We start from the raw sequence: 143649 nt of genomic DNA, 5'->3' as shown, positions 1-143649 counted from the left end.
CCCTTTTCAGATTGATTTAAATGAAGTTCCTTTGCACATAGCAGAACTTGCACACTGTTCTCTTGAAACTGAAACCCCTTGTGTTTTCAGTTCTCCTAGATGCTTTACTTCAGGGCATAATGTGGCTAAAAAGCTGCCTTTTCAGGCGGCTGTAGGACACTGGAGACAGGGACCCTGCTGCAGAAATAGTTCCTGGTCTTTGGCACCCTACAACTCCAGACTACTACGCACCAATCCTTTCCACCATGTTTTAGAATTCAATGTAGGAGGAAGGAAAAGGCAGCCCTCCTGAGGCTAGCTACCCCAGTGGTAAACAGGGAGAGAAAGGATTAACTGGAGGAAGGGAGTGATTTATGGGATGATAGAGGGATTAATGGGGGAGCAAGGCTGCTTAAGTAAAGAGATCTCAGAAGGGCGGAGGCCCACCAGGTAGTTTCTGAAGGCAAGAGAGCCCCTGTGGCTCTGAAACCTGTGGGCTCTATAATGGGGAGGGTAAAAGCTCTCACAGCCTGCATGGGAGCATCTCTGGAGCCCACCATACTTTTCACTACCAGGGGGACATGCAAATGTATTTTTCCTCAATCAAGATTCCCCCCCCCAAGCTAATATTTGTCCTGTTTGCAAAATGCATGAATACAAGATGTTGTTGTTGTTTAGTCATTTAGTCGTGTCCGACTCTTCGTGACCCCATGGACCAGAGCACGCCAGTTACTTCTGTCTTCCACTGCCTCCCGCAGTTTGGTCAAACTCATGCTGGTAGCTTTGAGAACACTGTCAAACCATCTTGTCCTCTGTCGTCCCCTTCTCCTTGTGCCCTCAATCTTTCCCAACATCAGGTCTTTTCCAGGGAGTCTTCTCTTCTCATGAGGTGGCCAAAGTATTGGAGCCTCAGCTTCAGGATCTGTCCTTCCAGTGAGCACTCAGAGCTGATTTCCTTAAGAATGGAGATATTTGATCTTCTTGCAGTCCATGGGACTCTCAAGAGTCTCCTCCAGCACCAGAATTCAAAAGCATCAATTCTTCGGCGATCAGCCTTCTTTATGGTCCAGCTCTCACTTCCATACATCACTACTGGGAAAACCATAGCTTTAACTATATGGACCTTTGTTGGCAAGGTGATGTCTCTGCTTTTTAAGATGCTGTCTAGGTTTGTCAACAGTATATATAATCTCTTCTCAACAGAGCAGATTTGTGTGATTCGGATTAGGGAATACGTTCTGAGACGAATTTTGTGGAATTTGACTCTTAGCTGGATTACTTCAGATATGATTTAGTGCATGAATAACTCCCTGCACATAGAAAATTAGTTATCTGGGCAGCCTTCCCCCTGAAACACTCGATTTCTAATTGGAACGTTTTTATTTTGGTGTGAAGCATTAGCATTAACCTTTCCTGCAGCCCAGAAACAAGTTTATCAGTCTTTATTGCTGGGAAGCTGTATTTTCTTAGTGTTCAGCTGGCTGTATTTTTTCAACAAGAAAAAAAGCAGCTCTTTTCCTCCCCAGCTAGGCCAGCCATTGATTGCTGCACATTTGTCCTCTGCAGATCATGCAAGTTTCATGATAGCACTTCCATGCTCCCAGTTAAGGAAGCATTGAATAGGGCTGCGTAGAACATATGAGCACGCTTTATTTAGTTCAACAGTAACAGCTGCAGTCAAATGCAGGACATAGTAGTCTTGAAGAAGCAGGATCATTTTGCTATGCAGCAGCCAAACCAGTTCATTGAGAGAAGCAGACAGAAGGACAAGAGGAATAGAAGATCAACAGCCTTCCTTCCAAAAGGGTCACAGGAAAACCAACCTGAATTAAGTTTTTATTCTTTATTACTCTTTTACGGTGTCTTAAGATTGCTACAGCTCTTCCCTATTACATCAAAATCAGGTGCCCATGTGACAGACCCTCCAAGTGTCCCTATTTTCCAAAGACAGTCCCAGATTTACAGAAGCCATCCCATCTGATTGAATCCCGGAATGCCCCACTTTTCCTTAGGACATGGGTAGGCAAACTAAGTCCCAGGGGCCGGATCCAGCCCAATTGCCTTCTAAATCCGGCCCACAGATGGTCCTGGAATCAGCGTGTTTTTACATGAGTAGAATGTGTCCTTTTATATACTGTAAAATGCATCTCTGGGTTATTTGTGGGGCATAGGAATTTGTTCATTCTCTCCCCCCCCCACCCACAAAAAAATATATATAGTCCGGCCTCCCACAAGGTCTGAGGGACAGTGGACTGGCCCCCTGCTAAAAAAGTTTGCTTACCCCTGCCTTAGGATGTCTCTATTTTCATCAGATAAATCAGGCTTCCTCAACCTCAGCCCTCCAAATGTTTTTTTGAGACTACAATTCCCATCATCCCTGGCCACTGGTCCTGCTAGCTAGGGATCATGGGAGTTGTAGGCCAAAAACATCTGGAGGGCCGAGGCTGAGGAAACCTGAGATAAATGATGAAGGGTATGGAGTTATGCCCCCCCATGAGCCAAGAAAAGTAACTATACAACCTCCACCCCTGTTATTTTAAAATGCCTTGTCATTTAGCTCTACAGCTGGTAGCTAGTGGTGAGACCCAGACTGTTCCAACTTCTCAAATCACTGAAATCACACCCTTAGAATCAAGAGAACCTCTTCAGATTAAGATTCAGGTCAGATAAAAACAAGTACTTCTTTACACAGTGCGTAGTTAAACTGTGGAGCTCAGCGTCACAAGAAACAGTGATGGCAACCAACTTGGATGTCTTTGAAATATGATTCCAGGGGCAGATTCATGGGGAAGGCTGTCAATAGCTACTGATAGCTATGTTGATCCTCCCCTTCTTAGAGACAGTGATGCTTCTGAATACCAGTGGCTGGAAGCAACAGGAGGTCAGAGGGCTCTTGGGCTCAGGTCCTGTTTGTTGGGTTTTCCACTGGCATCTGGTTGGCCACTGTGAGAACAGAATGCTGGACTAAATGGGTCATTGGCCTGATCCAGCAGGCTTGTCTTGTATTCTTAAAGCCTTATGTGGCTCAGAACCCCAAGACTTGATGGAATGCTTCTTCTAACACAAAGCTAACCAGACTTTGAGGTCTTCATCCAAGGCCCTCCTGCAAGAGATGTTTGGATGGTGGCAAAAGGAGAATTTTTGGGGGGTCATTCCCAATGAGTCCTGCTTGTCACCACCAACCTATGCTATCTATTTAGCTCCAGCTTTTAAGTGTTTCCTTTATGCTCAGGCATTCCTTTGTATCTGATGAGCTGTGAATTATTGATCACCTTCTATTTATTGACAACTGTGCTGGTAATAATTTAGGCCAGTGGTTCTCAATAAGCTAATTATTGAGGACCCCCTATTTGTCAAAAGCCAAGCCACTTACCCCCTAGTTTGCACAATTTTGATAACTCTATGTTGGTTACCTCTGCAAAGCAATTTTTTGAACAAAATGTGGGGTAGCCCCTAATAAGCAAAGGATTTTAGGTATACTAAAAAAACAGACAAGGGCTGAGCGGTATGTGGTTTTCAACATCATGCTATATCAGGAGCTACACACTGCGATATTCCGATATATCACAATGTCTGAAATTGGAGATCAGGTGTGGGGATGAGGGAAGGAACAGTCATGGAGATCGCATGGGTGGGGTATAGCAGCGGTATTGGCTGAGATCATCGTGCGATATAGGGGGTGCCTTGAAATCGTCCGCTCTGTTCTCCCTCGCGTGAGGAACAATATATTGCTACTTATTGTCAGGTCAAAATCATTATCGCGGTGTGATTTCAAAACTGATTTTGGCCACTATATTTTACAGAGTGCTAAAACAGACCATAAAATTTGAGGTATTGTCATGCAAAAATGACAAAAAAAATAGTTGGTGGTGGGGCCGTGAACCCCCATGGGAACCGCAGACCCGTGATTGGGAACCACTGATTTATGCTACAGATAGGTAGCCGTGTTGGTCTGCCATAGTCAAAACAAAACAAATTCCTTCCAGTAGCACCTTAAAGACCAACTAAGTCAGTTCTTGGTATGAGCTTTCGTGTGCATGCATCTGGTATCTGAAGAAGTGTGCATGCACACCAAAGCTCATACCAAGAACTGACTTAGTTGGTCTTTAAGGTGCTACTGGAAGGAATTTGTTTTGTTTTGATTTATGCTGTAATCCTAACCCCATTTACCTAGCTCCATTGAATTCTATATGGCTTCCTTCTGAGTAGCCATGGTTAGACTTGTGCTGTTTGGTATTTTAATGGGATGGTGCACTTTTTTTGTATGCTGAAAATTGTTGTTTGTTTTTGTTACATTTTTAGATTCTCTGTTTTTTATCACTTGTACAATGCCTTGAAACCACTTTGTAGTCTCAGCCAAGACTACGCCTGGCAATCCCAAGATTGTTGGGTGGATGGATGTTTTTAACTGTAGCTGCTTTTAAATGTTTTGAATTGTAATTGTTTCTAGAATGCTGTGACCTGGTTTATACTGCTTTTGCTTTTAAATTGTGTATCTGTTTGCCACCCTGGGTTCCTCAGGGAGGAAGGGCAGTACAGTATAAAATTTCAATAATTATTTGTAGAAGCTGTTCAACAAATTGTATTGCACTACTTGTACCAGTCTTCGAGACACTGGTAATTGAGCATAGATAAATTCTCAAAATAAAATAAAAAGGCAATAAATAACAATTAATAACCACGTCCCAATTTGTGGTGCTGCTGAATGTGTTACACAAGAGAGCATTTCCCCCTTGTGCTGAGCATGGAAACTATGCAGAATACATTTTCACTTGGTTCTGATGGATCCATGTTTGTTAAGAGGAGGCTGTTCGCTTTTCGCCTCTGTAACTAGGGCACGGTAGCAGTTCTCTCCTTAGAGAGTGGGTGGAGGGAGACGCTGTTTGCGAAGACTTTATTGGCTAGGGAAAAGGGCAGAGAGAAACCCGTGGCTCTTTTACACAGGCTATATTTAGTGAAGGCAGCAGCAGCGGAAACAAGAAGGTGCTTGTTATTTGGTCTGTAGAGCTTTCTATTGCTCCTAAATGGGAGTGGTTCAGTTTCTTCCTGTAATGCTGGGTTGTCTGCCCTAGCGCACCCTCCCCCATTTTTTTGGGTGCGTGGAGGTGGGTGAATTTAAAGTTGCAGCTTGATACTAGTGGAACTTCTTATGGATCTCAGAAATTTATTGTTAGGAGGTCCTCATGTCCTTAAGCGAGGCATTCCAGGGGCAGTACTCTCTTGAAGATTTGTGGTGGTCTTGTATTTTTTTATATTTAAGATACAAGCAGTGATTTTTTTCTTAAAAAATGTTTAGGAGTACTCAGGGCTGGATTTAGATTTGATAAGGCCCTAAACTACTGAAGGTAATGGGGCCCTTTATATGTCCATCTGTCCTTGTCAACAACAAATTGTCACTGTTTTTTGTGTTGAATATATGCTATATGGTAATTTATGGACCTAATAGGTATCTAAAGCCATTTGCACATGCAGAATGTAGGCACTCTATATATAGAAATGAGCAAACCAGTGATATTTTAGGGAGCAGACTAGCAGGCGGGGCCCTTTACTTACATCATAGAAGCCTACACAACACAAAACACTGTTGCTGTATGTAGGTTTTTATTTTATTTGTTTTTTATCTCATATTTTGGAACGGTACATCCACTTTTTTTCTTTAATTTTTTGGGGGGCCCTAAGCTATAGCTTGTTTAGCTTATGTAAATCCGGCACTTGGGTATTCTCATTTTGACTCCAGAAAACCAACATTTTATAGTTCAAATCTGGAAAAATAAATACAGTAAATGGACAAAAGTACAAAGATTCACAAAATGTTTAGGGGTATGTGTACCCCTGCATCACCCCAGGAAAAAAAGCACTGGATACAAGTAAAATGCACATGGTGGCAAACAGTGTTGTGTTCCTTGAAGGTGGTAGATTCACTGTCCTACATTAGATTTATAGAGATACCAGCAGCCCAGGATGCCTCCTCCTCAAAGCTCAGACTTTTTTCTCTTTCTTGGAGCAGGTCCCTAGCAAAGTAGTAGAGCATCTGCTTTGCATGCAGAAGGTCCCAGATTCAATCCCCAGCTCTGCAGAACTGCTGCCAGTCAATGCAGATAATACTGAACTAAATAGTCTGACTTGGTTTAAGGCAGCTTCCTATGATTTCTGGATCAAGAAACCATTTTCTTAAAGATCCCATAGAGAGACATCACTTGCCCATTAAGGAATATTAACCAGTCACTCTATCCCATTAACTCTCTTTAGACTAGGAATGGGGAACCTTCCAGATATTGTTCTACTCCCAACTCACAGCAGCCACAGCCAAGACAATGGAAGCTGGAGTCCAGCAACATCTGGAGAGGCAGAAAGAGAGAGAGCATGTGCACCCACAATCCCCCCCTTTTTTACAGATTTTGCTGGGTAAAAGTCAGTTCCAGTAAAGTTAAAGAGAGCCTTGAAAATCCCATCATTAAGAGATGAGAAAGAGTTCTACACTTCCAACTTCTTCCTCCATCTCTATAATTTTCAAGGAAGAAAACAGTAGCTACCATTTCATGGCCAATGGGGCAGTGAGGTGAAGGGGGCCTTTAGAAGCTTTGTGGGCACCGGGAGAAGAACCCAAGGGCACAATTACGCCCACAGACACCACATTGGTGACCCCTGTTGCAGGGAACTAAAAACTTGTATGGATGCATGTTTGCTGTAAAGATGCTCCAGCAGTGATCCTAAATAGGCATAGATGGGGTGCACAGATGCAATAGTGCAAGGTGATTAATTGGGCCCAACCAAGGCATTTATTTGGGGGCAGTGGTGGTGAGGGGCTACAGATGGGTGTGGTGTAGGAGGCCACAGAGGAGGCGGATGTGGCAGTGGCAAGGAAGCAGGTGCAAAGGAGGCAGGGTGGCATTTTCTGCATGAAGCAGCAAAACATCCTGGGCTTAAGAGGCAACCAAACATGCTCTTAAAGATGATTGTTGCAGAAGGCTAGTCTAGCTGCTAACCTAAGCTTTGCCAAAGGAGCCAGCTATGACTTGGTTTTTTCCCATTCTGGGTGTGACATCCCGGTTTGACTGGTTTATGGCAATCGGGTAAGTGTGTGGAGTAATGCAGAGAAACTGGCTTCTGTATTTGGTTTCATAATATCAGCATGGTTTGTTCACTCCGTTTTTACAGGGCATCTTCATGATGCGGGGTGCTTCCACACTAGGGGTGCTTTCTGACAGTTGTGTGATGGGTGCTACTCTTTGCCCCCCCCCCCAAGTTTAATCCAGATTTATCCTTTACAAGGTTGAAATCCAATAAGTTAAAAAACAACAACACCCTGTTGTCAACAACCCATTTATGATACCTCAATGACCCACTTTACAATATTAAGCCCTTGTCTGGAAGCATTCTAGGGATGCTTCCAGGCTGTTGCTATCACATAGTTGCTAATTAAGTTTTCACATTTAGTTGATTGGGACATCTTGCACGATGAACCTGCTTCCCCCCAAATATCAGACTTTTCGCAATAGGGAAAATGGACTAGAAAGTGTAGATCAAGATGTGCTTTGATGCAACATAATGTAACTTCCCTACAAGCAAATCAGAATGAATCCCCAATAATGAGGTTGGCTGGTAGCACCCTACTTGTTTATTGTGAGATAGCCATGCTTTGTTAATTCACTTTATATGAGGATATACATTACATCTTTACCAAGTTGTTCTTTTCCTTTGGTTTTCCAGTGCTTCATCCATCTTATTTCAGATCTCAGTAAGTGTCTTTATTGTGTCTTCATTTATTACTGTTTTCTTTGATTCCATGTTCAAAATCCAAGCTTTCCAGAAGCTGAATAGTTAAATCAAATACGAACTTGTCCCTGCAGAGCTCCAGTCTTCTGAGACAGATTATTGACACAAGAGCCACTTCCTTTCCCATCCCCCACCCTTGCAAATACATATCCTCTGTTGAGAAACTGAATACTTTATGACGCAGTGCAGCTGGAACATTTCAGTAGCATCATGGCACAATATTTAGCGCACATGCAGGTCCTTTTATATCTCAGAACTAGAGGATAAGATTATTTTTTTAAAACATCCCTGTGAATTGCACAACAGTCCCATGCATGCCCTTGATTAAATTATGTGAAAAACTAGTGGGTGTGGAAGTCTGCTGTTGACAGCTGACACCCAGTACAGTATGAGTGATGTGGGAAAGGCTAGGTGGCTAATAATGTAGACAGCACTCAGCAGCACATAATTTTTTCAGTTCTCTATTCAGCATGCTGTAGTTCGGGGGCTTCCTGTTTCAATTTCAATATGAAAATAAGGACAGTGAAGTCAGTGCAAATAAGAATACAGTGGTACTTCGGGTTACATGTGCTTCAGGTTACATACGCTTCAGGTTACAGACTCCGCTAACCCAGAAATAGTACCTTGGGTTAAGAACTTTGCTTCAGGATGAGGACAGAAATCGTGCTCCGGTGGCGTGGCGGCAGTGGGAGGTCCCATTAGCTAAATTGGTGCTTCAGGTTAAGAACAGTTTCAGGTTAAGTACGGACCTCCATAACGAATTAAGTACTTAACCCGAGGTACCACTGTACTACTTTTGTTGTGCTTTTAAGACTGAAAGCTGCAGAAACACCACATTGACCATACAAATGAACAATAATCTGGAGAGGTTTTGAAGGGCGGTATGGGTAATGCATGTGCAAATTTATATGTGAGATGTGAGGTATGAGGAATTGGTCCATCTAGCTCAGTATTTTCCACAACAGGGAGGGGAAAGCTCAGGTCTGGGTGCTAAATGTGCCCTTCAGGTCTGTTTGTCTAGGGCTTGGGACTATCCTCAGACCACACACCTTTCCCAGACTGCATCCCTGCCCTGCTTTGCACTCTCCTTTACTGTTTTTGCCTGGCTGGACTGCACCCTTGAATGCTGATAATGCCTCTTGCTTGCCTGGATGGAGGATAAAGAGGACAGAGGATATTTCCCCACCTCATGTCTACAACTACTGGCAGTGGCTTTCCAGAGATTCAGGCAAGGAACTTTCCCAGGCCCATCTATAAATGCTGGGGATTTAAGCTGGGAGCTTCTGCATGCAAAGCAAATGCTCTACCACTGATCTATGGCCTTTCCTAATAGGTTTTCCATTATGCACTCAGTTCAGTACATTCTATGGGTGTGAGACCTCATGGGCAGATGATCCTGGTTTGGGGTTATTATCAGAGTTGTTGTCAGAAGAGGATCAGAGCCTAGTCAGAATAACAAAGAAGAATCAGTGTAAATTGTGCATAATTACACTTTGGGTAATTGTAGCTTATAGAGAAACAGAAGCAAAATAGTTACACCTGAAAGGATCAGGGGGCTAGAATGACAAGGGAAGAACTCCAGAGAAACAATGTGAATGTAAAAACTCCATAGATTCGCCTACCAATACATTACAAAGAAAATGTTGAGGAGAAAGTATAATAGCCAGTTTTCTACAGTACTGTGGGTGCCTCCAGACCATCAGCATCTTCTGAGAGGGATTCAAGTGCATACCCAAACTTTGGGATTGCACTCTGTAATCCTAGCACAACAAATCCACTTTTTAAAATAACAGACTTTTTTTAGTTTGGAAAGTAAATGTAAAATGCATTGAAAAGTGTGGAGTGAATGAATGATTACGAGGAAGACATGTAAACACTTCACAAGAAAATCAAATGAATGCTCATTGTCATATAACCTCACCATAAGTAAATGCTCAATAAAGACCAGACATAGCCTAACTATGTTGTAAGCTTTATGTATGCAAATCAGGATGAATAAACAGGTTATCTGGAGGAGTCCTATGTGACCATCCTTCTTTGTCTAAAGCAGGGGTAGTCAGCCTACTGCCCACTAATGCTTCTTTCTTGATGGTAAAATTTCCTTACCGCCCACCAGTGCTTGATGGAAGGAGGATTCAATAACTCTGATGTAGTTAGTGCCTTAGGTTCTTTGGTTGAGGCAGTTACCACAGACCATGTCATTTTCTTGAAGCTTTTTCTATGTGTCTAAACTTGCAGATACTGTATTTATCAAAGTCCAAATTCAGAAAGCACCCAGTCTGTGGGCTTCTAAGTGATCTACTGTCAGGTATTGGTTCAATGGACAAACTAATCTAAATTTTACTGGCAAACTAATATTTAGAATCAGAGAAGCTGAACTTTCACATTTGGTTTCCTCATTATCCTCTGGTGTTTGTTCTTAACATCCTCCTTGGGTCACAGGGCAGCCCCACTATTAGAGTGAATAAACTTTTTCAGCTGGCTGGGCGTGAAACGTCAACAAGATGATCGTGCTGCTGTCTACTGTGGGTTCACCATCTTTGTTGCAAAGGCTTAAGGCAAGATCATCAGGAGCTCACGAGGCTTTGCAGCAGCTAAGTTAAAGCGCTGAAGAAACCTTGGTTAAGTAGCGACTTTCTGTGAAGAATAGTAATGATTTATAAAATCACAGTCTCTGGTTCTCCCTTGCCCCCTCCCCAATTGTGCAATGCCCTCACTGGCAAGTTGGCATTGTCATTTGACATCTATATCCCCAAGGCATTTGGACACCACCATTTCAGAACCCATGATCATATATGTGAAATTAAGGGGGAGAGGGGAGGTTTGGGCGAAGATGCATCACTTTACACTTGTTTACACTGAGTATCATTTGCCATTTTACTGCCCATTCACTCCTTTTGAGAGGTTATTTTTGGAGCTCTTCACAATCCCGTTTTGTTTTTAATTATTTTATTGAATTTATATACCACTTTGTACCCGGAGGTCTCAGGGCAGTTCACGGAAAAGAATCAAAATATAAAACCACAAAATATATAATTAACCCCCCCCCCCAAACCTCCACATAGGATGTTGATAGAATCAACCAAAGTATCATAAGCAAAATTGGCCACCTAGTCACTGGCTCCCAACTAACTCTAGCTTATTTGTGAACAAGTTAAATAGCACAGGCGCCAATAGTTTCACTTTGCACCTCATCTTGCCCTGACGGGTCTGAAGGAAGGAGCTTGAGGGACTGTTACCATCCAGTGCCCATAGTGGGCCTCCCCTCAGCTGCCACCATTGGGACCACCTTGCCCTGAGGGGGGAGTGCTTTTCTAAACAACTTGTCTTTTACATTCTTTTCTCACTTTTTAAAATTATCTCTGTTCATTCTCATGTAAACCGCTTTATGAGGTCCACCTGAAAAGCGGCATATAAATACTACGGAAAAATAAAGCTCTCCATTCGGAATACTTTCCATTGATTCTTACTTTGATATTAACTTTGATTGTACAGGGATTTTATCGTCCCACCAAACACACACAAAAAATCATGTGAAGCAATGCATAAATTGTTTATTTAGTCGAATTTACATTGTGATGCGGCATCTGTGGGAGCGACACACACCGCACTTGACAGATGGAGGGAGAGTGGGGGAAGGGCGAGTGATGACCCTGCGCGCACGCGCAATAACCGCGCCAACCCCCTCCCCCCCACCCCATCAGCAGCTTCGGCGCTTTCCCTCCCTTCGCGGATTTTCTGTAGCTCTGCAAGAAGCGTGAGAGGGCGGGGGGGGGGACGGTGAGGTGTTTCGCCATCGAAGGGGCCGGGCGAAGGGTACAGAGAAAACCGTTGCAAAGATGCAAGGAGAGAGCGAGGGGCAGGGGGGCGGCGCGGGAGCAACCCTAAACCCGCCAATCAAGAAGAAGAGGCAGCTGAGGGACTCGCGTCTCAGCCAGTTATAGTTCGTGGAGGGTGGTGAGGAGGCGGGAGCAGCAGCTGTCGGAGAGCAGAAGACAACAAGGCGGTGGCGAAAAAACGAAGCAATAGGGGACCCCGCAGCCCCGTGACAGGCGAATGCCAAAGCAGAGCGACCAACGGGCGTGAGGAGGAAGGAAGGCCAATAGAAAAGCGGCTTGCCCGCATGCGCAGCTGGATGGAGGTGAGGCGGGTGGAGAGCTGCGTCGTGCGCGGGCTCCGCCTCCCTCCCTTCTCCCCCCTCCCCCTGCCGCAGAGCCGTTGCTGAGGGAGCGGAGGGCGGCCATTTTGTGATGCTGGGTAGGGGCGCGGGTGGGGGAGGGGGAGGAGAGGAAGGCTTCGCTGAGAGGCAATGAAGACGGGCACAGACTTCACTTCCCTCGCTCCCTCACACACACGCACATACGGCACAAGATGGCCGGGGAGACAGGAGCCTCCGCTGGTCGCTGCTGCCGTTTCCCTCCCTGTCCCGGGCGCCTGTTCCTCCGGCCACCCCCCTGGCCCGAGGCGGCCGCTCGCTTGAGGAGTGGGTCGGCTCTCCGGCTGGGCCCAGACTCCTGAAATGGGGGGTGGCCTGTCCGACCCCCAACCCCTCAGGAAAAACAACCGCAAAGAGAGGCGCCTATGCGGCAGGGCTGGCTCGGCTCGTCCTCGGGGCGGCGGCGGCTCGAGCGGCGGCGGCTGCGCCCGGCGAGCGCCTTTCGGTATGCCCGCCTCGTCTCTCCCGATTTGGGTGGTAAGTATCGTCCGCCCTTTCAGCCCTCCATGTCCTCCTTCTCCGCCATTGTCTCTTTGTCCTTGAGAAAGGAGAGCCGCCTGGGAGAGGCAGGTGGTGGTTTGTCGGGAAAGAACCTCCGGCCATCACTTTTAGCCGTCCCTCGACGCCTTTTTTCACTCGGGGCAAAGGCGGATTTAGGGTCTTCTCCTTCCATTTGGGGGTCCTGTCTCCCCACCTCCCAATTAAAATCGGTGGGGGGGGGAAGGTGCTGAGTGTTAAGGCTTCCTGGGACAGGATATGAGAACCGAGGCAGGAAAGACAAAATTCACTCCTTCGCCTGGGATTTTTTATGATTATGGGAAGGAAAAGGGCAAGACCTAAACCCCCCTTCCTAATTTCCCCCATTTCGGGGCATCTTGGCAGCTGGAGTTGGGCGAGGGGGGTGCCACGTAAAAAGAGCGGCAGAGGAAGGAAAAAGACCCGGTTCCTCGCTCTTTACCTGTCAAGTCTTGGGTATGTATTGGCTTCTTAATCGGAATTAGGGGTGCCCATGAGGGGCTTCTGGGGCCAAGGGCAAAACCTGATAATCAAGGCTGGGGTGGAAAAAAGCCAACACCCTGGCTTCTTTCTCGCTTTATTTACTGAGCATGTTCTTGTTTGTAATTTAAAGGGGTGTTAAAGTACCCCTTCTCCATTTTGAAGGAGTTCCTAAATTGAATTAGGGGTTCTGTCTCTATAGACTCCGGATCTGGGTGCAGAACCTGATCTTCAAGGATGTTGGTGTCAAACCAGAGCCGCCATTTGAGCCAGAGTTTTTCTTCTCTCTTCTCTTCTCTGTTGCCTCCCCCCATTTTATGCACCATTTCTTCTTTTTGCGGGGGGGGGGGCTAATTAATCCACAACATTAAGGACTTGATGCACTTTCCCCTTAATATTGATTGAAAAAGGTCTGTGTGGGGTTTTTTTGGCAAACTATTTTCTTGCTATAATTAATCCTGAAGGGCAGATATTTTGTAATGCAGCTTGTTGTTGCCCCAATGCAGCATTTGTGTAGGGCATCATAGGGTGGGGGGTCTGCAGCAAATGTAGACTGCACCCCTTTACAGTATTTGGAGGAGGGAAATAAAAGGTGCCTTATATGTCTTCTGCAAACTCCTAAGTACTTTGAAAGGGAGCTGTTGTTCACCATTGCTTCTGAAAAGGGGAAACAATCCATTTCTATTTTGGTAAGAACAAAAGACGCCATGTCTGTTCTTTCTCTCAAATATAAAACTTGTTTTTCTGTATGTAGGGTGTTGGCTTTTAACTCTTTCTAAACTACCAGTAGAAAAACAGGCTGTGGAAAAAACTTTACTTTGAAATGATATGTTGAAAATATATATACACAGACAATTTATTTGTGCGTGTGTTTTAACCTGAAAGTGCCAGTGATGCCTTTTTATGCTTTGGGCTTAAGATGAAATATTTAGTGAGCTTATTTAAATGCATAAGGATTTTTGGTATGTGCCAATTGTACAGTTGAGTGAACTTCTAAATTAGAACTGGAAAACATAAGTGGAAAGTGCAGCTTAGTAAAATGGGATGCAGTAGGATAAAAATAAGAAATTAGGAGTTTAAAAGTCATAGAGGGGATTTTTTATTTTAAGTATGTCAATATGTCTCAGAAGCATCAAATTTTCTGTTGTTCTTAATGGAGTAAATTTAATTTTAAAATTTATTGCCTTTTACCTGAATTAATAGTAAATGCTTAAAATGGAATATTGAGCCATTGCTTTTCCTTGGCTTCCTGGAGTCTTTTAATACTTGGATGCTATGCCTTAAAATTTGGGGTTTCTGTTTGTAGAAGAACTGCAATTATATTTTGTTCAGGTGTTGTGTTAACTACTTTGTCCTTGTTCTAGAATCTTCCTGTTCAGGCTTACCATTTAGGTGGCTTGGACACTGTGTAATATAAGAAATTTATCAGAGATAAAGTTCTACCAATGAAACGAGTAGTTGGTATATCTTTAGCATGTTAGCAAATTTATTTTATATTTTTGAGGCTTATTAGTTTAAACTGATGATAGAACCACTATTTGCCATGCAAATAACTCCGTTTTATTTTTTAGGTATGTATATATATTAAAGAATCAATATCAGTGGTTAATTTAATGTATCTTCTGAAATTGTGATCTTCTAAAAAAGAGGAAATTTATAGTGTGCTCTTATGGATAAAGTTAAGTGTGACCAAGTTACATAAAGACTTCTACATCAATGCAAGAAAACAGATGAATTCAAGTGCAAACATGAAAGTTGTAGAATTTAGATACTTCACGGGACTGATAAAGATGAAAACTTCACAGAGACTCAAAAACAACACTTAGAATATTATCAGTTTAGGTTGTCTACTTTGGAGTTTCAAAGTGGTGGTAAAATATTAAGTGTGTTGCTGTTTGATGTAACTACTCAGAATTTTGAGATTAAATACTGTATAAAGGGTAAACACTTTTGGGAGTAAATGCAAAGGGTAAGCACTTTTGACTAATACTTTTACCTTCAGATATACTCACACTAGCTTGAACAGTCGTTTAGGGATAAACATCCATAAAGATGCTGTTACTATTTTGTATATTTGTATATAAGTGGAAATTGAACAAAAAGCCTGTTATGCCTTTATTAGTTATGTTATGCTAAGTTAGAAAATTGCTTAGCTTTAGAAATGCAGCTAGCACAGACAACCCTTCTAAAACATAATATGCCGCTACGACAAATACGAAACACTTTTAGATAAACCTAAACATGCTTTTCCTTGTTTAGGTATTCATGAATGTTTACTACTTCTGTAACAACTGTGTTTCAGATGACCTGTACAGACTTACTGTTTGTTAAGGTAAGAATGGTTTTGAACTTCACTTTTTGTCCTGTACACTGTTTTCAGTATGCTGATTAGTTGTATATAATTTCCCCTAATAAGAATGAAATAATGAATTCTGTTAAAATTGAATGCAGTGTGGTTGTTTCTATTTATCTTCTTAATTTTTAATTGAATAAAGAATAAATCTAAGATTTCTGACTAATAAAACGAATAGTGAGAATACCTAATTGGAAATATTTTCAATTGAAAATCAACAGGACTTTTTCTAAGTAAGTGGCTTATGGTCGCCATCGAAGGTAGCAATAGGATATGCTTCAGGAAGCCAGTGATAAATAAGTGGCATTTACTTCTAAATTTAGATATATTTAGAATTAGATTGCAACTTTAGGAAGTGAATACGCAGTGGGCAAGAAAATGAATCTCAACATTGAGAAGAAAAGGATTGGCGACCTTGAATACCCAATGTAACTTTAGAGAAGACAACATATATTTACTTAAAGTATATTCCAATAAACACCTCAGTAAAATGTTATTGGAATGTAGGACCTATCTGTAACTGTTTAAAAAGTTTTTAAATTTTGTGATTCTTTGGAACAAAACACTTATGCTCAGCAGCCCAGTTGGCTGTGTTGTGTGTTCCCATTTTAACACAAATTTGTATGTTTCCTTAAAGATCGCATCAGGATTCTGGTAACTGGGAAGATTCAGATGGCATCAGAAGAAAACATGTTATGCCCTTCAGGTATGTTAGTTTACCCAACTTCTAATAATAGCTATTTTGTATCTTCTGCAGTTTGCAGCTTGCAAGTTTTTTTTTACAGAGTTCTTGCTTCTGTTTAAATTAAATACTTATAACTTCAAAGCCCCTGGGTAGTATTGCCCATGTCATCTTCTAAACAAGGCATCAACCATACATATGTCTTTTTAAACAACTGAGGCACTAGAAAATACGAATATTGTTTTAGCATTACAAATGAAAGTAGTTTGGAATAAATGCGTAGCTTTATATAGCACGTAAGTGCTCAAAATGACTTGCATATATTAGCTCAATCATTCAACAAGTCATAGGACAGATTATGGGGCCTAATGCCACCCGTAACGCGTTAAGGTTGAGCAGAGATTTTAACCAGACACCCCAGCCTATACTTTAAGCCATGACATGATCCCATTTTCTGATGCTGATTTCCAGTAATCCCGTTTCTTAATGCATTGCGTCATATACAAAACTGAAGACCACCACGGTAAAGTACATCCTGTTACTTTACTTTTGGGTATCTGCACTTTGGTAATCTCAACTATGTTCTGTCTTGCTCAGTCACTGATTTTTGAATGTGTTGTTTTAAGGTAGTTATAGTGCATAATATATTAAGTAAATGTACATATGTGTAAGCTGCTGTGGAGCCTTTTCAACTGAAGAGCACAGTAAAACGCTATAAGGCAAATGCAATACAAATTTGGAATCCCAAGTCTGATGGTTGACACAATTTTCAAACTAAATTTATTTGTTTAAAGTCTTTCCATGTTTTGACTGAACAATAGCAAAAGTCAGTGCTGCTTTGTTTAGAAATAATTATTTAATATTCAAAAATATTTCTTATTAAAATGCACCTACATCTTTAGTGCAATTTAAACCCGTAATGCAGTCTTCCCCAACGTGGTGCCTTACAGATGTTGCTGGAGTATAGTTCTCATCTCTTACTTACCATTGCCTGTGCTGCCAGAGACTGATGGGAGTTAGGGTCAAAACATCTGAAGGGCACCAGATTGGATTAAATAAACATATAATGCTAATGTAAAACACACAATGGAATCCGATGCATGTTTGCACATAAGTAATTTCTACTGAGTTCAGTTGTGACTTGGACTCTTGAATATGCATAGGATTGCAATCATAATTAAATAAAATGGACTTAAATTGGGAACACTTAACTGAAAACTGTCACATCTTTTGTAGAAGAGTTCTTGACATCCAACTGAACAGCTTGATCATAAACATTATTTACTTCATTTTTTATTCTAATTTCCCCTGCAGAGCTCAATTTGGTGTCAGTGTCCACCTCTCATCCTCATAGCCCTTTAAAGCAAAATGGTAACTGCCCCAAGGTGACCTAGTAAGCTTTGTGACCCAGGTCTCCCAAGGTTTTTAAGTTGGTACTGTACTATGTCCAGTACACCTGACTGGAATGATACACTGTAAACTAAATAGTAGTTTTAATAGTAATACAGGAATTCCACCTTTTTAAAAACAACAATAATAATTTTATTATTTATACCCTGCCCATCTGACTGGGTTTCCTCAGCCAATCTGGGTGGCTTACAGAATACCTAAATTTATACTTCCTATGCCACTCTGGTGAATATCATAGAACAGAGACCATGATATTTTAGTGTTGAAAGTTCAGAGGGAAATGCACAAAGTTTATTTGATTCAGTTTGTGCTCTGGATTCAACTGCAAAAACCTTACATAAATCCCTTTAGTATTCTAGATTAATTCCCATGGCATGTGACAGGACATTGAAAAACACCTGTGCTCTCTTGAGGGTCTAGCTGTGGTGCAATTGGAAGATAAGTGCTTGTATATGTAATTCTGAGATTGAGTTGAGGAGCTATTTGGCTATTTAAATACCTGGTCCAAAGCAGCCCCCCCCCCATTTCTAACTTTTATAGTTTTTCTTGTTGGAAATTACCTGACTCTGGTAATTAAATAGTTCTGAATGAAGTAGCAAGTTATTAACACCTGAAATTTTTAAAATTATGTTACCTTAAGTTATCTTGTCCTTTGAATGTATTTAGTGTCATGTGTTTTATACCACACTTTATTCCTGAATTTGTGAATGAAATAATCTTAGTAGCTTGTTTGGTCTGAATACAATAACTTCTCCAGAAATTAAAAATTCCCAGTACAGCCAAACCGCTAATGTATATTTTTGGAAACGTTCTACTTTTATATATTGAAATTAAGGTTTGCCAGGAGATCTCATTGTGGTCTGCTACATGGTGAGATCATACTATTAATTTTTTATGATGTCTTGAACTTCTTGCTCATTCATCTTATTCCTGTTCCAGTCTCTAAAACTAAAGCCTTTTCAACAATGGTAGATAAGAGAAAAACCTAAATTGTCAAGTGAATTAATAATGTATATACCAAAACTGTTTTTTAAGCACAGCTGTCTGAAAATGAGTTCTGTGAATTTGTGGGACTTGCGTTGAAAAAGTACTCTGGGACAGGACACTCATACTTGAGGTTGATTTCTAACTGAACTCAACTCGCTAAGAAGCCTGGTGTTTTCTTTGGCACACAGCAAAACAAATGGATTCTGCTGTATTATATTTTAGCTACAAATTGGCAACATACTTACAAAACCTGTGCTAATTCCCATACTATTTTTAGATTTACATTTGGGTAAAGATGTTTTAACACTATTGCATGTTGGAAACAGTTCATCTGGCCCAAATCTTGGCTAAATGTGTGTGTGTGTGTGTGTGTGTGTGTGTGTGTGTGTGATATAGCCAGAATAGATTGTGGAATGAGATCCCATGAAGGAAGAACGTGAGTCAAGTGCTGAATATTTTAATTACCAACAACTTTGACTGTTTAGAAAACAGATGACAAACTATAGTATAGTCACCTTTGAAATGAGGTTTTAAGAGTGATAGGGAACCTCTTGGCCCTCCAAATATTGTTGGCTTCCAAATCCCCTCAGCTTGAGCTAGCATGGTCAATGGTCAGGAGTGATAGAAGCTGGAGTCCCAGCAACTTCTGGAGGGCAAATTTGCAACTTGAAATTGCTTCACCTCTTCCTCCTAAAAAAAAAAAAAAAGGGGGGGGGGGGAGACTGGCTGTAAAGGCAATGCAATCACAAGGTCACTTTGTATCTTAAGCAGTTCTGCACACAGGGCAAATTCTGGTAATGTTGTACCCTGAGCGAGGGCAAAATTTGCTGCCCCACAAAATATTTATTATTTTTACAACAATTCCTTTTGGTACAGCTGTTTTTAATGGAGGTATTATTATTATTATTATTATTATTATTATTATTATTATGCCCTTTGGCTCAGTGTCCTGTGCAAGGGAACTGTCCGCATCACCCTAACTCCAGTGCTGCTGCACGTCATAATAGTACAGTGGTGGTTCCTCTGTTTTGCTTCCAGAAATTCTTCAGCTTCATTCTGTTGTATTATGCTTCAGGTTTGGCTATGGAACAATAGGACAGGGAAATAAGCTTGCAGGATAAATTCTATATTGTGGTGGTGTCAATTTGATGATAATTTTTGACAGAGGAAGCTTATCATGATGTGAAAATTGTAGGCTGCTATTCAAAACCTGATACATACTGGGGTGTACAATTTTGGGGGACAGATGATAGGATTTAGCTTGGGCTGCAGTTTTGAACTTCATTTAAAGGGAAAGAACACTCACTAAACAAATAGCTTGACTTCTTTGTAGATGTTGACAGAATCATGTTGCTGATGTATTTAAAATCCATTCAATGAATCTAGTGTGTTAAAACATGTCTTTCCAGGTATGTTGAAGATCTGGATGTGTAAAATATCTGATGCTGATTGAAGCACTGGTAAGTCGCTTTCTTGTGATTTATAAAGTTTGTTTAATCATATATATTGGATATTTTTATGGAAATGTCCTAAATTATGGATCTCTGGATTTATAATTTTAATCTTGATTAAAATAGCCATTCAACAATGATAATTAGTAGAATCAACTGGTAAAACTTATAGAGCTACAGCAAGCAACATGGTGCTCTTCAGATGTTCACAGAATCATAGAATTGTAGATTTGGAAGGGATCCAGATGGTCATTTGTTCAACCCCCTTCAATGCAGGAATCTCAACTAAAGCATCCATGACAGATGGCCATCCAACGTCTGCTTAAAAACCTCCAAGGAAGGAGAGTCAACCACCTGAGGGAGTCAGCTGTTGGACAGCTCTTAATGTCAGAAAGTTCTTCCTGTTGTTTCGCCAGAATCTCCTTTTTTCTTGTAACTTGAATCCATTGGTTCAGGTCCTATCCTCCAAAGCAGGAGAAAATGAGGTTGCTCAATCTTCCGTGTAATAGCCCTTTAGATATTTGAAGATGGCTGTCATTTCTTCTCAAGTCTTCTCTCTACCAGGCTAAACATCATACCCAACTTCCTCAACCGTTTCTCATAAAGCTTAGTTTCCAGACTCTTGATCATCTTGGCTGCCCTCCTCTGCACATGTTGCAGCCGCCAACATCGTTTTTAAACGGTGGCACCCAGAACTGGAGACAGGATAGAGTGGTATTATTGCTTCCTTTGATCTGGACACTATACTTCTGTTAATGCAGCCTAGAAGAGCATTAGCTTTTTCTGCTGCTGCATCACATTTTAACTCATGATATCCTTGTGGTTTCATGCTAAGCTAGGACCCCTCAATCCTTTTCATATGTGCTACTGGTAAGCCAGGTGTTGCCCTTCTTATATTTGTGTAGCTGGTTATTACTGCTTAGGTGTAGAACCTTACATTTGTTCCTATTGAAATTTACTTTGCTAGTTTTGGCCCAGTTCTCCCAATTCTATATTCTGCGGCACTAGCTATCTTTCCTAATTTGATTTTATCTGCAAACTTGATGAGCATCCCTTCAATTCCTTCATTCAAGTCGTTTATAAAGATGTTGAACAGCAGGCCCAGGACAGAACTCTGTGGCACCCCACTTGTTACTTTTTTCCAGGATGAAGAGGAATCATTAGTTAGCACTCTGGGTTTGTCAGTCAACCAGCTACGATTCTACCTAAGTTTCCTCATTCAACCCACATTTTACCAGCTTCCTCGCAAGAATATCGTGGGGGACTTTGTCAAAAGCCTTACTAAAATCAAGATTCACTACATCCACAGCATTCTCCTGATCCACCAAGTTTGTAACTCCTATCAAAAAAAGATTCATCTGGCATAACTAGTTTTTGAGATACCCGTGCTGGGTCTTGGTAATCACAGCATCTTTTTCCAAGAGTCGCAGACCAAATGTTGAATTATCTGTTCTAGGATCTTTCCTGGTATCTACGTCAAGCTGACTGGTCAGTAGTTATCTGGGTCTTCTTTTTTCCTCTTTTTGAAGATGGGGACAACATTTGTCTGCCTCTAATCTGAAGGGACCTTACCTGTTCTCCAAGGATTCTCAAATAGTATAGACAGAGGCTCTAAGATTATATCTACAAGATCCTTTAGTACCCTTGGATGCAGTTTATCAGGCCCTGGAGATTTGAATTCATTAAAGTAGCTAGGTGTTCCCTTACTACCTATTCCTATCTTGGGCTGCAACTCCTTCTTGCATCATTTACTCTGTTATCACCAGGTTTAGCACTGCTTTCCTTTTTGGTGAAAACTGAGGCAAAATAGTTGCTGAGTGGTTCCGCCTTTCTGTTACCTAATAGCATTTCCCCGTCTTTTCCACGCAAAGGACCTACCACCTGTTTTTCCTCTTCAAACATAGCCAAAGAAAACTTAGTTATTATTTTTAACCTCTCTTACAAGCCTGAGCTTTAGTCCACCTGACCTTCTCCTTGCAAGTGTTGGCTATTCATTTATACTCTTCCTTTGATATTTATCTTTCCATTTATTATACATGTCCTCCTTAAATTTCAGCTCATCTGTTAGCTCCTTATGCAACCACACTGGCTTCTTTTGATACCTCCCATTTTTGTTTCTTGTTGGAATTGTCTGCACTTGTGCCCTCAGTATTTCACCTTTAAGAAACTCAAGTCCATCTTGGACTTCTCGTTGAGTAGTTGACTATATCTCATCCAGTAGTTCCTTAAGCTTTTTGAAATAAGCCTTCTTAGAAGCCCACAGTACATGTTGGACTACACTCAACTTTCCCTTATCTCTTCATCATGAAACCCACAAGGACATGGTCACTTTCCCCCCAAGGTTTCCACTATTTCCACCTCATCGAGCAGTTATTGAGGATCAGGTCCAAGATAGATGAGCCCCTTGTTGCTTCTTCCACCATCTGGGAAGGGAATTTGTCAGTGAGACCTTAAATTCTTGGTAGAGTTTGAATTCCAACAGATATTAGGGTAGTTGAAGTCTCCCATGACCACTATATAGCTCTCCTTTTTGAATGTTTGGTAATCTGCTTTAGAAAGACATCCAAGTCTTCAGGCTACCTTGGAGGTGGCAGACACCCACAGTAAGGTCACTATTGTTTCCCTCTCCTACAGTCTTTGCGCATTTACTCTCAATCTGTCTTCCATGCTCCAGGTTGTGGATTTCTTCACTGGTGTACACATTATTTATATATAATGCTATTCACCCTTCCTGTTTAACCTGTTCCTTTTAAACTAGTTACACCCCTCAATTTCTACATTCCAGTCATGAGTCTCATCCACTGGGCTTCAGTAATGCCTATTGAGTCATATTTGCCATTCTGTATAGAGCTCAAAATCGTCTTCCTTGTTTCCCATCCTCTGTGCATTAGTATACAGACAACTGAAACCGTTCCCTCCAGCTGCTTCCTTCTTGTTGTTTCATTCCCTTTAGCAGGTTTCTGTAGTACCACCCACCTCAGGTTCCTGTGCATCAATGACACTATTATCCCCAGTACCAAGTGTTCCCCTGACATATGTAATATTGTTTCCCACCCCTTCAGGATTTAGTTTAAAGCTCTCCTGATCAGGTTTGCGAGATTCTTAGCAAACACAGTCTTGCCAACCACTGTGAGGTGCAATTTATCTCTTGCCAGAGGTCCTTCCTCAAGGAAGCAGAGACCATGGTCCTAGAGCCAAACTTTTCCTGATGACACCACCTACGCAGCCATTGGTTTACTTACAGTATTTTCCTCTCTTCAAATGGAAGGAGTGATGAAAAAACCACCTTTGCTCACCTTTCAGTTACTGCCCAGAGTCTCATAGTCCCTTGTTATACATCAAAGGCTGTGTTTGGCAGTTATGTTTGTACCCACATGAATCAGAAGGAAGGGGTTGTGGTCAGTGGGCTTTATAAGACTCAGCAACTTTTCTGTCACATTGTGAATCTTTGTAACTGGAAGACAGCACACCTCCCATGTGTTGAACTGTTCTTGAACTAAAACTTCCATCATCCCTTCCCATCAGCTATGCTAGCTGGGACTGTAGTCCAGCAACATCTGGAGGGTACTACATAGGCTATTCATGTTCTGGGGTGAACCACTGTAGGCTGCAGAGAGAAATTACACATTTGTATACTTATATAGAAATTACTAAGGACAACCTAGCACTCTGGGCTAGTCTGTAATATGTGCTGGTGTTTTTTACATGGGAGATGTTCAAATGCAAGATTCCCTTATTTGCAGCCCAAATTAGTTTACTCCAGGAAAAGCTTTACTCTTCTTAATTCTGTCAATGTTCAGTTTTGTGGGCTGGTTTATATGATTAACATGTGTGTTGATATGCAAGTTCAAATCCGTTGTGCATGTAGAGTGCTAAAATTGTTGCCTGTTCCAGACTACTCTGGATTGTGTGGTTAAATCAGTTAGCCACTCTACCTTATGGGACTGAAAGTGAGTCTTAGTGTGAGATATAGTACATAAATTTCTTAATTTTCAAGTATGCTATGATATTGGCAATCCTGTAAGCATTCTAGAATACTTTCTGTCACTTTCTGTCTGTTAAATTGAACCTTTTGAATGTGCATACTGGCTTGTATACGTCTTAAGATTTTTTTCAGTCATCTTTTTGTGCAGTAAGCAGAAAGAAGGGTATGCTAGACACTCCTTTAAGTTTAGGAAGTCCAGGCTTTATTTCCCTTATTGTTCCTCTAGTCACAAAGGTTGGTGAACAAAAATGTATACTACTGTCCCAGGGTACCAACTTGTTAAATTAATTTGAGAGTAGTGGGAAACCTTTCAGTCTTTGGAGAAGAAAAAATTTATTTTGCTTAAAGGGAAAAAAATGCTTTCATACTGAACACAAGTAGCACTTGTGTGGGAGAGCCACTTTAAATAGCATGCAGTGGACATTGCCTTCATATGGATAGCCATTCTAAAGTGACCCACTATATATAGAGAAGGCTAGTGTTAGATCAGTATATGGTAGCTCCGCCATGGAGTGGGTTGCTTCACAGACGCCACTTATGTGGTGTGATTTAAAATAGTTGCTAAGGTGTGAGGTGTTGTGTGGCTTTGCTCAGCGCAGAGATTGGGAACCTGTGACCCTCCAGATGTTGTTGGACTTCAACTCATATAACTGTACCAATGATCAGGAACTATGGGAGCTGTATTCCAACAGCATTTGGAGGGCTGCAGATTAACCACCCTACCAGAACTTAAGTTTCATTTGCTCAACAACCTCATGTCACTTAGGCACTTTTTAGAACATTTAAGTTTGTTTGGTACTTCCTTGTGTTGACTCTTGCATCTATTAGGTTTCTAATTCCTAAGCATAACTCTCTTAGCATATTGCCATATTCTTAAGCATACTGCAGTATTCTTCAGACAGGTATATTTGAAATTCCACTTCAGCAGTAGATTTTAGATTCATAATGGGAAACTATAAGTCATTGGGTGAAAGTGCTTCCTGTACTAAAGTGCTATTATTCAGCATTTTTTATGCTATCAAGCTATTCTTAACTCCAAAACTATGACATTTATCGAGAATTGGTTGCTTTGAATTGAGTGCCATATTTCAGTAAACTTCTGTCAAGACCAGTGCCTTCAAACCTTCTGTCTTCGGGGAAGGCTTTCCACATCATGCCTGCTGAGCAACCAATAAGTTGCGTGGGATTCTGAGTATGTTCCAGGGTAGACAAACACCAAACATGGACAATGATGAAGCCTGTTAACACACATTAACTGAATGACACAGAGATCTATGTATTAGAACCTGCCCAACATTCCTCTATGTGTGTTGCATTGGAGGGAGTTTGGTATTGGCATCCAGAGTGAGGCAGTCCAAGACATTTTGGTGTCTTAGAAAATCCAGAGCCCCCCCCCCCGTAAAAATATTGGTAGTTTTCTGCCATATGATATCCATAATTTGCTATCTTTCTTCACCTAGCAGTCCTCCTTTCAATTAGCTTGCCCACCATTTTGGATCTTGTTATGCTTCTGAGGAAACACAGGATTCCTTGGAACATTGCTCTAAGTCAGCCTTTAATTTGTGATCTCCTGCTGACTGTTCTTTACATTATTCACCCCACGAGTCTTTCTCTTGCTAACAAGTTCAAAAGTGTTTCTTAGAGATTTCCGTTCACCATCGCTCTCTACTCTTCTCCTTTTCCATGTTCTGTATCTACCATGGATTGCCAGTAGCAATTAGTAATAACCCAAATGTGTGTTTATCTTGGCACTTTGCAAAGTATCAACATGCGAGTCAAACCTGAAGCTTAACATTATATTTAGACAAAAATGTAAATGTTTGTTAAACACTTCTAATTAGTTCTCTTGACCTCTGCATGCTACTTTCAACCGTAAGTCGTCTTATAGGAAGCAAAGTATTGAATATGCTGCATAGCTTCCTAAAATATCTGTGCACACACTTAAAATGCTGCTGAGCTTATTTTGCATCCTTTACTTCAGTTTACAATGTTGCTGATTTTAAAAGAACCTTTGTAGAGGTATATCCTCCTGAAAGTACTAAATAATAAAATGTGGAAGAAGGTCAATACTGCAATATTAGTGTACCTTGATCCAAAACACTTTTTTTAGTTTTCTCTTAAGACAGGGAACCTATGGCCCTGCTCTTGTTGGGACTTGCAGCTCGCATCATCCCTGACCATTGGCCATGCTGTTTAGGGCTGATAGGAGTTGGTAGTCCACAACATCTGGAATGCCATAGGTTCTTCATCTCTGCTCTCCTAGTGCAGGTCAGTAATCACTAAATACTTGGTTATGACTTGGCTGAATTTATATTTGACCAGTTTTTTGTTGGAATGACCCAATGAAAAATGGATACAAAGGAGTGGTAAGCTGCTCTGTATGCCATAATTGTAGAGTATATTGGAGGATAGGATCACTAAATGAAGAAAGCAGATAGTAGTGTCTAGAAATGGAGATAGGTTTCCTATAACCTACTTTGAGACAAGTGCTGCCCTGAGTTTTTGTGGATGTACCATAAGTCTGGCTATGGTCTTCTACTATGCTGATGCATCTACAGAACATTGTGGCAATGGTAGATCAAAATATTTTTTCTGGGGCTGAAAACACTTGAAATGTTTTTATATCTGGGCAAACCAGTTAAGTGTTCTGTGAGTCCTAGCTTCACTACTCACTTATATTATTAGACTTTTTGCTTGTGAAATTTTGAATAGTTCCATGTTTCAGGTTTGGCTGCAGCAGGGTTTCTATGCTATAACCTGAAGTAAGGAAATCTCTGGTCTTGATATTGATAATCTTACCGTTTGTACATTAATATTTGGACAATGATTTTGTGAGAAGTGCCAACATGATTTAACGAATTAGCTTAAATTTGAAGTTTTCTTCAAAATTGAATTTGTAATTTCAAGAAAATGTGTTGCCCGAGAGCCAAAATATTATTACAACATTCTGTTGTATTGACAAATCTGCTGCAAGTTTAAAATCATCCTTTTTAATTTTATTTCATAAAATTTATACACTGCTTGATGGTAAAAACCCCACATACTTCAAAGCGGTTTAAACCCTGAAGATCTCTCCAGCATAATTGGTGCTGTCTCATTCATTAAATGCTATTCCTTGAGACTACAGTCACACCCAGTGTAACAGATGGGTACAGTTAAGAACTGCACAGGAAGGAGGTGGCAAATGTGAAAGGGCTACAAAACCAGACCACCCAGAACACCCGGTTGCCCTTGGGTGTCAATATAGAATTGAACCTAGTGAATAATCATTCTTAAATCAGGAGAATTAATTTGAAGGGAATACTTACTCCTCTTGGAATTTGTAGCAGGATTATAAATTTTTGCTGTTCTGTTTATTCTATTCATAGGGATCAAAATGAAACAAATCCATTTTTCATTTGGATCTTGGGGCCAGTCATATAACCAAAGACCAAGCTGAGATAAATTAGTATCTAGCCAGTCCTACCTTCTAGTAATGTTCTCTGCCCACACCTTCCCATGACTTCTTCAGTCCTTATTAAATCTGTAAGGACAGCAGAACTTGTTTAGTCCCCTAGTAGTACTGTATTGCTTATGTTTTACACTATTTGAAATCTTCATTTTGTTGCATCTATTACAGCCTATATAACATCCAGGTGTAGTGCCCATTGGTGTGGGAGTTCACTAAACTGAACTACATATAACCAGGCCTTTGGCTGATTTTATGGCGTTTAAAATGTGTTCGTGGGAGAATATTATGTATTTTGTGTTCTAAATTTGTATTTTTATGTTGTGAACTGCTCTGTGATCTTCAGATGAAGGGCAGCACACAGATTCAACAAGTTAAATAATATTTAGGGCTGTGTCCCATGCTAGTTCTTCTCAGAGCAGGCACATTGAAATGGATAAAAATAAGGTAGCCATGGGTCTACTCAGTTTTCTTCTGACTGGCATGTAGCATAACCCATAGTCTTAAAAGTTTGGGAAGTGATGTATTCGCCAGCTGTGCACCTTATGAATTAAATGTGTAACCACACAGAATTGTATGAAATTGAACAAAACTTTATGAATTCAAAGCAAAATGTTTCTTTTATAGATTTTTTTTAAAAAAATATTCCCTGTAGTATTTTTGTTGTGAATCTCATGATCATAAAGACTGTGTCTAGAACCAGTACATTTCCTTTCTTGTTTTAGTGGTTTAAAGTAAAAAATTCTGCCTATGTCCTTCCCTATAGCAATCTTGAAAAATGGCTGGTAATTTTCTCAATACCTTTTAAATGCTCCTCTGACATCACTAATTTTCACATTTTTTGTTATTTGAAAATACATTAAAATGTGTTCAGATATGATAATTCAATGTTGGTTGTTTAGTTTAAGGATAAAATTACCTGTATTCCAACAGAATTTTTCTTTTAATTTTTTTTATAAAGAGTCCAGACAAAGGAAGAATCTCAAAGGGAGACAACGAGTTCCAAATCAAGATGGCAGTTCCACAGATTGAGAGGTTGAGGAATGAACTATTGCATGATTGCTGATTATGTCCAACCAAGAGGGGCACTTTAGGATGAACTTCAGTGTAATCTAAACCAGAGAAGATTTGGGCTAATGATCATCTGATAAATGGATTTTTTAAAAAATCAAATGATTTCTGACCCTTCCAATATAGCTTATTTGATATTGGGGATGGAATGGGCTGACTGAATTTTCAAACCAGGAATGTATGCATACTTTTCTCCCCTGTTGGCAGAAGTGCTGTGCTACTTTAAATGGCTTAAATAAAAGTGGTTTTTTTTACATTTTTATCTTGTTTGTCGTCTTTCAGGCTTAAAGGTTCTTAATGTATTGATCTTTCCTGTCACTGGTTGTGTTGACAAGAACTGTTTGATTACCAAAAGAATTTAATATTTTGTGAAATGATATTTCAAATACTTGCTAGCTTTTCAGATTGCTGTCTGTTTTTAGTAGGATCTTATTCTTGGTTGGGGCTTTATATTCTGTGTTTTCTGGCTAGGTGCAAAAGGTTGTATCCTCCTAAGGGTTTCATGTCTACCTAATCTAGGATAAATGATGGTAGATGTCAGCAAGACATTTTCAGAACAATGCCACTATCTTAGAATGGTACAAATATGTGGAGTCATCTCACCATCACACTATGACCTAGAGTATCCTATGACAGCTCTAGCGTTGGATAATATACACATATTGAAAAACTGACTCTCTTTCTAAACATTTAATTATAGTTTTATTTCCTTATGGTGTGGTATGTGGGTATGATTTTCTTGATTATACTTAACAGTGTTTTAAATGAATTGCTGTTTGTACAAATCTGTAATGTTTTGATTCTACCATGTTGGTTAATCAACCCTAGCTAGATAAAGAAGTTAGGTTGAATAATTGCCTATGCACACCATTAAAGTTAACCTTATGCATTTTATTGTATTACTGAATACCTATTGCCACTTCATGTCTACCAAGTAACTCAGATCTGGTAGCTTAGTAACTTGATACATAATTTTGGGGTTAGAAGGTCCATTTTCTTTCTGACATACTGCTGTGAATAATCATTAAGGGGAAACTTGATCTAAACTGCCAGATTGCTGTTGAAGATTTTTATTGATGGGTATGATGTTCATGTTTCTGATATTAATGTTGTAAAGATGGCAGTTGCGCAATTACCCATTCTTAATGTGTATTCTGTATGGCTTGCCTAGTGGTGGTTTGGGTTTAGGCAAGACACCTGAGATTCTGACTAGTGTGATTCCTTGGATATTTAATTCTGCTTGAGGTACTACTCAGAATCTCAGGTGGCCACTAACTTTGACCCAAAGGTGTTCATCAATTTGAAGACTTGGAACCTACCTTCAAGATTAGCCTTCTTCCATTGTAGAGAATTCTCAACTAAATTCTTGAAATTGCTCACTTGAAATTATGTATTGTGTACTAGCTTTGTTGGGCTGAAATAATGTGGGGAAGTGGCAACAGATTGTTTCTAGTGATGGAACTTGTCATTTGCTTGGACCTTCTGCTCTGTCACTGGAGGATAGACATTTGTCCATCCATGGTACTTTTCAATGGTATAACATGCTTTCCATATGTTTGGGGTTATGAGAAATACACAATATCCCAATCAGGAAGGGAATGGTCACTGGACAAGCAACTCTTGTGCCACCTTTTCCATAGGAGTTCCAAATAGTTTTGTTAATTGTTGATGTTTGAGACGTAAGCTTTTGTCATTGGAGTGTGGCTGAAATGAAGAGCTCAGGAAATGGGTCATAATACCATGACCATGTTAGAATTATTTTACACCCTCTTGGTAACCAGCAAATTGGAATTCCAGCGCAACAATTTTGTCCTTTCCAAATAGAACCACTAGGGTGGCGCTATTGAGTCAAAAGGGCTAATAGATAACTCTTTTTGTGCCCATTGGAATTACTTTTATACAATTAATGGCTTTGGGCTATTTGTGTCTCAGTGCCTATCAGAAATAAGCTACTTGAAGAATTGCTTTAAAAATTACCCTTTGGGGGTATTAGCCTTCCCATGTGAACCACTGGTGCCAACCCACTGGATACCAGTCTTGCTTCCAGTCCTTCAAAATGGCTTGCTACACCACAACTTCCTGTCCAAAGAGGAAGTAATTTTAGCCCAAGGACAGTGATCTAAGGCAATCCTCTCCAACAAAAGCAACCAATAATATCTCTTTTGGCTTGGAAAGGGTGTCTGAACCAGATGGGGTTAAGTTGCCCCCTCCACAGATTGGAGTTGGGTATGAAGATGCCAGTGATGGGGGGTATGCACCCTTGAGGTGGAGGCTCCCCCTCTCTTTTTGGGTGGAAATGAAGGGGTGGGTCTATGGTACATCACCTGAGTTGTGGGGTAAATGTAGAGAGTGTCAATCAAAGGCAGAGCTCAGAGCTGGGAAGAAAGCTCTAGATGGCGGCTGTGCCTTGGAGAGCGCATTGAGCCTCCCTGCTTTTTTCCCCCTCCTCCGCCACTTTTGCGCAACTTTGCCCAACTTTTTGGCTACCTCAGGGGGCTCCTGCGGCCCCTAGCCTCTCGCGGGGACTGTCGTAGGGGGCATCGAGCGTTTTTCGGGCAGAAAAGCAGCTTTTTGGGGCGCTCTCCCTTCGCCTTGTTGGAAAGAAGCAGCCGTGGAGGCAGCCCAGGTCGTTGTTTTTCCTAGCTTGGAAGCCATGGCGTACCTCCATTTTTGTGCGCTCTCTTAATGAGCTTTTTTCTCCGGATCTTTTTTACCCCATCTTTTGGCTCTAATTATCGCCTCTGGCAATTGAACGAATGCAGATCGTTTGGGATTAAACGCCTTATTTTATTGTTTTTCAAAAGAAATCCGGCTTTTTTCTTTCGTTCTCCGTGTTGCCGTTGAAATATTTTGGAGCTAATGTTTTCCCACGACCCGAAACTAATATCGGGTTGGACCTGGCGCCGGTGCCTGAATCAGGTAGGTGGGCGATTATTAATTACCATTTTGAAGGTTTTTTGTCCTTTTTGAATACTTTTGATTTTTTTCCCCTCGACCGGTTTGAACGACCCTGGAATGACGCAATAAAATACCGAGAATACTTGCTTCCAGGGTTACTTTAGGAAAGTTTGTAGGATGCTCCCCAGGGCTGTGTACCCTCGTGGTATTTTTTTTTTTTTTAAATGTATAATATTCTCGGTTTTCCCCGTGTTGATCAGCGTTCTGCATTATTGTAACAAATACCATTGCAGCGTCAGGACTTTGTTCTTGGTATTGAAAGCCATAGGCACAAACTGGGACCTTACCTTTCTTTCAACTTTTGACAGTAAATACCTGGGCACAGGACTTCAAAGCAAACACAGCCACCTCTCTACCTTTCTCTTAAATATTTAAGAATAAAAAGATGATGAGAGATACGGATAAAAGCCAAGGAGAGGAGGGTTCAGTCCACAGCAATGCTTCGAGGTATGATCTCTCAACTTTATTATTTTTTTATTAACCTGATTTCATTGTTTACCTTTTGACACCCTTGGGTTACCACCAGGAGAGAAACAAAATATATATTTCAATGCTTTTGATTTTTTTTCCTAAGGAGTGACCTTGAGCTTGCTAATATGCCACACCCTGATTTTCTTTTTTTTTTTTTGGTTGCAATTTCTGGAAGTTGTGGTGTGATTGAAAGGCCCCATGCCATAGTTAAAAGGTAAAGCACCTTTCTACAGATGGAACCTTTTCCTGTATATTATGCAAGTTTTAGCTTCTGAATTTTGTGTTTTTGAGGGGTTTTGTGCTGTGAAAAATGACCTTGCCTATATAGCCACTGCTGCATTGCACCATTTTACATATAAGGGATTTTTTTTCCTTTGAAGAATTTGTGAAGTCTAAACTTTAGTTGAAGGCCAGACAGAAGCCTGATAGTATTGTAAATAAGAAACTACACAAAGTTTTATGAATGAAAAAAAATTCATTTTATAATAAAAACCAGAACGCATGTGTGTGGTTGACACCCTTTGCTTCATATTCAATTTGGCTTTACAGAACTTTGATACTGTTTTAGGTATTTTAATATATTTTGATACACTTTAACCAGATTTCCCCATTGATAGTAGATTCTTCCATTTAAAAGAGAAATGAACTAAGTGGGACACCTTGGAATCTTGTCTATTTTCTTTTTAACTTGGAGTAAATTTTAATGTTTGGGATTTTTTTGTATTTTTTTTTTGCAGGTGTTGGGATGGCAAGTCTAATAAAAATATTTTTAATTTGGATCTGTCACGTTTTTACTTAATCCTGTAGCAAGGGAATTCTAGCTGTGTGTCCCTGATAATTCTGATAATAATTTTCTGCAACATTTTTACTGATCCTAGCTTGTTTTGTTACTTAAAATCCCATTTTCAGCTTTTTTGTGTTTATAATCCTGAAAATAATTTGTGTACCAACCTGTTCCTTGTTGTAAGTGTATGAATGATATATTGTGATGTTTAGATTTTAATTCAATAGGTTATTAGAATTTGAATTAATACCATGTGGTAGAAAAACCCTAGGGGTTGTGGGTGTTTTCCTATAGTATGTTATGCACTAAGAGATTCAAAGTTTAAGCAGTGTAAAATATTACAGTGGATGTGGATATATTTAATTGATGATTAATACTGAAGGCAGCTGCAATTTTTGATGGGGGTGAAAAAGCCATTTGATTCCCACACCTAGGTACAAGAAAGCATGGATCTCTTTTTAGGAATCCATAATTTTCAACTCTATGAAACTCACAATTCAGACATGCAGTTGTGAAAGTCAAATTGCTGACTTGGTAACAACATTGTTTTTGAAATTAGCTGGTTAATCGGTTAATCCACGTTGATAGAAACCCACTGCATTTTAGTAATAAATAAATGTGATAAACTGAACAAAGGGGTTTAGTATCGTGAGGGGCAGCAAACTAAACCTTTAAAAAGCTGTGAAATGTGAATTGAATTAGAAAATTAGATTAACCACCCCTTTGACACCCCCCCCTTTTTCTTCCCCATGGGTATATTATTTGCATAACCTCCACACATGAACTTTTGCTTTCCTGGTAAGCATTATGTTAACACCTTTTGTATTGAAATAAAGATCCCTATTCTCCCCCCTCCCCTTGCAGTTCTTCAAAGGAAGATATTTACTACTAGCAATACTTTCTCACGGGGACCAATGGAAAAAACAATATTTACTGTAAACAATTCCTCCTTGGAGTTCATTTTCTGAGCTGTTGGTTGTCTCAATGTTGTAGAAGGTGTATCTGTGGGGAAAGTACTTTTAAGAAGGCCACCTCAAAATTGTACACACACATCCTACTTGTAACTTCCTTTCTGTATCTGATTGGGGTGGAGAAACATGTCATAGATGGTTTACATCAAGGCCTCTCTTGATTGGGAGTTAAGTGATAAGATTGGGGTGCTGGTTGAAGGGTGGGTAAATGTGTATATGAGACCAAGAGATGGGACTAGTCCCATGCTCCTTATATTGTTTTTAGGAGAAAGAAGTAACTTACCTTCCTTTGCTTCCCCCACCATGCAAAAATTGGCTCAAGATTTCTTTTCCCTAAGTGTTTCCTATGCTTTGGCCCAGAAGAATACATTGTGCAGAGAACACAATTCCTACTGGGAAATATTTTGAGAACACATTTTGTTCTTGCAGGAAGTTTTGCTTTTTAATACTTGCTCCACAGTTTTGGAATAGGGATTCTATGTGGCTCATGATCTTTAGGGTCACTTGTTGTTCTCTTCTTCTTCAATATGCTATTATATTGGATGGGATAAAAATCCCAAATAATATACAACTCAAGTCCATGTTCTGATGCTGCTTGTCATTGCACAATGGTTGCCTACTATAGTTTCTCTGGTTTTATAACCTTTAATCCTATTCATAATTATAATGTTACACACTTCTTAGCCTAACAAGTGGATGCTGTGAGTGAACAGTGAATATTCTCATGTGGTTATGGGCAAGTATGTTGAATGAAAAAGCTGTGGTGGCATATTCTGCAACAAAACCTGTTATGGTTTAAGTTGGGTGGAGAACCTGTGGCTTTCCACATGCTTTTGACCTACAATTGTCATCATCCCTGACAATGGGCCACACTGACTGGGCCAAAGGGATTTTTTAGTCCAACATCTGGAGGACCACAGGTTGCCCACCTTTGGTTTAGGTTATAAATAGCTTGGAACACTTCCAGTCATTTGGAAAAAAGATTTTGTTCAAAGCCCAAGCTATTAAGAACTTCACACAAGGTTTGTCATGGAACCATATTATTCCCAATATGCTCATGAACCAATTTTAAATTCCCATACCACTGCATGTCAAAATGTTCTGCAATGCTTACAATAAAAACAGAAAATCAAAACACAATGCAATATTTTAAAAAGAATAGAGAAACACACTCCCTCTTAAAACCTGGCTTAAGTCACAGTCCGATGCATGTTATGCGGAACTAAGTCCTGTTGAACACAGTTGGGCGTCTTGTGTTAATGAAAAGCACTTTTCAGCGATGAAAATGTTTCCTGTTGCTGCCTGAAAGCTAGGGAAGGAAGATACCAGGTTAATCTTCCTGGCAAGGGAATTTGCTAACTGCGGTGCCACCCCCAAGTAGGCTGTTGATTGGGATGGGCCACCAGTGCCTCTCCAGCTGTTGCTGTTCTGTACTTTCCATCATCTTTGATCCTTGGTCATGCTACCGGGGCTGCTTGAGTTGGGAGTCCCAACAGTTTCTGGATGGTCACAGGTTAGTTGCACCTCCTGCAAGATCCTTAGCTACACCATATTTAAGATGGGAGCACCTGCAACAAATACTACCTATACATAAGAAGTTCCATGAGGCTGCACAACCTGACCCTAAGTATAAGTTAAAGAAAACTTGCTTCTAAGTAAACATAGTTGGGATTGGGTTGTTACTTGGAAGTAAGCTCTGCTGTACCCAATGGAGTCCTGGTAAACAGTACACAGGATTGGGGTATTCAATAACACATGAGAGGAGTCTGCATAACGTTACGATTTCTTACAAATAGCTGTTTGAGACTTGTCTTTTGTGCTGTTCGAAATGCATGCTCATATCGCAAATCCTTCGGTATGGCAACATTTATGTTTTCTTCCATGCACCACAATCTATAAACTAGTTAAGACTACACAGAGTTAATATAGCATTTTTGTTATGCCCGCTAACGCTCTCCCTGCAGGCTGGGGGCTTTATTTCCAGAGCAATTTCTCATTAAAGCTGTAAGCAGTAACTGTAAGCTGCATCTTGCAGATTTCTGTTAACAAGCACATTCAGCTAGTGGCGGCCATTTTATGAAGCACCACTCGTATTTAAAATGAGGATTTTTAGCTGGGGACAATGAGCAATGAGGGGAGAGAGGGAGAGAATTACTGGTGGGGGAGGGGGGCCTTCATATCTCTTGCGGTGTGAGGCACGAAGCATTTATTTTGGGGGAGAATAAATGGGCTAGGTGGGTCAGATCAAAATAAGAGAATGCTAAGCATTTTACTGCAGGTCTGCTTTGTCACAAAATGGCTGTTCCTTTGTGCCGCATAGCTGACAGACATACTGCATTGCACTGTGTACTTTTTTTTTTTTTTTTTAGCACAGCAGGAAGTTGCTGGTGGATAGTTCAAAGGCCATCTTGGGCTGGACGAGAGCTCTGGTTGGCTGCCGGCTCACTTGGAAACAGGAGGGTCAACAACGGCAGAGCTCTGTGTCAGCCAGAGCCCTGCCTTCCTGGTGACATCACAGTACTCTCATTTCTCACAGCCAGACAGCTTTCTGCCTGCTCCAGCCAACCAGGGCGGATTAGAAAGAAGCCTTTTGCATGCAGCGTGCTCACTTCTTCCGCGGTGCTGAAAAGCAAGAGGCTGAGAGCAACGCAGTGCTTAAAAAGCATGAAGCTTTTTTAAAAAACGAAACAAAAACTGTGTGATGGCAAAATAAAAAAAGGATGTTCGTCTTCATAGCCAGTGGCAACATGACCAATAAACCAGAATATGCCGCTAAAAAACACTGAGTTTTCCCTTGAGTAATCTACTTCCCCTTATGCTCAACCATTTTTGGAAGAATAGCAAGAGAACGGCTTTTCAGGCAACATACTTTTTGAGGAATGAGCTTTTTTTCAGGCTAGATCACACTTCGTCGGCAGTCTCGTCAGATATTGGGGAGAACCCAACCATTTCTCCCTAAGCTATTTTGCTTTAATGGGTACAGAACGTGTGTATGTTTAACTATGTCTGATCTGGCTGCAGTTTAACAAAGGAGAACACAGTCCTTTATGCTGGAAGAAGACTGCTTTTGGGGGCAGCCTCACACATTAGATCAAATTTAAACGGATTTCACAACAGGAAGGTTATGTTAATACCCTATAATCCCCGGCACCTGGCCAGTTGTGCAATAATTCAGGTGAAGCACTTTTACAAACATTTGCTGAAATGTTTCAGATTGAGATTTAATAATGACATAGGTGTCTGCATTCATAGCTGCTGAAAAGCCACGTCACCTATCCTGGAAAGCTCATAGTTTTGGAGATGTTGTTCCCTCAGGTGTTTAGGGAAATGTACTCTATACATTTTACAAATATTTCCTCAAAATAGGTGATGTCCCCTTAACAATTCAAGCCAGCTGGTAGTGCTTTGGCAACCTTTGAACTGAAAAGTTTGTGTTTCCTGTACTGTGAACTCTTGCTACTTAATCCCAAACTCTCTTGTTTTGGATCCTTTTTTTTATATAAATATTTATTAGAGTTTTTAAATACAAATGCACCAATAATAAACAATCTTAACTTCTATTACAACGTAGTTTCATCACTTCTTTGGACTCCCTCACGTCTCCCGCTCCCATTTACATCGTCAAAAGGTTTTTCCAAGCAAATTATCAACTTGTTTGCGATCTTATATCCACTCCTTTAAGTATAATCTAGCAATTCTCCATAAAATTTATGTTTTCTTTAATCTCACTTATCATCAAATTCAAAATCTAATTTAGTGGTGGCCAATTTTTTATAATCTAGCATCCTTCTTAACATTCAACCAAATTACAATGTTTTTGTAAATACATCTTAAATTTCTTCCAGTCTTCCTCAATCCTCTCTTCTCCCAGGTCTCGGATTCTGCCAGTCATCTCGGCCAGTTGCATATAGTCTTGTTTTGGATCCTGTCTGGTGCTCCATTGAACTTTCTGAATCATTGCAAAACTCACCCTGATCTCTACACCAGAGGTTTACCTTGTGAAGAGTATAGGTCAGAAGAGTGCCTGTAAAGAACATATTTAATGCAGTTAAGGATGTAAGAGATCTGGAATGTCACAAGACTAGTGTTTGTCTTCCGCCTTCCTCTGACTTCCCCATTGTTTGAGATGTGAGTCACAGATGGCCTCATTCTTGCTGTTTGCAAGCTAGCAATTGCTAATTAATGTAGAAGCAGCCCAAGTAACTGGATCTGGTTTAATGAAGAGAAGAGGAATGGCCTCATTCTGCATAACTTTAAAGTGCCATTGTCTCTTATGCCAATGAACACAAGTACAGGAAAACAGAAAAGCCCTTGCTCTGTGTACACAAATAACCTGATTGCAGGCTGGCAGATTTTCAACTTGTGTGCACTGTAACCCTGCCTCAATTTGTAATTGTTCGGTCATCAAAACTGTTCCCACCCCAAAATGGCAGAATATGGATCCGAGTTTTTAATTGCTCTGTGAATTTTCATCCGTCTTGTGGGCACTTCACACATGAAATGGTAAAAGCCAGTGGGTGATATTCAGTAGGTTTGTCTACTCTTATCAGGACTATTTTGATCTATTGGTACATGTGCACCTTAAATCCGGTAGGCTGCTCGTCTACAAATGATTCATTGCTTTCCAGGCACATTTGCCTAGGCACCTGGGTAGTTTCCATCTTTTTGACGTTTAATTATCTTTAGCAGACCATGCCCACAGTGGCTCACAATAAATATTTTTTTAAGAATCAACAATTAATCACCAGGCATGCTGACAGCTTCAAATAGGACAGAGTCAAAAAGTCAGCTTCAATACTACAGTGACTAGAGAGAAAATGCAAATTTCAAAGGGGATTTGCATCTGATGGACTCTAGTCCGTGAAAGCTTGTGCCACAATAAATATGTTAAGCCTTTAAGATGCCACTTTTAAGGTTTTAATGAAGTGCAAATGCAAGATCAAAAACAGCAGCGAAAACAAAAAGACTAGCTAGCCAAACTCTCAATTCCAGTGCTGGTATTGCTGAACTCCAGGGCAGCACAGAAGAGTTCAGTCTGAATGCAGGTAAGATATTGTCAATTTGGAGGGAAGATAGGCTGTATGCCTTCTAATCCCTGGATCCAGCAAGGGTTAAAATCTAAGCAAGGATTAATTTGTTGGAATAGCCAGGCCAGCTTCTTTGTAATGGCTCCCTAAGTATGGGTCATTAAGGTAACAAAGGAAGTGGCTCTGTGCCAGAGGCGAAATAGGTGCCCCCCCTCAACTGGCTGGTAGTTAGAAATACAAAGTCCAGAGTAGAAGCTAGAAGCAGGAGGCAGGCCGAAGCCTGAGAGACATGCTTGATTTCTGCTTGAATCCAACTCTCTGCCTATGGGAGAAGCAAGACCACTTTGGGGTGTTAATGCTTTCATCACCTCTAGCATAGGCTTAGGTTGTATATGTGTGTAAACAAACCATATATCTTAAATCAGGCATAGGTAAACTCGGCTCGCCAGATGTTTTGGGACTATTAACTCCCATCATCCCTAGCTAATGACCAGTGGTCAGGGATGATGGAAATTGTAGTCTCAAAACATCTGGAGGGCCGAGTTTGCCTATGCCTGTCCTATATAAACCATAGTCTCCTCTGTTCCTCATTCTGAACCCTGGGTGAAGGTAAAGGTAAAGGTACCCCTGCCCGTACGGGCCAGTCTTGACAGACTCTAGGGTTGTGCGCTCATCTCACTCTATAGGCCGGGAGCCAGCACTGTCTGCAGACACTTCCGGGTCACGTGGCCAGCGTGACAAGCTGCATCTGGCGAGCCAGCGCAGCACACGGAACGCCGTTTACCTTCCCGCTGGTAAGCGGTCCCTATTTATCTACTTGCACCCGGAGGTGCTTTCGAACTGCTAGGTTAGCAGGTGCTGGGACCGAACGACGGGAGCACACCCCGCCGCGGGGATTCGAACCGCCGACCATGTGATCGGCAAGTCCTAGGCGCTGAGCTTTTACCCACAGCGCCACCCGCGTCCCTGAACCCTGGGTAGGCACCTGAAATCACCCACTACTCAGAGATTGGGGTGGCATGCAACAATACATTGGGTATGGGTACCAAGCTAGTTTGTTTTCACTTCAAGGAGACCCTTCTGGCATCTGCAAAGCGGGCAGCCTGGGAACATAGGGAGCTGCTCTATGCTGACTTTGGTTCCTCTAGTTTAGTATTGTTCACTCTGATCATAGGGCATAGAATGATTGGTAGCAGCTATCTGGCATTCCAGGCTGCGGTCTCTCCCAGCCCTATCTGGCGATGCTGGGAATTGAACCTGGGACCTTCTGCATTCAGAGCAGGTGTTCTACCGCTGAGCTACAACCCTTTCCCAGGTTTATGGGCAATGGTTTAGGGTTCTGGTGTTATGTTTCGCTGACTAGCTGTACGAACCAATCTGGTCTGTGACCGTTTAATAAAATTTGATTTGGTTTAGGGTTAGGCTTAATTCTACAGCGAACCTGGTGATGTGGGTTTAATGTAAAATTATGAATTGGAAAATTGTCCTATGCAGATTAGTCTAATTTGATTAGGCTACGTTGCGTCAGGAATTTTCCAGCTTATATTGGAAACATTTTTGATGCTTCAGAAAGTGATCCAATTTAGCAGGTTTATTTGTGTTTGGCAAAACTTCCAAGTTTGTTTAGTGTTGTATTTGCAATCACTGTGCATTTATTGTTCTTAAAAAAAAAAAAATACTTGCCCCACATGCATGAAAACAGGAAGCATCCAATGAAAATGGCAAAAAAGGCAGATCGGTCTCAAGGATGCTGAATAGCAATGCTTTTTATTAGTGGACATTCATAAAAAGTGTTACTCTTCAGCTTCTTTGATTTGCCTTTTTTGGTCACTAATTAACTTGTGAAATGATTCCCACCCCCCTGCCCATTCCATACTACCTGACCCTGCTTCCAGTAGAAGTGCTTGATTGTGGGCTGTGACCCACACCAGTGTTGCTTCCTAAAGGTGGTGAGAGGTGTGTTTGTGTGTGTGTAGAGAGAGATGGCTCACAATTTCAGAAATTATGCTTAACCCTACTCAATTTGGTTTCCCTTCCTGTTCAAGAAAACAAGAGTTTGCAAGATTCTTGTGAGGAGTTGTGGTTTGTGGGTAGGTCAGAGTCTTAACAGAGCCAGTGATGCTACAGACCAAAAACTTGAAGAAGTGATACAACTTCTTTAATTAGAATTATAGTTGCTCAAGATTCTGGCCGTGAGTTTCTGCCATCATTGAAAGCAAGATTATTATTATTTATTTATTTATTTTAAAAGCTGAATTTCCTTGGTTTGGATTCGAAGAACACAAAGTTCTACCAAGTTAACATTTTCCATGAATTTGTGTGTGTGTAACTTTGAGCCTGGGTTTTATCCACCTTCAACGTGCGTTCAAAGCAAATTTTCACCCTCAAAGAATTCTGGGCAATATAGTTCACCCCTCACAGAGTTACGATTCCTAGCAGCCCTTAAACAAACCACGGTGCCCAGAATTATTTGAGGAAAAGAGTGTGTTTTTAAAATGTCGTGTGTACCCAATTTATGTCACACCCAGAAATCAGTTGCATTCAGTTACGTTATACTCAAAAATAGGCCCACTGAAATTAATGTGCCTAAGTTAATAATGGCCGTTAATTTCAATTGGATGCAACCCTGTATCTCCCCCTCCCCATGCTTATGCCTGAAAAAAGTATTGTGTAACTTGAAAGTCAGCTCTCATCTGTTGGGGTGCTCCCCACCCCCCATCACATTGCTGGGACAATTACTTCATCTTTTGAGTCTAAAGTAGCCTTTGGTTTTTCCTCTCTCTTTCCTGAGTGTGAACTGGGAAGAGGCTTCCTATAGAAGTTGTCAGAGATGCTCTTTAATCATGGGTGGTGGTGATGGGCCATTATGCTTGATCTCTTTCTTTGCTGCACTTTTTGTTCACTCAGTAAAACATCCGTATCCCTGGCAACCTATTATTCCCTGATGGAGGCCACATTCACAGGGTTAAATCCAAGCAACTCCCCCTCTGGATGTTGAAACTCCAGATGTCACAGAACAACGGAAATCTTGTGGCCTTGCAGCAAAAGCAGCCTATGGGGGCGTATGCTTGGGAATCAGGCCCCTCCGGTTTGCATTCAGTGGCTGTCTGGGAACGGGCCTGTGTGATGTATTAGGAAACTGAAAAATAGGGTGAATATGAGGATCCTAGAAGGTTTTTTTTGGGGTGGGCAGGCACAAAGAGGAAAACGGTTATGAGAAAGTTTCCTAAAAGCAATGCAAACCATGAGAAAAAGTGTGCTGTGACAGTGTGTCACATGGGGAAGAAAAGGAACTTCCTGAAAGGTTATGCCTTAGGAAGTTTTTTTAGTCTTCAAGGTTCCGCAAGAAATCTCTTGTTTTTGCTGCATGATGCTAAGGCCACATTCATACATTCAATACACTGTGATACTGCTTTGAGCAGCCAGTTGCTTTCCCTGGGGTACTCTGGGAATCATAGCTCTCTGATCTACACCCTTCATGATACAGAGTTTCCAGAATTCTTTGGGGGAACCCATGGCTGTTTAAAGTCGCGTCATGGTGCTTTAAACGTATGGAGTGAATGTACCCTTGCTCTGCTGATAGGACTGGACTAGATGGGGGCAATATGGCAAAGGAAGGGTCTTTTGAAGAAGCCAGGCTTCAACTCTTTGGAAGCACATCTCGCTGGAAGGGATAATCTGTGGAATAAGATGGCCATTTTCGGAGAGCCTTCAGGTGTCCTTGGAGGAGAGAAGGGCCATCATCACTGTCCTCTGCAGATATCAGCTTAGCAGGAGGTCAATATAGGAACCAGGCCTTGAGCTTTGTGGCACCTGACCCTTGGAAATTCCCTCAGGTTAATTATCAGACAGAAGCTGTATCTGTTACCTTTTCTGTACCTTCTGAAGACAAACCTTTTAAGTCAGGGGTCAGCAACGTTTTTCAGCCGTGGGCCGGTCCAACGTCCCTCAGACCATGTGGTGGGCCAGACTATATTTTGAAAAAAAAAATTGAACAAATTCCTATGCCCCACAAATAACCCAGAGATGCATTTGAAATAAAAGCACACATTCTACTCATGTAAAAACACCAGGCAGGCCCCACAAATAACCCAGAGGTGCATTTGAAATAAAAGCACACATTCTACTCATGTAAAAACACCAGGAAGGCCCCACAAATAACCCAGAGGTGCATTTTAAATAAAAGCACACATTCTACTTATGTAAAAACACCAGGAAGGCCCCACAAATAACCCAGAGATGCATTTTAAATAAAAACGCACATTCTACTCATGTAAAAACACACTGATTCCTGGACTGTCCGTGGGCCGGATTGAGAAGGTGATTGAGCCGCATCCGGCCCACAGGCCTTAGGATGCCTACCCCTGTTTTAAGTGGAGATGTTTATCCCAGTCTATATCTGCTTTGGAATTGTCATTAGTACGTTTTATGTTTTTGTTTCGTCAGTTATGGATCTGCAGCCCTGGCCTCCTTAATAATAATAATGATGATGATGATAATCATCATCATAATCCTCATCGTTCAAGCTGGCTGAGGCTGATGAGTGTTGGAGTCAAACAAAATCTGGAAGGCACCACTTTGGCTACCCCTACCAACCAAAGTTTGAGTTTAGTACTGTACTACATTTTCAGATGAATATACATAAACAGAGCAACTTTATTGTGGATGAAATTGCTCGAGAGACGTGTTTATGAAATGCACTCACAGATCAGGCATGTGCACCACCACTTTTAAGTTTGTTAATAGCAGCTTCCTGCAGTTGAAGGGGAAATCCCCTTTTCTACCAAAAGATGCATCACAGAACTGGGTGTGTGGCTAATTTTGCAGGTCCTTTGACTGCTCGGTATGTGGTTTGTGTTAGGAAGCTGAAAACCCTTTAGATTTCTCTGGGGAGGAAAAGTAGCTTCATTGTCCCATTTAAATCTTGCCTGTGGCTCTTGTGTTTGGCAGAGGGTGAGCCTTTTCAAATGCTGTCTATTTTCCTGTATTTACTTTAAAAACCCGTTGGTCTTTAAGAAAAATTCTAAAACATTTATTAGTGCAATATCTTTATTAGATCAACCAAATGATCACAAAATACTCAAAATATTTGCACACTATTTTGGGGACATTTTTGGTTGGTCTAATAAAGGTATTGCCCTAATAACTATTTTGGCTTATTTAGCGTTGCCCTATTTCAAAAAGTTAAAAGCCAGGGCATCCTGAAAGTTGTTACCCCCCCCCCATTTGGAAACCCCCCCCCCCAATTTTGTAGTACCGCCTTTCGGAAATCCCCCTCCAGACGTCAATTCCGCCTTTGAAATCCTGGTAATATGCGGGGAAAATCCGGACCTATCCAGCCCTAGATCATTTATTTTAGGTATCCCATTGAGATACTGATCTACCACAAAGTAGCCCATGTATATTCTAATTACGTTTACCCCACTTCTCCCTAACACGGGTTGCCACCGACCCAGAAAGCACACCCTCTGGTCTGCTCTTATGCCTTTAGTATCAGATTGATTTGTATAAATTGGAAAATGGAGATATTAATCTCTGTGCCATGAAAAACTCCTGGTAATTCTTACAGATCAGTTCACAGCTAGGAGGGTGCCAGCTGAAACTTTGGTTACTGTACTCTACTTCTTGCTTGGCAGCACCAACTGATCTCTAAGCTAGCATTCCCAGACCCTCTTCAGCAGAGGCATAGCTAGGGGAGGCAGCGGGCACTGGGTGCCACACTGTGGAGGGTGGCACTTACTGCGGGGCCTGCAGCACACCTGAGCTGCACGTTTCTCCTGGGAGTAATGCAGTGGCTTGGGTGGCGTGGGGCTTACGTCTGCCTGCCTTTTCGCTGCTCGAAAAAGCGCTGCGGGCCTGCAGGGCGCTTGTGCGGAATGTGGTTTGGACACTGGGATTCTGGCGTGCCCTCACCTGTCCCAATTTGGAACGTCACAAATGTGCTGAAGAAGAATAATCACTGGAAAAGTGCCTCTAGGCACATGCAGAGTGCATTTCCCTCGCACTTGAGCAACCACAGCTTCCTGCATTGCAGCTAGGATTAGGAAGAAAGGCCTGAGGATGAAATTCAAGCCCCAGGGTGCTCTATGTGGCCCTCAGAACTTTCACCAGGTGGCACCCAGCACTGGCCTGTTTTTTTCACACACTTGGTGACTGCTTTTGTCTGGTTAGAAAATGTGTTTGAACTCTGATAATGCCTCTTTCTTGTCTGGATGGAAGACACAAGAGGGATGTCTTTGTGTAGAAACCAGCCTCTGTCCAACCCACCACTGGTGTGTGGCCAATGAAAGGTTGCCCAGAAGGTAAAATGGCCCTTGGGCTGAAAACAGTTGTCCCACTCCTGTTGTAGGTAAACAAACAATGGCTGGGCACATGCTAGCTTCTTCTCCCTTGTGAAATGGAACAGTTGTGTTTTGATAGGCTTTTAAGGTGTGGCATAGCTAATGTGGTGACCTTCAGATGCTGCAGGACTTCAGTGTCCATCATCCCTGGCAACTGGCCATGCTGCCCAGGGTTGGTGGAAGATGGAGTCTTATAGTATCTGGACATGGAAGTCCAATAGCAGGCCAGGATCATTCAGTGTGCACCTTAAAGGGTTACTTCTGTTAATTTGTCAACTAGCCAAGGGGTGGCAGCAGAGGTGTTGCTTAGCAACCAGGTAGAGTTGCATGATCTTCACTGTAGTAGCATGTGCCCTGATTGGTTGTATAGTTCTGAGGGAGTTTTACCTCTGTACTTTTGGTTGAGTACCTTCCTTCTATGTAAAATACCTGAACTAAGAAAGAAAATCTCTTATTCCTTTCTCCTCGGATTGTACTGTTTTGTTCATTTTCCTCAGTTATCAGGTTTTCTTCTCTATTTAAGTGCTAACATTCTGGCGCTCACTGCATGGGCTGCCCCTGACCTAGTTTTATTTACTGCCAGTTTTGATATGTAACATCCTTTAGCCTTGCTGCCTGCATCCATGACTCCTCTGCTCCTGTTTCATCCTCACAGTAACCCTGTGAAGTAGGTTAGATGTACGTGTTACCCAGGGATATTTATGGAGAGTTTGAACACTGCTCGCTTTGCTCCTTGTTCCAACACACAACTGCTCAACCACATTGCTTCTTTTACTCTTTCCCTCCAAAGACCCCGAGACTTCATGTCAAAGTCAGCAGCCTTACATATAGAGAGTTTGGGGGACCTGGGGGACCTCAGTGGAAAGAGCACGAGACTTTTAAACTCAGGGTCATGGGTGCAAGCCCCACCTTGGGCAAAAAATTCCTGCATTACAGAGGGTTGGACTAGATGACCCCCGTGGTCCCTTCCAACTCTACAATTCTATGATTCTGTGTCTCAACTGAATCAGTCAAGACGCTGAGGATTAAGCAACTAAACATGGGGGCAACTCCCCTGGTTAGTTCAGAACACTTGATGATTACAATAAAGCCAGGAAATGGGATTTTATTCCTTTTACTCTTTGGGAGGAGGGCTCGTGAACATATATTTGTTGAAGTTTGAATGTCCCCTTCTCTAGTTCCCCCAAAGAGGTGGTAACGGAGGGAAGGGCCATAGTTCATTGGTAGAATGGCTGCTCTGCATGCTGAAGCCCAGGCTCGGTGCCTAGAACACCCTCTTGTCTGAAACCCTGGAGAGCTGCTGCCAGTCTGTGTGGGCAATATTGAGTTGATGGACCAATGATCTGACTTGATATAAGGCAGCTTCCTCTGTCTAGGAAAGGGCTGCAGTTCACTGGTGGGGCGTTTGCTCTGAGTGCAGAAAGTTGCAGGTCCAATTCTCAGCATCTCCAGGTAGACTAGGAAAAACACCCACCCACCCACCCTCTGTTTAATCAGCTGGAGTCAGGACTCCTGGCACTTTGAAGAGCCTCTGCTGGTCAGTGTAGACAACCCTGAGCTAGATGGACAAAGTATGAGGCAGCTTCCTTGTTCCATGCTCCGAAACAGGCAGTGAATACATAGCTGCTGTCCAGTTCAGCAGCTAGTGTGATGCAGGCAGTTGTCTGAATCCTCTGCACATTTTTCTTAAATTTGCCTTCTGTCCTCTCAAGTGTTTTTCAAAGGCCATTCTGCTTAATTGTGCTTTTCACAACACACTTCTTCCCTTTGGGTTATTGGTGAAGAAAACAACGCAGGGAGATCTGTAAGATGGTGGAGAGAGGAACAGAGAATCTTTTAAAATGGCTTCTGGCTCTCTGCCTCTGGAGCTGTTTGTGTCTGTTCTCCCCGCCACCTCTCTGCCTGAGTACCTCTATATTGCCCTCTGCCAGCTTCCCAAAGAAATGCATTTTGTGTTTTTGGCCTTTTCCCTCTCATATTAAAATAATTCAACTTGTATTTTATTTTTTTAATATTGTATTAAACCCTGCTGGAATAACATTCCAACCTCTGTGCCAGATATCAGTTTAAAGCCATTTCGTATTTTAGCCACAAATCTTTGGATTTGAAGTATTTCTTAGTTTATAACCTCCCCCTCCCCCTAAAAAAAACAACAACACAAAAAATGCAGTTGGCAGTGGTTCTTGAACTTTCTTTCTCTTTGGGCCACCCTTTCAGGAGAAAAAAATTGCTTGCACCACAACAAATTTTTATTGATGAGAAATACATTGGAAAGAAACAACCCATAGCAGTGTTGGATTTTGAAAAGATATCTATCTGTATTCTGCAAATAAAAACTATATTTTGATGCTATACCCACTTTAGCAAAACAAAAACAAAACAAGGCCACCTAGAGCAGTTCAGGTTTACAATCAAAAACTGCCTTTCCCATGGAAAACGAGCGAGGTCCATACCAAAGAAGAATGGCAACTTAAAATGATGCAATATGCGCAGCTTGCGGACCTAACTCATAGAATAAGAGAACAAGAAGAACATAGGTTTAAAGAAGATTGAACAATGTTTATTGAATATATGGGGGGAAATTGTGTACATTCGAAAACGTTGGCAGCATTAAGATAAATTCAACAGTGTAAATAAGTTTTGATGGATGTAATAATGGAATACACTGAATGGTTTAGTTTATATAAGATATGCCGGGATTTATGTTACGCAAAATGAACCAGGGAAAGAGAAGAAGGGAAGTCGTTGATATTTTATGGTAGTCCAGCAGCATCTGAAGCGCACTAGGTGACTCACACCTGCTTAAGAATAATAACAACAATAACTTTATTATTTGTACCCTGCCCATATGACTGGGTTGCCCCAACCACTCTGGGCAGCTTCAACAGGTCTTAAGTGTGTGAACTTGCAAGATGGTTGACAATGATGAAACCCTCTCTTCTTCCTCCACAAGTCACTCAGCATCAGAAGAGGCCTCGGGGTCTGACTCGGCCAGCCAGTCCGACAGCGAGCAAGGAAGCGAGCATGGGAGCGAATCCAACAGCAGCTCGGAGACTTCCGAAAGCCAGTCTGAATCCGAAAGCGGCTCGGCGGGCTCAAAATCTCAGCAGACGCTTCTGGAAGCCAAGGAGAAACCAACATCCAAGAAAGAAAGGCTCGCCGATGTCAAAAAAGTATGTTGTTCCCTTGCTGGTGGGTATGTCTAACTCAGCTGGGTAGCCTTTGGCAGAGGTGGCAAAGCACAGCCTGGTCTCTTGCCATCTACTGCAAGGTCTTCTGTTTCCGGGGTTTCAGGTTTTGGTTTGATATCCTGATATTCATCTGCCTTTGTCAACCTGCTGGCTGTGGCTGATGGGAGTTGTAGTCCAAAAGGTCTGGAGGGCAATGACTTGGCAAAGCCTGAATTGTGTACCCTTCTGGATTCTTTTGTGTGTCGTTGGAATTTGGCTGAGTTGCCTCTTTGGTACCACTGAAGGAAATTCTGAAAAGAAGGGACAGTTTGATTGGAAGGTTTGCAAAGAGCTAGTCATGATGCGTTAAAATAAAATTTAAGAAGTGGCAGGGAAAAGACATAGAATGAGGAATGTATTAAAGGTCTGCAGAATTAGAAAGAGTTTGTAGGAAATTCTATCTTGAAGGAGAGGTGAGCTTGCAAAATCCACACACTCCATGCTATTCCTACTTTTGTTAGATACGAATTTAAGGGTTTCTCTGCTGGATCAGGCGAAAGGCCTATCCAATCCAGCATCCTCTTCTGACAGCAGCCAAGCATTTGCCACTTTTGGAAGCCACAAGCCATCCTTGAGTGCCGGCGATGCACCAATATAGGGGCAGAGGCAAGGAGCTTGTAATCAGTCTGTGGAACTCACTGCCACAAGATAATTTTGTTTATTCATTATTTATTTAGCATATGAGTGATGGCAGGCAACCCATCTGCATGGCTTTAAAATCAGATTGGACAAAATCACAAAGCCTTGGTATGTTAGCTGTTACTGGCCGTGATAGTGGAGTTGAACCTCCATGTTGTTGTTTTTATTTTGATTATGTACTTTGCGATTTTATATTCTGATTTTATCCTGTGAATCGCCCTGAGACCTGTGGGTAGAGGGCGGTATATAAATTCAATAAATAATAATAATAATAATAAAGTTCTTTTGAGTACTGATCCCTGGTTGTAAGTGACAAGAGGAAGCCTTTGGTGTCTCTCGCTTCTAGCCTTGCAGAGTTCTTGGGAGCATAAGAAAGAGGGAACATCTGTCGACTGCCCTGAATCCATGGATGAAGGATGCAGTACAAATGTGATTATGATTTATTTTGCAGATGTGGGAAGAGTATCCAGATGTTTATGGGGTGAGGAGGTCGAACCGAAGCAGGCAGGAGCCCTCGCGCTTTAATATAAATGAAGAGGTAAGGGGAGGGAGGATAAAGAGGAGGGGAAAGACATTATTGGGAATGGCCAAGCCATTCTGTTCAGTGTTGCCTTTGAAACACAGAGGTGGCGCCATGGCAGCTGCATTTTTCCATTGGACGTGCCGTGCGCCATTCCTGCAGTCTGACCTGAGCAAGCAGCGCCCATGGAACGCCCCTGAACTTTCAATGTTATGGTTAAAAAGTTCCAGTTACACAATCCGAATTGGAAGTCTGATGTGGTTGTGATGTAAATGCTGGGAAAATGATTGCAGGAACGGCTGTGCTTGGAACCTCAAGAGGGACACCATTGAGATGAATTCATTTTGTGTGTATGTAGGAGTGTGTGTTTGCATGATGTTTCATTTCACTAAATCATTTCCCTCTCTTTCGCACCTGTAGTCATCTCTTGAATTCAGTGTATGAAATGAACTCAGTTTGGGGCTTTAATCATCTGTTGGCTGTGACATTTCTCTCCTTCCCTGCCTTCCATCAAATTCTGCTAAGAACAATGTGGTTCTGGAACTTGCGACCTTTTATTTGCTGTCCATTTTGTGAGTTGCTTTTTTCCTCCCCCCCTCCCTTCAACATTCCCCCACAGCCTACCAATTTTTAAGGAGGGTAAGCAGTGGTTTCGCCTTCTGTTTTTTACAGATGGAGAAAATGAGGCTCAGGAAAGTTCAGAGTCACACTGAAAATCTCCAAGTTGGAAACCCAAAGGTAGGCACCTAAATTTATATTCAAGCACCTGAAAATATAAGCGGCACCCGCATCTCCCATTCGGGAGTCCTCTGAAAATGGGTCCATTTATGCTTGGGTGCCTATATATGGATTTAGGTGCCTAGCATCAGGCACCCACGGTTGAGCATTTTGTCTCAAAATGCAAATTATTGTTCTTGGCCACTTGCGGCCAACTCGGAGCTGAGTTTTGATTAGATTTGGCTTTCCTCCATGTTCAACTTGATAGCACACTGACTTGTGTTGCATCTCCAGGGTCAAAGCTGGGATGCATCTGAGGACCAGTTGCTGGGGTGCACAAGCGAGGGAAAGTGCTGTGGCATTCATATCCTGCTTGCAGGCTTTTCAGATGCATCTGAGAGCATGTTGCAGGACTAGATAGCCTGTTGGTCTGTTCCAGCTGCCAGGCTGTTCTTACATTCATAAAAAAGGTGGTGCAGAGTTGGCCAGAGATGGTCTTGTTTCCTACCTTTTAATACAGTCTACCTGCCAAAACCCTCGAGGCAGTTTACATTTTTATAATAAGCACTTCTGGATTTAAGATCTGTCCATCAGGACAAACTCACATACTAACACATAAGGTCAAACACACACTTGCATATTCAGGTTAGGGATAGGGAGCCTGTGGCTCTCCATATACTCCTGGACTACAACTCCCAGCAACCCTGACTATTGGCCATGCAAATTGGGGCTGATGGGTGTTGGAGTACAGGCAATTCCCTGTTTGCGTGGGAGTTGCGTTCCAGGTCATGGTTCGTGTTGGCGGTTGCGCATCAATCGAACACACACAAAATAGCATCTACCTGTATATCAGCATCTCGAGGGCCACAGGTTCTCTATCCCTACAGTATATATATCTGCATTCTGCAATGTTTCTCCCGCTTGACTCCCCAACACTTTCCACAAATACCAGCTGTGTTTTACTCTGTAATGCATGGGGTGTGTTTGTGTGTGGACGCAAGGAAAGTGCTTAAGCAAATGCTCCCCTCTATTGTCCACCCAACTTCCCCTCCTTTTCCTGCTGCTCTGGGGAGACCCCCCTCCCAAGTCCCAGATGTGGGTGGTCCAACATCCCTTCCTCTTATTGCCTCACAACAGTAATTAAGCAACCAAGCGTCCTTTACAATGGTGCTGCCTGCCAAGTGCCAAAGCCTTAGAACTGCCTCCATGTTTTGTTTTATAACTTTCACAGTAATGGTAAGCCCGTATTCTCATCTCCCATATTACAGATGAGAGAAAACAGACTTGCTCACTGAGTGAGTTAATGATGGAGGCAGAATTTGAATCTCAGTCTCCTAACTATCACACTGAGCCAGCTCTCAAGACACTGGCAAAGAGATGCACCCCGTTTCCATACTACTCACCCATGGCACCCATTTTTCTGCAGTACTCTGTGGCCAGATTATTGCTCCCTTCCTGTCCTATGATACTTAGTGATCCCACAATCACAGATGGTGTGTGTCCCCCACTTCAACTCCTCCACCTCCCAAACTTCCTAGTTTCCATTATGAGATGGGAAATGAGAAAGCCAGGAGATACTTTGCAGACCATTGCAGTTGTTTGCTTTAGGGGTGATCAGGTTGCCTGTGGCCCTTCAGAGGCTGCCAGACTTCCAGCCATGCACACAGGACAAAAATGAACAATGAGATTTGCTATCACAGGAGATAGTGAGGGCCACCAACTTGGATGGCTTCAAAAGAGGATTAATTGAGGAAATGGCTATCACTGGTTACTGGCCAGGATGCCACATTATGCCTCTGAATACCAGTTACTGAGAATTTCAAGTGTGGAGAGGGCTGTTCCATCCAAGTCATGCTTGTGTGTTTCTCAAAGGCATCTGATAGGTCACTGTCAGAACAGCATGCTCGTCTAGATGGGCCTTTGGCCTATCCACCAGGGTTCTTCTTATCTTCTTAACTCTTATCAACACAGACCATCATCCACATTGGTGGGGGCTACTGGGAGGCAGATTCCAAGAAAGTCTGGAGAGTTACAGGTTCCCCATTATTGACAAAAATCCACAGTTCCTCCCTCGCCGTCCCCCAAGAAAGGTCAGATCCAGTGGGCTGTTAGCATGCCATTTATGCCAGCTTTTGTTTTCCTTTTTCCCAAGTTCTGCAAATACTAGGCTCTCTCTGTAACGATGGCCCAGCATGCACTGTGCTGGTGATGTCACACCCACCTCAGATCTCCGCTGCAGACGAAAGCAGCTCCCTCTAGGGGCTCAGGTAAGTCCTGTCCTTTTTTTGTTTTACAATATTATGTGGTCTCGTAACTATTGGGTCCATTTTGTCCATTGCCATTGGCTATGCTGTAAGATAAAGAGTTGAAAATAAAAACAAAAAAATACACACATATGTGTCGTTCAGTAGGAAACTTTTGCTTATACCACACAATATTGTAAAACCCAAAAAAGAACGCTCCTCTTCCCTTCTGAAATGGAGGTGGAAACGCAGAGTAGGCCCATAGCTCACCACATGGAACAGAGGCTTCCTTCCATGGAACAAGGAATGGGGAAGTTTGCTGGCGCACAGTTAGGAAGATTCACTGCTCCCTCACTCCTGCCACCAAGTGATGGTTTGGCTTAGTGTTGTGTCCCAACCTGGGTTCGGGATTGGTCTCACTTCAAAGGAATCACAAGCAGTAAGCCGAGAACAAACCTTGGTTGCAGCTTGTGGTTTGTTTGGAGCGACACAAAGCCCAGTGCCGGGTTGGGACATAGTGCTAAGCCCGACCTGTGCAAGTAGTAAAGCGGCTGCAGTTTTGTCACTGTGCGCCAGCATGCTTGCTCGCTTGCCTTAAGCCATAGTTTGCCCCAGCACTGTGTTACACCAGCCTCCCTCAGCCATGGATGGAGTTCAAATCAGTTAAACTGAGCTGATGCAAAATTTCTGCATGTGGACACTGTGGTTGCTAAACAAGAGGCATTTCTTCTTAGGCTGTTCTGGGAATTCTGTCTCACTTTATGTTTTTTAAACCAACACCATTCAGCGAAGGAACACCTTCACCTGCGTCAATTTGCACATAATCCCAGAAGACACGAAACCTGTTTCTAACTGGGACATAGATACATGAGATACTGGGAAATACATATTTAGTGTTCTCTTAGCTGTCTCCCACCCCCAGGTTCACTATCAGGATGGTCTCCTTATCTGATTGGAACAGGACAAAAAGGGGCACTTAAACCTCCCCCCCTTGGGCAACTTTCTAATTGAAATTGCCCCCTCCCAGTCCATTTCCCACTGCTGCTTTGCCCATGTAACCCTAGAAGATCCCTTGCTGTCTTACCTCGTTTGTCTTTCATTTAAAAAAAGTGCTCTTTTCTTCATTATAATGTACACAAAATAAAAATGAAGGAGACAACACCTACAAGCATGTGAGGAGTCATATGGGTGGAAACGAGACCTCTTGTTTTGGCCTGAAAATGTCTGAAATAGACACAACGGGTGTGTAGGCAAATGTTGGGGAAGGTTTGGCAGGACCCCTCTCCAAAATAAGCCACAGAATGAAACTAAGCTCTTCCATGTCCACTAGCAGTGGTTTGATTTTGCTGGTATGTTTTGGATTAGACCTCAGGACTTCTATGGTTTTCAGGTCCACACCGGCCACATGGCTGCCACTTTCTTCTCATCTCCTCTCCTGCCCCACCCATAGTGACATGACCCTCCACTTTTGTGTGGGTGTTGGCGGTTGGGAGGATTCTGCGAGTGCCATCTTAGGACAGACCGGGCACGAGATGCCCTACTAGGCTTCTTGCCTGATGACAAAGCTCTGAGTTCAACCTCTGGCCTCCAGATACTGTATTTTGGATGACAGCTCCCTGATAGGAGTTGCCTTAGACAGCCAGGACCTGAAGCAAAGCTTGGGGAGGCTCTTATCTGCAGCAGAGAGTGCCAACGAAGGGTGAGACATGCCCACTAGCACAGCACAGAAGCTTTGTGGTGATCGGTAGCTGGCAGGTGGGACTGCCTCGTGTTTTGGGGCAGGGAGCCTTGAAGTTGACAAGCCTGGGCCTGTACGTTGGTGCATGTTGGTGCTTGCAAAAGGGGGCTTGCTTAGGGTTGGCTGACATGTCAAGCATTAGCGGTTCTTGGGAGGTGAAGGTTGCTTAAAGTAAGCAAATGGTTCACATCACAGAGCCATAGAACCATAAGGTTGGAAAGGACTCCAAGGGTCCAGCAGCTCAACTCCCAAATCAAGGATGTAAGTGACAGCGAATAAGCATGTTCCCTTGCCTTTGAACTCTGCAAAGCTCTATTTCATTCTGTTTTGGTTTTTTTTGCCCCCGATGTGCCTGCCTCAAACCCCAGAGAGCTGCTGCCTACCCGTGGAGACAACACTGAGCTCTCACACCCCCTTCTCAACCATCTCCCTATCCCCTGTCGTATGACTCTTGCTTCTGCCCCTCTTCAATTCCTCCCCCCCCCATGGTTGTTGATTGCTTTCTCAAGGATCTTGCCAGTACTGGGACAACTAGGGGTTTTTTCTTGCTATGGCGCTGTGTGTTTGTCCATTGTTGAGAAGCTCTTTGCCTTCTAATTGCAAATCGCACTTGTATGTAACACATGCCCCCTTCTTTGGGGTCCTGCAGAACAATGGTTGGAACTTTCTGGAGAGGGGTGGCTGACCCTCTTCTTCCCAAGGGACAAAATTCAGCCTTGGAAAAGCCTTTGGGGGCTACATGCTAGTGATGGATGTGACCTCACACACAAGCACACAAGAAACCCAGCTGCCCTCCTCATCTTTGTGGATCAGCTGAGGAGGGTTTTTCCTTTTCGCTCTTGCTCATCAAATGATTCATCTCATGACGGGGGAGGGGGCATAATCAGGGTGCTCCACTGGGTGGAGATATTTTGCATTTATTTTTATTTTTGCTACCACTGACAAAATTGGTATGTTCTTACTGGAGAAGAGAGGAGATGCAATGGAAACAAATTGCTTGGGAGGCTGAATCGGGCCAGCTCTGATCTAGAGCCTAGCCTGTCACAAACTTTTTTAGACATGGAAACCCATGCCCCTTAGAGAGGTTGTCAGAGTCACACGTGGGGAAGGCCATAGCTCAGTGGTAGATCATCTGCTTGGTATGCAGAAGGTCCAAGGTTCAATCCCCAGTATCTCCAGATAGGGCTGGAAATGCTTCCTGCCTCAAACCATGGAGAGCTGCTGCCAGTCAGTGCAGACAGTACTGAATGAGATGGACCGAGGATCTGACTCGGTTCAAGACAGCTTTGTATGTCCCCACTCCATCCCTTTCTGACTGCCATAGCAGTGGCAGGCATTTCAGGAAAGTTATTGATAGATTGCCTTGTGCACTTGGTTTTGTTCTGTTACTCATTTTAGTCTCCTTGCCTTTTGGGGTTTTTATTCCTTGCTGTGTACTCCCTTCTTCACCCATTTGTGCACCTGTAGCAGAATAGACCTTCTTTTTGGGTCAGGGCTGCAGGCGTTAAGGTGCATGCCCAAATGGCAGATTTTTTATTTTTTTGCTTAGGCAAGGGCATCTTAATAGCGTTTTGTCCCGAGTAGTTTGGTGTTGCTGCTTTTGCAGTTTGGGAGTAAACGACTTCCATGTCCGACCACCGTTAGCTGATCATGAGCATTCAGCAGCAGCCAGGTTGGCCTCCTGCGACCAGCCTCGTTCATGGTTCCCCTTCCTCTCTCCTTTTTCGTTTAAGGGAAATAGCGAGTCTGAGAGCGAAAGCCCCAAACGAAGAGGCCAAAAGCAAATGAAGAGAACGTAAGTTTTGAGGGCCCTGTGAAGCTCTGCATCCTTATTACTATGATTGAATGATTGATTAATCACATTCTAAACCACCACCTCAAGGTGACTTCCACATAAGAATATTAAAAACAGCTAAGAACACAAAAAGCAACAAATGCATTTATAACAAGACTAAAACCCTAACAAATTGATCCTCATTGCAAAGGCCCATTTGTCCAGCTGAGAAAACCTGTTGGAACAAAAATGTCATCCATTGATTCCAGAAAGTACAGCTAGGCTGGGAGTGAGCTGTCATATCTCAACAGGAATGCTGTTCCACAAAACATGGGCAGTCACACTAAACACCGTGCTCGCTGAGTTCCTTTTTCAGGAGGGTTCTTGCCAACCTTTTATGCTTGAAATGTTAATCCCTCTTGAACATAGTAGAATCATAGAATTGTAGAGTTGGGAGGGACCACAAGGGTCATCTAGTCCAACCCCCTGCAATGCAGGAATCTTTTGCCCAACATGGGGCTCAAACCCACGACCCGGAGATTAATACAGCCTCCCTCAAACTGGTACCCACCAGATATTGCTGAACTCCAACTCCCATGAGCCCCAACCAACATGGCCAGTGGTCAGGGATGATGGACATTGTAGTCCAGCAACATCCAGAGGGCATTGCAATGCACATGCCGTATTCTTCATGCAGCCCACATATGAATTGTGTGCCTACTTAGAGCACCATTTGGGGCATTCTAGAGCAGAGGTAGCCAATGCCAGGTCCTCCAAAGGTTGCAGACTACAGCTACCATCATCCCTGACCATTGGCAATGCAGGCTGAGGCTGGCGGGAGTTGTACCCCATCAACAACTGGGGGGGGGCACCACTTTGGCTATGCCTGCTCCAGAGCAAAGGTGGCTAGCCTGTGGTCTTCCAGATCAGGGTTTCCCAAACTTAGGTCTCCTCTCCAGCTGTTGTGGGACTACAACTCCCATCATCCCAAGCTAGCAGGACCCATGGTCAGGGATGATGGGAATCATAGTCCAAAAACAGCTGGAAACCCCAGTTTGGAAAACCCTGTTCCAGATGTTAGACTCCAGCTCCCATCACCCCTGGCCATTGAATGTGCTGACTGTGGCTGATGTGAATTAGGGTTCAGAAACATCTGAAAAACCATAGGTTAGTCACCCCTGTTCTGCAGGGAAGCCAGTCAAGCATTTTTAGGTGTGATAGCCTATAACATGGGCTATATTGTTTTTAATGTTTCGACCTTATATGCCTTTCTCTCCTTCTCTAGGGCAGGGGGATCATATAGCCCTCCAGATGTTTTCAGGCTGCAGCTCCCACTATCCTTTGATCCATTGGCCATGCTGAAGTCTAACAATATCTGGAAGGCTACAGGTCTCCATTCATACTCTAGATGCAAAAGGGGACATCTTCTGTGTGACAGTTGCACAGAAGAGAGAATTTTGGATGATGCAACTTTTTCCTCACTCTAAAAGCAAAGAGCCCTCCTTGTTGTTGTTTTGTTTTTAAAAAGGAAAAAAGGCAGGGGGAAAGTTCTAGCCAAAGGAGTGGTGGTAATGTTTTTCAGTGCAGTCTTCCACCCAGGCCAAGTTGTGAGTGGTGAGCTTCTGGCTGAAGACCAGTAACTCTATATCAGTGGTATTTCTTAGTGTAATGACCAAGAGGCACATAGAGCACATTATCCTAATGTGTATAAGAGAGTAAAAAGAGTCAAATCAAGTACAGTTGTACCTCTGGTTACGTATCCTTCCGGTTACATAAACTTCAGGACACGTAAGCAGCAAACCCGGATGTATATTTCTGGGTTTTTGCCACACACACACACACACAGAAGCGGTTCCTCTGGTTGCGGAAACCTCAGGATCCGACCGGAGCTCCAGAACAGATCCCATCCGCAACCGGAGGTACCACTGTACAAAAAAACACCATAGAATGAAATAAAATGAGTGTCAACATTTTGCTCTGTTCGCATCACAAACTCCAAAGAGGAAAAATGTCTGGGGTCAGTTCCTGGTGGGTTTTCCCTTGCTTGCAGCTTAGTACTTGGCTGCACCGAGCGCAATAGATGCCTTTTGATCTGAGAGGAGCGAAAGGACATAAAACGCATCTGATCATCCTGGCAGATTTGACGAGAGGGGCTCTGCAAATGTTTTGTTGCACATCTCAGTAAAAAGGAGCAAAGCAAGGAGGACCTTGGGTCACCGACTCAACTTCTCCAGAGCTGCAGGGGTGCTTGTGCTCCTGGCATGTTGTGTGTTCCCTCCAGAACCGGACATTATAATGATAACCCTTGTTGGCGTTTTGCTTATAAATCTAGGGAACGATGGAAGAGGGAGGGCTCTGAGGACGATGGTGAGGAGGAAGACGGACAGGAACAAGGCACCAGTGCAGAAAGCGAACCAGAGCAGAAGAAAATAAAAGCTCGGAGACCTGTCTTGAGGAGGTAAGAAGGGGTTGGGCAGGTGCTGCCTTCCTTGGGTTTTCCATGCTTCCCTCACCCACCCATAGACTCTGCTTCTGGGCTCTTTTAACAAGCAGCCTGACCTACATATCTTCAGGAAATGAAACATTTCCTGCCCTTCCCTGGCTGGGCTTGAGGCTCCCAGGGGAGACTGGGCTTAACTCCCCCTATCCTCAACTGCTTCAGTTGGGCCCCCTTGCTCTCCCCAGCTCCTCTCCTCCCTGACACACCTCCCCTCAATAGGAACCACCACCGACAACAACAACAACCCCATACAAATATAAAATGGTGGAAACAATTGATGGGCTCCCATTAGCCCCAGACAGCACAGTTAATTGCCAGGGATGATGAGTGATGTAGTCCCAACAACATCTAGAGCAAACATAGGCAAACTGGCCCTCCAGGTGTTTGGGACTACAATTCCCATCATCCCTGACTACCGGTCCTGTTAGCTAGGGATGATGGGAGTTGTAGTTCCAAACATCTGGAGGGCCGCAGTTTGCCTGTGCCTTCTCTAGAGGGCACCAAGGTTGGGAAAGGCTGTCCTTGCTCAGCTGCTCCCTTTGTATCCCATGGTCTGTATAATACACACCGTGGTCTGTTTTCATGCTTGTTTTTTAGAGCAGCGAGCAAAGCGATTGCGAAAAAGGTCCACAAGCCCCAGCGTGGAAAGAGGCGGAGGAAAACAGAGTCGTCTGAGGACGAAGATGATGACGAAGATGACGAGGCACCCAAAAGGCAGACCCGGCGCAGAGCAGCCAAAAACGTCAGGTAATGGCGGGCAGGAGCCCTGGTGCACGGAGAACGACCATTTCTAGATTTGTATATGGGCAGAAGCAGACCAGTGTCTGCATGTGAACCTCTGTGTTGTCTTCAGTCCTCTACTAAGAGTGGCCTCTTGAGAAAATTCCCAAAAAATGTTATATTGATGGTATTTGACGCCTTGGGAATTATCAAAAATGTACAAAAATGTACAAAATTATCAAAAATGTACAAAAGTGTCCCAAAAAATTGTAGGAGATGTGGGGAACTAGGTGCCAGTTCCATGTCTGGTGGGTGTGTAAAAAGATTAAAATATTTTGGAATGATATTTATTCGGAACTAAAAAAAACGTTAACGGTATCCCTTCTTAAAAAACAATAATCATTTCTACTCGGTATAACAGGCCCTGATGTTCCTCAGAAGGTAAGAAAGGTTTCCCTATATGCTACAATAGCTGCAAGGATACTTATTGCTACACACTGGAAAAGCGGTAAAGTCCCCTCCAAATCAGAGTGACTATTGAAACGTAGAATATGCTGAGCTGGAAAACCTTTCAGGAAGGATCAAAGATAAGTCAAAGCAGGAGTTCATCTCAAATTGGGAAGTTCTCAAGAAAAATCTTGAGAACAGCTGCTGTGACTTAAATTCTGTAATAGCCTTTGAATAACCTCCGTAAATAATTTGTACAAAAAGAGAATGATATAATTATTTGTACTTTATTACTAAACAAACGGACAAATCTATGTGATAGGTTTCAAGAGAACAAAATATGGAAAAGACGGGAAGTCTGACGCTGTGGAAGAAAATTTATTGTTAAAATGTTAGTTTTTCCCCCTTTTGTATCAGTTTATACATAACAATGAACTCAAGTTTATGTTGTACAGCTGTAAATAAGTATAATAAAGCATAATGAATTTTTAAAAAAAGAAAAGAAAAAAAGTGGCTTCTTGAGGGAACGTTTTGTGTATCAAGTCGGAAGGTGCCTTACACTGAGTCAGATCACTGGTCAATGTAGCTTAGTACTGTCCACATCACTGGTTCCCAGTTAGCTAAGTACTGCAGACCCCTGTTTTTCAAAAGCCAAGCCATGGGCCCCCTGCTTTTGAAGATGTTTATACAGTGGTACCTCTGGATGCGAACGGGATCTATTCCAGAGCCCCGTTCGCATCCTTAGTAGAACGTAACACACGACTGCATGTGATGTCATTTTGAGCGTCTGCGCATGTGCGAGCGGCGAAACCTGGAAGTAATGCGGTCCATTACTTCCGGGTTGCCGCGACATGCAATCCCAAAATGCTTAACCTGAAGCTACTTCAACCCGAGGTATGACTGTACGTTTTTGTTATGTGAATGGTGCCACCATAACCTCCAACACATCTCAGCGTAAACCTGGGGCGCATTCCCATGCAAGAGCGTGACACCCCAAAAATGAGTGTTTTTGGGTGCCGCAGTCTCATGTGAGTCGTGCGTCTTGCACGTTTTGGGGTGCCGTGCTCTCATGCTAATAGGACAGGGGACCCAACATGTCAGCAGCCATGGGGGTTGAACCCAGCACTGCCTTGTGACCTCGCCACTCCAAGAGGGATTGGAGCCCCACAGCACAGCAGAATATAAGCACATTTGTTTATATATATATATATAAAGAAAGAAAGAAAGAGACTTATGCTGTTGCCTTTTTGGTCCTGCCCGAAGTTATAAGGAAGACGATGACTTTGAGACGGACTCGGATGACCTGATTGAAATGACAGGAGAAGGGACTGAGGAACAGCAGGATAACAGCGAGACCATCGAGAAAGTGATAGACAGCAGGGTGGGCAAGAAAGGAGGTGAGTGTCTATAAGCAGGGGGCACCTGCCTTGTGCCAGTGGTCTCACTTGGTATATTTAGCTAAGCTTGGTCAACTCCCGACAGGGTGATGCACAGGTACAGATAGAAAAAAAAAGCCCCCCATGCAATAGCGTTCAGCAATAAAACAACATAAACGCAAAAAACAGCAGTGCCATTTAACCAACTGAATTATAAAACAAAAAACTTAAAACCAGCTGTTCAATATGCTGGAATGTCTGGCCAAAAAAAGAGGCTTCAGTTGGCTGCGAAAAAGACAGATACCAAATTGGGATGATTTTAGAAGGGGCCAAACAGACAACAGAGAAGGCGCCCGTCTGGTATTTAATGGGAGGGAGTTCCCAAGCATTTTTGCAGGTTTGAAGTTTTCTCACTGCAAAACTCGCTTCTGCAGGAGGCCGTGATGGCCACCAACTTGGACGGCTTAGGAAGTGGATTGGGCAAATGCACAGAGGACAAGGCTTTCTGTGGCTACTAGCCAACGGCTACGCTCTGGTTGGAGCCAGATGTTGCAAACCAAAGGGGTTGGTGGGGGAAGAGTGCTTTTGTGCTGCATCCTGCTTGCTGGTTCCCCACAGGGATCTGAGTTGACTCCTGAGAAAACAGGATGCAGGACAAAGATGGGCCATTGCCCTGATCCGGTGGGCTCTTCCTAACGTTGATTAACTTCTGCTGTCTCTTTGACAGCCACTGGCGCTTCCACCACTGTCTATGCGACAGAAGCAAACGGGGACCCTTGTGCCGACTTTGATCCTGAGAAGGAGGAAGGGGAGCTCCAGTACCTGATTAAGTGGAAAGGCTGGTCGTACATCCACAGCACGTGGGAGAGCGAAGATTCCCTGCAGCAGCAGAAGGTCAAAGGGCTGAAGAAGCTGGAGAACTTCAAGAAGAAAGAGGATGAGATCAAGCAGTGGTACGTCTCCTCTGTATTCAGGGGTCCTCTTCCCTAGGAAGGACACTTGCACGAAGCAGGATGCAGGTCTAGCCACACGGAGCGAGCTCCCACACCACTTCCATGTTGGTGTAGTGGTTAGAATGTTTGACTAGGACCTGGGAAACCAAGGTTTAAATCCCCACTTGGCTGTGAAGCTCTCTGAGTGACCTTGGCCCAGTCACGATCCCTTGGTTTAGTTTAGCTTCACAGGGGTTTTAAAGGTAAAGGTAAAGGGATCCCTGACCATTAGGTCCAGTCATGACCGACTCTGGGGTTGCGGCGCTCATCTCGCTTTATTGGCTGAGGGAGCCGGCATACAGCCTCCGGGTCATGTGGCCAGCATGACTAAGCCGCATCTGGCAAACCAGAGCAGCACACGGAAATGCTGTTTACCTTCCTGCCGGAGCGGTACCTATTTATCTACTTGCACTTTGACGTGCTTTCAAACTGCTAGGTTGGCAGGAGCAGGGACCGAGCAACGGGAGTTCACCCCTTTGCGGGGATTCTGATCAGCAAGTCCTAGGCTCTGTGGTTTAACCCACAGCACCACCCGCGTCCCTTCTCACAGGGCTGTTACATGAGGATAAAATGGAGGGCAGGGAGCCTGCATGTCGCTGTGAGCTCCCTTGGAGGAATTGTGGGATCAACTCTCAGTGTCACGCCTGAAGTAGGTGTAACATCCTCCCCGCTTCCAGATATGAAATTGGGGCTCTGAACGCTGCTCTTGATTGAAACCTGCTTCAGCTTTTCAAGTGGCTTTAAAATCTTCATGGAATAGTTTGGGCAGGATAGCGCTCAGATGCTCTGGCTCTCAAGGGTCACCAACCTTTGGGGGCCAATGTCCACATTTGGAGTTTTAAGGGAGTGCCATGGGTGCCAGTCACAAGATGGCAGCCACGGGGTGTGTGGCATAACACAAAATGGCTGTCGTTGGGGGCATGGCACAATGCAAGATGGCTTCCGTAGGGGTGTGGCATAATGCAACATGGCTCCTCTGGGGCCGTGGCATAACACAAGATGGCTGCCACATCTGAAAGAGCAGAAAAAGAGAGAAGGATACAAAATGGTGCAAGACTACCAAATCAAACACACTCATCGGCGAGGAGGAAAGGCACCTATTGTCAGCCACTGCTCTTACAGAAAGAAGCTCCTCTTCTCTGTTTAGAATAGAAGAGAGGGTGGACGTTCAGTTTTGGCACCCAGTCGAAACATGGTCACGTTTAAGAGTGTGTGATCAATGTAAGAGAGACTTGAGCCAGTGCAAACAGGAACTGAGCAGGAAGAGCAAACAGTCTCTTTCACATGGTGGATTTTTGAGGAGTTAGGTTTGGAGACCTTTTGTGGGCACCTCAGGGCAGCACATTGGCAGCCTCCTGTTCTAGCTTTTACCTGCACTCACTCTGCAAAGGGCCTTTATCTGTCTCTTTCCTGCACAGGCTGGCAAAGGTGACTCCCGAAGATGTGGAATACTATAACTGCCAGCAAGAGCTGGCTTCCGAGTTGAACAAACAGTACCAGATAGTGGAGAGAGTGATTGGTGAGTCCAGAGCTCTGTGTTCGCCCCAAGTATGCCACTGAATGCTAGTTACCAGAGTCGCAGGTGGGGAGAGAGTGCTCTTGCACTAGAGTCCTGCTTCTGAGCATCCAGTGGATGCCTTTAGCCACTGTGAGGACAGGGTGCTGGACCAGATTGGCCCCCTTTGGCCTGATCCATCTTCAGGGCCCTTCTTACATTCTTTTGATGGTCTTCACAGTTCTACATCGCTGTATTTATTGGTGCTGTTCTGTTCTTGATACGCAGCTGTGAAGACGAGCAAATCGGCAATCCCCGGGTCTGAATTTCCAGGTAACTTTTAACGCTTTTAATGGCTTCACTGAAACAAACGGCGCCAGTTTTTTCAGAAGGGGCCTTGTGTAGGGTAGCACCTGTCAAAGATGACACCAGGCCTTTCCTGTTTTGTTGTTTTGTTTCAACACCTGTAGCTCACAACCGCAAATCCTCCTCCACTGATCCCGAATACCTTTGCAAGTGGATGGGGCTTTCGTACGCAGATTGCAGCTGGGAGGATGAGGCCTTGATAAGCAAAAAATTCCAACACTGCATTGACAGCTTCAACAGTAGGAACAACTCCAAAACGATGCCCACCCGGGATTGCAAGGTTTGTCTGCTTTTCCTTTACCTCTCTGGACTTTGTTTTGTCCACACACACACACAAAATAGATTTGATTTCTCTCCAGTGGATAGTCGCCAGCTGGAAAAACCATATGCTTTCCTTCGTAAATGTTGGTGAACCTTTCAACTATGTGATGCACTCTTTGTAATAACAATAACAACAACAATAATTATTATTATTATTTATACCCCACCCATCTGGCTGGGTTTTCCCATCCACTCTGGGCGGCTTCCAACAAAATATTAAAATACAATAATTCATCGAATATTAAAAGCTTCCTTAAACAGGGCTGCCTTCCGATTTCTTCTAAAAGTCACATAGTTGTTAATTTCTTTGACAACTAATGGGAGGGTGTTCCACAGGGGGGCGCCACTACCAAGAAGGCCCTCTGCTTGGTTCCCTGTAGCTTCACTTCTTGCAGTGAGGGAACCGCCAGAAGGCCCTCGGTGTTGGATCTCAGTCTGGGTGGAGACGCTCCTTCAGGTATACTGGACCGAGGCCGTTTAGGGCTTTAAAGGTCAGCACCAAGACTTGGAGAACCTGCATGGAGAACCTGATTGCCCTTTCCAACTTTCAAACCCTTCAGTTTTATTCAGTTGACCAAGAGTCAATTATCTTGCCTTCCCAGGTGCTGAAGCAGAGGCCTCGATTCGTTGCCTTGAAGAAACAGCCAGCTTACATTGGTGGTGAGAACCTGGAGCTCCGAGACTACCAGCTGGAAGGCCTCAATTGGTTGGCTCACTCGTGGTGCAAGTAGGTGAAAGGAAGTTGGCTGGAGGGATGATCGGGTTTGAACTTGAGAGTGAATCCAAGCTTTTCGGGACCCTTTTCCTTGGCTTTCCCTAGTGTTGTTCAACCTGGGCTGGTGGTGGTGGTTCACCTGCAAATCACAGGCATCCTCTGTTGTCATCAGAACAGAGGGAGGGCTGCTTTATCCTAAGTCAGACCTTTGGTCCATTTAGCTCAACGTTGTCTACACTGACTGGCAGCATCTCTCTGGGGGTTTCAGAACAGTGTGTGTATGTCTTTCCCAGCCGTATCTGAAAATGGCATGGATTTAACTTGGGACCTTCTGCATGCAGAGCAAATGCTTTGACACAGAGTTACAGCCCAAAGCCCAGATTTGGGATGTGTTCCTATCCATGCCTATGGTCCACTTAACTTCACCTTTTGTTGTGCCCCTGGCATGCGGACCTGGGAGGTTAGCTATGAAGGAGTGTGGCCCTCCAGCTGAAAAAGATCCCCCACCCCTGATGTAGACAAATGCTGAGCTAGATAGTCAGCTTCCTTTGCGATTACCCTTCTGAAGCATGTACATTTCTGAAAAATCTACTGCTTCTGTATATTCAGTGACTGGGGCCCATTTAATTTTTTTTAATAGTTGCCCACTGAGCAGAGTTGGGTTTTTTTGGATATAATTGTTGGAGGTGAATGGGAAGTGTCTGCCATTTCCTGAGCTCTTTGCAGGATCGTTTGGATAAAAAAGCAATTAATAAATGAACTAGAAGTATCTGCCAAATGTGCAAATCTGTTTTCTTAAAAAAGAAAAGAAAAGGAGACTTTGACCTTTGCTGAGAACATTAACATTAGTTGTTAAAAGGTGTTTTTTTTAAAAGTAAGCATGAGACATGCTCTTAAAGGGAGATGCCCTCTTCCCCCAAATCTGTAATACTAATATACTGTTTCATCTGATGAGAAACGCAGGCTATTCCCAAAAGAATGTTCTTAAGGTACTTTGCATTTTTGCAATGCAATCTTTAATATAACTTTGTGGAGGTCTTGGAAGCCTCACCATGACCCTGCTAAAATCTCTTCCCTCCCACTTTCCCTTTCCTGGAAAGCAAGAAATGGCTCCTCTGGCTATTGGCTTCATCAATAGGAATCAGTTGGTGGATTTATTTCGGATTCTTTTACGCTGCTACTCATGTGTGCAAGATTCTTGTGGTATCCACACGATGTTGTCCTCATCAAAATGTTTCTGCAGAGTTGGGTTAAAACAAAAAACCCTTTCTGTATTTTCCACGAAAATGGTAAATCTGAATTAAAAGAGGAAAATAAGTAGGACAATGTTTTGATTAGGATGGCATGCATGAAGAAGCCATATAAACCTTCTGGCTTATACCAGAAATGCGTTGGAAATGTGAGCTGACCAGTGAGTCGTGGGCATTGATCGTTTCCTCCTCTCTTCTCCTGTGTCCTTTCAGGAGCAACAGCGTCATCCTGGCAGATGAGATGGGCTTAGGGAAGACCATCCAGACCATCTCTTTCCTCTCCTACCTCTTCCATCAGCACCAGCTGTATGGCCCCTTCGTGATCGTGGTGCCCTTGTCAACGCTGACCTCGTGGCAGAGGGAGTTTGAGATCTGGGCTCCGGAGATCAATGTGGTTGTCTATATCGGAGATCAGATGAGCAGGAACGCTGTAAGCTACAGCCCAAGAAGCTGGGTTAACAGAGAACGTGCAAATGGGAGCGTATCTCGGGGTGGGTTTTGCAAACACAGGGTCAAAAAAACTCAGCATTCCTGAAGGACTGGGCTGGCATTGCATTGAACAGATAATTACTTTTGTAAAAACTACAAACTGTTTCATGCCAATGTGTTTGGCTTTTCTAAAGAAGTAGTAATGCAAAGTGAATGTTGAATCGTCCTCCCCAGGGCAAGCCTATATTGACTGTGCAATCATTATTTCTCTTTTCTCCTTATTTGTATTCTTCATATTTGTAAGAAAGTGCTGAAGCCCCACTAGAAATCTTGGCATACATTCAAATGTGGGGAATATTGCATTAGTTTTCCTCACTACCATATTGGCCTGAATATAAGCCACACCCGCAAATAAGCTGCACCTTTAAAATTCAAGGGGAAAAAAAAAAAAGACAACAACCTGAATATAAGCCGCTCCCTTAAAATTGGGTTACAGGCTGAAAATTGCTGTGGTTGGTAGAATTGTAACTCCGAGCCAATTTTAAGCCTTTGATCTTGCAAACCTGCAAAAGCGATCGTACGATCGCTAAAATCGCAAATCGCTATTCAATTGCTACAGTTCCGCAGGCACTCACACCCGTAAATGGCAAATGCAGAAGAAAACCCTACGGGTTAATTTCACAACAGTCTCAAGCTCACAAACCGGCAATAAAGCATTTCTTTTGTTCCGTTTTACCGTATGTCTGTTTCAGCAGTGATATCATAAAAGCCCATTTTTGTAAGGTCGCGAATTTAAGCTGCACTTTAATTTCACGGTTGGAATTTGGAAGAAAAAAAAGCGTGGCTTATATTTGGGCCAATTCGGTATCATGCTAGCACTGCTTTCCTTTCACACTGATGAGCAGCTGCATTGCATCCCAGGTCCAATCCTTGGCCTCTCTGGGTAGAGCTAGCAAAGACCTCCGTCTAAGAACATGCCTTGTAAATGAAGCTCATGCTTGAACTTTTGCCTCCTCCTCAGATCCGTGAGTATGAGTGGATCCATGCGCAGACCAAGCGGTTGAAGTTCAACGTGCTCATCACAACATATGAGATTCTCCTGAAGGACAAGGTGATTGCATAGACAAGGGCAGGACTGTTTTTCTCCTTGGAAATGGGCACTCCTTCGTATACCACTGGTGACAAGAACCTCCTCCTTGTTTTCATTGGCTCTCCTCTTGCAAAACGTCTGTGTTCAATGGTACATCTTCAGCTTAAAAACAGGGCATGTTAAATGAATTGCGGAGCAAGGATTTTAACCTGGGTCTTCTGGGCCACAAGGGACTCTGGCTTGTTAACGCAGCTTCCTTCTCTCCATGCAGCTCCTTCCTGGGTTGCAATACTTGGGGGGCCAAGTACCCTCTGGGAAAAGCGACTTGCTTGCTTTGTGTCCCTCAAGGCACCATGAGGTAGCCATAGATCTCCTCCTTGCTCCCAGAGACACAGCACTTAAGTTTTGCCCTGCTCTGAAGTTGCCATTCAGACATGGAGGATAAGGCAACCAGCCACGATGGCTCTGCTCTGCTGCTGCCGTCTGAGGCAGTACAGTTCTGAATATGCTGGAAGGGGAGAGAGTGCTCATGTGCTTGAGGGTATCCAGCTTCCCTGAAATGGGAAGGGGGCCAGGTCTCAGCGGCAGAGCAGATGAGTTACGTGCAGAAAATCCCCAGCTCAATTCCTGCAACAAGCTTGTTGCAGGGGATGGGAAAGTTTTCCTTCTGCCCAAGACTACAAGGAGCTGCTACCAGTCAGAGTAGACAATTCAGAGCAGGATAGAACTGTTGGTATGTGGGCAGAGTGTGTAGCCTAGAACTTCCCCCAGAAACTTCTGCAACACACTGTGGCCCCACCTGCATTATAAAGCAGTATCCTATCCCTTTAAACAGTCAGGAAGAGTGACTGATGGTTAAACCGTTCTGGAAATTGTAGCTCTGTGAGGATAGTAGGGGTTGCCTCACAATTCTCAGCACGAACTACAGCTCCCATGATTCTTTGGGGGAAGCTGTGGCTGTTTAAAGTGGTATCATAGTGCTTTAAATGGAGATGGGGCCTGCGATTTTCTGTGCAGAGTTCCTTTGGCAGATGTAGAAAAGAGCTTGCCAGAAGAGCTAGTAGGTTTGAAAAAGACCTTGTTGATGTGTTGCTCTAGACCGTTCTGGGGAGCATTAACTGGGCCTTCTTGGGTGTGGACGAAGCGCATCGCTTGAAGAACGACGACTCCTTGCTGTACAAGACGTTGATCGACTTCAAGTCGAACCACCGGCTGCTCATCACTGGGACGCCCCTTCAGAATTCTCTCAAAGAGCTCTGGTCCCTGCTGCATTTTATCATGCCGGAGAAGTAAGCCTCCTTACTATGCATCAAAAGTTACATCTGCCTCCAGGGCAAATGGAGCACAAAGGGCGCAGAGTGGTAGGAGCATGAGAGTTTGGAAGAAGCTGTGGGGGTGTTATGAGATGTTGCAGAGGGAGCCACCAAAAGTGCAGGGATAGGTATTCTGAGCAGTCTCTTAAGCCTTCCTTCCTTTGTTCCTTTTTTGGAAAGGGCTTCTAGACCCTATGGTCAAAAGTGAAAATAATAATAATAATAGTAATAATAATAATTTTCTCATTATTTATACCCCGTCCATCTGGCTGGGCTTCCCCAGCCACTCTGGGCGGCTTCCAACAAAATATTAAAATACAGTAATGCATCAAACCTTAAAAGCTTCCCTAAACACAACTGCCTTCAGGTGTCTTCTAAAAGTCTGGTAGTTGTTGTTCTCTTTGACATCTGGTGGGAAGGTGTTCCACAGGGTGGGTGCCACTACCAAGAAGGCCCTCTGCCTGGTTCCCTGTAACTCGGCTTCTTGTAGTGAGGGAACTGCCAGAAGGCCTTCGGCGCTGGACCTCAGTGTCTGGGCAGAATGATGGGGGTGGAGATGCTCCTTCAGATATACTGGACCGAGGCCGTTTAGGGCTTTAAAGGTCAGCACCAACACTTTGAATTGTGCTCGTAAACGTACTTGCATGCTTCTAGTCCTTAATGCAGAAAGAGTTGGCTTGAAAGGACATTGCCAGTGGCTGGGCAGGGAGCTCTGTACAGAGCTCCTTGCCCCTTGCCCCCCATGATTAGCAGCAGAAGAAAAATAGAGAATAAGATAAAAAAAGAGAGAGATGCAAATGTACTCAACAGAGCTCCAGTTCTTTCAAGCACAGAAAATGGCATAGGAGTTTGTGGCTGAGTGTGAATGCATGCATGGACATGGGTGTGTGTGTGAGCATGTGCCCAGGTGAGTGTGAATCCAAGTCTGTGTGCCTGTGAGTACAAGCGTGCATATATGTGAGTGTGCAGACTCCGGGAGGATGCCCAGCACCTGCCCCTTTCATCTTCACCCTGCAGCCTCTTTCCTTCCTTGCCAACACAAAGTGAGAATCTGCTGCAGATGGTTTAGAAAGCAATTCTGTTCTGAACCTGCAAACTAGTGCAGAATTTGGGTAGCCTTTGATATTTTTTGAGGGTGGGTGGGTCAGAAAGAGGAGGAAGAGGGAGTCCTGCCAGCTCATCTTCACCGTCCCTTTTTTGTGCCCTGTTCTCACTGTCAGGTTTGAGTTGTGGGAAGATTTTGAAGACGACCATGGGAAAGGGCGCGAGAATGGCTACCAGAGCCTCCACAAAGTCTTGGAGCCATTCCTCCTGCGCAGAGTGAAGAAGGACGTGGAGAAGTCCCTCCCTGCCAAAGTGGAACAGATCCTGCGGGTGGAGATGTCTGCCTTGCAGAAACAGTATTACAAGTAGGTGCCTGGTGTCACGGCCAGGACTTCCCAGAGGCTGTGCTGTAAGAAAGATTCTCAGTACGCCTCAATGCACCATGGGGAATAAGGTTATTAGATAAAGGCCCCTGTGAACCCCAGTATCACCCCACAACCCGAAGAGGTTGCCTGATGTATCTCTGTGTGACTTATCCTTTCCCCATCTCTGAATGTGATTTGGAGTATTTGTTTCCCTCCTGATGCAAAGATAGAGTAGCATTAGCTACCCGCAGGAGGTTCCCTGTTGCATCTCTGCATGAGTCACTGCCAGAGTCCTATCTGGGCCAGTGACTCGTGTAAGGGCACAGGAGGCAGGTTCCTCCAATAGTAGTAGTTTTTGCTCCTGGCATCCTCTAGATGTTTGGGCCACAAGTTCCACCAGCTTCAGCCACCTGTGGTTCAAACTGTCTGAAGGGCAGCCGGTTGAGAGAAGCACAAACACCCTTTCAGCTTTACAACTGGCCTCTGAGTTTTAATTCAGAACCAATGAGGCCCTCTGCTTTCTAGAAGACAAGGGGTTTGCGTAACGTCAGGCTGTTTAAATTGCAAGTGGCAAAAGCTGCATTGTGGATGTCCTTAAATTCCAGGACCATTCGGAAGCAGGGAATGCCTTTCATAGTTATAAGTGAAATCTGCTGCAAAATGCAGCAGTATGGAGTTTGCCCGGTCAGCCACACCCTCGTCCAGGATACTCCATTCCATTCTCCCCTGCCCCCCCTTTATCCTCCCATCAAATTTCTGTGTTCGTGGCACTTTCTCTGTTCTCATAGTTCTCATTTGGAGGGCCCTCCCACCACCTCAAATACCTTGAGGGTTTTCCTCCTAAATATTATCTTTTGTACTTTTGCAAACCTCCTGGTGATACCTTTGCTTTGAGCATGATTGCTACAATTGTGGCTGAATTCAGGACCCATGCTCACATATGAATTCCTTACTTCCCTTGTGCTCAGTCTCTGTGAACTTGCAGCACACCCACTTGGTTAGGATCGTCTCCCCAAGTCCCCTTACTAGCCAGCCTTGGAAGTAACACAGTTGGGAGTTCATGTCTCCTGACGCCCCGTTCCCGGCTTGCTCTGCAGGTGGATTTTAACACGCAACTACAAAGCGCTCTCTAAAGGCACGCGCGGGAGCACGTCCGGCTTCCTGAACATCGTGATGGAGCTGAAGAAGTGTTGCAACCACTGCTATCTGATCAAGGCCCCCGAGGAGAATGAGAGGGAGAACAGGCAGGAGCTGCTGCTGGTGGGTAACGTGGAGGGAGGGAGGGAGGGGGACAGCAAGGAGGGAGCACATTGGCCCATGTGCTGGTTACATAAGCCTGTGGTGCGGCTGCATTCAGAATGGTGCTGCAGAGCCGCTTCACGGCAGCAAGGTCTTGCAGAGTTGGAGAAGGGTCAGAAAAGGGGAAACCAAACGGTCAAGGGCATGGAGCAACTTTCCACTATGAGGAAAGATAGTCGCATTTGGGACTTTTTTTTCCAGCTTAAAGACAAGTAAGAGGCAACATGATAGATGTTTATACAATATGCAGCGTATAGTTAAACTGTGGAACTCCCTCCCACAGCATGGTCACCAACTTGGATGGCTTTAAGAGAGGACTGGGCAAATCCATGGAGGAGTAGACTTATCAGTGGTACTAGCCATAGCGGCTATGCATGGCCGTCATGCTTCTTACCACAGGTGGAGAGAGTGTTCTTGCACTTGAATCCTGGTTGACGGTTTCCCACAGGCAATCTGAGAACAGGATGCTGGACAAAATGGCCCATTGGCCTGATTCAGTAGGCCCTTCTTATATTCCCCACTGCACACTGCTTCTGGACATCTGCTGTGTTAAATGTGTACAGATGTGTAACACTTGTATAGCAGTTTTAAGTGTTTGAAATCCTTCACATGCATTGTCTAGCTGTAATCCATGGGAGAGCTCCGTAAGGCTCTGTTAGGCTACATTCCAGTAGTCCCACACGACCCAGAGGTTTCCTCACACCTAATTTCTTCACCCAGGCAAGCAGAATCACAGTGCAAGAATGCTTTCTGGCCATGCAGAAGTACTTGAGCAGGATATGTGTGGTCTGTGGCCTGGGGCAAGTCCTAAGGGCCAGATAGATTTTCTTAGAGGGTCATACTTGGCCCCTGGCTCTTAAGTTCTCCACCCCTGCTGTAAGTTAAGCCAGCAGCATTGTCACCCATATTACAGATGGAGACACTGAGGCTAAGACAGATCGGCTTGCCTAAATCCCCCTATGTCAGTTCACGGCTGACTAGGCGAGATTCAAATGAGGGATCTTCCTGATTTGTAGGGCTCAGTCCAGGTTGGAAGCGCCATTTGCAAATGACCACCATGTCCCCTTCAGTCTTTAATCAGGAGCAGCGGGAAGCTCATCCTCCTGGACAAACTCCTGAGCAGGCTGCGCGAGAGGGGCAACCGAGTCCTCATCTTCTCCCAGATGGTGAGAATGCTGGACATCTTGGCAGAGTATCTGGCCATCAAGCACTACCCTTTCCAGGTGAGGCTGCCATGGGTGAAACAGGCACGAGCTGCTGGCTTGATTGGTTCAAAGGAGACGGTCTTAGATAAGCTTCAGATGTGGAAACCAAAGGTGTATGGGAAGAAAAGGAGGGGATGATGCATTTTGTATTTTTATTATTGAATTTATACCCCACCCTTCCTCCCCAAAGAACCCATGTACTCCTTATGCATCACACATAAGTCTGCAGAGGACTTCCCTTTGATGTTAAGATACTGTGGGCATACAGAGACAGTGTAGTTCGGTTTCCTGAGAATCTCTGCTTTTATTTTAAAGCGAGCAAGTTTCTAGTCCTTACAGTGTTCAGGGGGCACATCTCAGCCCAGCAAAAGTACTTTTTAACTGGAGACATTTGCTGGTTTGGCATGGGACTTCATCCAGTGAAGCTGAATGATGGAATATTCAGGGTGGATAGAAGAAAGTCATTCTTCATACAGCACATCATCAAACTATGGAACTCACTCCCACTGGAGGCAGTGATCAGATGGCTTTAAAAGAGGATTGGACAAATGCATGGAGGAGAAGGCTATCAATGACTACTAATTGCGAGAGCTGTTCTCTGCTTCCATGGTGAGAGGCAGTAATGCTTCTGAATACCAGAAGCCACAGGGCGGAGAGTTCTCTTGGCCTTGGGTCCTGCTTCCCACAGCCATCTGGTTGGCCTCTGTAAGAACAGTATGCTGGACTAAATGGGCCATTTGCCTGATCCAGAAGGGCTCTTCTTATATCCTTATGGGACCCTCTGAACTGAAATCTGCCACTGAGCTTTTGCCTTTCCACGTGGCCTCTTGTGTCTTATGCCTCCTCATGCATTTTTTTTAAATAAGCGCTTCCACAAGCAGTTCCTGGCTCAGGGCTTGTAATGGGAGCTGCGGAGTCACCTGGTGCCTGTTGAGGCTTCCCGGGCACCGTCCCCTGCGGCAACAAGGTTATTTTTAATCACTGTTATTTTTAAAGTGTTGCCTTGCTCCAAGCTGGTAGAAGCTGGACAGGGATTTGAGTTTCTGAACCATCCACTGCAGCAGTACCCAGGGTATTGTTTGTTTTTGTGTGAGTGTGTGTAAGTGTGTAAAAGCAGTGATTCCACCAGTGTCCTTTGAGTCAATCACTGTTGTTCTTTGCAGCGCCTGGACGGCTCAATCAAAGGCGAGATCCGAAAGCAGGCGCTGGATCACTTCAATGCTGACGGCTCAGAGGTAATGATCATTGTGACCTGCCCATTCAGAGGGAGGGCAGCAGCTGGCGAGGTCTTCTGAGGGGAGGCAGCAAGTACCACAAGAAAGGGCATGTCGTGTTTATCATCTTTATCAGCCATTCGTCGCTGATAAAGATGGTGGATTACACCAAAATGGCGAAAATGACCGGGAATATCAGAAACCAGGAAGATAGAAACTTTAACAAGGAATGGGGGCAATTTATAAGTTATCGAAGAGAACACTGTAAACGACTAAAAACTTTGGCAGGATTATAGTAACACTTGTAATGTATGAAAAAGTAATGTAAAAATGGATTTTTAAGATAAATGGAGAAACTATAAGATGCAATAAAAAAAAGTTTGACAGTGGAAATCATGGAGGGATGGAGGGAAGCCTAAGGGTTCAGGGAATCTTATTATTATGATTAATGTTTAAATTCAAATGTATATTGTAAAACTGAATTTAAAAAATTAAAAGAAAAAAAGAAAGGGGATATCGTTGCAAACATTCTGCAAAAAGTTTTTTTGGGGATTGAAACTTTTCCTTTCTATCCAAGCTTTGTCCCTGGCTAGCCTACCAGATCTCTTTTTCAGCCTCTTATCAGAAACATCTCTGTGCAGAAATCTTCCCTCTAGTTCCTCAAACGTTTTCCCTCCAAAGGAATATGTGTGTCTATGTGGTTATTGTATTGCGTATCACTTCTTTGGAATGCCTCAGGGATTCATGTGCTTAGCGCTGAGGCCCTTTTTTCTTCTCCTCAGGACTTCTGTTTCCTCCTGTCCACGCGAGCTGGTGGCCTGGGGATTAACTTGGCCTCTGCCGACACGGTGGTCATTTTCGACTCGGACTGGAACCCTCAGAATGACTTGCAGGCTCAGGCCCGGGCTCACCGGATAGGGCAGAAGAAGCAGGTCAGAGAAAGAGCTGAAGGTCTCATGTTGCAGCCATGGATGGGTGGCAGCAGCCCCTAAGATTCTGGAACACCCACAAAGTTCCTGCAGGCCGTTTTCCTGGGTTGTTTTTCTTCGGACATGACAGTTACCTCTTAGTTCTGTGCCAGTTGTTTTCTTCATTCCGTAGGTGGAGAGGGAGACGGAAAGATAGAATTTGAGGTAACACCAGGAGAAAGGGATATTTTCTGCCCAATTTCAGTCATGGAATCCTTTTTTTGTTTCTTTAGAGGTTTAATAAGATGCTGTTATTCATTGTTATTATTGAATTTCTATCCCGTCCTTTCTCCCAAGGGTGCTCAGGGCGGCAGACATCTAAAAGTTTAAAAGAGGATCAGACAGATTCATGGAGAAGTTTTTTATTGGTATTTTAAAAACAATATGAAGACCAATAATAATAATAAAAAAACATTTGAAAATCATCTAATAACAGTCGTGGCTCTCCCCAAATAATTAGTTTGTTGGGAGACCCCCCTATTTCTCTCCCAGAGGTATATTCCCAGAGTTTTCTGGGAAGAGGGCTTGATTGTTAAACCTCCCTGGAATTGTAGCTCTGTAAAGGGAATAGGGCAGGCATGGCCAAACTTGGCCCTCCAGCTGTTTTGGGACTACAATTCCCATCATCCCTGACCACTGGTCCTGTTAGCTAGGGATGATGGCAGTTGTAGTCCCAAAACAGCTGGAGGGCCAAGTTTGGCCATGCCTGGAGTAGGGGGTCTCCCAACTACTCTCAGCACCCTTACCAAACTACACTTCCCAGGATACTTTGAGGGAAGCCATAACCATTTAAAGTGGTACCATAGTGGTTTAAATGTATGGTGCAGATGGGAGCCTTTGTAGAGAGGTAATTCCACAGTTGGTTCAGATCTCTACTTTAGAAGCAGTCACAGTCGTAAGGCATTAAGGGGGAACAAAACCTCTAAGCTGTTTACGTGTGGCACCTCCTTCGATCTCCTCTGGCTTGCAGGGCAGGAGTCAGGGGCAAAGTAGTAGCTCATCAAGCAGAAGGACCCCTCAGGTTCAGTCTTTGTCATCTTCAGTTAAAAGATGTTGCGTTTACGGGAGAAAGAAAAGCTTTTGTTGGCTTTCATGTTCTGGGGTAATAGAGGAACCGGTATCTGACTCTCTGGAAAATGGAGCTTTTATCTGTACCCCCCCCCCCCCGCAGGTGAATATTTATCGATTGGTTACCAAGGGGACGGTGGAAGAAGAGATTATCGAAAGAGCCAAGAAGAAGATGGTATTAGACCATCTGGTGATACAGCGCATGGACACCACTGGTCGAACTGTTCTGGACAACAACTCTGGCAGATCCAAGTAAGGGGGATGAGAGAGGATGGGGACAGGTTCTCTTGAGGACTGCAGATCCAAACTAACTAGTCTCTCTTGGGTGTATATCAGCCTTCCTTGAGATGCTGCCCTCCACTAGGTCCAACGTCCACTTCCTTTTTGTTCCCTTGCAGCACAAACCCCTTCAACAAAGAGGAGCTGACGGCCATCTTGAAGTTCGGTGCGGAAGACCTGTTCAAAGAGCTGGAAGGGGAAGAGTCTGAGCCACAGGTGAACCCAGCCGGAAGGGTTTTTGGTTGGCACACTTTGTTAGAGATGGTTTCCCCTCTGAAGGTTGTATTCAAAGCTACAGTGGTACCTTGGTTTTCAAATGTCTTCGTTGACGAACATTTCGGTTTTTGAACATCGTAAACCCAGAAGTAAATGCTTTGGTTTTCAGACATGCCTCAGAAGTTGAACCGGAAATGCTGCTTCTGTATTGAGTTTTCTGTTTTGAGGCTTCCATACTGAGTTTCGGTTTTGGAATTCGAATGGTCTTCTGGAACGGATTACGTTCGAAAACCGAGGGTCCACTGTAGTCCTACCCAGACCAGACCCATAAATCAAATCAAATCAAATCTTTATTGTTACAGTCAATGACCGGTATTCAGTAGACCCATGAAAGTTATTAGAGCTAAGATAGTTGCGTTAATTAATTTCAGTGGGTTTACTCTGAGCAGGACCATCCCAATGAAAAGGAAATGCAAGAAAGCAAAGTGGCTGTCCAACGAGGCCTTGCAAATAGCGGGGGAGAGAAGGCAAGCAAAATGCGAGGTAGTGAAAGATACAGGAAATTGAATGCAGATTTCCAAAAAATAGCAAAGAGAGACAAGAAGGCCTTCTTAAACGAGCAATGCAAAGAAATAGAGGAAAACAACAGAATGGGAAGAACCAGAGATCTGTTCAAGAAAATTGGAGATATGAAAGGAACATTTCATACAAAGCTTACCATGATAAAGGACAAAAGTGGTAAGGACCTAACAGAAGCAGAAGACATCAAGAAGAGGTGGCAAGAGTATATACCAGGTAGTGTGGTTGCTGACCTTGAGCCAGACATCCTGGAGAGTGAAGTCAAATGGGCCTTAGAAAGCACTGCAAATAACAAGGCCAGTGGAAGTGATGGTATTCCAGCTGAACTATTTAAAATTTTAAAAGATGATGCTATTAAGGTGCTACACTCAATATGCCAGCAAGTTTGGAAAACTCAGCAGTGGCCAGAGGATTGGAGAAGATCAGTCTACATCCCAATCCCAAAGAAGGGCAGTGCCAAAGAATGCTCCAACTACTGCACAATTGCACTCATTTCACATACTAGCAAGGTTATGCTTAAAATTCTACAAGGAAGGCTCAAGCAGTATGTGGACCGAGAACTCCCCGAAGTGCAAGCTGGATTTAGAAGAGGCAGAGGAACCAGAGACCAAATTGCAAAAATGCGCTGGATTATGGAGAAAGCTAGAGAGTTCCTGAAAGACATCTACTTCTGCTTCATTGACTATGCAAAAGCCTTTGATTGTGTTGACCACAGCAAACTATGGCAAGTTCTTAAAGAAATGGGAGTGCCTGATCACCTCATCTGTCTCCTGAGAAATCTCTATGTGGGACAAGAAGCTACAGTTAGTTAGGACTTCCGGGTTGGCGCCATCGCCGAATGGCGAACTCCCTCCGAGCTCCGGAGGGAGCCTGCTCGGCAGGGGCTGGGTCCTACCGCGCCGGCGACGCGGGGACCCTCAAAAACCATGGGCGCTGAAACCCATGGACATGGTGACTCGGCTGGCACCTTTTGCGCCCCCCCGACCCGCGAAGGAGCCTTTTTAAAGGCTGCGGAACGGGTGACAGGGGGGTGGTGGTGCTTTGAGTCCTCCGCTTCCCCTGCCGAGCGAAGCCGCATGCCATTCGACGGAGAGCGCTGACTTCTTCTATTGAAAATTTGGACTTAAAAGAATAACCCGTGAGTAATTGGAACCTGGACTAAAAAGGGGGATAATTTTTTTAAAAAAAAAAATCGGAGCGAACGGGGGAGGCGCAAAAAGGAAGTCAGCCCCCCCCCCTGTCGTAGAGGAGTTAAAGTAAAGGATTTGACAACTAAGATCGAGCGCAACCCTATTTTGACAAAGTTACTAACTTCGCGATGGAAAATTATAAGACTGAGCTGGAGGAGAAAAGTGGAATTGAATTAAAAAGCACCCCCCCCCCCGGAATCCTGGGAGCGATTTGTGAGAGCACCGGGAGAAGAGAAAGAGAGGTTTTGACAGCTGTCAAAGAGCTGTCAAAGCGGAAGAACAAAAAAGAGAACTTTGTTACGAGGACTTTGCCGGTTACATTTGTTATAAATTGGATATAAATTGTTTAAAACAAGGAATAACAAGTTATTTTGACTGGTGGGCGTGATCTGGAAGGGAATTGAGCTATTGCAATCCACCTAGAGGAGCTGAGGGATATTACAAGTATTGTTGGCTTGGAACTTGAATAGAATTTTTTATCTCCTGGGAAACTGCAGAAATGGAACACTATTTTGTCTACAGAGGTCTACACACTAAAGGAGACAATAGATTTATCTATTGAAGAATGGAAGGGACTTGGTATAATGTTTTGTTCCTGAATAACAGAGCCTCTGCAGAGGAATTAGAAGCTTTTGGAATTAGAACATTTGTGCAGGAGAGCAGGGGAAAAAAAAAAAGGAGGAGAGAGACCAACAAGAACAACAAGAACAACAAGAATTGGACAAAGTTGGAAGTGGGAACATTTGGGACATCCAGATTTGAAAGGTCTAAAGAAATAAAATTGGAGCTTTTACTCCTAAATATAAAAATCTGGATGGAAGAAATGGGCCTTTTTGAGATAGACTCCTTCCAAGATTGGACATTCAAAATTAAAGATGACTGGTAAAGGACTATGGCCTAGATAGATGTGGGAGCTCCAGGAAGACATTAGACGTTGAAGAACATTGGGAACGCAACCGGGAAAGGGGGGAGGGAAATTTGGAATCCAAAGGGCGTAAAATTATATTTGATTATCTTAACTATATTTTATAATTTTATTTTAATTAATTATATCTGATTATTTTAATCTGTATTGTATATTAAAGGAGGGAACACGCGGAAGGGAACAGGTAGATTTTAGGGGATGGGAAAATATTTTTAAAATTGGGCTAATGATAATAAGTTCAAAAACTGGGATAAGAACTTGCTGAATTTATTTGTAAGAATTGGAATACAAGAGGGGGGGAGGGAGGGGAAGTCCTGGAAAGATGTTATTGAAAATAAGATTTTAAATTGGGATGTTTTGTTCTTTTTATTTTGTTGTAATTGGAAATTTCTAATAAATATTATTTTTTTAAAAAAGAAGAAGCTACAGTTAGAACTGGATACGGAACAACTGACTGGTTCAAAATTGGGAAAGGAGTACGGCAAGGCTGTATATTGTCTCCCTGCTTATTCAACTTATATGCAGAATTCATCATGCGAAAGGCTGGGCTGGATGAATCCCTAGCTGGAATTAAGATTGCCAGAAGAAATATCAACAACCTCAGATATGCAGATGACACAACCTTGGTGGCAGAAAGTGAGAAGGAATTAATGAACCTTTTATTGAGGGTGAAAGAGGAGAGCACAAAATATGGTCTGAAGATCAACATCAAAAAAACGAAGATCATGGCCACTGATCCCATCACCTCCTGGCAAATAGAAGGAGAAGAGATGGAGGCAGTGAGAGATTTTACTTTCTTGGGCTCCATGATCACTGCAGATGGTGACAGCAGTCATGAAATTAAAAGATGCCTGCTTCTTGGGAGAAAAGCAATGATAAACCTAGACAGCATCTTAAAAAGTAGAGACATCACCTTGCCAACAAAGGTCCGTAAAGTAAAAGCTATGGTTTTCCCAGTAGTGATGTATGGAAGTGAGAGCTGGACCATAAAGAAGGCTGATTGCCAAATAATTGATGCTTTTGAATTATGGTGCTGGAGGAGACTCTTGAGAGTCCCATGGACTGTGAGAAGATCAAATATCTCCATTCTTAAGGTAATCAGCCCTGAGTGCTCACTGGAAGGACAGATCGAGAAGCTGAGGCTTCAGTACTTTGGCCACCTCATGAGAAGAGAAGACACCCTGGAAAAGACCCTGATGTTGGGAAAGATGGAGGGCACAAGGAGAAGGGGGTGACAGAGGACGAGATGGTTGGACAGTGTTCTCGAAGCTACCAGCATGAGTTTGACCAAACTGCGGGAGGCAGTTGAAGACAGGAGTGCCTGGCGTGCTCTGGTCCATGGGGTCACGAAGAGTCGGATACAACTAAATGACTAAACAACAACAACAACACTCTGAGCAGGATTAATTTTGATACAAGCTTGTATGTTTCTATGATACCAACAGAGGTGAACAACCCATACCAGTTCCCAAGCTGGTGTCCCACAAGGAATAAATTGATTTCATTTTTTATTCTTTCATTTATAGGATTCCTTACCTACCCCTTTCACCGCAAGGTCCCAGGACAGGTTACGACGATATTATAATACAGTTATAAAATCAAATAAATCAGTTTATGATTGTAAAACTAGCAAGACCTTTATAAATGGAACAGGGGACTTTAAATTCAACAAAAGGAAGTGGATCCGCCAAAACAAAATACGGTGGTACCTCGGGTTAAGTACTTAATTCGTTCCAGTGGTCTGTACTTAACCTGAAACTGTTCTTAACCTGAAGCACCACTTTAGCTAATGGGGCCTCCTGCTGCTGCTGCGCCACCAGAGCACAATTTCTGTTCTCATCCTGAAGCAAAGTTCTTAACCTGAAGCAATATTTCTGGTTTAACGGAGTCTGTAACCTGAAGCGTATGTAACCCGAGGTACCACTGTACATTAACTTCTAAGGGTCAGGGTAAAAGAGGTGTGTCTTCAGCACTGGGTGGAAGCTGTGGAACAATGATGTCAGGCATTGTGGGGAGGGAGTTCTAGAACTGAGGGGCCATCACAGAGTAATCCCTCTCCTGGGCTACAACTGCCAACACTTCTGAAGGTGACGGAGCGACACTTAGGTACTCCTCTGCCAGTAGCCTGGGAGGGCCTGTAGGCAGGGATGGAGACAACTTTTCAGATATTTGGGGCCTTAGTAGTAGTTGCTCTGTGAGCAATGCAGAAAATTATTTGTTGTGAATCTTAATTTTGGTGTTGAAAGGGGCACATTCCTTTACAGTCGTACCTTGGTTGCCGAACGCCTTGGTACTCGTACGTTTTGGCTCCTGAATGATCGAAAACTGGAAGTGAGTGTTCTGGTTTTTGAATGATTTTTAGAAACCGAACGTCCGGTGTGGCTTCCGATTGGCTGCAGGACGCTTCTGCAGCCAACCGCAAGTCGTGCCTTGGTTTTCGAACAGTACCGGGAGTCGAACGGACTCCCGGAACACATTCTGTTTGAGAACCAAGGTACGAATGTACTTTTGAAAGAAGCAAAAAACCAGGTATCTTTGCTTTTAGAAAGTTTGGGAAATGCTGGACAATGCTATGTGGTCTCCTTTCATCTTCTCTAAAGCACTGAGCACACTTCTCCCACATCCCACCCCACTGAGTTCATTCTTACTCAATATTCGGTTATTGCAGATTCTCTCTTACGGGCTGTGATTCCCTCCTGTCTTCCCCACCCCTTCCAGGAAATGGACATCGAGGAAATTTTGCGCTTGGCCGAAACCCGAGAGAATGAAGCATCCACAAGCGCCACAGATGAACTTCTGTCTCAGTTCAAGGTATGGACCTATGTGGGTGGAGCATAAAGCAACGTTGGCATGTTTTCAGTTATTATTTATTGAATTTATATCGCAGCCTTCCTCCCCAAGGAAGCCAGGGGCAGAGGATAAGACAATTTAAAAATGAAATGAGAGCATTCTCAAATAGGAGCCCAGGAGTGGAATATAACCAACCCTGTGAAGATATGATAGTTTCAGATCTTACAAGAAGTACCAGCACAGATGGCAGATAATTTTGCCAGTGGCAGTAGAGCAATTGTGTCCAAACTTCATCCCCACCTCACTCCGGAAAAATTCCTGCAGACACTCATGATTGTGACCCGGGTTCAAATTCCTTCACAGTCCCGGTGGCCTTGGAGAAGGCATGCACTCGCAGCCTCAGTTTCCCTTCGTGTTAGCGGGTTCCTTCTCACACGGTGTCATTGTGAGGAGACACACACACACACACACACACACACACACAAAGGCCATGGGATTGGTTCGAAATATTTTTTAACCTGGTGATGAGGAATGAAACCTGGCACGTGTTTTATCCTTTGTAGGTGGCCAACTTTGCAACGATGGAGGAGGAGGAAGCCGAGCTTGAGGAGAAGTCTCAGAAGGACTGGGACGATATCATCCCGGAGGAGCAGAGGAAGAAGGTGGAGGAGGAGGAGCGGCAGAAGGAACTAGAGGAGATCTACATGCTTCCCAGAATCCGCAGCTCGGCTAAAAAGGTATGGCCAGGGCAGGGCGTGTCCTCCTCAAGTTGAACCCAGACCAACCACTGCCATGTCCCAACAGCTCTTGTCAGCTAAAAATGTAAGAGCTCAACTCATTCAGGCCAAAAGTCCATCTAGTCCCCCTGCAGCCACTCGGGTGCCTTTGGGAATCCCGCATGCAGGAGCTGAGTGCAGCAATGCTCTTCTTTTCTACATTTAAGGCATTCACACAGAGCCTGCTGCTTCAGTGAGGGACATATGGCATTTATTATTTCCTCTTAACAATGTGGGGCACTTGATAGGGAGATGTAAGCAAAGGCGGGTGATTGCCCCCGAAGGGTTTAGGAGGTGTGAGAGAGGGCAATGCAGGACTGGAGACTGCAAAATGGGTTAAACGGGTCCCTTGCAGATTTCAGTTTCCCCTCTTGCACAATCTGCTTTTTGAAATGCAAAGCATGGCCCCTCGTTGGGAAGGAACATAGGAGGCTGACTTACATTGAGCCAGACCATCAAGCTCAGTACAGTGGTGCCTCGCAAGACGAAATTAATCCGTTCCGCGAGTCTCTTTGTCTTGCGGTTTTTTCGTCTTGCGAAGCACGGCTATTAGCGGCTTAGCGGCTTAGTGCCATTAGCGGTTTAGCGGCTATTAGCAGCTAAGTGGCTATTAGCGGCTTAGAAAAAGGGGAAAAAAGGGAAAAAACTCGCAAGAACTCGCAAGATGTTTCGTCTTGCGAAGCAAGCCCATAGGGAAATTCGTCTTGCGAAGCACCTCAAAAGACGAAAAACTCTTTTGTCTAGCGAGTTTTTCGTCTTGCAAGGCATTCATCTTGCGGGGCACCACTGTATCACCTACTCTGGCTGGTAGCTGCTCTCCAGGAGTTCAGACTGATCTCTCCCAGCCTTGCCTAGAGATGCTGGGGATTGCACCTGGGGCCTTCTGCCTGCAAAAGCAGATGCTTTACCACTGAGCTGTGGTCCCGTGCCTTTAAGGAATAGCAGCCTTAAACCAAGTCAGACCATTGGCTAATCTAGCTCAGTATTTTCTACACTGGTACCAGCTCTAAAGGGTTTCAGGCAGGGGGCAGTCCTAGCCCTAGCTGGTCTCAAACCTGGGGCCTTCCTCATGCAAGCAGATGCTTACCACTGAACAATGGCCCTTCCTGAACAAGTGGGTCTGCTTTTATAGGCAATAGCCAGCACATCACAGCTCCAGCAGGACATTGGAAGCCTTTCACCCTCCTCCTCTGCCAAAATATCTGGGGCATCCTGAAGTGATGAGAGCTCAGGGGCTAAGATACCTCCTGCTGCAAGCAAGCAGCCTGGCTGATCTGTTGTCCTTTCTGCCCCCATAGGCTCAGGCCAATGACAGCGATTCGGATGTTGAGATGAAGAAAAAGCTGCAGGGGTCGTCCGGCTCGGAGAGCGAGACGGAGGACTCAGACGATGATAAAAGACCCAAACGAAGAGGGCGGCCCCGCAGCGTCCGGAAGGACATGGTGGAAGGCTTCACAGACACGGAAATCAGGAGGTCAGCACTGATGCCTGATGGGGTTTCACCTGCATTTATTCCTCCCCCTGCCCAGGAGTCTTGAGCAGGCTCTGATAGTCTTAAGCTCATTTTCATTTAAGCGAAAAAGCCCTCCCCTTTTTTACAATCCAGAATTACTTTATATACCTGGCAGCTATTTTCCCCCCACACAGCCCAGCAAGGTTTTGTGATAACCCTTGGAATTCCAGGGAGATTGTGGTACTCTTGGGATGGTGGCATAATCATGATTTGGGGGCTGGAGTTAGCAGGATCCCTGAGTGCCTTTTGCAATAGTTAGGTGACCAGCTCCACAGAACAAGTTTATTCAAGTAGGAATGCACTTGCTGGAACTCTTCTGACAGCTGTTGCCCCATTCTTTTGTTTGAATCCCGCAGGTTTATCAAGGCCTACAAAAAGTTTGGCGTTCCCCTGGAACGGTAAGTGCTGATCTATTTAGTTGGGGGTGCCAGGGATTACACTGAGGGTACTGTTACTATTTTTTATTTTACTGGATTTTTCATCATGGCTTTCCTCCCTGCGAAGCCCAGGGCAGCAAACAATACATTTTTAAAGCAAAAACATTGCAAAACAGATTAAAATATTCTAAAAACAATTAAAAAACATGTTAAAACAATTAGAAACATTCATTTTTTATTTTCTTATATGTCACCTTTTTTACGATATAGCATATTTTTATTAAAAAATTATAAACAGCAGCAATTGCAATTTAAAATCAGTCTTCCATCCAGTGATCTTGAGGTTGCCACAACATTTGTGGGCCACCAATTTTTGGATAGACTGGATAGTTTTCAAATTCTGCCTGAAAGTTGATAATGATGGAGGCAGACATACCACACTAAGGAGGGTAATTCCCAGAGTTCCCTGGGAAGAAGGTTTGACTCTTTAAACCACTCTGGGAATTGTCACACTGTGATGAGAATGGGGGTCTCCTCACAACCCTCCGCACCCTTAACAAACTACAGCCCCCAGGATTCTTTGGGGGAAGGCTGTAGGATGTGGCATTTCATTTTATTATTTCATTTTTATTGATTTATCAATAGACATGTGGTACAGACTAACACATGATACAAACCATACCAGAATGAGACACGGAGCATATTCAGTATATAAGTCAAATTAAAGAGATGCCATTTAATATAGCCAGTTTCTTAAGATGCGTCTATGTAGCCCAGGAGTGAGTCATAGGAGGAGTACATCTATGGGTCTCCCTATTTATATAATTAAAAAAAAAAGTGGAGACCTGTCTGCATCAAAAATGTCTGATTTGGCTCTGCCCCAGATTACACGTCTATGTCTGACCAGATGTTCAGATAAAATCACGTCCCATACATTGATAAACGATGCCTCTGGAACTTCTGATGAGTTCCAGTGTGGCACTGGGCTATGAACAGTCTGCCGCCACGAGGGAGCTGTTTCCATTCACTTCATTGTCCTCTTCTCCCTCTTCCAGGCTGGAATGCATTGCCCGAGATGCGGAGCTGGTAGACAAATCGGTGGCCGACCTCAAACGCCTCGGGGAGCTTCTTCACAACAGCTGTGTTTCGGCCATGCAGGAGTACGAAGAACACCTGAAAGAGAACCCTGCAGAAAGTAAGTGGAGAAGAGTCTTGCATCCAGGAAAAAATGATTGGTCAAAGCACTTGGATCCTCATGCTTTTCAGATAAGCAACTCACCCCTCCCCTCCCCCTGTTGCTTGTAGCTGAAGCATCTGTGGCTCTTTTTTTCCAGACAAAGGACCAGGGAAGAGAAGAGGCCCCACCATTAAGATTTCTGGCGTCCAGGTGAACGTGAAAGCCATCATTCAGCACGAAGAGGAGTTTGCAATGCTGCACAAGACCATCCCAACGGACCCGGAGGAGAGGGCAAGGTGAGTCTGAAGGTTCCTGGGTACACAGGGAAGAAGAGCGCAAGGAGGCGAGAGTTGGCGTAGAGCAGGGGCAACAGTGGCCTGACTTTCAGCTGCTTTCTAGATTGCAGCTTTGGTTAACCTGTAAATTAATGGGACTCATTGAGCTTCAGGCTCACTCCTTCATCTTCAGACTCCCAGCTTACTTTCCTTTCTTGAATGAGATAGGCAGAAGAGAATATTCACGAGGGAGCCCTCAGCGGGTCCAGAATGGAGTCCTTCCTCTCAGAAGGGGTGTTCATCGTATGTTACATTCAAACCAGTGTACCATCTCTGGACATATCTAGTTGGGATGCGGACTCGTGGTTATTTGTATGTAACACTCAATGTATCTAGCTGTGTACACACCATAGTGGAGCTGTGCTCAACAAGTGTACACTCTTTCAACACACACCAACACTTGTACATGCGTAGAGGAAGCTTGCACCTCAGTGTAATGGGTGAAGAAGCCTAAGACACTGGAAAGTTTAAGTGAGAAAGACACAAATTTGTGCCTTGTCTCTTTCTCCCTGTCCCCCTTCTGTTGCAGACCTTTAGAGGCATAGAAAAATAACTCTGATGTAAAAAGTGAAGAGAGACAGTGTCGTTCAGTGGTTATAGTGTTGGACTTAGACCTGGCAGGCCTGTGTTCAAATCCCTACTCAGCCATGGGTAACCATAGGCCAGCCACCCTTAGCCTAGCTTAACTCACAGGGTTGTTGTGAAGATAAAATGGGGAAGGAGGAAAACCATATATACCATCTTGAGCCAAACAACAAAACCTCTTACCTGTTTTTCTGCTCTCCCATTAAATTGCAGGTTCTGCCTGACTTGCCGTGTGAAAACTGCCCATTTTGATGTGGATTGGTGTGTGGAAGATGACTCTCACTTGTTGGTGGGAGTATATGAACATGGCTACGGGAACTGGGAGCTCATCAAATCAGACCCAGAGCTGAAATTGACCAACAAGGTACAAGAAACCTCACATGCAGAGGGAGGCCTGGTTTGCATGTAAGCCACGGTTAGTTTAGCCAAAGAGTGGTTTGTTTGGCTGTGCAAACTCAGCCAACAGAATAACTGAGGTTTGTTTCCTCCCAGCCAAACCACAACGTGAAGCCACAATTTGCTGTTGGCTTACAAACTGTGACATGTTATGGCTATGGTTTAGTGTTATGTTTGAAACCATAGCCTTGCTTAACCATGGTTTGTTAGGCCACTCCACCCTAGACGCTCACTAAGCTGTGGAGGCAAAGCTAGCTGGAAAACGAAAGCTTTGGAGAAACAAGATGCGCCTTGTTTTCAGGTCTGTGAACATGGTTTGTTGAACGAGCCATAGCTACAACAAACCATGGCACACTGTCATGTGTGAACGCAGGCAGTGTGTGTGTGTCTGCAGACAAGTGTTTGGCTTCCTCCAAAGACAATTCCAACCCTCCACTGAGCAACCAGGCTTAAATCAAAACAAGTAATAGCAATAATGGTGTAAAACAACATGTCTGGAAGTCTGTTGTGCTCAGGGAAACTGGGTATAAATTCTGTGGTTCAACTGGCAATGTATTTTGCTGTTGACTACAACCCGCAAAGCTCACGGAAATCTGGGCAGAAGAAAAAGAAACGGGGAAATAGGAAGCGGAGGGAGGGTTTCTGATTGCTTTGATCCTGACATGGCGTGAGCTTCTGTGCAGACCTGGCCATTTATTTATACTCTTAAAGAATGCTGCCTCCTAGAGCAGAAAACACTGCTCTAGTGTTTGGATTACTGATGGGTGTCCAATTCCCCCCACTTTGAATTCTTAGTCAAAAAGAAAAGGATCTAGGAGTCTTGGTTGACCACAAACTTGACATGAACCAACAGTGTGACGCAGCAGCTAAAAAAGCCAATGCAATTCTGGGCTGCATCAATAGGAGTATAGCATCTAGATCAAGGGAAGTAATAGTGCCACTGTATTCTGCTCTGGTCAGACCTCACCTGGAGTACTGTGTCCAGTTCTGGGCACCACAGTTCAAGAAGGACACTGACAAACTGGAACGTGTCCAGAGGAGGGCAACCAAAATGGTCAAAGGCCTGGAAACGATGCCTTATGAGGAACGGCTAAGGGAGCTGGGTATGTTTAGCCTGGAGAAGAGGAGGTTAAGGGGTGATATGATAGCCATGTTCAAATATATAAAAGGATGTCACATAGAGGAGGGAGAAAGGTTGTTTTCTGCTGCTCCAGAGAAGCGGACACGGAGCAATGGTTCCAAACTACAAGAAAGAAGATTCCACCTAAACATTAGGAAGAACTTCCTGACAGTAAGAGCTGTTCGACAGTGGCATTTGCTGCCAAGGAGTGTGGTGGAGTCTCCTTCTTGGGAGGTCTTTAAGCAGAGGCTTGACAACCATATGTCAGGAGTGCTCTGATGGTGTTTCCTGCTTGGCAGGGGGTTGGACTCGAGGGCCCTTGTGATCTCTTCCAACTCTATGATTCTAGTCCACTTCCCCATTTTCTTAGTTGTAGCTTTCTGTATCTTATAATTGGAAAGTATATGGGGGGGGGGGCTCTTGCTGTCAGACCTTTGCTTTCGTTGATGCCCATGGCCTTAAAAACATTTCTCTCTCCCCCCCCCCCCAAGATCCTTCCTGTTGAGACAGACAAGAAGCCTCAGGGGAAGCAGCTCCAGGCACGAGTCGACTACTTGCTGAAACTACTCAAGAAAGACATGGAGAAAAAGGACGGAACGAAAGAGGTGGAAGAGGTCAGTTCCACCATGGATGAATCGCAGCAGAAAAGGCAGAGTCACTAGATCAGGCCTTGTGCATTTCACACATCTGACTTGGCACTTCAGTAGTGCACAGGTCAGCTTTCTAGTCCCTGTGGAGGCAAATGTATGCTTTGGAAACATATGGATGGGGCTTTGCAAAATCTCTCAAACCAGAGTGAGGGCTGAATAGGACCCCTAGGTCTTTTAAAGCATCATATGCCAAGCCTGGTGCCTTCCAGTTTGGACCACAGGTCATCAGCCCCAGCCAGCACAACTGTGCTTCTGTTAACATCAGCATCATGCAGCCATGCCGCCTAGGGCTGATGTGAGTCGTAGCCGGTCCAGAACTCACGAAGAGGGGGCACCATATTAGCAGAATGCGCCATGCGCTACGAGGCTCTGCATCTCGGTCTGTGTGTCATCTGGGAGGGAAACTTTCCTTGGGAAGTTGCAGTTCTCCTGCTCTTGACTGACTTCTTCTCCTCTCGCCTTAGACCAAGGCGAAAAAGAGGAAGCCCCGCACAAAGAAGGAAAACAAGTCTCTCAAAGGGAGAGATGAGCATGGGAATGAGGTCTCCTCTCCTCGACACTCAGACAACCCCTCAGAAGAAGGAGAGGTCAAGGTAAGCCCAGTTTGGCAGGTCTCCTGTGATTCCACATGCCCAACTGTGTAATATCTGATGTGCAGATTCTATTGTGTTGAATAATATATACAGCTGGCAGATGAAGAACTGGAAATTCTCTTTTTTGTCCGTCCGTCCCCCCCATTTTCTTTTTTTCCTCTCTGTGGTGTAGTGTGTAGGGAGTCAGTGTGGTGTAGTGGTTAAGAGCGGTAGATTCGTAATCTGGGGAACCGGGTTCACGTCTCTGCTCCTCCACATGCAGCTGCTGGGTGACCTTGGGCCAGTCACACTTCTTTGAAGTCTCTCAGCCTCACTCACCTCACAGAGTGTTTGTTGTGGGGGAGGAAGGGAAAGGAGAATGTTAGCCGCTTTGAGACTCCTTCGGGCAGTGATAAAGCGGGATATCAAATCCAAACTCCTCCTCCTCCTCTTCTTCCTTTTCTTCTTCTTCTTCTTCTTCTTCTTCTCTCTCTCTCTCCTTTTCTGGTCTGTGTTTTTATTTAGATAAGCTTTTTAGCTTTGATAAAACAAGTATTTGATATTTTTGTATTCCTTTTAAAATTTATCCCTCCCCCCCCCCCACAAAAAAATTCCACCAGGAGCTGGTGGCTAAGATTTTGTTTCCCAGATGCCTCACCTCAGGCACAGTCAGCAGAGCCCCTTCCCCTGTTCAGTTTCTGTAGTCTTTCTCCACTCCCCACAAAGATAGCTTTGAAAAACCAGGTTTTTTAAAAAACAACAACAAACAAACCCATAATAGCTGTGAACATTAGCCTCATATGGATGATCCATGCCATTGCTGTTCTTTTCAGATTATGGCTTGTATAGACTATAAATTGGCCCTTCAGATGTTTTGTTTTTTTTTTAAAATAATTTTTATTGGGTTTTTACATTTTATAACAACAGACACACACACAAAGACAAAGACAAACAAACACACAAATACAATTACATACCCTAAGTTTCTTTACCCACTTTCATTGACTTCCCCCCACCCCCTCCTCTTACATCCCAATTCCAAAATTAATTCAGCAAGTTCTTACCTAACCTCTTAAAGATATTCACATTGCTTTTAAAAATTAAAATCTTTTGTTTATCTATATTCAACTATCCAATTCTCTTATAATCATTAATTTCTTTTTTTTTTAAGGTCGATCTAACTTCCCCTTCACAAATTTTCCCTTTATTATATTAATTATAGGTCACATTGACCAAGTAAAACAAAACATAACATTTTATAATTCTATTCTCTCCCCCCCCTGCCCCGGTTTCTGTCCCTTCCTAGACCAATGTCCAGAAAACAAACAAAAAATATTTCTAGCCCGGATTCCTCACGTCCGAGGCGTCTGATTCTCTGTCAGTCCCTCTCTGCCAGCTATATTGGTAGTCCTCTTTGATGGTCCTAAGACCCCGAAGGAGTTCAGTCAGAGTCAGATCATATTTTCTTTCATTCAGAATGTTAAAGAGTGTTTGCTGCGAAAGACCATCTAGTTTTCCATACTCAAGAGAAAAGTCCCAATCATATTGCTTTGTTCTTTCTAGTTTTAATATTCCAAGTACTCCAGGGGCTTCTCTCTTCTTCTTTCTCATCTTTCGCAGGTCTGTAATCCAGAGGTCTTCTTGCTCATACTCTAACGCTGCAGATTTCTGGTTGATATTTTCCACTTGTAGTGTCTGAACTCCTTCTTTTTTCCCTGTCAATTCCAAAGGCATCTCTTCCTGCTCAGCTGCAGAATTTTTATCGTACATCTCCTTTGTGCATTCAGCAGAGTTGTTTGTTTCAAGATTCAAGGTCATAAAAACTTTACTCAGAGCCATACTCTGCTCCTGCAGGATTCCCACGAGAAAAAACATTTTTTCTATCTCCGCCAGTAATTTTCCCTCTGCAGCCATTGTAATGTCACTAATTCCCCCTAGGGGGCTTTCAGTTATTTAGTAGTCCTTTTCCAATAATCTGTTACTTTGTTATTATCAATACTTTGTTTCCAATCGCCTCAGTCCAAATGTATCAGCTTTAATTCCAAGAGTCATTAAATAGCAAAATTCTTTACTTTGTCCGCCCGTTTGACAGCTTCTTTGACAGCTGTCAAACTCCTTTCAGTTCTTCCTCCGGGACCCAAATAGGACACTCCCGGGTTCTTTGGGGGGGATACACACAAAGTTCCAAATTCCCTTTCTCTCCAGCACAAAAATCTTGTTCTATCAAATTTGTGAGAAACTTTTAAATCATCAAAACAGTATTCATTCCACCTTAATTCTCCGTTCCTTGCTTTGAAACGTCTATAAGTAGAGGGGGTGCGGACTTCCCTTTAACACATCCCCCGATCGTGCCGAATTCATAGGATAAAATTTTTAAAGTCCAAATTCCACTACTCACGGGTCCTTTGTTATCCAGTCCAAATTTTGGGAAGAAAGTCAGCGCTCTCCGGCCATGGCTTGCGGCTTCGCTCTACTGAGGTAGCGGTCTACTCTCAGCACCACGCCACTCTCCGTACCCTCTCCGCAGCCTTTAAAAAGGCTCTTCGTGGGTCGGGGAGGGCGCTTAAGGTGCCCACCGAGTCACCAAGTCCGCAGGCTTCCGCGCCTGCGGTTTCTGAGGGTCCCCGTGTCGCCGGCACGGCAAGACCCGTCCTCAGCAGAGCCGATTCCCTCCGGAGCTCGGAGGGAATCCGCCATTAGCCGTTCGCGCTAACCCGGAAGTCTAGCCCCTTCAGATGTTTTGGACTACAACTTCCATCATCCATAGGCAGAGGTGTTATCACAGTTCAAGGATTCATTCCAGCTAGGTAAAAGCACTTAAGGGCTGGTGAGGAAGAGAAGGTAGGATAGAGGAGGGGCCTGGATAGAGTCACTAGGGCCCGATACAGAGGCGCAGGGGACGAAATTCACCACCACCTAACCTGCAATCCCTCAGCCCTGAAATAAATGAAACAGGTTTGATTTTTTTCCCCCTCCCCTTCCTGCTTTCCCCCTTTCCTTGCAGGAGGATGGCTTAGATGGCAGCCCTGTGAGAAAGAAGCAGAAGAAGAAAGAGGACAAAGAAAACAAGATAAAACAGACGGCAAGCAAGAAGGAAAAGGAAGAGGAGAAAGAGAGGAGGAAGACAAAGGGCAAAAGAGAAAAGGTAACGGAGATGGTCTTGCCGCACAAGGAAAATTCACATAGGAATCAGTTTAGCAACCCTGGGTGAGATACTGAGTAATAATTTCTCACGCAGAACTGTATCAGGAACTGCCTTCTGTGGCTTCAGCCTGGCCTCATCTCTCTCCTGTGCGAAATTGCTGCAAATTCCGTGTTTTGTTTTTATGTTTGCCATGCCTCGTTTTGTCTTCTTACAGGCCAAAGGCAGCGATGCCAAATCTGCAGGCAAAGGGAAGAGATCTCAGTGCCCCGTCCACATTACAGCTGGGAGTGAGCCCATCCCCATTGGAGAAGAGGAAGAGGATGACTTGGACCAGGAAACCTTCAGCATAGTAAGTATTTCCTCATGGGGTCAGAGAGGAAGGGGTCCCATTCGTTATTCCAGCCCCGTGTGGTTTAGACTAGTTGATCTCTTGCATCTTTGGGCTTCAGAATTTTTGCAAGCTACTTTATTCAAGTCAGCAGCATGTACCTTTTCATTCATTTATTTAGAAGCGTTTTATATATGGCTTTGTATTTCAAGAAACCCGTAAGCAGGGCACAGTAGGCAGTGGTATGAGCAGGTTGGGTTTATGGTGGGTGGTTTGGACTACAACTCCCAGCATGCATTGGTCAGGGCTGATGGGAGCTGTAGTTCAAAACATCTGGAGAGCACCAGCTGTGGAAAATGTTGAAAAGGCAGAATGAATGCTGGAAGTTCTGTCCCATATGTGGTGGCATGAGCACAAATAATCCCAAATTCACAGTTTTCAAAAGATGGCTAGGGCCGCCCCCTGTAGGAAGGTGGTAAATAATCCTCAATAACGTGTAGCTTTGCTCTCTCTGCTGCTCCCCTCCCAGTGCAAAGAGCGGATGAGGCCTGTCAAAAAGGCTTTGAAGCAGCTGGACAAGCCAGACAAGGGACTGACGGTGCAGGAGCAACTGGAGCACACGCGCAGCTGCCTGCTGAAGATTGGCGACCGCATCTCAGAGTGCCTGAAAGCCTACTCAGACCAGGAGCTCATCAAGCTCTGGAGAAGGTAACCAGCTCCACCTACCCGCCTGCCTTCCTGCCTGTCAGACCTTCCACTGCGCTCTCACGCTGGTTGGCTACTGAGGTCAGGTTTAAGGAAGCTGGCTTGGCCCACCTAGCTTGGCCCACCAGGTCTGATCCCTTGGAGATCTGCCGGTCAGTATGGACCTTGGTGGACCGTAGATCTGACTTGGTATGAGGTAGTTTCTTCAGTCCCTATACCTTTGGGGGAAAGAGCATCCAATTTGTGTGCAGAAATCCCCAGATACAATCCCCAGCTATTCCTGGTAGGGCTTGGAAAGACTGCCTCTCTAATGCCCTGGAGAGCGGCTACCGGTCAGTGTGGACAATATTCAGGTAGAAGGATCAGTGGTCTGCTTCTTTTATGAAGAAGCTTCCTGTTCATTTCATTTATTAGACTTACTAGTTGCTCGTCACCTGAAGGTCTCCAAGCAACTTAACAGCAAGGACAAGATATACAACGCACCCTGTGCTGTAAGCTACCCTGGCAGAAATGTAATATAGGGAGTGCAAAATGTAGGAAGTTGCCTTATACTGAGTAAGACCATTGGTCCATCTAGCTCAGCATCATCTTCTCTGATTGGCAGCAGCTCTCCAGGGTTTCAGGCAGGGGGCATCGTGTCCCTACGTAGAGATGCTGGGCATTGAATCTGGGACCGTCTGCATGCAAAACAGATGCTCTCCCAATGAGCATTTACATTGCAAAATATCGGTTGCTTTGGCTTAGAATTTAGATTTAGGGGGGTTTTTTAATGAAAGAGTTAATGATACTAGAGTTTAGACAGTAAAAGCATGTGTTGTAAAACAGCTAATAAAATGGAGTAAAAAAACAAACATCAGGGAAGAGCAGGGTAGGAAATCAAGAAGAAATAGGTTTAAAAATGTTTAACGTTCTGGCATATTTTTGGAGGTTTAATAAAAATGATTGGGGGCGGGCGGGAAGAATTTAGATTTAGTTTTATAAGAATAAAAACTATAACATTACTGCCACGCACAGCACGGCAGGCTGGATTTCTTGGGTTATATTTGATTTGACGTTCTGCATGGCTCAGGCCTTTAATGTACAAAGTAATCCCAAAGAGAAGAGATGCCTCCTGAGCATATGCAGAGTGTGCCTCTTCAGTCTCAGCTGGGTGATCTCCAGATAGACTGCATTCAGGTGGAATCAAGGGATGGGGTCTCATCCGGGCTAGACTGATAGAGGAAAGGGGTAAGCAAATTGCTGTTCTGTCAGTTCGCTAAAGGGGGGGAAATGAAAAAAATGAAATCCATTCGCCTCCTTCCAGGAACCTGTGGATATTTGTGTCCAAGTTCACAGAATTTGACGCGAGAAAGTTGCACAAGTTGTACAAGATGGCTCACAAGAAGCGGTCGCAGGATGAGGAGGTGAGTCTGAAAAGCAGAGAGGAGTGGGGGGTGGGTGGGAGAGAGAGAGAGAGAGAGAGCGAGAGCACGCTAGGCTCTTGTCACTGAAAGGCAGGATACAAATCTAATTTAAAAAAAAATAAGCAAAGGAGATTTGTCCTGTAGAACAGGCTTTGCCAAGCTGGTGTTTTCAAGACGTTTTGAAGTACAACTCTGGACAGCTACCTCTGTCATGCTGGGGCTGATGGGAGTTGTGGTCTAAAACATCTGGAGGGGGCACCAGGTTGGTGAAGGCTGCTGTAGAAAATAGGCGGTGCCCTTGAGATCCCTTCCACCTCTATAGTTCTGTGATTCTGTGATGCACCCTTAGAAACCAGAAGGAGCCTGGGCAAAGCTTTCTTGATTTGGTCTGCAGATGTACAGTATTCTCTTTTGCTTCCAGACACTCTCTGCATCTTTTGCATGGGCTAGCTGGGAGTCAGAAGGCTCAGTAAGGAGACTATAGAGCCAGAAGAGGGCTGGAGCAATGGTCCTGCAAGGAAAAGTTGCAGTTTTGGGGAGGTCGTTTGTTTGCTTTGATAAATAAGGGGAGATATGCTGGATAAGAGGTATATAAAGCTATGTGTGGTTTAGAGCAGTGGGTCCACAAGTGAGTCACCAGGCCGTGTAGGATTCATCAGCGAACACAGATGGCGTGCTTACCTGCCCATGAATAAAAACTCTGAATAACTTTGTTAAGTACTATAACAATTTCAATGAAGTCCAGATTGATAGGGACGTTAAGTAAACTTTTTGCTTGGAGGCCTCAAGTAATGGCAAAAATAGGCAAACCAGCAGTTAAAATGCACCAGATTGATGGATGCCGAAGATGCAAAGTTAAAAATTCACGTGACAATAGAATCAATGGGTCGCCATTCTGAGTAAATTTGGACCAGCAGCATACCATAGTAAAAAAAAGGTTGGGATCCTCTGGTGTGGAGAGACAGTGAGCAGAGGAATGTTTTTCACCTTTTCTTGTAATACTAGAGCTCCATTGAAGCTGAATGTTTGGAGTTTCAGGACAGACAGAAGAAAGGACTTCCTCATTCAGCAGCATAGTTAAACTGTGGAACTCACTCCCACAGGAGGCAGATTAGCCACCAACTTGGACGGATTGGGCAAATGTGTGGGTTATCAATGGCTACTAGCAATGATGGCTATGCTCTGCCTCCGCAGTCAGGCCTTATGCCTCAATACTAGTCTCTGGGGGTCACAGGAGGGGAGATCTACTGTTGCACTGAATTCCAGCTTTGGGGGTTCCCATGGAGGCCTCTGGTTGGCTGCTGTGAGAACTGGATGCTGTGCTAGAAGGGCCCCTGGCCTGATCCAGTTCAGGCTCTTCCTATGTTCTCACGACAAGATTTGTGTGGGAAGGGCCCATTCACGCTGTCCTCAGGTGACTCAGTCAGTGCCAGGAGCCTTTTATTGTGAATTAACTGCCCCCCCTCCCCTCGTCATCCTCAGCAGGAACAGAGGAAAAGGGAGGAGGCACTGGGAGGCAAGAAACCGTTTCGTTCGGAGGCATCCGGGTCGGGCCGAGATTCCGTGATGTCTCAGATACCTCATGGACCTCATGCTCAGAAGCTCCACCAGCCTCCGACATCGCATCCTTCCCAAATGCACGGGCACCAGAGGGAGAACTACAACAACCCAAACAAGAGGCATTTCAGCAGTGCAGGTCAGAGACCAAGCAGGAGCCCACAAAGAGCCTCCTCTCCTTATTCCTCTAGCTAGAACTTCTCCCTCCAGATTGAATGGATGGCCATTGCTCCCCAACCTGGCTTCTTCCAGATGTTGCTCAAGTCCTGTCAGCCCCAGCCAGTATGGCCAGTTAACAGGGAGGATCCATCAACCTCCAGGCTGGACTACTATAACGCACTCTATGTGGGTCAGCCCTTGAAGGCAGCCTGGAAATTGCAACTAGTGCAAAATACCGTGGCAAGAATGCTGGTAGGGGCAGGAGGCTCTGAGCTTATCATTGTCCTTTTAAATTTTTTTGCCTCAAGATGCCTTTGTAAAAAAATGGCATTTCAGAAATTGTGTTTATTTAGCTGTATACCGCTTAAGGGGGCGGGTGGCGCTGTGGTATAAACCACTGAGCCTCTTGGGCTTGCCGATCAGAAGGTTGGCAGTTCTAATCTGTGTAATGGGGTGAGCTCCCGTTGCTCTGTCCCAGCTCCAGCCAACCGAGCAGTTCAAAAGCACACCAGAGCAAGTAGATAAATAGGTACCGCTGCGGTGAGAAAGTAAACAGCATTTCCGTGCGCTCTGGTTTCCGTCACGGTGTTCCGTTGCACCAGATGCAGTTTAGCCATGCTGGCCACGTGACCTGGAAAGGTGTCTGTGGACAAATGCCAGCTCCCTCGGCCTGAAAGTGAGATGAGTGCCACAACCCCATAGTTGCCTTTGACTGGACTTCACTGTCCAGGGGTCCTTTACCTGTAACCTTATACCGCTCAGTGCAAAACAAGGCTTATAAGTGCTTCACAAAGTATAAAAACCTAAGATACATTTTGGCTTAAGGGTTTGTACGGAGGGACAGGCAGGCTTTGTACAGTCCATTGTGACAATGCCCAGGACTGATCTGATCGTGGAGAACCCCCGCCGCGCGCATCAGCTTCCAGGGACCCCTAGGGATCCTGTCCTGCCCATTCAAGGGCGTTTCGTGAAACCGAGTTGAGCCTTCCCCTCCCTTCCGTTTGTGCAGAGCGAGGTGACTGGCAGAGAGACCGCAAATTCAGCTATGGCGGCAACAGCAACCAAGTGTGGGGTGGAGAACGGCATCATCAGTATGAACCTCATTGGTACAAAGAGCACCACTATGGAGACCGCCGGCCACGTGGTGAGCCTCGTGGTGAACCTCGCAACTACCGGCTGAATAACCCAAGCCGCAAGCGGCCATATGAGCAGTACAACAGTGACCGAGATCACCGGGGCCACAGGGACTATTACGACAGGTGAGCCACCAGCAGCAGAACTTGGCCGGGTAGCCGATTCCCTGCACTCAGCAACCAGGCCTCTCCAGCTCTGCCCTGAGCTGTTTCATGTCCTCCTCGCCCCCAGCACTGGCCACTAGGTGGAGGCCTGGCTTTGTTGAATGAGGTGACAACTTAATTTCTAGCCAGGCCCCAGCATCGAGCAGCGACATCAGAGTATTCCAACAAAAATGGGAGAAGCGGGAGTGGAGATGGCCAATGTTGGCTTATTCATCCCACGTTCAGGACTGAAATCAGTCCAGTAAATGCAATCTGTATTCACTGTTGTTTTTGTTTTCAGTTCACAAACCATACGCAGTTGATTAGTAGTAGCAGGAACAGTTTTGTTTAGCTGTAAGCCAAAACACAGAAAAAAGACAGATTTGAGCCACAAGCTTGGCTCTTAATTTCCTCTCAGCCAGTGCAGTAGAGAAACATACAAGGTAACATCGTTTTCCTTGTCCGTCTGCAAAAAGCACATGCGCTCACTTGGTGGAACAACACCCCCACCCCGGTCGCTAAAAACAAACATTAGATTACTCCCCCCCTTTATGCACTGCATTTCCTTTGCATTGAAACGAGCAGGGTGGAATAACGTCATGACAATGGAATGCATTTGCATAATTAATTATGTTAGTCATGTAATTTCACCACAGTCAGACAAATGACATGGTTCTGGGCAGAAGACGACTTGCAGTGGACTGGAAGCAGTGCCGCATGTAGACCAGCAATAGGATGATCTCCTGCTCTCAGCTTCCTCCTGTCAATTACTGTGTCTTGAGGAACTCGGGGTGGGGGGAGCCAGTCAGAACACCATTACAGAGTGAGGCCAACAGAGATCGGGGGAAGGCAACTTTCCCTTAAGACTGGCTGGAACTCTAAATGTTTTCTTGATTATTTGAATGGGTTGGACATAGTCTTGTTTCGGTAGACATGGAGCCCTGCACTTCCCAAAAAGAGGCGAGGGAAGAGCTAGTTGGGGACTAGGGGACTGCTTTCTCCCATACAAACTGCCCCAGGTCACTATGGTCTGCAGGTGGGTCATTGCATGTGGACATGGGCCTGTGATTTGCTTCTCTCCAAACAAACCATGTTGAGAAACCAACCTGGTGCCCTGATGGCCTATGGCTCCCACCAGTCCCGGCCATCTGGGAATAGGATGTTTCCTCAGTCCCCACTTCTGAGCCGACTGCTCTCTGTGTTTGCTTCTGCCTAGGCATCACCATGATTCGAAGAGACGGAGATCAGATGAGTTCCGGTCTCAGAATTACCACCAGCAGGACTTCAGGAGGATGCCTGACCATAGGCCTTCCATGGGCTACCATGGCCAGGGTCCCTCAGACCATTACCGGCCTTTCCACCTGGACAAATCGCCGGATTACAAACAGCTTCTCCCCCCTCCTCACTCCCAAGTCTCGGACCCTCGCTCCCCACCGTCACAGAAATCTCCACACGACACCAAGTCCCCTCTAGATCACCGGTCACCCCTAGACAGGTCATTAGAACAAAAGAACAATCCAGATTATAACTGGAGCAGCCGGAAAACTTAGATTTCATGGTTGGGAGATCAGGCGAGAACCTCATCTGAGGTAATTTGGCCTGAGGTAAAATGGCAGGTGCTGTGGTTCGTAACCAGAGACTCTGAACCTGCTGCTGTTGGGTCCTACATTTGCAGAAGGATCATAAGAGCTGGACCAATTGTGGGGGGGTTGCCTGGATTTCTGCCCCAATCTCTCCTCACATAATCCTGCTGGCCAAATGTTTGGGGAGTTGACTTCCCTTCACTCGAGTGACCTGATGCGGGGAAAAGGCCAGGCCCACCCTGGGTTTTTGTTTTGTTTTCTGTGTCTCGCGGCCTAACTGGTATCCCATGGACATTTCATGGAACTTCAATCGATGGCTGCCTGAGGCACAGACGGAGGAAGGAGACCTGTATGGCCTCGCTATGGAGATCCAAGTCATTGGCTGGGATGGAGAATGGGAATGGAGGTGCTGGCCTGTGTGGGTTTGCCCCTCTTTAACGGTGGAGGTTTGGCATAGGGGTGAGGGATGGGTGGGGGGGAACAAGTCCTGAGGTGGCTGGCGCAGCCTTTCAGTAACAGGACCTGAACATCTCCAACTGTAGGTGCCCAAGACTTGCACATATATATATATATATGCAAGTCTTGCACATATATATAGATTATATGCAAGCCTTGCACACACACACACACACACATATATATATGCAAGTCTTGCACATATATATATATATATGCAAGTCTCTGGCGCCTACAGTTGGAGATGTTCAGGTCCTGTTACTGAAAGGCTGCACCATTCATCTCAGGACTTGCTCCTCCCCACTCCTCCCTCACTCCTATGCCAAACCTCCACCATTCAACAGGAGCAAACCCACAGGTGCCCAAGCCTTGCAGGACTTTAACATCTCCAACTGTAGGTGCCCGAGACTTGCATATAGTCTCAGGCACCTACAGTTGGAGACGTTCCGGTCCTGTTACTGAAACACCAGGGCTTGGGGGGGGGGGAATGCACTCCCCCACTGTAGGTTGATTCTCATTTCTCATTTTCCCAGGAAAGAACATTAACTGCACATGTTAGAATCTGTATTGTGCCAGGATTGAGGAAGTAGCGCTGGGTTTGGATCCCAGTTTGGATGAATTCTTGATGGATTTGGGAATGGGGGAGGAATATTATTTCTGGGGTCCATTCCCAACATCTGCATGGCAGTATTGTCCCCCACCCATTTTCTCCAATATCTACAGGCTGGAAGGACTAAGCTGTGGATTTCTGAGGGGGAGGGAGAAACAGAACATTACCCCACCGGCTAAAAGAAAAACAACAACAGCCGCAACCAGTTATTGATAATTAATTTATATTTGTGACAAAAAGAATTGCCACTGTCCTAGTGATTTCTGATGTAAATATGTTTGTTTATAGAGTATGTATTAAAAATTTTTTCCTACATTGTAGGCTGTACTTTGGATTCTTGTATATTAAAATGTGACATGGACATTTTCAGAAATCGGACTGACTGCTTGTTTTCTGTTTGCTACCACCGCGCGATGAGTTCCTTGTGTTGGTTCGTTGGATGGTTTTGAGGTTTGGCTTATCTGGACTGATTCCAGGCTACAGCAGACATGTCCAAACACACACTCACATGTAGTCCTGCATGTGCAGGCACACGTTCTCACACACATACTTTCTCTCACCCATAAAGCACTTGGCGAGGGGGAGAATGCTCTGTTTCCTCGAGTTCCTTGGATGAAAGGCAGGATATAAATCTTGGTCTTCCCTGCTACTTCCTGTGCAGAAAATGCAGGACATTTTTCTGGATGAACCCACCGTGTAGGCACACGTTTTCCAAAATGAGGCTCACCACTTCATTGAAAATCTCATTTCATGTGCACATGTAACAGCGGGATGATGAGCGAAGGGTATCCTGCCTTCCAGAATCTTAAAAAATGCTCCTTAAATCGTTTGTCAGATGCTCAAGCTCCAAGCTGCAGAATATTCTTGAATCTGACTTTTTCATCAGATCCTGCACCAACTCACCATCTGTGTTGCAAGCACTACATCTGTATAAAGCTTGCCTGACAAATGACCTTGCATGGGTGTTGTCTCCTGGCTAGTACCTGAGCAAACTGGCTCAGTTCCCAGGTGCTGAAGAGGCCTGTACATAAATACACTGCAATTCAATAGATCAGGATGGAGAACCTCATCTGAATGGGCAACTTTAGGCCCCAGGTTTGGCCTCCAAGTCTATATATGGCCCTCAGGATTCTCTGAAGCACGCGCGCGCGCACACACACACACACACACACAAATAAATTCACCTTGCTTTGCACTTTCCTGGTTTTGTTTTGTTTGTTTGTTTGTTGTTGTTTTTTTGCCTGGCTGGCCTGGGTGCTTGAATTCTCACACAACTTTTTGCCTGCCTGGATTGAGGCTAGAGAATTGCGGCCCTCAGACTGAAAAACCGCTCGGATGACTTCATGGGGTCAGCCAAAAATGCGATAAATGAATCCATTGACGTAGAAGACATCAGCTATAACATGATGGCATGTTGTATGTATACTTATGGCAATATTTTAGAATCTTGAGTTTTAGTTTCCGTATTTGTAGGCTTTGGCTACCAGGCAAGGTAGCCAACTGGAAGGTAGTGGATTCGCTGGAGGTTTTCAGGATCCTTGAGCTGTGATTCCTTCTTTGCAAGGGGTTGGACTCGATGACCTTTGAGGTCATTTCCAACTCTACAATTCTGTGATTCTATGCTTTTATGCATCAATCATTTCTTCAGATAACATGAAATGTCACCCTGCATTGACAAGTATATATGTAGGTTTAGAAAGGGGCAGACATTAGCATCTTGGAGGGGAAGGGAATGCCTTAGGAGTTGGCTCTTTCTGGCTAGAGCTGTCTTTCCACATCACTTTTTGTAACAGAGACTTTAAGGTTTAGTGACACGATGTTGGACAAGATGGGTCTTTGGCCTGCTCCAACAGGACTCCTTCTTAAGTGACAGTGGAGCAGCGCTCAGCGGAATAGGATGCCTTGAGTACATCCTGGCAGCCCTGGTCTTTAATCCTCTGCCTTACACAGCCTCTCCAGGCCAGTGCATTTTACAGAACACACACCTCTGACTTCTGTCCCTTGGGCAGTTGTACATAGCACAACAGATGGGGGAAGTTCACCCCCAACTAACTGGCTTCCTGCCTTCAGAAACAGTTTTGTTTGGTTGTTGGTTGGGCTTGTTTTCCTGGAAACCTGGCTTTGTTGAGACCAAAAGGGATTTACTGGCCTTGCCCTGTTGCTCAACTCTCACAGGTGCTTAACTTGCCTGGCTGCTTCCCATCTTCCGTGAAGCTTCCTCTGCTGGGGCTCTGCCTTACATCCTGGGATTCCTCAGAGTTGAGTAAGAGCAGAAATAAAAGCATTTTCATGCAGCAGGTCATTCATGGCGAGAGGACAGGAGGAGAGAGCCTAACAAAGGATTTTCCACACCTGTAAGCACTGGAACCAGGAGTGAAATTTCACAGCTGAGACGTGTTCCCCATAGAGACAGATTTTATAATGGAAACACTGACTCAGCCATTTATTCCAAGAGTTTTGGCAAGGGCGAGCAGTCTGGTTTCGCAAGGAGGCCCAGAAGTGGAAGAGAAGGGGGGTATTCAAGGAGGGAGATTTCATCTGAAACCTGTTGGGTCTGTGGGAGGTATTAAACCCCTGCGTAGTTATTATTAGTGTGGATCGCACCCTTTTAGTTCCATAAATGCTCTATCTAGAAGTTTGGTCGTCTTATTCTTGTGATAGATCTCCAAAGGTATACAATGGACACATTTCTCTAGAAACCCAGAACATACATAAGTAAAGCCCGTTAAGTTTTCTGGAATTCTGAAGTTTGTGGATGTTTATCGGAGGTGGCAGGCCTCTGCACACCAGTTGCCAGGAATTGTAAGTGGGCAGAGCACTGTTGTGTTCATGTCTTCCTTCAGGGATTCCCAGAGGCATCTTGGGCTGATCACTGTAAGAAGATGATGGACTGAAGGGGCTGCTGGCTTGAGCCAACAGGGGCCCTTGTATTTTTACAGTTCCTAGATCACACTTCAGCTGAAACATACTTGGCAAAAGTTCTAGAAATTTGACGGCCGCAAATCTAAAAACTCACTCAAAAGGAAGAGCTATGGGGTGGTTTTGTTTCGTACAAAGGGGTGGCGGGGAGGAATCAATGTTAGTTCCTTAATAATTTAGCTGGAAGTTTCAGTAAGCTGATTCACACAGAACACAGGTACAAGCTGCCTCTACATATACACACTTGTGGGGAAAAGTGTATGTTTGTTGCTCTGCACAGACCAGGTAGTAAGTACACAGGTACCCAAACTGTACACATGTGAGCATCTCTAGGGTTAGGACAGATTGGGAAGACATTTCAGTTCTTTCAGAGACCTCACACTGCCTGGGGCTGATGGGAGCAGTAGCACAAAACATTCAAAGACCACTGGGTTGGGGGAAGTTAGGCTAAGCAGTTAATGAAAAGGAAAGGAAGGCACATGGTTTGCGACTTTTCTCACTCCTACAAAAAACTGCATCACAAGAAAGGAATTCACTGTCCATATGGTTGGGAAGAAAATGTTTTACTTGCACTTTTCATCAATAAATAATTTACAGTATTTACAGACAAAATTCTACACACAAACACAAAAGAAGCTGGGAAGGAAAAGGGTCAGTGAGGCTGGAATTGTGTCTCCCCCCCACCCTTGTGTTTTTGTTTTTTAAAAAATCCATTGGGTTTTTATCGGCTTCACTTCACCTGCAAGCCAGAATGAGCCCTATAATGTAAACCAAAATAAAGTGCTTAAAAAAATATTTTTTAACATTAGAGATATTCCTATAGTTGGAAAACCTTGTTGAACTTTTTGGACTGTGAGGTCAACTGGAGAGGAGGAGGAGGAACTGCAATGGCAATGAAGAAGGGCCATCGCTACCTAATTTGAAGACCTTACAAAGGCCATATACATTTAAAGCATTATGGTACCACTTTGGTCAGTCATGGCTTAACCCCCCAAATTTGGGGAGCTGTGGTCTGTTGAGAGGTATGAGGAGACACCCTAACTCCCTACCAGAGCTACCATTCTCAGATTGTTAAACCAATCAATCCCTCTTCCCAGGGAACTCTGGGAATTGTAGCTCTGTGAGGGAATGTGTGTTGAGGTCTCCTAACAACTCTGAGAACCCTTAACAAAATATGGCTTCTGGGATTCTTTGGGGGAAGTCACAACTGTTTTAACATGGTCATCACAGTGCTTTAAATGTATGGTGTGAACGTGGCCTCCATTTTCCCAAGGAAGACAATTTTGAACTAAATATGGTGAAATGAAGCTTATGAGCCTTGTCTCCAATATTGCTCCTACTCAGAGTATGCCTGTTGAAATTAATGGACATGGCCAACTTGGGTCTATGAATTTCATTGAGTCTACTCTGAGTAGCACCCACAATTTTGAAACACAAGCAGCATTAGCTGTTGCGAGTTGCCGGTGGATTAGAATGAACCACCAAGGTGGTGAGCTCAACTTGCACACCAAGAACAGAGAAGCTGTGGCCCTCCAGAGATTGTTGGGACTCCAACTCCCATCAGCCCTGACAGTTGACCATAACGGCTTGCAGGCTGATGGGACTTGAAGTCCAGCAACATCTGGAGGGGCAATACTTTGTAGCCCCTCTGGCTACAGTGAGCGCTTCTAGAGTACATGAAGGCCAAGTCCCACTTTTCAGCCTTAGCATCTCCCAATCTCCTCGTTCCTTCCACATGACTCTCGAGTTTGCACACTTCACAGCTCAAGTTGAGAGCTCCCAATTTCAAGATCAATGATGAAAGGAGGAGGAAAGGGCCATCGGTGAACAAACCATAGAATGAAACAGTCAACATGTATTTTTCTTTAAACTGTTCAGGAAGGAAAAGAAAGCTACACCCCTGTACAGTCACCAATGTGAGGGCACTCTATATATTAGAAGACACAATCCTATACATCAAATGGCTACTAAACTGTGTTCCTCTGCTGCTTTTTCAGTGTGGGCAGCAGAGATGCTGGTGGGTGGAAGTTTGACTGCTGGGCAAATTTCAATCAATCACCAAGTATTATGGGGGTAGCACCTTCCATGTGAGCTGGTTCCTCAAAGATGCTGCTCTTTGATAGCTTAGTCCTCTGGTCCACTACAGGGGTCTCCTTGGGGCAGAGGAGATGCTGTAGCAAACAAATGAAAGAATTTGGGGTTATGAGCTCCATCTCTTTCCCACAGAGAAAGAGCTTCTGTATAGGAAACAGCACAACACCCACATGAAGGTTGCCACATGTGACATTTTGCATATATGCAAGTCACTGCGTGTACAAATAATGAAATACACAGGTGTGCAGTCACTGTGGAACAATGTCGATGGCTGTGTTTTATGGGTGTGCATCTTCTGGGCTTTGGGATGGTCCAAGGAGCACCTCAAGCTTGTCTTCTGTGGTTGACCTGTTGGCTGGACACATCTGGGAACTTCCACCACAAAACTGGCACGGCTGGTGCACAGATTGCATTTGACATGTACAATGTGGCCCTAAGTGAGGATGGGAAAAGTGGAAGAGGCTTGAAATGTCACACTGTGAGCTGCCAAAGAGAATCAGGGGGCAGGGGATCCAAGCTGAAGATGCCATTTGCCTGGAATCTCTATCCAGGGTCAGTAAGAGTTTTCCTAGACACTCCCTGGCTTGGAAACTTCTATGCAGGAAGACAAGGTGATGAGACACAAAGGAGAACAGGCATGCCAAACTGTTTAAGACTTTTCCAAAATACTGAGGCTTTCCCTGCCCCCTCAAAAACCCAAATTAAAATAGAGGTATGGTTTGCTCTCAAACCTGAAAAGGTCAATATTTTGAATAGTGCTGTGCAGAAAAACAACAACACATTCCTGCATTTTATTTGACCCCTTTCTACCAATTAATGAGAAAGGGGGGGGGGGGAAATCAAAAATTATCACAGGGAAGAAATACTTCTGATTAAATTCTCATCTCACCGGTGGTCTGTGCTCTGCAGCCTTCCTGGGTGCCTGCATTGTCAATCAAAGCCCAGGGGAAGACATCACAAGGCAACTCCTCCCTTGGGTTTTTTTCAGATCAGGATGCCCAGGCAGCCGGGGAGGCTGCAGAAAGGCTGGAGAATATTACTGGAAATAAAACAAAGACTACTCTTGGCCACTTTGCAACCATAAGTCCCAAATCTTGCACACACGGACTACTGAAGCACCCTGAGAATGAGGTATAAAAACTGAAGCAGGGGAAGAAAACAAAGAAAGCAAACTGGAGGACTGATATCAGCACAGCACTAGTTTAAAGTGATCAACGGTGAGACTTTACCCATTTTCAAAGGAATCTACTTCCTGAATTTCTGCAAGCCCAGAGCAGGAATGCAGAGATCCAGCAGGTAGCCTCCTCAGAGGGCTTCTTTTCAGCAGGAATTATGGATCACCTGATCACCACACCTGTGGCTCATGCATAAAGGAGGATTTCAGGGGGCAACTGCAATCTTCAAACATAGGCTTGGGAATCAAACTGGAGTGTAGGGAAAACAAGCACGCCTTTTTGGAACTCGGAAGCATCTCCCCGGGGCTCCCGATGGCTTGGTGTGATTTGTTCTTTACAGCACAAAAACCCCAAGGAGGATTTTGGGTCACCTAAGCAAAGGACTTTGAAAGGAAGCAAGTTCTTGATGCCCATTTCTTGGACACCATGGTAGCCTTGGTTGTACCAAAAAGGAAGTGGCACTTTGGGCCACCGAAATACTGGCCTTGTTTTACCCCTCTGAAAGCAAGAGAGGAGGATAGGAGGAAAGAGGAATTAGCAAATAGACAGCAATCCTTGAAGAAAAACAAAGATCTGAGTTGTAGGGAAGGCCTTCTACAAAGGGAACGCTGGATCAACGTCAAAAAGCACAGCATCATCCCACAATGCCTTCCCTATTGGAATTCTGTTCTTTCCGTTAAAAGGGACTACCATCCCCTTAGGGCTCCCCCACTGCTGGATGCTGAGAAAGTGGTAAGAAGCACGTTCTTAGAGACTGGGTCTCCTGTACACCATCCTTCTGGGGCCAGAGGAGGCGAAGGCCTAATGCTCATCCTTTACCCCACCCACCTGTGCAAAGGCAGCTGCCAGCAGCTGCACACAAACAAGATCACAGAAACTGGGTGTGCACCCACAGCTGTTTGCACGTGCAATGGCAAGTCTCACATGTGTGAGGGTGTGAGCACGCGAGAGCCAGTTTGCCAAGAGCGTTCGGCACACCCCGGGAAAAGCAGGTGCACTGAACTAGAAGCCAGCTGTGGAGGAGAGAACACGACTCTTCTGCTGCCCATGCCTGACTAAGCTCTGCTCGCACATAACCCTTTGAATGGATCTTTCTTTCTTTCTTTCTTTCTTTCTTTCTTTCTTTCTTTCACCTCTGTTCAGTCATGATCCTGCAGTTCATTTCTGGAACTGGCAACTTGCCACTGCCTGTCTTAAAAAAAGCAGCAGCCTACTTTGACTTTTACACAAACGCCAATGTCACAATCACCACAACCATTTGTAGTACAGCAAACATGGAGGGATCGGGGTGGGGGGACAGTGAGAAGCCTCCCATTATCCTTTCCTATCAGAGGAGGAAGGGAACAAGAGCAGGGGTCAACCACAAGTTCAGAACTCTTTAACATAAAAGGAGGCCTTCACTTAGAAAGAAGGTTCAAACCTATTCGATCAATTGCTTTTTCTGGGGGTTTTTCCCCCTGAAGAAAAAGCAGTCACTAAAACTGTTCGCTCTCAGCTGGCTCAGCCTCTTAGTTACCCAGTACAATTGTTCTCTTGTTTTCCCCGACTCAGGAGGTCTGTCACAGATGACGGCCTATAGGAAAACAGCTGTCCATTGGCTCAAGAACGCCAACACCCCCAGAAAAAGGAGAAGCGTGGGAGGCTCCAAGGGGGCCGTATTGCCTGTCTCCAAGTCTCGTGTCCGTTCGTAGAGGTGCAATTTGTCTTTGTTGGAGTGCAGCATTTTGACGTCTTCAAAGGCATAGTAAGCAGCAAGGGTAAAGTTGACGTCGCCCGTCGTCAAGAGGTCGAAGACACAGGACTGGAAGTATAAGTCCTCCACCGGAAGCTTCTCTCGGCACTTTGCTGTGGCTGTCTCATAGGTGAAATGCTCTGGCGGAGACGGAGAGCTGGCCCCTTTCTGGCGAGCCCGGTTCTCTGTGGTCTGTGCGGTCGAACGGAAGGCCTGGAAGTCTATCTGCTGGTTGAGCGGGCAACCCCAGAGACAGAGGTAGAGGCCCTGGTTGTCTCCGTCTTCAACCGCTTTCACCACCTCTTCGGGCATCCTCACAGCAAAGGTGAGGTAGCGGCCCACCTGCCTCACCACAATGGTAGTGCCAATATACTTGGCCTGGATCTCAATGTGTTGGCCGGACACCTTCTCAGTGATCTTCAGGCTGTTGGCACCATGCTTGTCGCCACCGTTCTTGGAGCCATCAGCAAAGGCTGCTGGGAGTTCATCCGTTTCGGCCTGGTAGACTTTCTGCTCCACGCATTCTTGGAAGCTCTTGAAAATTATGGTGAGCTAAATAGGGAAGAAAGGTTGGAGGGTGGGGAGAGAGATGGTATGAAAAGGGAGAGTTACTGAGATTGGTAAGAGCTCATTGATCCAACCATAGCCACTCATACACTTCTGTCCCTTCAGTGGAGGGGTGGCTAACTTGACCCCCAGTCCCAGCCAGCATGGCCAATGGCTGGGGAGGATGGGACCTGTAGTCCCAGAACTCTCTAGGGAAAGGGGATTGATTGTTAATCCACTCTAGGAATTGTAGCTCGGCAGGGGAGGGGAGAGAACAGCTCTCAGCACCCTTAACAAACCACAGCTCCCAGAATCCCTTGCAGGGATAACGTGATATCCCAGTGCTTTACATACATGGTGTGAACCAGCGTTAGAAACTCAGATACATAACCTAATCGCCAAATGGCACCTTAAATCTAGGTTGAACAATGGAATGCCTAGGAAGCATTTTTTTCCCTGTGGAATTTAAAAAAATTACTATTATTATTCAGTTCATTTCTAATCTGCTTTATGTTTGAAAAAAAATAATCTCCAAGTGGTTTACAATATATTAAAACATTGAATACAACAATCTAGAATAAATCAAATTCAAGGGAAATATTTTGGATCCTTCTCTAAGTGTCATTTTGCTTTCCCTGTATTTTTTTACCTACTTAATTTATAGAGCTGCCGCATACAGAAATACTCTAGGAAGCCAGTGTGGTGTAGTGGTTAGAGTGTCTGACTAGGACCTGGGAGATCAGGGTTCAAACCCCCACTCACTGGATGACCTTGGGTCAGTCACAGCCTCTTAACCTACCTCATAGGGCTGTTGTAGGTATTAATTGGGGAGGGGGTAAACCATGTACTCCTTGGAGAAAAAGGTGGGATATCAATGCAAGAAATAAGCTCTTCTGGACCCATGCCAATTGCAAAATGCACCTGGCACCTGGGGAAATTTCAAACAGACGGCGTGAATGTGGACCTAGAGATGTGCCTACTTTATTCAGCTATGTGAGACACAGAAGTGGGAATTCTCAGCAAAGCTGCTGTGAGGCATCGTCATCTTAAAATAACAGGCACTGAATAGGTCATGCCTTTACCTTGCTAGTAGCTGTCGCCGTGGAACCGGGTAAGACAGGTGTGTTGGTGACCTGCACATTCAGGTAGTTGTTGTTTATGAGCGGCCATGCCCCTTGGACTATGCAAGTCTGGAAACTGTCAGAAAAAGTCCTCAGGTGGGGGTCTCCAAACAGCCCACAGTGCGTATAGTTGGGAGGAGGAGAGTGTTTGTGGAAGCTTTTCTCATAATGGCAGATTTCCGGGCTGTCTGAGCGCTCCTGGCTGTCACCTCGGGGCAGAGGGCGGACCCGCGGCTGGGAAGTGGGGCCGTCTTTGGAGCAGTTGTGCTGGGCCATCAGGTCGTCGATGCCGTGGACAGCGGAGTGGTAAGCCAGGTCTCCGCGGCAGGTGCGGGCGGTGCGGTGAGTGCAGTGAGCGTAGGCTCGGAGGGCCATGCAGAACTCGGGGGTGTCCTCTGCCCCCACATGGTGGGGCCCCGACGTGGCCGCCAAGAACTCAGAATTGCACTTCATGATTTTGCACTGAGACGTCACTGTGGAAGAAAGGAAACAAGGCACACACCTTTAAAACACGGAGAGATTTTGAGAAGTTTTAGGCAGGGGAAAGAGAGAGAAGAAACTTCGAGGCCGGTAGGGGGAGATGTTTTCCTAAAGGTTTTATGTAGTTTTAAGTTCTGGGGGAAACAGCTTGATGTGTTGTTTCACATACACGTCTCCATATAAGGCCAAATTTCCAAAGCCAGGTGTCATACATAAACTTTCAATAGGGCGTGTGTGTATTAGAGAGAGAGAGAGAGAGAGAGAGAGAGAGAGAGAGAGAAGAAAAAGAACAAATGCAAAAGCCATACTTTCCCCCAACCTCTCAGACTGTCACTATTTTGCAGGACAGATTCAAACACAGACTAGAACTTTAGGTTTGTGCTTTTAAAGTGAATTGAAGCACTCGTGTCAACCTAACACAACAAATCCACTTTAAACACACACACACTTACTTTTTGCTTATTGGACAGTGACAGGGGAATGCTCCGAAAAGAGTGGAATAAGAAAAAGCAACGAGACAACACATTGGAAAAGTGTGGGGTGACCCTTGCTTTGATGCAAAGTTGTCTAACCTCTCCACAAGCAGATCAGAATGTGTGCTCACTGAACAGCCAATGTCATCTAATCTCCCTACGAACCAGGATGAAGACTCAATAAGCAGGTCATCTTAGAAGCAGCCCCTTCAGCTGTAGAACGGAATAACGGGCATCTTCTCCTGTAACTGACAGGCAGCATGAAGCTGCCTGATTGGCCAAGCCTGGTATAAATTCCAGGAGTCAGTCCTGTGTGTTCTTTCCTCAACAAGAGAACCTTCTTCTGAGAGCCAGTGTGGTGTAGTGGTTAAGAGCGGTAGTCTCGTAATCTGGGGAACCGGGTTCGCGTCTCCGCTCCTCTACATGCAGCTGCTGGGTGACCTTGGGCCAGTCACACTTCTCTGAAGTCTCTCAGCCCCACTCACATCACAGAGTGTTTGTTGTGGGGGAGGAAGGGAAAGGACAATGTTAGCTGCTTTGAGACTCCTTAAAGGGAGTGAAAGGCGGGATATCAAATCCAAACTCTTCTTCTTCCCTGGAGCGTCAGGAGCTGTCTAAAATACTGAATCAGGTCATTGGTCCCCTGCCCCCCCCACCTGAACGAACTCTCATTAATGCACCTGATCTGAGAGCTGGAAGCAGCCCCTCCTCACTCATCTCCTCTCTCCTGCTTGAAGGAGATAAAGGCTTTTACTGGGCCACTCAACCTCTGCTGCAGCTGGTTGGCCACCCTAATTGGTTGACAAAGGGCCGCCTTCAGCACCTCTGCTCAGTGCCAATGCCTTCAGATTGCAAAACACCAGCGTGACTCAACCCCCTTGGCCCGCTAGTGCAGAGGAGTCAAGATCCCTCAATTTGCGCTCTCTCTCTCTCTCTCTCTCTCTCTCTGTGTGTGTGTGTGTGCGCGCGCGCAGAGGGAGGGAGACATGTGGAACGAGTAGCACAAAACAGCAGAGGAGAAATCTATTACAGCAACTATGCTGACACCCCACAATACCACAAGGGAAATCCAGGCTGGATAGTGGTGTGAGAGGTGGTGATATTTATCTTAGCCGAGAGCCAGAGGTGTAAATCCAGAATTCTCTGCTCCGAAATCCCCAGCTGGGCAGGATTGTAGGTGTACAAAGCACACAGCTCACATTATCTTAATCATCCTTGTAGCAGAATTTAAGGACCTGTGTAGGACATACATAGTATAAAAGGGGAGGTCCCTGCCCCAACCAGCTTACAGTCCAAGGATTGTTGTAAGGATTACTGCAGGAGTGAGGAACCTCAGCCTTGTGACGTAACTACCTCCTCCCAGGCTGACCCTTGGGAGTCTCCACAAACCATTCCCTTATCCTCTTGATGCCTGTCATCTCCACCATCTAGAGATAAATGCCTGGGGATCATGAATACCACATCCTGTGAAATTCTATCAGTTGTATTTTATCTGCACAGTCAGAATGAATTTCAGGAACCCAAATGCTTTTTCTGTGCAGCCTGAGAACAATGTTATAGTGAATTGTCATCACATGTCTTCACTTACCCACCTGCCCGGCTCACAGTTGTGAAAAATATTATTACATTTTATGAATGGTCCATGAATGGTCCATTAAGAAAGTGGTAGGAACAGGCCTATATAGATGTGGACTGTCCCTGGATCAAGTGACTTTTCTTCTTTTACATTCTCAACTTTCTTAACCTAGCTCAACGCTGCTATCTGAAGAGAATCAATCACAGTCGTGATTGAAAAACAAGACTTTTGGGCAGCCTTGCCCCAAAATGGCAACTAGACGTTCAGTTTGGGTGACTGTAACCTTGGTTGAAGGAGCTATTTGTCGTCTGGCTTAAATATCTGAGTTTCTAACACTGGCCACTGCAGCTGCCCCCAATTGCTCTGAGTCAAGAACCCTGCTGGATCAGGCCAATGGCTTATCTAGTGTAGCATCCTGTTCTCACTGTGGCCAATCAGATGCCTGTGGGAACCACACAAGCAGGACCAGAGCACTCTCCCTGCCTGTGGCTTCCATCAACTGGTATTCAGAAGCATTTACAGTGGTACCTCGGGTTAGGAACTTAATTAGTTCCGGGGGTCCATTCTTAACCTGAAAGTGTTCTTAACCTGAGGTACCACTTTAGCTAATGGGGCCTCCCACTGCCGCCGTGCGATTTCTGTTCTCATCCTGAAGCAAAGTTCTTAACCCGAAGTACTATTTCTGGGTTAGCAGAGTCTGTAACCTGAAGCATCTGTAACCCGAGGTACCACTGTACTGTCTCTGGCTGTGGAGGCAGAGCACAGCCATCTCTGGCTAGTGAATCGGTGCAGTCTAGATTGTGAAGATCCTGTCTTCCTTGTCTCCCCACCGCTCCCCCAGTCTCCCATCTGGAATCTGGGCAGGGCTAATGCCTGCTTGCCGTAACTCCATCTCCTCCCCTCCTCTCCACCCACCCTCAGGGCAACACGCTCCATACAGCCAGCAGCTTTGGCGCAGCTCTGGACAAACGGATTTGATCCGAAGCCAAGAAAACCCTGTTTGTTCATTTTCACATAATCCATTTTCCATCAACTCACAATACATCTGCGTTTCGGCCGCGGATGACTTAGCACAGGAGCAGGCCTCGCTGGCTCCAAATGCTCAGGGAGAAGGAAAAACTGAACCACAGGACTTGGGGGTGCAGTGGGGGGCAGGCGACGGGTGAGCCAAACGAGAGGCTGCCCTGTGCCACAGTCTGCGCAAAAGCAAATCCAGTATTATCTGGCTGTGTGCACGGTCTGACTCCGCACGGGCACAGAGGATAAATAAATGCAGGATGTGCTGCAGGCTTTAATCCCGGGATGTTTGTGTTTGCTTTTCAAACGGCCACGTAACCATTACACACATCGAAGATAGGCTTCCCCAAGCTGGTGCCCCACAGATAGAATCACATAATTGTAGAGTTGGAAGGGACCGTAAGGATCATCTACTCCAACCCGCCGCAATGCAGGAATCTTTCACCCGTGGGGCTTGAACCCACAACCCTGAGATTAAGGGTCTCATGCTCTGCCGATGGAACTATGCTGCCTGATGCTTGGGGGAGTTGTAGTCCAAAACATCTGACGTGCAGCAGGTTGGGGAAGGCAGCTCTAAGCTTTAGCATGGTAGCCTGCATATTTCTCTTGCATTTCATTGCCTTCTAACCCGGTGATTGCCAAACTTGGCCCACCGGCTGTTTTGGGACTACAACTCCCATCATCCCTAGCTAACAGGATGATGGGAGCTGTAGTCCCAAAACAGCTGGAGGGCCAAGTTTGGCCATCACTGCTCTAACCTCACTGCTTGTCATGCGCAAGATAAACCCATGTGCTGATCTGCCAATGAAGTGAACTTTAGTCTGCGACAGTGTCTGCCATAATGCATTAGTTGGTCCAAAATACATACATCAGCTCCAAAGTTGGCATATATTTTTCCAAGTTTGGGAGTGTGAATACCAGTTGCTGAGAATCACAAGTGGGGAGAGGGGCTGTTGCACCCAGGTCCTCCCAGAGGCTGTGAGAACCGGTTGCAAGGCATACAAAAGGCAGAGAACACCAGGCCATCCACACCATACATTTAAAGCAGCCTTTTAAGCAGCCATGGCTTCCCCTAAAGAATTCATAGAATTAGAAGGAAGCCCAAGACTCATCTAGTCCAGGCATCCCCAACCTGTGGCCCTCCAGATGTTTTGGCCTACAACTCCCATGATCCCTAGCTAACAGGACCAGTGGTCAGGGATGATGGGAATTGTAGTCCAAAACATGTGGAAGGGCCGAAGGTTGGGGATGCCTGATCTAGTCCAACTCCCTGCAATGCAAAGGAACCTTTTGCCCAAGATGGGGCTCAAACTCACAACCCTGTGGTTAAGAGCCTCATGCTCTACCGACTGAGCTGTTCCAACTGCTGCGTATTATATGAGAGGGAGACAACCTCTTCCCTATGCACTAGCTACTGTTACCCCTGGCCTCCCTTGCCCCAGCCCTCCTGCCCTGGTGGTGATTGATGCCTGCTTTGAACAGCGCCCCTCCATAGGCATGGCAGGGCTGAAAGGGACCCACAGGAGGCAGGCCGGTCCTGCCAATGACCAGAGCAGGAATGAATGGGGTTTGTGGGCTGGCCCTGACAGGCCATTAAGCTTCTGAGTCTTTGAACTGCTAATCACTGAGCTGAAGACCTTTGCCAAAGAATAGGGCGATTATCACAGGCTTGTTTGCATGACAAAAAATCAGGGAGCCCTGGGGGAAAGGGTCCCATAAAACTGATTTGAAGGGGGGAAAGAGACTGGGGGAAGGGTGGGAAGACCCCCAGAGACCCTAGCTAAGGGGTTGGCTGAAGGAAGAGAGACAATGAAATCTGTGAAATCTTTTGGGTGAAAAAGAAAAGGAGGACTCCAATACAGGCCAATAAAGTTACCACCACGTGCAAAGGAATCGGGTCAGATTTCAAGAGCAGAGGGAGAGGCGTGAAAGTAGAGGAGGGGGTGAAAACAGAGCCAACATTCCTTACATGGCAATTTTTATTGTGTAATGGAGCAGAGGTTGCAGGGTGCAGAGAGGAAAGAATCTTTTTCAGAGGCAGGGGGCACCTGGAAGATTTTAGGGCTGGGATTCCACAATGTTCTTGACATTTGCATCCTTCCTGCCTTTCCTCTTAAAACGGGGCTGGTTTTCCCAGCTTGAGTGACACATTCCCATGTGGACAACTGGGCATCATGGACCAGAAGCGAAAGTGGGCAGAGGGCTGGTAAGGAATATAGTCTGAGGAGAGTCTCAAGACCTGGCTACAGAGAGTGCCTCACATGTGCTCTAAGGAGCTGAATATCCCTCCTCACTTAAACCCAAGTTAGTTAGATTTTTAAAAAAATCCTTTAAAAACTAAAGAGATGTTCTGCAAGGATGTGCTCTATGGGGAGCAAGCTTCAGGGACCAGGCCCGTTAAACAGTATGCAAATTTGAGAAGAAGGTTGGCAACATCAACCTCACCCTGTGGTTGCAGACAAGAGAGATAGTCAGGTTGTGTATCCACAGCAATGACCAGAGAAGGAATGATGGTGGGGAGGAGTGCAGAGAGAAGAAACACCCTGGACGCCTTCGTCTGCCCCAGCTGAAACTAAACATGTCTCTCCTGCATCGGTCTCCACAACCGCAGCAGGCGCTGTAACCTTCGAACAGTCTGACTTCACCCCCAAAGGCCCAGCCCTCTCAAATACTTTATTATGGGGGCCAAAGCCCCCATGGCCCCTAGGAGTTGGCTCCTAAGGACCAGAACATGGTTCCTCTAGAACATAGCATCTCACTTCTAACTTTTCCTCACTCTGTTTTGGGACTACAATTCCTATCATCCCTGACCACTGTTCCTGCTTGCTAGGGATGATGGGAGTTGCAGTCCAAAGTTTGAAGCTGGAGTCCAAAGCCTGAAGATTCAAGTTTGCGAAACCCTGGCATAAACAGAGAGCCAACAATCAAAGCAAGGCACCCTCATAGGCAGGGAGGAATACCCCCCCCCCCAAAAAAACCTGCAAAAGGTAAACTTCAAAGCCTTTGGAAAAGGAGTGTTTATAGGAAGTGAAATCATAAACCTGGGCTTGAAAAAATGATTTCCCCCTTTTTTACATTACAGGCCTGAATGGCACCACCATGCCCATGGCTGATATAGTAAACCATTTTAAAAGAGGGGGGGCCCCCAACAATCTTCCCTTAGCAGCTAGAAAGCAACAAGGGGCACTTCAAGACAGTCCCAATTTTCAGGCAAGATTCAATCACATACCAGCAACTTCAGGTTGCACAATTACAGCTGAATGGGAGGTCTTGCGCAATGAATTTGCTTCCCTCCAAAGACTGGATTTTTTTTGCGATAAGGAAAGTTACCAGAAAGTGTGGGGCAACACCTTCATTGATGCAATGTCATGTAATCTCTGTGCAAACAAATCAGGATGCATGCTTGCTATACAGCCATTGTTTTCTATTCTCCTGGAAAACAAATCAGAGCAGATAAAAAGGCCACTTGGAAATGCCCCAGGCCTGGCAAAGATTGGTTTATGTGCTGCCTGGGGCTGATTGGAGCTCTAGTCCAAAACATCTGGAGGGCACCAGGTTGGCAAAACCTGGAGAAACAGCTGCTGTGATGGCAAAACCTTTTACAGTAAGACCCCTTTTTTCTCACAGTGGTGCCTACCCTGTGCCAACTCAGGTATATCAGGAGGACCCACCAATATAGTATTTTAGGCAACTAATAAAGGTAAAGGTTTTTCATTTTCTGTTCCTATGTTTTAATCCCGATTGCCCTTTTTGGAATTGCTACTATAGTTTTGGCTTTGTTTTTTAAAGTTGATTCTTTGATGTTATGACAGGGTTTGGAAGCAGGGATTGCAATATATGTTTTAATTTTGTTATGATGTCTGGATTTGTTAGATGCCTTGAGTTTCTTCTGAAAATCAGGTGGGATGCAAGTTAAAATAAAACGATTTTTTTTTAAAAAAAAAACTTGTTCTCTACTCTGGGCGCCTCCATGTGTAGACAAACAGTGCAGATTCTATTGGATTCTTGCAGTAAACAATCTTGCATTATGGTGGAGATTTTGCATATAAATAACACCTGCATATTTCACTCCAGCTCCAGGGACTTCAAGAAGCTTCAGCTTGCCTTCACCATGAAATTATTGGCAGCAAGATGCTTCATTGTGGGAACTCATGCTTTTGGATTGTTCAGCTCAACTCAATGCGCACGCGCGTACACACACACACGTTTGCTCTGCCTTGCACACATGCAATCCCAAAGGAGTACAGGAAAAGAGCCCCAGGCACATAACTCTCAACAAAAACAAATGCATACAACAGATCACTGCCAAAACATTGCAGCATTCTCAGGCGGAGGTGTTGATTCCAGTGAAGGGTGGGGTATAAAGGATCAAGAGCTGAAGATTTAAAAAGAAGAATAAAAATGTGTGTCTGGCAGAGCACAACAACTTGGGCTTCTCAGCAAAATCAAGAGGCAAATCGTTTGCGGGAAATGGGTTTCTGCCGATGTCCCCGCTCTGCAAAACTCCCTTCCTGTCCCCACTCCCTTAGAAACTCACTGGAACATCTTTCAGAAGTGCTGAAGTATTATTGCAAGATCTAGCTGTCTAAGCAAGAGCTCATCTGGAAGCGGAGAGGTTGGTTTGGGAAAAAGTGCACTTTTAAGGAGGGCTTCATGTGTTAAAGAGGATGTATCAGCAGCATTCATCAGCCAAATATCCACGCCAATAACCTACGCAAGTTACTAGGCCACAGTTTTTAGCTGATCGTCACACCTGCCCAGATGCTGTGACCAAGAAAGGAGAAGAACTGGATCCCTTCAGAGCTGATTCTTAAATAGCCACAGCAACTGGAGATTTACAACCTTGATTTAAAGATGGTTTTCCTTTCAAGTGCACATCCAAAGGTTGCAGCTAGGACCATGTCTGGGTTCCCCCTCTGTCCCCCTCATAGCCCTCCCTTTCTCCTCCTCTCCTGACACCACCTATTAGTCAGTGGAGAGCCAGTGTGGTGTTGGAGAGCCAGCGTGGTGTAATGGTTAAGAGCGGTGGACTTGCAATCTGGTGAACGGGGTTCGATTCCCTGCTCCTCCACATGCAGCTGCTGGGTGACTTTGGGCTAGTCACACTTGTTTGAAGTCTCTTAGCCTCACTCACCTCACAGAGTGTTTGTTGTGGGGGAGGAAGGGAAAGGAGAATGTTAGCCACTTTGAGACTCCTTAGGGTAGTGATAAAGCGGGATATCAAATCCAAACTCTTCATCCAAACTATTAGTCAAGATGACTATGTTCTACCTCCACTGTTGGAGGCGTTATTGCCTCTGAATACTGGTTGCTGGGAATCCCAGGTGGGCAGAGGGTGGTTGTCTGTGGGCTTAACCACAGGTATCGGGTCAGCCAGCGGGAGAACAGGATGCTGAGCTAGATGGGTCATTGGCCTGATCCTGCAAGGCTTGTCTCGTGTTCTTATCTGTGGCTACCACTGACAGGGAAGCCATGAGTAGGAGGACAGCAAGCCAGGCAGCTGTTACTACATCATATCAGATCAGATCATCCAGAGTCCTGTTCTCACACAAAGTCCTTCTTAGCAGGGAGGGGAAAATCTGCCCATGTTGGTTTCTCTCACTTTCTCATTTTTCCTGTTCACCTCTTCTTCATCAGTTTGTAACATTTTTTTTTTAATGAAAAGGCATACGTTTCCCTCTGCATTCCCAATGCACACATTTTTTCGCCCCTAATATCGTGCATTTTTATAGTGCATTTGTTGGGCAAAAGATTCCTGCATCACAGGGAGTGATTCTGTGATTTTAAAACTATGATTCTCTAATATAATGCATGGTATTTTCACAAACATGCATATTCTCCCGTGCACACCTTCCCATAATGTGCTTTTTTGCACCCCCTTTTTTTTTGCTTGAAAGTGGAATTGCAACATTTAGAGAAGCAGAAATTTCCAAGGATAGCTGCGTTTCAGTTTTATATGGACTGAGGTTTTGATTTGGCAGTTGAATGCAAACCTATCTACCCAAGCCACCCAGGGCTATCCTCACTCCTGAGGCATTCTGTTGGTGCGCAGAGTTGTAGTTCTGGGAACAAGCGCACTAGCTCTGCCTGCTTGCCTCCTGTACCTGCGGAAGCTCACTTTCCCCTGGCAGAGAAGGCTCCATCCTTCAGACTGCCGCTCTCCAATTGGCGGAGAACAATGAGAACGGCAACTGGGGTAGCTGAGGCAGAGCAAGTGAGCTTCTCCATCCAGTCACCCCTTGCAGGCTGGCTTAACACACTGGACCGCAACAAGCCAGACCACAGTGCTCCATGCGCTGGTAACCCCTCTGCTGCATTGCTTGCCTATTTGCTACCAAATTGGGTTCATTCACAAAGGCCTGAACAACTTGGGCCCAAAGCACTTTAAAGACCATCTGATCCTTCAAGCTCCACCTTGATCACTGAGACTCTCCAATGGGGCACTGGATAGCTCACTTGGATAGAGTGTGGTGCGGATAACGCCAAGGTTGCAGGTTTGATCCCCATATGGGACAACTGCATATTCCTGCCTTGCAGGACATTGGACTTGATCCTCAGGGTCACTTCGAACTCTATGATTGTAGGATATCTATGATAACATCTGGAGATCCCCATGAGGCCCCTGAGGTTTGGTTGACCTTGGGAGTGAATTTTTATTGTGGCAAGCACTGCCCTGTGCAGACCCTCAGCAGCTTCTCCCTGCCTTCTTTTAGATGTCTTCTGAAAACTGTATTGTTTAGACAGGCCTTCACTATGAAGCCTAAAAACAGATGAAGACAAAGATCCTCTTCCATGTGGTTTCCAAGGGTATACTGCATCTGAAACTGGAGTTTTGACTAATAGTCACTGATAGGTCAAGTCTTTTCCCTGCATTTGAGAATCCCCTACCAAAGTCATCTCAGCCAGTGGCCATCATCAAAACTCCTGGCAGTGACTTCCATAAGTAGTGTTAATGAAGGTCCTTCCTTTTCTCCACCCTGAATTTATTTATACACTCACCATGCATAATCTGTTGGGGTGGAGGACCTTGACCCAGGACCCCCATTTTGCTGGCAGCCCTGGGTTTCTTACACTATATCCTTGCACCCTTACACGACATCAGAGAACACACTGCCCAGAAGGAGCCATTTCTCTGGGACGGAAGCAGAACCTTTTTCATGGTGACTCTAGTCTATGCCTTGGAAGTGCTCTCCCCAAGGAGACTTCCTTGCTATCACTTTAGGTCAGTGGTGAGGAACTGGAATATACCCTTGAACTCTGATAATGCCCCTCGCTTGCCTTGATGAGAGGTAAGATTCATGTTTGTGGCCCCACCCACCACTGGCACGTGCCCCCCCCCCCAAGATTGCCCCAGAGGACAATACAGTCCTCAGGCTGAGAAATGTAAGCTGCTCCACACCTAACTGAGGAGCCAGGCAAAAAACACTTCCGTTTTCCCAGGCTTATAAGAACAGCTAACGTAAGCATTTCATTATTTTTTAACTCTTAAGAGCAATTTGATTTTGCCATCCATTTGAGTGAGCTGTTGTTGCTTTAGTTTAGTTTAGTTTTCTTCATTGGCTGTGTTAAGTCTGAATGCATCCAACTGTATCAGGATTGCTGTATTGCAGTGTTAGTTTTGATGTACCCTGTTCCTGGGACTGTGGTTGGTTTTAGCTCAGCAGCTCTCAAACTACGGACCACTCGAAAATCACTGAGGATCTTGGTGGACCACTTAATGATTTGCCTGCCTGTTGTAGCAACTAGATACTTTAAGCTTTTTAATTGTGTTTTTTACAGACACACACACCGTGGACCACATGAATAAAGAACTAATTGTGAACCACAACTTGCTTTAGACCTTTGTTTTAGACTGCTTCAGTACTGCATCTTAAATTGCTGTAACCCACATTGGGACCTTACAGGAAAGGGTGGGTAACGAAGTGAATACATCACCATCATCATAGTATGTTATGTTGTTGTTGTTGTTGTTGTTGTTGTTGTTGTTGTTGTTGTTGTTGTTGTTGTTAAATAACAATAAATTATTTTTATTTCTTACTGTTCTGTTATTATATAAGTAAAGACATAAAATAAGTGTGAACTAGCAGTTAACAAGGGACATGGGAGGCTATTATGGCTGTCTTTATGCACATCTGCCAGGCTTTTCTGTTGGAAACCACAGTGGGCATCAGGTATGATAGGATCATAGAATTGTAGAGTTGGAAGGGACCCTGAGGATCATCCAGTCCAACCCCCCTGCAAGGCAGGAATATAAAGCTTTGATCTCATTCAGCCCTTATTGCTATTATTACTAGCAGCGATAGTTAAATAGAAGCTCAGTTACTTGAGGCACTAGCCCTCGGCTACCTGCTCTGGCTTGCAAGCTTTCAAAAAGGCTAGAAACAGTAGGAGACAGAACAGGTAGGGAGGTCCTTTGGCATATTCCACCTGTGCAATCCTGAGGTTCACTTCCCACTGCCAAATTACCCCCATCAAATTTTACTGCTTGGCAGTATGGAAGGGCCATAGCTCAGTGGTAGAGCATCTGCCTTGCAAGCAGAAGGTCTCAGGTTCAATCCCCACCATCTCCAGGGAGGGCTGGGAGAGAACCTTGCTTGAAACCCTGGAGAGCTGCTGAACTAGAAGGACCAATTGTCTGACTCCCTACATCCCTATACAGTAGTACCTCGGGTTAAGAACTTAATTCGTTCTGGAGGTCCGTTCTTAAATTGAAACTTTCTTAACCTGAAAGCTAACTTTAGCTACTGGGGCCTCCCACTGCCACCAGAGCACGATTTCTGTTCTCATCCTGAAGCAAGGTTCTTAACCCAAGGTACTATTTCTGGGTTAGTGGAGTCTGTAACCTGAAGCGCCTGTAACCCGAGGTACCACTGTATAGCTCCCATGCTTGTGGTTGTGAGGAGAGAGTCAGTCCCCCACACAACTTCCTCCCCATCGCAATCACACATGTGTGTACATGTGGATGCATACATGTGAATGAGCCTTTGTAGTTATGTAGCCCTCTGGCAAGCGGTCCCTGACTTCCCAACCATTGCTGCATTTGGCCCTCGGGGACATAAAGGTTGCTTGCCACTGCTCTATAAGAGTAGCCAACTAGCACTTTCTGTGCTAACAACCCTGTGACGTCACCCAAGAAAACACACATGTCTTGGAATTCAATTCCACCGCAATGACACCAACACGCCCTGTGGAAGCCCTGGTTAAACGGACAGTACCTTCCCGGATGTGATCATAGGAAGCTGGCTTCTACCGAGTCAGATCATTGGTCCATCTAGCTCAGTACTGTCTACACTGACTGGCAGCAGCATGCCAAGGATTCATGCAAGGGGTCTCTTCCAGTCCGACATGGAGATGCCAAGGACCGTCTAGCAGGGGTCAGCAAACTTTTTCAGCAGAGGGCAGGTCCACTGTCTCTCAGACCTTTGTGGGGGGCAGACTATATTTTTTGGGGGGAAATGAACTAATTCCTATGTCCCCCAAATAACCCAGAGATACTTTTTAATTAAAAGCACACATTCTACTCATGTAAAAACACCAGGCAGGCCCCACAAAATAACCCAGAGATGCATTTTAAATAAAAGGGCACATTCTACTCATGTAAAAACACAGTGATTCCTGGACCATCCACGGGCCAGATTTAGAAGGCGATTGGGCCGCATCTGGCCCCCGGGCCTTAGTTTGCCTACCCATGGTCTATAGTTCTCTTCTGTTCTTTTCTGTTCGAAATGGATGCAAAGCTGTGCTAACATTTACTCTAGGCTGGGTTGTTCTTTTTTATTATCATTTTTTTTTAAAAAAATGGCACTGTTACGGGATTTCCATTCTTAATTACGATATTTGACAATTGCAGGTTGCAGAGCCTTTAAAACTATTTTACGAGCAAATCTGAGTCCCAGTGAAAGGAGCAAGGGCCCGGCGCTCATTAAGCTGACGAGTGAGAGCAAATCCAGCTCCTCCGAGCCAAGCGAGCTGCGCCAGGGCCTCCGTCCCGCTTCCAGCCTCACGCCTTCATGTACCACAACCCCAATTTTGCAGCACCCTCCTGTGGTTTTTGGCTCCTACGTCTCCCTTCCCAAAACCCTGCCCACGCAGCTCATCCAAGGCAACAGATGCTCTCCCGGTTCCTGCCACCTCTCCTCCACAACCTGTCCATCCTCCAGGCCAGTAATTCCAGTCTCAGTGACATATTTATGCGCGCGCGCGCGCACACACGCACACATGCACACACGCACGCACGCACACACACACACACACACAGACACCCATACTCAAGGATGAAGACCTCCCCAGGATCACGTCACTGCGAAAAGGTTTACGCTGCATGGGTGTTGCAGTTTTGCTGCCAGGCCAGGCTCAATATTCTTTTGTTAATTCACAAAGCTCTAAACAGCACAGACTCAAAGCACCCTAATGATTGCCTGGTTTCTTATCCTTCACCTCCACCGCTGAGGTCTTCTGATGGGGCACTTCCAGTGGTAAATTCTTTATTTCTTATTCCTTGGATATATATCTTGCCCTTCCTCCCAAAGGAGCCCTGGACGGCAAACAGATACACGATTTATAAACAAAACCCTTCAAAAACAGCTTAAACCTTCCAAAAACAATGACCCACTAAAAACATCTAAGAGCAGTTACAATTTGAAACATTCTGAAGCCAGTTAAAAGCATTATTTCATCCAATCTTAGGGTTGCCAAGAACGGTATTCTTCAGCCACTTGGATAAACAGGAACGTTTTCAAATTCCTTCCGAAAGTTACTAATGATGGAGACAGGTGCAACTCAGAAGGGAGGGCATTCTGCAACCAGGGAACCACCACCAAAAAGGCCCTGCCACAGGTCAGCGCCAACTTAACAGCCCCTAGTGGCGGCATCACCAACATGACCTGCCAATCACAGGGTTGATATTGAAGAAGGTGCTCTTTTAGGTACTTGGATCTCAAACTATATAGGGCTTTCTATGACACCACTAACACCTTGAACTGAGCCCAGTAGTTCACCCACAGTTTATAGTGTGGCAAGTACTGCCCTGTGGAACTCCTTACCAATACAAGTTTGGAAGGAGCCATCCCTGCTCGCTTTTAGACATCTTCTAAAGACAGGTAACTCACAACTTGCATGCATTTAACAAGCACAATTTCAGGTTTATGCATTTGGTGGGCGGCCAGCTGAAATCACACAAAGAGGCGGTTATTAAACCGCTTCTTAAAAAACCATCTTTAGATGCGGCCACGATGGCCAACTATCGCCCAGTCTCAAATCTTCCATTCTTGGGCAAGGTGACTGAGCGAGCGGTTGCCGAACAACTCCAGGCACGCCTGGAAGAAGCGGACCATTTGGATCCCTTCCAGTCGGGATTCAGGCCTCATCATGGGACTGAAACTGCCTTGGTCGCACTGGTTGATGATCTCCGGCGGGCTAGGGACAAAGGTGAGAGCTGTTTCCTAGTTCTGCTGGATCTCTCAGCGGCGTTTGATACCATCGACCATAACATCCTTCTGGACCGTCTTGAGGGGTTGGGAGCTGGGGGCACTGTCATACAGTGGTTCCGCTCCTTCCTCCTGGGCCGTGTTCAGAAAGTGGTGGTGGGGGATGAGTGTTCAGACCCCTGGGCTCTCACTTGTGGGGTGCCTCAGGGTTCTGTCCTCTCCCCCATGCTTTTCAACATTTACATGCAGCCGCTGGGAGAGATCATCAGGAGGTTTGGGCTGGGTGTTCATCAGTATGCGGATGATACCCAGCTCTACCTCTCTTTTAAATCAGAACCAGTGAAGGCAGTGAAGGTCCTGTGTGAGTGCCTGGAGGCGGTTGGAGGATGGATGGCAGCTAACGGATTGAGGTTGAATCCTGACAAGACAGAAGTACTGTTTTTGGGGGACAGGAGGCGGGCAGGTGTGGAGGATTCCCTGGTCCTGAATGGGGTAACTGTACCCCTGAAGGACCAGGTGCGCAGCCTGGGAGTCATTTTGGACTCACAGCTGTCCATGGAAGCACAGGTCAAATCTGTGTCCAGGGCAGCTGTTTACCAGCTCCATCTGGTACGTAGGCTGAGACCCTATCTGCCTGCGGACTGTCTCGCCAGAGTGGTGCATGCTCTGGTTATCTCCCGCTTGGACTACTGCAATGCGCTCTACGTGGGGCTACCTTTGAAGGTGACTCGGAAACTACAACTAATCCAGAATGCGGCAGCTAGACTGGTGACTGGGAGCGGCCGCCGAGACCATATAACACCGGTCTTCAAAGACCTACATTGGCTCCCAGTATGTTTCCGAGCACAATTCAAAGTGTTGGTGCTGACCTTTAAAGCCCTAAACGGCCTCGGTCCAGTATACCTGAAGGAGCGTCTCCACCCCCATCATTCTGCCCGGACACTGAGGTCCAGCTCCGAGGGCCTTCTGGTGGTTCCCTCATTGCGAGAAGCAAAGCTACAGGGAACCAGGCAGAGGGCCTTCTCGGTAGTGGCCCCCGCCCTGTGGAACGCCCTTCCAGCAGATGTCAAAGCAATAAACAACTACCTGACATTCAGAAGACATCTTAAGGCAGCCCTGTTCAGGGAAGTTTTTAACATGTGATATTTTACTGTATTTTTGGTTTTTATGGAAGCCGCCCAGAGTGGCTGGGGAGGCCTAGCCAGATGGGCGGGGTATAAATAATAAATTATTATTATTATTATTATTATTATTATTATTATTAATTAAACGCACACAGCAGAGAGCTTAAAAGCACTTCAATTTGCATGGGAAAGCTAGGGATGGTTGCACTGGGGCAGGGGACGGGATAGAAGTTCTGGTGTTGTTCTGGCTATACGTGATTTCAGCTTTTATACACAGTACCCAGAATATAACCCCCATGCAATCTGTGAGTCATGTGTATTATTCAAACAGGCCTTGGAGAATTGGAGAGCCTGCGCCATTCAGGTCTCACAGAAGCGCCTGACATTTTTATTGAAATACTATGTCTGCATAACTGCCTTGTGGTATTGTACAGGCAAGTATGATCTGCAAATGTTTAAATAAATTAACAAAAATCAATCAACAAATAAGGGCTGTGCGTCATGCTCTGGCCAAGTCAGATTGCAGATCCATCAAGGCCACCGCTGACACTCTATGGACCAGCCTTCCCCAACCTGCTGCCCTCCCTTCATCCTCAGCCCAGCAGAGTCAAATCATCAGGAGAGTACTTGGTAGCAGAAGGGCTCAGTATGGCCACATTCACACCACACATATAGATGTGGACAGGGAGCTAAAGAATAAAGAACCCATTTCATACCTGTTAACGTTAGCAAGAGAAACTGTGGCAAAACCCTGGGAGACATTTGATTCAGATAACTTACGATTACCAGTATTCAAAAGTCTGGCAAACTGCTCTTCTAGAAAACTTCTACCCAAAAGTTGAAAGTAGCTAGAGCATATGCTGTAAGAGACTGGTGTTTGGTTTGTTTTGGTCATAGGACATGACTTTTTATTTTGTCTACCAATAAAGAAGTCTGTAGCCATATGGCCTCTCCTGCTTATTCCAAGGGGTGGATTTTGTGAAAATATGTTCAGGTATGTTTCTGTTGAACTACTACTAATTGGGAACAAAGGGAAATAATCATGTTAACTCTTCGTTCCTTCATATTTTTTCCATTTGGCAAGTCTGTATGTGAACTCCTTAGTTTAAGGAAGTGCCAAGTTGCACAGAAAACATTGTAATTGTTTTGTCTTCTGCCGGATCTTATATTACATATGATTTTGGCACTTTGTTTTCTTGTTATTTCTTTTATGTAAAAGTTTCCCTTTTTTGCTATAATTTACAATTTTTTAAAGAAAAGTATGCCCATATTCACAACATGCATTATAAACATTGTGGTGCTACTTTAAACAACCATGGCTTCTCTCAAAGAATTCTGGGAGCTGTAGCTTAAGAGTGCAGAGAGTTGTCAGGAGGTCCCTATTCCCCCTTACAGAACTACCATTCCTGTAAAAACTGCTCTAGAAATTGTAGCTCTATGAGAGGAATAGCAACTTTCTAACAACTCTCAGCACCCTTAGCAAACTACAACTCCCATAATTCTTGGAGGTGTGGTGGAAACCATAGTTCTTTAAATATATGGCATGAATGCCTCACAAAAGTGCTTTACAATTCTTTGTTGTGCCCAACAGACTCCTTTGATAAATGATTTTAGAGTCACCGAGAAAATCTCTCTCTGTGTGTGTGTGTGTTTAAAAGCTTTCTTCTTTCTGATGTGCTCTCAAAGCAGGAGCAGAACAGGGGCAGCTCTCCACTCTCAACCTTTCAGAGATGTGACAGAACTGGGCCAACAACACTCTCCACTTTCCTTTCTCCTTTTATATCTTCTGAGAAGGGAAGCACAGCAGAGGCCGTTTTTACCAAAAGGAAGGCCTGCATAAAACTTCCCTCACTAAACAACCGTGCCCAAGCTGGGAATGGAGCCTGGCCACTTAAGTGAGCGTCTAACTGAGCAGGATTGAACCCAGACCAGCCACTGCCGAGCACAACACTCTGTCAGCTAGGAATATAAGGAGAGTCTGACTGCTGGATCAGGTGGGCAGCCCATCTAGTCCTGTTCTTACAGTGGCCAGTCAGACCCCCCCAAAGAGAAGACTGCAAGAAGGACTCAGTGTGCAACAGCAACACTCCCCACTTATGATTCCATGGTTAGAACATAGCCATGATGGCTAGAAGAATTTCCCCCCATGAATTTGGCTAATCCTCTTTTGAAGCCATTGCAATTTTGCAGCATATTATCTCCGAACTATTAAGAAGCTGTGTGTATGTGTCAGTCACCAGGAGCAAGACAACTAAATCCTACACCATCCTTGTAGGGTAACACAAACCCCCTAGTCGTCATTCCCACCCCAACTCCCAACCAACACAGACTACTGACAAAGGGAGGCCCTGGAGCCAATCGTGATTAATACAGCTTAATTGCCGCAGGGGTGAATAATAACGAATCGCACACAATCTGCTGCACATCGCAGATCGAAGATCAAGTTCCTTCTTGCAAGGTGATCTCCGGCTCCAGCACGTTTCTCAGGGAAAGAATTCAATAATATCTCAGATCAGATAGCACCTTCCCAGCAAATCTGCATGAAGGGGAGGGCTGGCTTGTGCACACACTTGGAAAGGCAATTCCAAGGCTGCGGAACCGAGCTCTCTCGAGTTTTTCCAAAGCATTTCATCGGAATTGCTTCAGTGTGTGAAGGCTTGGAATGGATTTGAAGTGGGGTGGGGGGAGAGAGAGGAGAGATTTTTTTTTGCTACATGATCAACCAAGACAAACACCAAATAGTCAGGGTGTTGCTTGTGTGTGTGTGTTTTAAAGGATACTTCCCTCCCCCCCCAATCCAATCATTTCACACTTTGCAAAGAAGAGTTTTGCAATAAATCAATATACACACAAATGGCAGTTATATCAGGAGCTCCAAGCCCTAGAGCAATTAATAATTCCTTCTGCTCTCTGCGCCCCCCACCACTTGCCTCAACGAAAAAAAAGGGGGGGGGGAACCTTCGAGGTAAAGAAACTGGAGAGTTTTTGGAAGGGAACAACTCTCCCTGTGTGAAGTTACTTTCCCCTCCCCCAACAAAAACAAGCCTTCATAGCTTGAAGGAATTTGCAAGCAAGAATCCGGCAGAAACACGGTGGAAAAGCCAATGGGGGGATTCATTGGAAACAGATGGCGTTTTCAGCTGTGATTCTGAAAACCCGCTCCTTTTTCTGACACCGTAAAAACAAACCATGGGATTAAAGGGGGGGGGGCGATGGAGAGGAGGGGAGCGAAGAAGGTAGACCCAAATGTTAGCAGAGAAAAGCTTAACTCTGGCTACTAGAGAAAACATGCAAATTTGCAACAGCAAATAAGTCAGGCTACAGGTCAATAATAATAAAGAAGCGATAAAAAAAACCTGCCAGTGTATCCCCCTCACAGCGGGCAGCCCCCCTCTTTTTTTCTTGCTTTGAAATATTGAGTAGATATTTACATTCAGCAAAGGTTTCCAACTTAGCAACAAGTGGCAGGTTTGAGCAAGATCAATGCATCTGCCAACATGTCCCAGAAAGAAAGAGAGGAAGAAAAATGTGTCAAGAGGTTCATTCCTTGCCTATCTGGGACCCCACTCTTGGATCTGGTTTATTCTACATCGCAGGTATAACACAGCTGAGCAACACCATCAAATTTAGGTACACACATATATTCCAGACATGCACATGTAAACATTTGGTTCAAGAACTTTCCCAGCCAAAATCACCTGAAAATATCCTTCTCACCATCCCTCTGGCTTTTAAAAGTCTATTAAGTCAACATTTGCAAAACAAACAAACATAAGAAACAAGGTGCCAAATGGTGTGTTTTTTTATCTTTCACTCATGAGGAGGAGTACAAATGCTTTCTCTCGATCTCACAGCCATCGCTAAAGCCTTTAACGGAAGAGTAAGGTAGTAGTCAGGGTTCCCCTTCTGCTTCTCTGTCGCAGAGACGCGCAATTCTCACATGGGCACACAAGTAAAATGCTCTGGGGACGGAGAACCTATGGGACGGGGAAACTTTCTCGGTGCCTTTTGTTAGCTCTGAAGCCTAGCTACAACCCCCCCGATCCATCTGCCCTCTCAGTTATGCTGAGCAAAAAAGGCATCTTGATGAGGCGGATAAAAGTCTCTAGGCTAACCGATGCGAAGCAAAATAAATTTGCAAAGAGGTGGGTCTGGTGTGCCTCTGATCGATTCAGGCTGGGTGCCTGAACACCACCAGGTTTTCCAACATGTGGCTAAGTGCTGTGAAATGAGAGCAAATGGGAGGCCCACAGATTGGGGGCTTGAGGGAGGGTGGGAGAGAAACCGAAAAGGCAGTTCTTGGAAAGCTGGTCCCCCCCCCAATATATTTTTTTTAAGCAAAACAGAAAAAAGCGGGGGAGCTGGTGCTCCTTACCTGTTGGGAAGACGCAGAGAGAGAGAAAGAGGGTCTGGATCAGTCCAAGGGCTTGGCCGCTTGCCCCTTTCCCCATACCCATCCATCCAGCTTCAGCTCTAACCACTAGCCTCTCCCTAGAAGAAGAGTTTTGGTTTGCAAAAGGAGAGAGGGGAAAAGAAAGAGAAAGGTAAGAAGGAGGGAGGAGCGGGGAAAGAACTCAACTGAACAGGAGAGGAGGCATGGAGGGGAAAATAAAAAATATAACACCAGCACCGGCAGGACACAGAGGGGAGGGGGAAACCGGAGCCTGGCTCTGAGCGGGGAACTCCAAGCGCCCGGGCAAGAAGTGAGCAGCGCGTACCGAATTCCACCCGCCTCGTTCTCCCTGGAAAACAGCCCCAGCCATCAATCACCGCGCGCTCCCTTCCAATGCGTAAAGTCTTGCTCCTTGCTGGCAGGGCCTGGCCACTCAGAGGCCTGGTCCCGCCCGCGTAGTCAAGGCACGTATCCGGTTACAGAGCCAACGTGAAGAAGGGGGGTTGGGAGAGAGGAGAGATGTGTTACAGCTGGATTCCAGCACTCCTTCTAGAGACAGAGAAGGCTCCCCCCCCCCCGCCTCTCTCTCCAACACCCCTTCCAAAGGAAGCAAGAGGAGAAGGAGGGCAGCTCTGGGGAAGGGCTGTGGCGCAGCAGGGGTAGAGCATCTGCTTTGCATGCAGAAGGTCTCAGGTTGGATCCCCAGCGTCTCTCTGGGTAGGGCTGCGAGTGGCCTCTGGCTGGAGATCTGCTGCCAGTTTTTGCAGGCAGTACAGAACTAGATAGACCAATTGTCTGATTCAGTCCAAGTCAGATTAATTGGCATGGAGTTGCGGCAGATGGGGAGAGCATCTTCTTTGCATGCAGAAGGTCCCAGATTCCATCCCTGGCATCTCTAGGTAGACCTAGGAATGCCCCCAGCCTGAAGCCCTGGAGAGCAGCTGCCAGTCAGTGTAGATGGCATTGACCTAGCTGGACTAAGTCACTAGTGGAGAAACCTTTGGCCCTACAGGTATTGCTAAACCACAACTCCCATCAGCTCTAGCAAGCATGGCTAATGCTCAGGGGTGATGGGGAGTTGTAGTTCATGACATCTGGAGGGTCAAAGGTTTCCCCAAGAGCTGGGCTGAGTAGAAGGCAGCTTCCTGTGCAGAGGTCTCCGAACCAAATCTGGCCCTGGCTGTTTGGTTTCATCAGCACACACACCCAGCACACACACCCAGGACCTAGAGGGAAGAGGTGGCTGCAAGATTTGCCAGAAGTCTTCTTCAGTCAAACTAGTTGCTGAAAGGGGGCATGTTAATATGTCAACATGGGGAAAAGAGATATTGGGGGATCAGACTAAATGTCCATCCAGCTGTGTGCCTCTGAGAAACTCTTAAGGCAGGGCACGGAAGTGTCAGTCATCTCTAGGAGTTTATTCTCAGCACTGCATATTTGGGAGGGTCCATTGCCTCAGCTGGGTGGATCATAACAGCCTAATGCCATTAAAAATGGGGCAGAAGAAAGTTTTGTCACCGACGCCTTACTTTTATCATCCTTGTGTTGGAAAACAAATGCAAGGGTCAAGGTGTCATTAACAGCCAGGGGGGCCATGTGGCCTGTTTTACAGAGGGAAGTCCTCTGTTTGAAAGGCTGTCAGAGGACAGTCTTCTATCTGAAGGCGTTGTCTGCCCAAGTCCAGTTTATAGATAAGGAATAATGAAGAGTGAAGGGGGCTGTGCAGTTGTCCATCAACAGCCTGTGCCTGGATGGCAAGCCAAGCTGGCGGATCCAGGTCACCCAACCATAGCCTTCCCTACTGTTTTGCCATGTATTGCCATGCCAAGTATTGCCATGCTTTTTAAAATCACAGTAATTGAGTGGTATGAATGTGGCACAGATGCGGGTGGTGCTGTGGCCTAAACCACAGAGCCTAGGGTTTGCCAATCAGAAGGTCGGCAGTTGGAATCACCGTGACAGGGTGAGCTCCCGTTGTTGGTTCCCTGCTCCTGCCCACCTAGCAGTTTGAAAACACGTCAAAGTGCAAGTAGATAAATAGGTACCACTCTGGTGGGAAGGTAAATGGCGTTTCCGTGCGCTGCTCTGGTTCGCCAGAAGCAGCTCGTCATGCTGGCCACATGACCCGGAAGCTGTTTGCGGACAAAACACCGGCTCCATCGGCCACTAGAGCGAGATGAGTGCAGCAACCCCAGAGTCATCTGCGACTGGACTTAACGGTCAGGGGTCCCTTTATCTTTACCTTTTAATGTGGCACAAGATACAGACTGGCAACTCTTGGGGCAACAATGCCTTTACAAAGAGGATTAGACAAGCTCATGGAGGATAAGGCTGCCAGTGGCTACTAGCCACGATGGCTAGGCCATAACCCTGTGTGTTTGAAGGCAGTATGCCTCTGAATATCAGTTGGTGGGAATCACCAGGGGGAGACTTGCTGTTGATCTCAGGTTCTGCTTGGAGCTTCCCATAGGCTTCTGCCTGACTGGCCACTGCAAGGACACCATGTTTGGCTACATCAAACTTGGGTCTCCAGCTGTTCTTGGACTACAACTCCCATCATCCCTAGCTAGCAGGACCAGTGGTCAGGGATGATGGGAACTGTAGTCCAAAATCAGCTGGAAACCCAACTTTCGGTTAGATGGACCATTGGCCTGATCCATTAGGGCTCTGAAATATACTCGGAGTTGAGTGTGGATTTCATGCTCTTTATTCAGCTCATAGTAATGAGGAATGGGGATGTTTCCCCGAACTGTCTGCTTTATATACATTAAATAATGGGCCCCACATGATTGGCTAATTCCAGGTTTCTCCTATAGGCCAATCAGGTTGCGGATTCACTTCCACCTGGAGTTGGATTGGGTGGCTCCTGCGGACCAGTCAGACTGCTGCATTCTGAATCCTATTGTTCTAGGACCAATCAGACTGCTGCAATTTGGATCCTATTCAACTCAGTACATAACAGGCTCCTTTTATGATCTTAAGCCTTTCCTTGCCCACACCTCCTCAGCAAGACCCAACCACACATAAAAGGGCAGGAGGAGAGCCTGATGAATCTAGGCCCATCTTGTCCAGCAATGCCTTTGGGAAGGCAGCAAGCAGGACAACAGCAAGCAGCAAGCAACAGTGACTCTCCCCTCCTGCTACTCCCAGGCAAATGTTATGCTGACTGTAGAGGCAGAGCATGCCGTCCTGGCCAGTAGCCGAGGGACAGTGGCCCCTTCACCAACCTCCTCCCTGACAGGGCAGAGAGATATTTGCAACAGAACAAAGCCTTCCTTGTCAACACAGCTTGGCGGCGGGCACTGCACTTGCCTCCTGCGGGAGACCCGCCGTTACAAAACGAGAGATAAACTTCACACATCGCAGGCTTTATTCTAAACCGTTCATCAGAGGGTTGGCTGGGACTCTCCCTCTGTATATTTTGTTCTCTGTAGGGAGCAGTCTGCCGTGCACCCCCCTCTACCATTCCCCCCTCAGAGCCAGTCCTAAACAATACCCTCCCCTTTGCACACATTTCACATCTCAGCAAACCTCTAATAAACAACTGGGCATCATCGGTGCATGGAACCGGAAGGAGAGGCTATGAAGAAAATGTATCCCACTGTGTTACAAACCTGGAGGATTTTTGAGCTGGAAAATAACCCAGAAAACCCAAAGATTTAAAATGTGGCAGTTGAAAAAGCCTCTTCTTACAGAATCGATCATATGGGTGGAATGATGAGAAATGAACGCTGCTCTCCTGGACCAAATGGTCAGATTCCAGTTTTGGGGTTTCCCAAAACTCCCCCAGAAAAATGGCAAAGGCTCTCTCACAAAGAGGAAAGGCAGGATAATTTCATGGGACAAACATTCAGTGTGCTTTGAGACTCCTTAGGGTAGTGATAAAGCGGGATATCAAATCCAAACTCTTCTCCTCCTCCAAGGATTTTAAACGGCAACTCAAAGGTCTGCATACTCCATTAAGACATGCAGAGCTTGACACTACAACCAAAGTGTATTTAGGATCTGGGTGTTGAGGCAACGAGGTCTGGAAGTAGGAACTCTCGTTCAAAATTCTTATTTATTTATTTGATCTGCATCAAAAGATCTCAGGGCGGTTCACAAAATAAAATTTATGGTTCTCAACTGACTAGAAAAAATGCAGCCTGGCCTGCTCCCGTGCCTTTAGCGTCAGCTTTGATTTGCTGAAAGCAACCAGCGAACTTTTTCATGGCGTAGAGATAAGCACCGCCACTGGCTAATTCATTCATGCTTAGCTGCTGGTAACAGCACAGGAACCCAGGTCCAGTAAGAAGCTGGCAATCTAATGCAAAGTTGCTTTAACTCAGAGGTGGGGAACCTGCCTCATTCCCTAAGTTCTTGGACTCCAGCTGCCCCCATCCCTCACCATTGGACATGCTGGTTGGGGCTGAGGAAATTTAGAGCAGAACAACATCTGGAAGGCCACAGTTTAAATGGAAGACCATTCTTTAAATGAATGCCAAAGATTATCGAGTTAGCCACGGTCTAACAAAAAACTAGTTGCATTCATCATTACACTGATACCCCATGAACCTTCCAAGGAGCTTAAGGAAACATACAGGGTCTTCAATTTTATCCTCACAACCACCCTGTGAGGTAGGTTGGGCTAAGAAACAGTGATTGGCCAAAGGTCACCCAGTGAGTTTCCTGGCTGGCTGGGGATTTGAACCCGGGATTCCCAGCTCCAAATCAGACACTCTAATGGTTAGATTTTGTCTGGTTTGTATTTCTTTCTGAACAAAGAGTTGATGTGACTTCTGGTCAAACACAGCCCTCACCCCACAAAAGAAGCACCAGCATGCTGACTACATTTGAAGAGAAGTCAAATCAATTATGTGGCTTGTTCGCTGTTTTAAAATTACAAGTGGTTGCTTTCTTCCTAAGCTTAAATACAGTTTGAGGTTCATTGGTTCCCAGTAGATGGCACTGCTCTCCCTGGTCTGCTTGCGGGGGTGGGGGTTGGGGGCAAGAAAAAGACCTGCGCCTTGAATAAATGCAACCCTGAGCCTCCTTAAACCACATGACATAACAGCCGTTTGTGAGCTTCCCATTAAAATCTCAATTTGGGGAAATTGATTCCACCTCGAAGCAATTGCAATGCAATTACTCCTACAGGCAGCAATCAAGAATCACATCTAAACAACACCAAACTTTCATCTCTTGCCTGAGTAACACAAGCAAGAACCTCATACTCTCCCAGACACATGCCTTTGCAAGCACAAAATAATGCAGATTTATTTAAGAAACTAATAAATATTGCTATAAAAGGAGGGGGGGGGGAGATCATTGCCTCTGTGACTTCTTATTAAATGTCTCCCTGTGAATTCTTATTAAATGCCACTAACATCTGACATGATAGAGTGTGTGATGGTTGTATCAGCTCCAATTACCTGTGACAGCTACACTGAACCTCCATTGATAGGTGCAATATATCTTTAAGTACCAGGTGCAGGAGGTAGTTAATGTGTTCATTCTTCACCTCCATGTGCTGTTTGTGAGTTTCAGCAGATCATTGATGGAACCATAATGTTCACCAACCTGGTGCCCTCCAGATGTTTTGAATGGAGGACAACAGATTGGAAAGCTGCTCTAGGTAGATCTTTGGTTGTGGCCCATAGAATTATACAATTGTAGAGTTGGAAGGGACTCCAGCGATCATCTAGTCCAACCCCCTTGCAATGCAGGAATATGCAGTTGCCCCATATAGGGATCAAACCTGCAACCTTGGCATTATCAGCACCATGCTCTAACCAACTGAGCTATCCATCTTATACTATCCTTACTGCTTTGCTCTTACAAGCCGCTTGATCTGCACATATTTGTAAAGAGCTGCTAGCTTCTGCTCATCAGGTTGCCATTAATGGCAGAAAAGCACATCAGGCTGCCTGCTCTCCATAAGTTGGCAACCCTATTTGACATCTGGACTTCCTGCAACCAGCGGGCAGCTAGCATGTATTTATCAGTTAATAACTGTCCGGAAAATTGAGCTTTACTCATCTGATTTCCACCCTTCCACCACCTGGGACTGTCCATCATGCTGTTTAACTTTGCACTGCATTTAACACCCCCCCTTACAATTTGTCATATAAATCAAGAACAATGAACCTGACAGTAACTGTATTCTGCTTCCTGCCCAGTGCCATTTGTAAATGTACATATTTCTATATATTTTGATATGTTGCTGCTCCTTTTAATGTGAAAGCACAACCATTTGGGGGGGGGGGGCAAGTCTTTCCTGCAGGGGCAGCTAACCTGTGGCTCTCCAAATGTTGTTAAGACTGCAGTCGGGATTGCCAAAACTTGGGTTGCTGGCTGTTTTGGACTACAATTCCCATCATCCCTGACCACTGGTCCTGCTAGTGAGGGATGATGGGAGTGGTAGTCCCAAGTTTGGGAAACCCTGGACTACAGTTCCCATCATCCCTGACCATTGGCCTAATTGGCTGAGGCTCAGTCAGAAAACGTCTGGATGACACCAGGTGCCCCAAAGAGTATTCATTAATGGTTCCTTGTTATCCTGGGAAAAAGTGACCAGGGGGGTGCCTCAGGGTTCTCTCCTGGGTCCATTGTTGTTCAACGTCTTTATGAATGATTTGGATGAAGGAGTTGAGGGGATGCTCATCAAATTTGCAGATGACACCAAACTGAGAAGGGTAACTAATGCTGCAGAAGACAGAATCATAATTCAAAATGACTTTAACAGATTGGAGAACTGGGCCTAAGCTAACAAAATGAATTTCAATAGGGACAAATGTAAGGTTCTGCACTTAAGCCAGAAGAACCAGATGCACAATACAAGATGGGGGACATCTGACTTACTAGCAGCACATGTAAAAGGATTTTTGGGTCACAGTGCACCGCACGTTTAACGTAAGTCAACAGTGTGATGCAACAGCAAAACAGGCTAATGTCATCCTAGGCTGCATTAGAGGCACACAGCTGTCCTTTGATGGAAGCAGATGGCTAGGCTAGGTGGGCATTTAACCTGATCCCTCAATATATCTTTCCCCCTCTCTGCCACTAGTTTGAGGAAAGTGGTCACATGGAAGAGGAAACACACTTGTTTTCTCCTGCTCTGGAGGGTAGGACTCGAACAAAGGGCTTCAAGTTACAAGAAAGGAGATTCTGACTAAGCATACAGAAAAACTTTCTGACAGTAAGAGCCGTTGAACAGTGGAAAGGTCTTCCTTGCGAGGTTGTGGACAGTCCTTCCTTGGAAGTTTTAAAGCAGGCATTAGATAACAGTCTATCATGGATACTTCAGTTGAGATTCTGGCATTGCAGAGGGTTGGACTAGATGACCCTTGGGGCCCCTTCCAACTCTACAATTCTGTTGCACCTGGGAAAGCCTTTTCCAGCCTGCAACCCCCCCCCCACAAGGCTCCAAACTAACCTCATGGCTACAACACCAACCTAATTTCTGGATTTGCCCCCCTCACTTTCATCCCAATCTCCCCCTGCTTTGCGCAACGTCTTGTCTGGTTAAGAGACCCAGAGTATTCAAATGCTTGCCCCACCACTGTGACATTGTGGTTTGTCCCAATGGAGCAGGGGTGGCTCACCAGATGTTGCTGGACTGCAACATCATCCTTGACCAGTGGCTATGCTTGGTGGAGTGGATGGGAGTTGGAGTCCCACAATACCAGAAGATACCCTATCCCTGCTATAAGGGCAGCCCACTGTGAATTTGTGAGGGGGAGCAAGTCTTTCCTGCAGGGGCAGCTGTTCCACTCAAGGGGTGAAGGGGTGCCAACTTGAATAAAATATTTTGGGGGGAGGTAAGCCCAGTCCCACATAATCAATCACATGATGTGGTGCGCACACACCATTTGAACGGCAATGGCCATCAACTTTGTGGGGGCAGCCCCCTCAAATATTTTATTTGAGGGGCTGAAGACCCCTAGGACTTGACTCCTATGGACCAATCTTTGCAACTGCAGCCAAGTGCATGTTGAATTGCAAGACAATCCTATTATTATTATTATTAATTGAATTTATATACTGCCCTATACTATTGAGAAAGGACGCGGGTGGCGCTGTGGGTTAAACCACAGAGCCTAGAACTTCCTGATCAGAAGGTCGGCGGTTCAAACCCCTGTTGCTCGGTCCCTGCTCCTGCCAACCTAGCAGTTCGAAAGCACGTCAAGGTGCAAGTAGATAAATAGGTACCACTCCAGCGGGAAGGTAAATGGCATTTCCGTGCGCTGCTCTGGTTCGCCAGAAGCGGCTTAGTCATGCTGGCCACATGACCCGGAAGCTGTACGCTGGCTCCCTCGGCTAGTAAAGCAAGATGAGTGCCGCAACCCCAGAGTCGGCCACGACTGGACCTAATGGTCAGGGGTCCCTTTACCTTTACCTTTATACTATTGAGTTTGATGAGTAAGTTACACAGGCCTGCAAGTTTTAGAATGTCCGCCGTCCCCAATTTGGGGCCCTCCAGATGTGGTTGGACTACAACTCCCATCAGCCCTGACCATGGCCATGCTGGCTGGAGAGAATGGGACTTCAACAACCTCTGGAATACCTCTGGTTTGGAAGCAGAGAGCAATTCTCCCCTATTGCTCCCCTAAATCTCACACTTTCAGCGTAGCAAGCGAGTATTAAAGAGGGAATGGGGAATAATGCTTCGGGAGGTGGACTTAATATTGTACAAATAGGTATTATTGCAGATGAATCAATGGCAACATGTTGTTGTTTTTAAACACCACTTGTGAGATCCACCTTCCCGCTCCCAAAGGGCAAACCCAGAGGGGAATCTGTTTTGAATTCTAAATCAGTGATTGCACAGTCACTCAGGACTCATTTGGTACCTGGCGCATGGAAAATGGCAGTGTCTAGCGTGCCCTAAAATACATGCCTGCTGTAAAATCTCATCAATGTCAATGGGGCAGGTTTGTTTGGAAATAGGAGTAGGATGGAAGATTTGAGAGGTATGTGAGAGAGATGCATTTAGTATAGGAACACAGGGAGCGTCAATTTAGGTGGGGGGAATAGAGAGTCGAAGATCAAGGAAGATATCTGAGAGGGTGGGGGTGGGGAGAGGGAGGAATACCTGTCTTTTTCTTCTCTTTTCTTAGAAAAAGAGAGTTGTATAGTTTGCATGCAGGCTCCAGCCCGACTAAATTTGGAAATGGCAGAGGGCAGGGGGAAAATAGGAAAATATATTTTCAACAGGAATTATGCTTCAGTTCGAATCGCTGTGCTGACATTTCCTTAGGAGGAAGGAATGGGAGCAAAAAAAAAAAAAGGGGGGGCTGGGATACGGAGTTTTAAAGCGCGGATCTGTGCCTGGAGAGAGCAGGTAAGTGTGGATCAGCTCCAACAAGGAAGATGTCCAGCTAACTGCGCCATCCTATGTCTACTCAGAAGTCAGGACCTATTGCATTCAACGGGACCTAGTCCCAGACACATCTGTTCATATCACTGCAAAAAACTGACTATAATAAAAAAAGAGAGTGAAACTCAATTCCAGCGGAATGCAAACACCAGAGTGATCCTCAACAGGTTCCGCGTGCAAATCGGATTAGGGGAGAGGGAGGAGGCTTTGCATCGGAGAGATCAAGTGTCGAAGGGAGTTGGAAAACGGAAAGTATGCAATTGAGCATGAGAAGCAGGAAGCAACGGAAAAGGGAATTTTCCTTGGGGGGTGGAGAGAGATGCAATTAGGAAAGGTGCAAAGAGGACATTACCTCTTTTTTTGTTTTGTTTTCCCTTCATACCCCCCCCATTAGACCTTGCATGCCGGAAATTCCCCAGTCCCCCCTCCCGCACGCCCATCATTATCACCCACCCACCGCCGCTTACCTTAGCCGCTGCATGAGCCTTGCACCTGGAAGGGAGGAGAGGGCTGGAGCCAGCTGCAAACGCCCCTCGGATGCACGAGACCTGGAGAGGGAGGGGGCAGATGTGCAGGATGGTCCACGAGAGAGCGAGCCCCTCCTCCTCTGCAGAACCTGCTGCGCCCCTCTCTTCCCTGTAGAGATTGCTACGCGATGCCCCTCTTCACCCCACCCCACCCCTTTAGCAACCGCAGGAGCCAGCAAGGAGGTCTAGCATCTTCTGTTCTTGCACCAGCTGCATCTCTCTGCAAAAAAAAGAGAGAGAGGAGAGAGGGAATCGCAGAGCGATTCTCAATGCAGATCACTCGCTGAGGCTGGGAGCCCAGATTAGGCAGGCAGGCAGGCAGGCAGGAAGATGCGCCTCTCTTGTGGCTCTCCGTGGGTTAGGGTGAGGAGGGGAGCTATTTGCAGAACAGGCAGCAGAGGGGAGGTTGGGGAGGGCTGGGGGGCTGCAGGCAGGGCAAGGGAGAGAAAGGTGAGGAATGGGGCCACAGCCACCAACTTAGATGGCTTTAAAAGAGGATGTGGCGACTCCATTGGGGGATAAGGCTAACAGTGGCTAGTACAGTGGTACCTCGGGTTACATACGTTTCAGGTTACAGACTCTGCTAACCCAGAAATACAGTGGTACCTTGGGTTACAGACGCTTGAGGTTACACACTCTACTAACCCAGAAATAGTACCTCGGGTTAAGAACTTTGCTTCAGGATGAGAACAGAAATTGTGCTCTGGCGGTGCAGCGGCAGCAGGAGGCCCCATTAGCTAAAGTGGTGTTTCAGGTTAAGAACATTTTCAGGTTAAGAATGGACCTCCGGAACGAATTACATACTTAACCCAAGGTACCACTGTGCTAGCCACGATGGCTGTGTTCCGCATCCACAAATGCATGTAGGATCAGGATGCTGGGAGTCGCAGAGTGCTGTTGTTGCACTCAGGTCCCTCTTTCTGGCTGGGGTGCCTGGCTGGCTGAACTTGTCAGGCCCCTGGCCTGATCCAGATGCAGGGGGTCTTTATTGCGCTCTTAGGAAAGAGCATCCAACCTCCACATTTCAAAGGTTGAAAATGGGGATCCCTCTCACCCGTGAATACATAAGGAGGCAGGAAAGATCTGGCCAATGCTCCATTTCGATGACCATCCCTGTTCAACGGCTGACCAAATGCCCTGCTAGGAAGCCTGCAAGCTGAGGTGCCAACAGGAATAAAATATTGGGGCGGGGGCAGGTAAGCCCCACCCTGCATAATCAATCACAGGATGCTGTGCATGCACACCACTTGAATGGCAATACCCATCAACTGGGGGGGGGGTGTCCCCAGCCCCCTCAATTTTTTTGGGGGGGGGGGGGCTGAAGGGACCTAGGCCCCTAGGAGTTGGCTCCTTTGACTGCAAGCTCTCCCCACTTAAGTCTCGTGCACAATTCTTCTTGTCCTGCATCTAGAAAGCTCAGGTCCAAGCAGTTTTGTCTATGCTTTCTAGCTATGGATCTAAGCGCTCTTGCCTGGCAGGGAGTAGCAGCAAGACATTGGAGGACAGAGATTAAAGTGCCACCTGGTTGACCCCCTATGCCCCCCTAAGCTACCATACCTCCCATGGAGGACTCTGCCCTGTTGGCCTGCTTATTTATATCCCACTTTTCTCTTACACTGGGGTTCAAGGCAATTTACAACATCGAAAAACAGCATTATAAGATACAAAGGAATAAGAGCAAACTGGTTAACAATGATAATTTTAAAAACATCAGAACACATTTAGTGCCAGCAATTAAAATATAGTCTGCCCTGCCCAAAACATTTTGGCACCTGAGGTAGAGCCCAAAATAGTGTCCCCCTCCCTGCCAGGAAGAAGGGGTGAGAGGAGATCTAAATCAGGAACAAGGGGTGGTGGTGGTGGAGAAAGTTCACCACTGAGATCTGCTGCCTCACTTTGCCTCATGCGTGGGCTGGCCCTTATAAAGATCTACCTTGGAACCTGCTGCCCCTGTGGATTCTGCTGCCTTAGGCGGTCGTCTCACTTTGCCGCATGGGTGGGCTGGCCCTGGCCCTGACAGTAATCCAGTGATCAGCATCATCTGCACCTTAGTTTTCAAAGGCCTTTCTGAAGAGGAAGGTCTTAACCTGCCAGCAGAAGGATAACAGAGAGGGAGGCAGTTTGACCTTGTTTTGGGGGGGGGGGGAATTCAACCACATGGGAGCAGCCACAGAAGAGGCTCCTTCTTGCCTTGCTTCTGATGTTGATGGGAATGAGAAAAGGTGCTCATCAGAGGATTCTAGCACCTGGGCAGATTCATCTAGGGAGATACTATCTTTCAGATAACTTGGACCCAAGCCATTTAGCATTGTTGGCATCAACCACCTTCCCCAAATTTAATCTTAATTTACTGTTGTTGTTTTTTTTGGGGGGGGATTCCACGAAGGAAAACAAAAGTCCTGCTGCCAGCGACCTGTTTTTGATATCTTAACAACCCATTTACAATTGTAAGACCCCAATGGGACATGCCCAGAGAGAGAGAGAGACCAAGATTGTAAGGGGTTTCCTTCACCTTCAAATCAATAAAAGCCAATCTGTTTCTAACAATAGATAGTTAACTTAACCTGTGCTAATATTCTGAATGCGTGGAGGCAAACACACTTGATTGCTATTGCTATATTTATTTATATCTCACCTTCCCCCCTGGCAGGGCCACATAAAGGCAGTCAGTACACACCCTTATCTATAGACACCCAACAAGGGTTCTTTTTGGCAAGCGCTATGAATGATCCGACATGCTCTCATTGTGATTAGGTATGCACATACTGCAAACAACTCACTAGTTAAAGCACATAGATTGAACGTGTTCAGACATGTCGTTTTTCTGTCTTTCTCAGTGCAGGAAACTAAAACCTTAAGCAAGCCAAGCCACACAACTGAATTATTTTGGGGGAGGCGGGGTGGGAGGGAGAAGATACTGGGAGCGCCTGTTTTCTCACATAAGATCCCCCCCCCAGTTGATTCAATCCTTAAAAGAGAAAAGAGAGAGAGAGCTTTCTGGCCTCTCCAGACTGGTGTTTTCTCTGGGTGTATTCAGATGT

At 45.1% G+C, this 143649-nt stretch overlaps 2 protein-coding genes across 7 annotated transcripts; one reads left to right on the top strand and one right to left on the bottom strand.

Annotated features, from left to right (window-relative positions):
* Positions 1–30534: 30534 nt before the first annotated feature.
* Positions 30535–101020, top strand: CHD2 (chromodomain helicase DNA binding protein 2). Of its 6 annotated transcripts, none has more exons than XM_081838655.1 (40): positions 30535–31273; positions 31621–31759; positions 47860–48079; positions 49227–49313; positions 49968–50033; positions 55727–55788; positions 58100–58225; positions 58865–59014; positions 60698–60831; positions 61538–61763; positions 63221–63321; positions 63586–63630; positions 63768–63943; positions 64587–64711; positions 66163–66379; positions 67400–67489; positions 68567–68757; positions 70002–70190; positions 71288–71450; positions 72560–72712; positions 73858–73929; positions 74691–74840; positions 76048–76196; positions 76343–76439; positions 81852–81944; positions 82487–82660; positions 83998–84173; positions 84569–84610; positions 85645–85784; positions 85924–86062; positions 86900–87050; positions 88694–88816; positions 89317–89445; positions 92429–92569; positions 92784–92918; positions 93427–93605; positions 94906–95005; positions 96491–96701; positions 97731–97980; positions 99215–101020. In XM_081838655.1, the coding sequence occupies exons 2-40, from the start codon at positions 31698–31700 to the stop codon at positions 99546–99548; spliced, it is 5568 nt and encodes a 1855-aa protein (XP_081694781.1). In that variant the 5' UTR covers positions 30535–31273; positions 31621–31697; the 3' UTR covers positions 99549–101020. The 6 variants fall into 6 exon arrangements, with proteins under 6 accessions (XP_081694781.1, XP_081694780.1, XP_081694783.1 ...); XM_081838654.1 differs by having other exon boundaries at positions 30536–31273; positions 96488–96701; XM_081838657.1 differs by lacking the exon at positions 49968–50033 and having other exon boundaries at positions 30536–31273.
* Positions 101021–107924: 6904 nt separating this feature from the next.
* On the bottom strand, positions 107925–140757 carry RGMA (repulsive guidance molecule BMP co-receptor a). The gene is made up of 4 exons (XM_081839127.1): positions 140549–140757; positions 130706–130821; positions 110196–110707; positions 107925–109119 (listed from the first exon to the last, which is right to left on the bottom strand). The coding sequence occupies exons 1-4, from the start codon at positions 140560–140562 to the stop codon at positions 108409–108411; spliced, it is 1353 nt and encodes a 450-aa protein (XP_081695253.1). The 5' UTR covers positions 140563–140757; the 3' UTR covers positions 107925–108408.
* Positions 140758–143649: the final 2892 nt, after the last annotated feature.

This window comes from Podarcis erhardii, assembly GCF_964252035.2.
Source record: "Podarcis erhardii genome assembly, chromosome: 14".
Taxonomy (NCBI): Eukaryota; Metazoa; Chordata; class Lepidosauria; order Squamata; family Lacertidae; genus Podarcis; species Podarcis erhardii.
The sequence above is the reverse complement of the archived record's forward strand: the minus strand, read 5'-3'. Positions and strand labels throughout refer to the sequence as shown.

What these genes read in the sequence shown, in the direction of transcription:
- CHD2 (XM_081838654.1), top strand. Translation starts at nt 31,698, where the DNA reads ATGATGAGAGATACGGATAAAAGCCAAGGAGAGGAGGGTTCAGTCCAC. An exon ending in CAAAAGCAAATGAAGAGAAC is followed by an intron (nt 55,789 to 58,099) that starts GTAAGTTTTGAG and finishes TTATAAATCTAG; the next exon opens with GGAACGATGGAAGAGGGAGG. An exon ending in TTTGGCGTTCCCCTGGAACG is followed by an intron (nt 84,611 to 85,644) that starts GTAAGTGCTGAT and finishes TCCCTCTTCCAG; the next exon opens with GCTGGAATGCATTGCCCGAG.
- RGMA (XM_081839127.1), bottom strand. An exon ending in TCTCTGCGTCTTCCCAACAG is followed by an intron (nt 110,708 to 130,705) that starts GTAAGGAGCACC and finishes TTTCTTCCACAG; the next exon opens with TGACGTCTCAGTGCAAAATC. An exon ending in CGGCGACAGCTACTAGCAAG is followed by an intron (nt 109,120 to 110,195) that starts GTAAAGGCATGA and finishes TTCCCTATTTAG; the next exon opens with CTCACCATAATTTTCAAGAG.